The 144,179-nt window shown below is 49.6% G+C and overlaps 3 protein-coding genes across 8 annotated transcripts; all 3 read right to left on the bottom strand.

Moving 5' to 3' along the window:
• Positions 1-82,877: 82,877 nt before the first annotated feature.
• On the bottom strand, positions 82,878-90,682 carry PLPP2 (phospholipid phosphatase 2). The gene is given in 8 exon segments (XM_060094823.1): positions 82,878-83,230; positions 83,233-83,311; positions 83,562-83,738; positions 83,973-84,030; positions 87,029-87,303; positions 87,482-87,633; positions 88,177-88,244; positions 90,612-90,682. Coding segments are annotated over 8 exon segments (924 nt in total). The 5' UTR covers positions 90,623-90,682; the 3' UTR covers positions 82,878-83,126.
• Positions 90,683-98,584: 7,902 nt separating this feature from the next.
• Positions 98,585-119,728, bottom strand: MIER2 (MIER family member 2). 6 transcript variants are annotated; one of them, XM_060094818.1, is made up of 14 exons: positions 119,661-119,695; positions 112,145-112,235; positions 111,321-111,463; positions 107,897-108,022; positions 107,359-107,482; positions 106,747-106,838; positions 106,409-106,478; positions 102,833-102,984; positions 102,637-102,718; positions 102,452-102,546; positions 100,702-100,826; positions 100,485-100,618; positions 99,243-99,681; positions 98,585-98,750 (listed from the first exon to the last, which is right to left on the bottom strand). In XM_060094818.1, the coding sequence occupies exons 1-14, from the start codon at positions 119,667-119,669 to the stop codon at positions 98,729-98,731; spliced, it is 1,704 nt and encodes a 567-aa protein (XP_059950801.1). In that variant the 5' UTR covers positions 119,670-119,695; the 3' UTR covers positions 98,585-98,728. The 6 variants fall into 6 exon arrangements, with proteins under 6 accessions (XP_059950801.1, XP_059950802.1, XP_059950803.1 ...); XM_060094819.1 differs by having other exon boundaries at positions 106,418-106,478; XM_060094820.1 differs by having other exon boundaries at positions 106,747-106,817.
• A 7,596-nt stretch (positions 119,729-127,324) lies between these two features.
• SPMAP2 (sperm microtubule associated protein 2) lies at positions 127,325-143,364 on the bottom strand. Its single transcript, XM_060094516.1, has 9 exons — positions 143,057-143,364; positions 142,077-142,193; positions 141,871-141,948; positions 141,343-141,404; positions 140,666-140,735; positions 139,138-139,255; positions 136,745-136,904; positions 127,454-127,600; positions 127,325-127,419 (listed from the first exon to the last, which is right to left on the bottom strand). Exons 1-9 carry the CDS (start codon positions 143,362-143,364, stop codon positions 127,325-127,327), a joined length of 1,155 nt encoding a protein of 384 aa, XP_059950499.1.
• Between the last annotated feature and the right edge of the window lie 815 nt (positions 143,365-144,179).

Genomic DNA, 144,179 nt, shown 5'->3' with positions numbered 1-144,179 from the left:
ATAAACTTTCGGGGTTTTTCTCCTGGCACATTCCATTCTAATTTACAACCTGGGAACTGGACTTCTAAAAAGGCTCTGCTGCCCTAGTAACCAGATTTAGGAATGGAGAAATGCTGCCGCCTTGTGGCCATTTCCCACAACAGCAGCTTTAAACCCAGTGCTAATGGAAACTAAATATTCACACTCATTGCAGGCCTGTAAATGATACCTGCACTCCAAAAACATCCTGGGGTCGAAAATCGACCAAAAATTTCAAAAGAGGGCAGCCTTCCAAGAAGACAATTTCAAGAGGTTTATTGTATTCACTGTTTATTTCTGTTTTTTGATTAAGAGAAATTTTTAAAAAGGTGCGGCAAAATGCTGAACATTAGGAATTATTAAAGACATGAAAATCCAAATTACAAAAACCTATCAGCTCTCACCAGTCAGAATGTCCATCAGCAAAAATTGTGCAAACAATAAATGCTGAAAGGGTTGTGGAGAAATGCGTACCCTTGGTTCAAAGTGTACAGTACTTGTGCATATGAAATGACCCTTAGCCCAGGTAAGAGCCAGTAATGAGAACACAAAGGATATTCCTTGAAAAGGTAAATATTCATCTACCATTCAATCAAGGCTACCCACTGCCGGGCCTATCGCCTGAGAGGATGAGAATCAAAAAGACACAGGCTGGCAGTCCTGCACTCCAGCAATATTTACCATAGCCACCACTTGGACGCAACGAAAATGTCCATCAACAGAGGAATGCACGAAGAAGAAGTGGTCCATGTACACAACGGAATATGACTCCAATAAAAAATATAAATTCAATTTCAAAAACAAACATAAGTAAGGAGACTTCAGCATTTGGTGGTTTATCCGGGCACATTCCTGTCTAATTTATAACCGAGGAAAACCACTGGCAGGAAGGCCTGTTTCCCTAGTTACCAGAGTGGGAAAAGCAGAAATGCTGCCGCCCTCTGCCCGTTACCTGCAACAACAGCTTTAAAACCTGGGCTAAGGGTCATTTCATATGCACAAGTACTGTTGGGCTGTAAATGAAACCTGCCCTCAAAATGTTTTGAGGGAGGCAATGGCCAAAATATTTCAAAATGTGGCACATAGTTCAAGAAAACAATATGAAGAGGTAAGCTGTACTCACAGTTTTAAGAAAAAAAGGGACATGCCTGAAAGCTCAATTTCAAGGGATTATGAGACGCATGCAAATATAACCACAAACAGGTACCAACTCACACCAGTCAGAATAAACTTCAGCAAAAAAACTTCAAGCAATAAATGCTGAAGGGTTTGTGGAGATGTGCATACCCTCAACTTTAAGTGGGACATAACCTGGTAACAGCCACTAATGAGAACAGAATGAAGGTGCCTTTACATGGTAAACATGTTGCTACCATATGATCCAGTAGGCCCACTCCTGGGACTATAACCTAAGAAGACACAATTGGAAACACACAGCCAGGCAAATCTGCATAGCAGCCGTATTACAATAGCCAAGACATGGAAGCAACCAAAAAGTCCATGAACAGATGAGTGGAGAAAGAAGAACTGGTACATGTACAGATGGAATATTAGCCAAGGGATAAAAATGACACAATGCCATTTGTAGCACAGTAGACGAGTCTAGAGGTGATCACACAACTTGTAGTAAGTCAGAAAGCGAAAGACACATATCCTATGATATCACTTATAGGTGTTACCTAAAAATTGATACCAGTGAAGATATTTCCACAGAGAATGGCAATCACAGATTAATTAAACAAACTTACGTTTCACCAATTGAAAGGTGTGAGGTTTGGATACATTAGGTTACTGGGGTTAACAGAGATATACAAACACAGGTGAAGTATATAATCACCAAAGACCTATGGAATACCAAGAGAAGACTACTCAACATTCTGTCATAACCTACATGGGAAAAGGTTCTGAAGAAGAATCGATATATGTATATGTGTAAATGAACGGCATCTTGCACACCTAGAACGAGCAAAACATTGTAATCAAACTTGCTGTGATAAAAAATAAAAATTAAATTAAAAAAACGAACAAGAAGTAGTGAGACATAAACTTAAGGGGCTCTTTCCTGGCACATTCCATTCTAATTTACAACCGAGAACACGACTTCCATTGAGGCTCTGTTTCCCTAGTAAGCAGATTTGGTAAAGGAGAACTGCTGCCGCCTTGTGGCCGTTTCACACAACAGCAGCTCTAAACACAGCGCTAATGGTTACTTGATATTCAAAATAATTGCAGGCCTGTAAATGACACGTGCCCTCAAAACCAATCCTTGGGTCGTAAATCGAGCAAAAAGCTCAAAAAACGTGCACATTTCAAAACGACAATTTCAAGAGGCATATTTTATGCACATGTTGTCTTCTCTTTCTTTTTGTTTGTTCTTTTTGTTTAAAAAAAAAAGGGAGGGCCTCCCTGGTGGTGCAAGTGGTTGAGAGTCCGCCTGCCGATGCAGGGGATACGGGTTCGTGCCCCGGTCTGGGAGGATCCCATATGCCGCGGAGCGGCTGGGCCCGTGAGCCATGGCCGCTGAGCCTGCGCGTCCGGAGCCTGCGCGTCCGGAGCCTGTGCTCTGCAGCGGGGGAGGCCACAACAGTGAGAGGCCCGCATACTGCAAAAAAAAAAAAAAAAGGGAATGGAAAAAGGCTCAACATCAGGAATTAATAAACCATGAAACTCCAGTCTACAAAAAGGTTCACCTCACATCCGTCAGAATGATCATCACCAAAAATGTCTACAAAGAATAAATGCTGAAGGGGTTTTAGAGAACTGTGTAGCCGCTAGCTGCTGATGGGATGTAACCTGGTAACAGCCAGTAGTGAGAACAGAATGAAGGTGCGTTTAAAAGTAAAAATTGAGCTACCATGTTATCTGGTAGGCCCCTTCATACACCTATCACCTGAGTAGACCAGAATCAAAAAGACACAGGCTGGCAATCCTGCACTGCAGCATCATTTAACATAGCCAAGACGTGGAAGAAACCAAAATGTTCATCAACAGAAAAATGCACAACGAATAAGTGGTCCATGTACAGAAGGAATATTAGCCATGGAAAAGAATGAAACAGTGCCGTTTGCACCACCATAGAAGGACCTACAGATAAACCCCCAATTTGAAGTAAGGAAGAAACCGAAAAACAGATAATCTATATCAATTATAGGTGTTACCTAAAAATTGATACCCATGAAATTATTTCCAAGAGGAGGACACGTATGGATTAAGAAAACAAAATTATGTTTAACCAAATGGAAAAGTGTAAGGAATGGATGAATTAGGATATGGGGGTTAACAGACATGTACTAACACATATGAAATATATGTCACAAAATAACGATGGAATACCAAGAGAGGTGTACTCAACACTCTCTAATAACCTCCATGGGAAAGGATCCAAAGATGAATAGTTAGATACATAGATATAATGAATCAGATTTTGTACACCTAAAACAGACAACATTTTAATCAAATTTGCTCTGATAATTAATCAAAATTAAATTTAAATAACAAACAAGAAGTAAGGAGATATAAGCTCTTGGGTGTTTGCCCTGGCACATTCCACTCTAACTTGCAGCCTACTAACAGGATTTCCAGGAAGGCTCTGTTGCCCAGAAACCTCGAGTGGGAAATCTAGAAGTGCTGCCGCCTTGTGGCCGTTTTCCGCAAGAGCGGCCTTAAGCCCACAGCCTACAGTCACTTAACATTCACAAGGACACAGGGCTGTAAAGGACACCTGCCTTCAAAAATTGTGCTGAGGTAGGGAATGGACAAAAAAATCCAAAACTGGCAAAATTTTCAAGGAGATAGTATGAAGAGGTAAGTTTTACTCACTCTTTTTCAAAAAAAAGGAAAATGAATAAAAGCTCAACATCAGGAATTATGAGACTCATGCAAATCGAACCTACAAAAAGGTTTCAACTAACGCAAGTCAACTACCATCAGCAAAAGGTCTACAAACAATAAATGCTGAAGGGGTTTTTGAGAACTGTGTACTCTCTAGCTGCTGGTGAGGTGTAAAGTGGTAACAGCCAATAATGAGAACAGAAAGGAGCTGCGTTTAAAAGTAAAAATTGAGCCACCATTCCATCCAGCAGACCCACCGCTGAGCCTCTCACCTGAGAAGGCCAGAGTCGAGAAGGCACAGGCTGCAACAGCTGCACTGCAGGAATTTTCCCAATAGCCAAGACACGGAAGCAAGCAAAATGTCCATCAACAGATGAATAGATAAAGAAGAAGTGGTCCATGTACATGATGGAACATTAGCCATGGAAAACAATGAAACACTGCTCTTTGAGGCACCATAGATGAGCCTAGAGATAATCACAGAACATGAGGTAAGTCAGAAAGCAAAAGACACATACTATGATATCACTTATAGGCGTTATCTAACAACTGACACAAATGAACATACTTCCACAGAGAAAGACACTCACAGATGTAGAAAATATACTATGCTTATCTAAAAGGAAAGGTGAGGGGAATGGGTAAATTAAGATTAGGGGTGGGCCTCCCTGGTGGCGCAAGTGGTTAAGAGTCCGCCTGCCGATGCAGGGGATACGGGTTCGTGCCCCGGTCTGGGAGGATCCCATATGCCGCGGAGCGGCTGGGCCCGTGAGCCATGGCCGCTGGGCCTGCACATCCGGAGCCTGTGCTCCGCAACGGGAGAGGCCACAACAGTGAGAGGCCCACATACCGCAAAAAGAAAAAAAAAAAAAAAAGATTAGGGGTGACATTCATGTACTAATACCTATTAAATACATATATCATAAAGACTGAACATATAGCAAGGGAGGTCTATGGAACACTCTGCAATAATTTACATGGGAAGAGGATCTGTACATTAATATATATATATATTAAAATTAATATATATATGTACAAATTACTCAGATTGTGTATACCTAGGACAACCAATATTCTAATCATTACCCCGATTAAAAAACTTAAAACAACGAACAAGAAATAATGTGACATAAACTTTCGGGGTTTTTTTCCTGGCACATTCCATTCTAATTTACAACCTGGGAACAGGACTTCTAAAAAGGCTCTGCTGCCCTAGTAACCAGATTTAGGAATGGAGAAATGCTGCCGCCTTGTGGCCGTTTCCCACAACAGCAGCTTTAAACCCAGTGCTAATGGAAACTAAATATTCACACTCATTGCAGGCCTGTAAATGATACCTGCACTCCAAAAACATCCTGGGGTCGAAAATCGACCAAAAAATTCAAAAGAGGGCAGCCTTCCAAGAAGACAATTTCAAGAGGTTTATTGTATTCACTGTTTATTTCTGTTTTTTGTTTAAGAGAAATAAAAAAAAGTTGCGCCGAAATGCTGAACGTTAGGAATTATTAAAGACATGCAAATCCAAATTACAAAAACCTATCAGCTCATACCAGTCAGAATGTCCATCAGCAAAAATTCTGCAAACAATAAATGCTGAAAGGGTTGTGGAGAAATGCGTACCCTCGGTTCAAAGTGGGACATGGTAAGAGCCAGTAATGAGAACACAAAGGATATTCCTTGAAGAGGTAAATAATGAGCTACCATTCAATCAAGCCTACCCACTGCCGGGCCTATCGCCTGAGAGGACGAGAGTCAAAAAGACACAGGCTGGCAATCCTGCACTCCAGCAATATTGACCATAGCCAACACTTGGAAGCAACGAAAATATCCATCAAAAGAGGAATGCACAAAGAAGAAGTGGTCCATGTACACAACAGAATATGACTCCAATAAAAAATATAAATTCAATTTCAAAAACAAACATAAGTAAGGAGACTTCAGCATTTGGGGGTTTATCCGGGCACATTCCTCTCTAATTTATAACCGAGGAAAACCACTGGCAGGAAGGCCTGTTTCCCTAGTTACCAGAGTGGGAAAAGCAGAAATGCTGCCACCCTCTGCCCGTTACCTGCAACAGCAGCTTTAAAACCTGGGCTAAGGGTCATTTCATATGCACAAGTACTGTTGGGCTGTAAATGAAACCTGCCCTCAAAATGTTTTGAGGGAGGCAATGGCCAAAATATTTCAAAATGTGGCACATAGTTCAAGAAAACAATATGAAGAGGTAAGCTGTACTCACAGTTTTAAGAAAAAAAAGGACATGCCTGAAAGCTCAATTTCAAGGGATTATGAGACATGCAAATCCAACCACAAACAGGTACCAGCTCACACCAGTCAGAATAAACTTCAGCAAAAAAACTTCAAGCAATAAATGCTGAAGGGTTTGTGGAAAAGCGCATACCCTCAACTTTAAGTCGGACGTAACCTGGTAAGAGCCACTAATGAGAACAGAATGGAGGTACCTTTACATGGTAAAGCTTTTGCTACCATATGATCCAGCAGGCCCACTCCTGGGCCTATAACCTAAGAAGACAGAATTGGAAAGACACAGGCAGGCAAATCTGCATTGCAGCCGTATTACAATAGCCAAGACATGGAAGCAACCAAAAAGACCATCAACAGATGAGTGGACAAAGAAGAACTGGTACATGTACAAATGGAATATTAGCCAAGGAAAAAAATGACACAATGCCATTTGTAGCACCGTAGATGAGTCTAGAGTTGATCATGCAACTTGTAGTAAGTCAGAAAGCGAAAGACACATACCCTATGATATCACTTATAGGTATTACCTAAAAATTGATACCAGTGAAGATATTTCCACAGAGAATGGCAATCATAGATTCACTGAACAAACTTATGTTTCACCAATGGAAAGATGTGAGGATTGGATACATTAGGTTACTGGGGTTAACAGAGATATACAAACACAGGTGAAGTATATAATCACCAAAGACCTACGGAATACCCAGAGAAGACTACTCAACATTCTGTCATAACCTACATGGGGAAACTATAAAGTGTACCCTAACCCTAACCTGTACCCTAACCCATACCCTAACCAATACCCTAACCTCTACCCTAATCCTAACTTGTATGCTAACCCTAACCAGTACCCTAACCCATACCCTAACCCATACCCTAAACCCTAATCCTTACCAATAACTTAATTTTGTTTGTGTGTATTTGAAAAAATAATTTTCTGGGGTTAAAACATATTAGCAGAACAAGAAAATAAAACAGAATGTAACCTGAGTGTCCCTCAAAAAGCTAAGTCTCAAAAACTTGGTACTTCTGTTCTATGGACTCTTATGTAGCCTATAAAAATTGTGAGAGCTAAATCTATTTTTCTACAGTGAGAAACATGATGTTCCAGATATAAGGAACACCTGGATAAAATGAGAAAGCTACACATTATGCTGGTCATTTCAGGGAGTAGGAAAGGTTGGCAAGTGGTAAAATATTTTCTTTTCCTTTAATCTTTTTAAATTTCACTTGTTACAAAGAACATGAATTACAATTGCAATTTAAAAAAGTAACAATGGAAATTTCAAAGAAGAAATATATATTGTGTGTTTAGTTACATTTCATAGAATTATTATCCCTGAATCATAATTCTGTTAGTATACCAGTATAGAGTTTATTTCTTAATATTTAGGTGAGAACCATTTCCTTTTGATTTTGAGAATAATTCTGTAAAGTCACTTCCAGTAATGGCACTCTTCCCCAAATCAAAGGTTAAACAAGGAGATGCAGGCAGAATAATCATGAAAACACAAAGCAATACAACAGCAACAAAAAATTTCTAACTTCCAATAACAGCTCAATTTAGAAGAGGGTTTATAATCTTCAGAACAAAAGCATTCCTCCTTCACTTTCTAACCAGTCAAAATCTGTGTATTCTACAGGAAATCTGTGATGTTATTCCCATAAAACTACCCTTTGCTGCTTCTGCCTCCATTAGATTTCCTAAGCACTAGTGTTTTAAAGTACAGGTTAAAAACAAAATCCTAATGTGATTTATTGATAATGGGTGTGTTCTTTGTCTTATCCTAGTGTCTGAAGTCTTCTCCATAGCTGGACCCCAAGTAATTTTCCTTTATGTGCTTATTGACATCTGGAGAGTGGGAGAGGTTTAATAAATACCCTAACCCTAAAGCGTACCCTAACCTTAACCCTAACCCATACCCTAATCCTAACCCGTACCATAACCCTAACCCACACACTAACCCTAACCCAAACCCATACCCTAACCCATAGCCATACCCTAACGTGTACCCTAAACCGTACCCTAACCCTAAACTGTACCCTAACCCATACCCTTATCCTTACCCATACCCTGACACTAATCCATACCCTACCCTGTACCCTATCCCTAACCCGTAGCCATACCCTAAACTGTACCCTAACCCTAAACCATACCCTAAACCATACCCTAATCCTAACCCATACCCTAACACTAACCCATACCCTAACATGTACCATAATGGTAATCCATTAATGTGCCCTAACCTTACCCTAATCCATACCCATTCCCTAACCTTAACCCTAACCCTTACCCTAAGCTGAACCCTAACCCTAACCCATACACTAACACTAACCCGTACCCTAAAACGTACTCTAACCCTAACCCATAGCCATACCCTAAACTGTACCAACCCTATCCCATGCCCTAACCCTAACCCTAACCCAAACCCTAACTCATACCCTAAACCATACCCTAATCCTAACCTGTACCCTAACACTAAACCATACCCTAACACATACCCTAACCCTAACACATTACCATACCATAACCTGTACCCTAAACTGTACCAGTACCCTAAACCTAACACTGCCCCTCTTATCCTAACCCGTACCCAAATCCTAACCCATGCCCTAACTCGTACCCTAAACCATAGCCATACCCTAAAATATACCCTATCCCTATCGCATAAGCTAACCATAACAGTAACTGTACCCTATACCATACCCTAAAATGAACCCTAAACCTTAACCTGACCCTAACCCATACCCTAACCCTAACCTGTACACTAACCCATACCCTTTCCCTAACCCATAGCCATACGCTAACCCTAACCCATACCCTAACCCTAACCCATATCCTAACCCTAATCCGTAGCCACACCCTAACCTGTACCCTAACCCTAACACTACCCTATCTCTTACCCTAACCCTAACCCTAAAACCCTAACTTTGACCCTGACCCTAACCCTAAACCCCTAAATCCCTAAACCTAACCCTAAACCCTAAACCTTAAACCCTAACCCTAAACCTAACCTAACCCTATCCCCAACCCCAACCCTAACCTTAACCCTAACTAACCCTACCTCTAACTAACCCTAACACTAACCCCTAACGCTAAACATCTAACACTAACCCTCTATCTGTAACCCTCACCCTAACCCTAACCTAACAAAAGCACCAAAACTACTCCTATCTCAGGCCCTGACACTGTCCGTATCTAAAGCCTTGCTGCTGTCAATATCTAAAGTCCTGACACAATCCTGAGCTTATATCCTGACCCATCTCTTACTAAGTTCTGAAACTGCCCCTATGTGAATCTTGACGCTGTCCCTAAGTGAGGCCCTGAGGCGGTCCATAACAGAGACCCCAATAATGTCTTTAACAAACACCCTGATGCTGGTCCTAGAATGGCACTTGTGCTGCTTTCCCGGACACTGTCCCTAGATAAGGCCATGATGCTGGTCCTAAATAAGGCCTTCATGCTCTGAATAACTAAGGACTTCGAACTATCCCTAGCTCATTTCCTGACATTATCTCTAGCCCATAACCTGACTCAGTCCGTAGCTAATGTCCTGTCTCTTATCCTACCTGAAGCCCTAATGCTGTCCCTAACTAAAGCCCAAACTAGTCCTAACTAAGGCCCTGACACTGTCCTTAAGCAAGGCCTTGACAGTACTCCTAACTCAGGCCCTGACACGATACCTAACAAAGGCTCTGATGCTAGTCCTAACTAAGGCTCTGACACTGGCCCTAACTAAAGCCATCACACTACTCCTAACTCAGGCCCTGACACTGGCCCTAACCGAGGCCCTGAAACTACTCCTCACTACTCCTCAGGCCCTGATCATGTCTTTAACTAAAACCCTAAAGCTGATCCTACAAAGGACCTGATGCTGCTCCTACATCATGCCCTGACAGTGTCCCTAGCTAAGGGCCTGATGCTAGGCCTCACTCAGGCCCTATCGCTCTCCCTAAGTCAGCCTCTGATGCTGTCCCTACCTGAAGCCCTGACACTGGTTCTAAATAAGACCCTGGTACTCTCAGTAACTAAGGTCTTGACACTATCCCTAGGTCATTTCCTGACACTATCCCTAGATGTTAACCTGACCCTGTCCCTAGCTAATGTCCTGCCTCTGATGCTAACTAAAGCACTAATGCTGTGCCTAACTCAGGCCCTGAATTTAGTCCCAAGGCCGTGACACTGTCCCTAACTAAGGCCTAGATGTTCTTCCTCATTCAGGGCCTGATACTATTCCTAACTAAGGCACTAACACTATTCCTAACTCAGGCACTTACACTGTACCTAACAGAAGGCCCTGACACTACTCCTAATTCATGCCCTGACACAATACCTAACCAAGGCTCTGATGCTAATCCTAAGGCCCTGACACTGACCCTAACTAAGGCCTTGACACTACTCTTAAATAAGGCCCTCATACTACACCTAATTCAGGCCCTGACACTGTCCGTAACTAAGGCCCTGACACTGTCCTTAACTAAGACCTTGACACTACTACTAACTCAGCCCCTGATACTGTCCCTAACTAAGGTCCTGACACTACACCTACCTCAGGCTCTGACAGTGTCCCTAACTAAGGCCCTGACACTATTCCGACCTCTGGCCCTGACATTATACCTAACAAAGGCTCTAACGCTAGTCCTAACCAAGGCCCTGACACTGTCCCTAATGAAGGCCCTGACACTACACCTAAAACAGGCCCTGACACTGTCCCTAACAGAGGCACTGATGCTAGTCCTAACTCAGGCCCTGGCACTGTCCCTACCGAAGGCCGTGACACTGGTCCTAAACAATGCCCAGTTTCTCTTAGTAACTAAGGCTTTCAAACTGTCCCTCGCTCCTTTTCTGACCTTATCCCTAGTCCGTAACCTGACTCGGTCCGTAGTTAATGTTCTGCCTCTTATCCTACCTGAAGCCCTAATGCTGACCATAATTAAGGCCCTGACTAGTCCTCACTAAGGCCCTGACACTGTTTAGAACTAAGGCCCGGAAGCTGTCCCTAATGTAGGCCCTGCTGATGGCAATAACTAAAGGCCTGACACTCTCCTGAGCTAATATACTGACCCATCTCTAACCAAGGTCCTGACACTACCCCTAAGTCAGCCCTGATACTGTCCCTAAATAAAGCCCTGAGGCTGTCCCTAACATAGGCCCTGAAGCTATCCCAAACTGAGGCCCTGACACGATACCTAACAAAGGCTCTGATGCTAGTCCTAACTAAGGCCCTGACACTGTCCCTAACTAAGGCTCTGCTGCCATCAATACTTAGAATCCTGACACTATCCTGAGCATATATCCTAATCCATGACTTACTAACATCCTGAAACTGTCCCTAAGTAAGCCTTGATGCTGTCCCTAAGTGAGGCCCTGAGGCTGTTCACAACAGAGTTCCTGATAATGTCTTTAACAAAGACCCTGATGCTGATCCTACAGAAGCACTGGTGCTACTCCTAAGCCTTGCCCAGACACTGTCCCTAGATAAGGCCCTGCCGCTGGTCCTAAATAAGGCCCTAATGATCTGAATAACTAAGGCCTTCAAACTATCCCTTGCTCATTTCCTGACATTATCCCTAACCCATAACCTGACTGGGTCCGTAGCTAATGTCCTGCCTCTTATCCTACCTGAAGCCCTAATGCTCTCCCTAACTAAGGCCCGGACTACTGCTAAATCAGGCCCTGACACTGGCCCTAACTAAAGCCTTCACACTACTCCTATCTCAGGCCCTGACACTACTCATAACTCAGGCCCTGACATGATACCTAACAAAGGCTGTGATGCTAGTCCTAACTAAGGCCCTGACACTATCCCTAACTAAGGCCCTGACACTACTCCTAACTCAGACCATGACACTGTCCCAAACTCAGGCCCTGACACGATACCTAAGAAAGGCTCGGATGCTTGTCCTAACTAAGGCCCTGACACTGTCCCTAAGTAAGGCCATGTTGCCATCAATATCTAAAGTCCTGACACTATCCTCAGCATATATCCTAACCCATATCTTACTAATGTCCTGAAACTGTCCCTAAGTAAGCCTTGACGCTGTCCCTAAATTAGGCTCTGAGGTTGTCCCTAACAGATGCCCTGACAATGTCTTTAACAGAGACCCTGATGCTTATCCGACAGAGGCACTTGGGCTGCTCCTAAGCCTTGCCTGGACACTTTCCCTAGGTAAGGCCCTGACACTGGTCCTTAAGAAGGCACTGATGCTCTGAGTAACTGAGGCCTTCAAACGTTCCCTCGCTCATTTCCTGACATTATCCCTAGCCCATAACCTGACTCGTTCCACAGCTCATGTCCTGCCTCTTATCCTACCTGAAGTCCTAACTCTGTCCCTAACTAAGGCCCTGACTAGTCCTCACTAAGGCCCTGACACTGTCTCTAAGGCCTGGAAGCTGTCCCTAATATAGGCCCTGCTGACGGCAATAACTAAAGTCCTGACTCTATCCTGAGCTAATAACCTGACCTATCTCTTACCAATGTACTGACACTGTCCCTAAATAAGCCCTGACATTGTCCCTAAGTGAGGCCCTGAGGCTGTCCCTAACTAAGGTCCTGATGCCCAGCCTAACTCAGGCCCTCATGCTTGGCCTAACCCTGGCCCTGACATTGTCCCTAACAAAGGCCCTGACCCTAATCTTACCTTAGGTCCTGATGTTTGGTCTAACACAGGTTCTGATGCTGTCCCTAACTAAGGCCCTGAAGCTGTCCCTAACATCAGCCTTGCTGCCGTCAGTAACTAATGTGCTGACACTATCCTGAGCTAATATCTTGATTCATCTCTTACCATGGTCCTAACACTGTCCCTACTAAAGTCCTGATGCCATCCCAAAGTGTGTCCCTGAGGCTGTCCCTTTGAAGCCCTGTTGCTGTACCTAACTCAGGACCTGATAATGTCTTTAACTAAGGCCCTGATGCTGATCCTAGCTAAGACCCTGACGCTAGGACTCACTCAGTCCCTGATGTTGTCCCTAACTCAGCTCCTGACTCTGTCTCTAACTAAGGCTCTAAAGCTGTCCCTAACTCAGGCCCTGACACTTTGCCTAACTCAGGTCCTGGCAATAACTTTAACTAAGACTGTGATGCTGATCCTAACTACAGTCCTGATGCTGGTCCTATATTATGCCCTGATACTCTCTCCAACTCAGGATCTGATGCTGTCCATAATATCTTGTTCTCTCCCTCCCTAATTCCCTGAGGCTTTCCACAACTATAGACCTGACACTGTTTCTAACTAACTGCCTGACTCTGTACCTAACTGATACTGAATGATCAGCCTCTCTGCACCGGTTCTGAATGAAATCTTGAGAACAGTGTTTTGGAGAAATAGAAAAGATTAGTTTTATCACTCTGCCAGCCAATGGAGGACACAGCAGGCTTGTGCCCTCAACAGCTGTGTGTTCAAATGCAGGAGGATTTAGCGTTTTATAGCGATGGTTCAAGGGTGTGGTTGCTCATAAGGATCAGTGTGTATGCAGGGCCTGCCCTCCTTTAATCTCGTCTCAGATAGTTTCTTGATGAGCTCCTCTGGAATGAAGAATGCTAACATCTTCCATTTGTTGGGGGTATTAGTTCTTTAAGGAGCTCAAAGATATTGTTATGTGTATCCCTTGAGGAAGAGCCAGGACACTGCCACAAGGCTGCACTATTGTTTCTTGACTGTTCCTCCCTGTCTCTGCATCCTCTCACTTCCCTGATTAGCAACTGTTCGAATTTGCCCTTTGGAACTCAGGGAACATCCTGGAGTCTCTAGTCTATTCCCTACAAACAAGTTAGGAGGCACACAGAAAGGCTTCTGTGCCCAGGAGACCACAGAGTCCCTCTCAGTTTCACTCCTCCTCTTCCGGATACTCCTCAATCTTGAGGAGAACAGATTTTTGACAAGAAAAGGAATAATCATTTCAGATTGAGACATTAATCATAAACTTGGCACAAGAACTCGGTTTTAAGGGGACTCGGTTTTAATCCCCACTTCACTTTTATCTTTCCCCACATCTTTCAGGGAACACAGTGATGACTGCTCTGGCTACTTCCTGCTGAAATGGGGCACAGTCTTGCCTAAATCTAGGGGAATGGATACCAAGTTAGAAATATTTGAGTTCCAAGTCGTGTACCTGAGACTCATATGATTAAGGTCTCAGTCCCTCAGTCCCCCACTTTGGTGCAACCAATCCAGTTAAAATAGGAGGGGTAACAACTGAAAATTTAACAGTAAAAATAGATCTCATTCCCTTAGGAATTCAGGAGAATAAGTCTGAAACCGGGTCTGGAACTGGCACTTCAGAGAGACTTCATAGCCAGATGTCTAATTCTACCTAAGTAGGTTGTAACTTCTGATGTAGTATTGATGTATCCATAACAGGAGCTATTGACCACTACATATATGTCGCATCTTTCTATAAGTATCTGATCTAACGTCATTGTTTGAAATTTAATAGTTAAGAGAGGAGTCCTTGAAAACGTATGGTTGCAGCTACCAGCAGACATTTGTTTGAGAAAGGTCAGTGGCATCCTGAGTCTGATATAGCTCAGAAATTCAATTTCAACAATACAGGAATGTGGGGACTTACCTGGTGGTTCAATGGTTAAGACTTCGCCTTCCAACGCAGGGGGTGCCGGTTTGATCCCTGGGTGAGGAGCTAAGATCCCACATGCCTCACGGCCTAAAACCCAAAACATGAAACAGAAACAATATTGTAACAAATTCAATAGACCAAAATGGTCCACATCAAAAATAAAAACTTAAAAAGAAAACAAGAGCTTCCCTGGTGGAGCAGTTGTTGAGAGTCCGCCTGCCGATGCAGGGGACATGTGTTCGTGCCCCGGTCTGGGAGGATCCCACATGCAGTGGAGCGGCTGGGCCCATGAGCCATGGCCGCTCAGCCTGTGCGTCTGGAGCCTGTAAAAAAGAAAGAAAGAAAGAAAGAAAATACAGGAATGCATCTAAATCACGTCTACATTGGTCACTTAGGTTTATCTTGGGTGTCTGAACCATAGTTACTCCTTTTTGACTGTCAAATGCAATCCCCTCCTCAATGCCAAAGCAGATGTACAATTCATATCCAAAAGGCCACAAAACAGGCCACTTGGTCAGTAAAATTTAAGTTAAAGTATGTATAAGCCAGAGTGACTTCCTCACACCTCAATACATGAAGAGTTTTTTTCCCTTTTGATTACAAGTCTTTCAATAGAAATCATTGATGATCAAAATGTCAATCCTTCAGTGCCAGAATGATTCAGCTGTTTGGCCCAGGTGTAGATCATGTCCCTCAGTGCTAGGCCTCCTTTATATTTGCCTAGTTAATCCACATTGGGGGAATACTGACCAGGTATCATGAACATGCTCAGAGGTATGTTAATGAGAAAACGCTTTATATAGGCCATACATTTTATTATTCATACCCCATTGTCAAACAAGCATTGTACATGTGCTTTTAACAGTAGACCTAAAGCAAACAGTGATACATCATGAGTAATTACATTCTGATAACTTCACTAGGTAGTTTTCCCTTCCTCTTAAACATCAGGGCAAACTGAAGCCAACACAGTAACTTTCATAAATACACACTTCAATACAGAGGTGTCATTTATCCAATTGCTCCAAGTCCTAAGTAGCCTGAGGGGAAGGACTTCCCTGTGCCTGGAAAACACAGACCAAAGCCAGTAACAAAAACACAAAAATGTTATAACCATATTCACCAGTTCACTCAGTAACCAATCCTTTTGTTAACTTTTTATGAAGCCATCAGATTCTCCATTAAGATTTTTCATTTTTTACCCAGTTTAGCATTATGACATGAAATTTATCAGAGACCTGTGTTTGCCAAAAAGTCCTTCACACAGATCTTCTTGAAGATGGAGCACTTTTGCAAAGTGTTAGAGCCAAACAGTAACTATCTATAAATCACATGAAGACTTTAAATATCATGGTTAAACATTTGATCACAATGTAAATGGCAAAAGAAACCATTATTGCTGTTACATAAAACATTTAAAAATAACTAGAATTATGACTGATAAAATTTTATCAGGACATACTAGATTTTTAGGAATTCCATGTAATTTAACACACTAATCAAACATTTCTCTCTGAGATGGCTCAAGGGCCTTCTAAAGCATCTCAAAGTTAGCTGGAGATCAAAAGAACTGTTAGAATTAGCCAAACAACACTTATTCACTGAACCAAAGTAAAGAGATTTCAAACAAAATACAGATCACAGACACAGGCAAAGGAGCTCACAAGCTGTTATCCAAAGCAGCATTCCAGGGCTTCCCTGGTGGCGCAGTGGTTGAGAGTCTGCCTGCCGATGCAGGGGACACGCGTTGGTGCCCCAGTCCAGGAAGATCCCACATGCCGCGGAGCGGCTGGGCCCGTGAGCCATGGCTGCTGGGCCTGCGTGTCCAGAGCCTGTGCTCCGCAACGGGAGAGGCCACAACAGTGAGAGGTCCGCATATCGCAAAAAAAAAAAAAAAAAGCAGCATTCCAAGAAAACTTTGGAGGGAGAAACCAAATCCAGGCTTGCCCTAACCCACTTCCAACAAAATCTGTCTTAGAAAATCCTGGTCATGCACAACTCTTTCCACAGTGTTCCCTTTTCACAAACGTTCATCACCTTCTGTATCCATCTTATGTTGCCCCTTATTTTTTTCCACATTCAGACACAACCAGCTCTAGTACAAAGTGACTTTCTTTTCTCTTTGTACCATCAGCCTGTTACCTAGCTGCTCACTTTCTTTACTATGTAGCTTCATAAATCCTTGAACATATGGAACTTCTTTTGTCTTTCTCTTCCTGTGACAAAATAACTCTAGCTGAAGGATAGTATAGTCATTTAGGCTACCATTCAAAGACCACTTTACCTCATTTTTCAAGAATGTATGCATACATTAGCCAGACACAATTACAATAGAATTGCATTCTTTTCTTGGACTTAGGTTTACCACTCTAGGTTGACCAGTCTGCCAGGATTTTGCCCATTGGCTATCAGATGGAACTGAAGAAGCACTTCTTACGTTTGAACCATAGAACACTCACACGCGGGCTAAGAACAAAACAAAATCCTAACCACCAATGGAAGCCTCAAACCAAAGGGACCAAAAACCAAACAGCACAAGACTCAGATCAACTTCCAAGTCTCAACTTAGCCTGTGACCTCTGTCCAAGTGGTACACCTTCCAAATGAGATTTCCTGAAATGAAAAGTCACCCAAATGGGAACCAGGGTTCCCCCAAATATACAGGGCTAAGATGACCTCAGGCTGCAATGCCAAGGGAGTTACCACATGCTGGCTGAGGTGCTGCAACATCCCAAATGCTGTTTTTCTGGTTCACCAAAATAATTCCTTGGAGTAGGACATTCGGGGCAGTCCAGGCAGGAGGAAGAGAGGAATGGCCTCAAGGTAAAGACAGCCTCGCCAGCTGCTAGGGTGGTCCCTCTTCCACCATCTACTCCTGCACCAGAATTCTAACTGCTGGGATGACTGGGGCTCGGCCTTTCCAGGCAAGGGTCTCAGGTGGTCTGGCCTCTAAAGGAATTCTCCAACCCTACACTCTATCGAAAGAGGCTGGCGTGGAGAAAATCTCAGTGTCCGATCAAGTCAGGGGACCCACAGGGGCCACCCCCAAGTCAGCCCCACATTGGGCTCTAAATTTGATGTCGAAAACTCGACCTCTGTGCACCAGTGCCAAATCGAATCTCAGAGAGAGAGGTTTGGAGGAAGTAGAAAAGAATAGCTTTACTGCTTTGGCAGCCAAAGGGGGACACAGAAAACTCGTGCCCTCAAAAACCTGCGTCCCAATGCAGGAGGATCTGGTGAGGAGTTTTACAGCAATGGTTTAAGGACACAGTTGCTCCTAAGGATTAGCGTATGTACAGGGCCTTAAATCACTTTAATCTGGCCTCAGATGGTCTCTTGATGAGCTTCTCTGGAATGAAGAACACTAAAATCTTCTGTTTTGGGGGGAGGAGGGGTTCAGGTTGGTAAACAGCCCAAAGATACTCTTACGTTTATCCCTTGAAGCAGAACCAATATCCTGCCCCAAGGCTGCACTATTGTTTCTTGACATTTCCGCCCTTGTCTCTGCATCCCCTCCCTTCCCTGATTAGCAACTGTTCGAATCTCCCCTTTGGAACTCAGGGAAGTTCCTGGAGTCTCTAGCCTAACTAAGGCCCTGACACTACATCTACCTCAGACCCTGGCACTCCCCCTAACTAAGGCCCTGACACTACTCCTAAATCAGTCCCTGACACTGTACCTATCAAAGGCTCTGATGCTAATCCTAACTCAGACCCTGACACTGTCTCTAACTAAGACCCTGCTGCCATCAATATCTAAAGTCTTGACATTATCCTGAGCTAATATCCTCACCCATGTCTTACCAAGGTCCTGAAACTGTCCCAAAGTAAGTCCTGACGCTGTCCCTAAGTGAGGCCCTGAGAATGTCTTTAATGAAGACCCTAAGGCTGATCCTACAGAAGCCCTTATGCTGCTTCTAGGTCATGCCCTGACACGATCCCTCACTCAGGCCCTAGAGATAGGCCTCACTTAGGCCCTGTTGCTGTACCTTAGTTAGGCTCTGATGCTGTCCCTACATCAAGCCCTGACACTGGTCCTGATGCTCTCAATAACTAAGGTCTTCACTCTATCCCTAGCTCATTTCCTGACACTACCCCTGACCTGGAACCTGACTATGTCCCGAGCTAATGTCTTGCCTCTTATCCTCACTGAAGCCCTAATGCTAATGCCCTAATGCTCTCCCTAACTAAGGCCCTGACTAGTCCTAACTAAGACCTTGACACTTTCTCTAACTAAGGCCCGGAATCTGTCCCTAATATAGGCCCTGCTGCCGGCAATAACTAAAATCCAGACACTATCCTGAGCTAATATCCTGACCCATTTCTAACCAAGGTCCTGACACTGTCCCTAAGAAAGCCCTGTCGCTGTCCCTAAGTGAAGACATGAGGCTGTCCCTAACTCAGGCCCTGAAACTATCCCTAACTGAGGCCTTGACGCTGTGACTAACTCAGGCCCTGATCATGTCTTTAACTAAGACCCTAATGCTGATCCAACAAAGGCCCTGATGCTGCTCCTACGTCATGCCCTGACAGTGTCCCCAGCTGAGGGCCTGAGGCTAAGCCTCACTCAGGCCCTGTCACTCTCCCTAAGTCCAGCTGTGATGCTGTCCCTACCTGAAGCCCTGACACTGGTTCTAAATAAGGCCCTGATACTCTCAGTAACTAAGGTTTGACACTATCCCTAGGTCATTTCCTGACATGATCCCTAGACTTTACCCTAACCCTGTCCCTAGCAAATGTCCTGCCTCTTATGCTAACTGAAGCCCTGATGCTGTGCCTAACTCAGGCCCTGAATTTAGTCCCAAGGCCGTGACACTGTCCCTAACTAACGCCTAGATGCTCATCCTAAATCCGGCCCAGAACTGTCCCTAACTAGGGCCCTAACACGATTCCTAACTCAGGCCCTCACACGGTACCTAACAGAGGCTCTGACGTTAGTCCTAAGCAAGGCCCTGACACTGTCTCTAACTAAGGCCCTGCTGCCATCAATATCTAAAGTCCTGACACTATCCTGAGCTAATTTCCTGACCCATCTCTTACCAAGGTCCTGAAACTGTCCCAAAGTAAGCCTTGATGCTGTCCCTAAGTGAGGCCCTGAGGCTTTCTCTAACAGAGGCCCTGATAATGTCTTTAACAAACCCCTTAGGCTGTTCCTACCGAGGCCCTTATGGTGCTTCTAAGTCATGCCCTGACACTGTCCCTAGCTAAGGCTCTGACTCTAGGCCTCACTCAGGCCCTGTCGCTCTCCCTAAGTTAGGCTAAGATGCTCTCTCTACCTGAAGCCCTGACACTGGTCCTAAATTAGGCACTGATGCTCTAAGTAGCTACGGTCTTGACACTATCCCTAGGTCATGTCCTGACACTATCCCTAGACCTTAACCTAACCTTGTCTTTAGCTAATGTCGAGCCTCTTATGCTAACTCAATCCCTGATGCTGTCCCTAACTAAGGCCATTTAATTAGTCCCGAGGCCGTGAACCTGTCCCTAACTGAGGCCTGGAGGCTGTCCTTAACAAAGACCCTCAACTTATCTTTAACTGAGTCCCTGACACTCTCCCTCACTAAGGACAGAGGCTGTCTCTAACTAGGGCCCCGAGTCTGTCTTTAACTAATGGCCTCACTCTTTCCCTAACAAAGGCCCTGACACGGTCCCTAATAACATTAGCTGCCCCTCATTAATGCCCTGATGCGGCCCATAAATGATGTACTGAAGCAGCACTGAGGTCCAGATGATGTCACTAATGACCCAAAATGTCTCTAACTAAGGCCCTCAAATTACCTCTGAGGCCCTAAAGATGTCCATAACTAAGTCCCTGACACTATCTCTAACTAAGACCCTCAAGTTATCTTTAACTGGGGCCATGACAGTGTCCCTAATGAAGAACTTGACACTGTCTCTAACTAAGGCCCTGAGTCTGTCTTTACCTAATGGCCTCACTCTTTCCCCAACTACTCCCTGACGCTGCCCCTAATCAAGGCCCTGACGGTGTGCCTCATTGCCTGAGCTGTCTTTCACTGATACCCTGACCCTGTCCATAACTAACACCCTGATGATGTCCCTAACGAACAGCCTGAAGTGTCTGTTGCTAAGGTCCTCAAGTTTTCCTCTGAGGCCCTGACACTCTCCCTAATTAAGGCCTTGACACTGTCTTTAACTAATGGCCTGCTGCAGTTGCTACCTGAGATGCTGATGCTCTCACTAAGACCTTGAAGTCTCTACCTGAGAAGCTGACACTGTCTGTAACTAATTTCCTGACTTTTTCCTTAACTAACATCCTAATTTTGTCCCTAAATAACACCCTGACACGGTCCTAACTACAGCCCTGATGCTGCCCCTATCTAAGGCCCTGACGATGTCCCTAATAGACTTAGGTGTCCCTCACTGTGGTCCTGATCCTGTCCATTACTAAGGCCCTGAATATGTGCCTAAGTACGTCTCTGACCCTGTCCTAAGGCCCTGACCCTCTTCCTAACTAAGGGCCTTGATGCTGACTCTACAGAAGGCCCTGACACTGCCCCTAAATAACTGCCTGACACTGGTCCCAAGTATGGACCTGATCCTGTCCATAACTAAGGCCCTGAGGATGTCCCTCATGAAGTCTCTGACACTGCCCTTAATAAGCCCCTGACGCTGTCCCTAGCTAATGGCCTAGGCTATAACTTACAAAGTCCCTAACACTATCCCCAAGACGCTGGCACCCTCCCTAACTCAGGCTCTGATGCTGCACCTTAGTGCCTAAGCGATGACAAAATAACACCCTGATTCTATGACTAAGGCCCTGAATATATCCCTAGGAAAGTCTCTGAAGTGGCCCTAACTAACGGCCTAAACTGTCTCTTACGAAGGCCCTCAAGTGATCTCTGAGGGCCTGACAATGCTGGCCCTAACGCACGTCCTGCTGCTGAACCTAACCGAGGCCCTGATGCTCTTCCTAACTAAGGCCTTGAGGCCCATTCTACCCGAGGCCCTAAAACTGTCTGTAACTAATGACCCGACTCTTTCCCTAATTAGCACCCTAATTTTGTCCCTCATTACTGCCCTGACACTGGTCTACACTACAGCCCTGATGCTGGCCCAATCTAAGGCCTTGACGATGTCCCTAGTAGCCTTAGATGTCCCTCACTGTTGGCCTGACCCTGTCCCTCACCAAGGCCCGGGCCCTCTTCCTAACTAAGGCTGTGATGATGTCTCTACCTGAGGCACTGACACTGTCTATAATAACGGCCGACTCTTTCCCTAACACCCTGATGCTGTCCCTAATAGCCTCATATCTCTCTCAATAATGCCCTGATCCTGTCCATAACTAAGGCCCTGAGTATGTCCCTAGGTAAGTCTCTGACGCTGTCCCTAACTAAGGCCCTGATGTTGTCTCTACCTTAGAATCTGACATTCTAACGTCCTGACTCTCCCTAATTAACATCCTGACGCTGCCCCTAAGTGAGGACCTGTCACTCTTCTTAACTAACAACTTGCCGCTGTCCCTACCTAAAACCCTGACACTGTCTGTAACTAATGACCTGACTCTTTCCCTAACTAACGCCCGGACACTGGTCCTAATTATGGCCACGATGCTGGCTCTAAGGCCCTGAAGAGATCCCTAAGTAACAGCCTGAACTGTGTCTAACTAAGGCTCTCACGTTCTCTCTAACTGAAGCACTGACACTGTCCCTAACTTAGGCCCTGATGCTGTCCCTTGTAGTCTAAGCTATCACTAAATAATGCCCTGATCCTGTCCATAACCAAGGCCCTGAATATGTCCCTAAGTGCATCTCTGACGATGTCCTTAACAGCCTGATCTCTCTTCAAGTTATCTCTGAGGCTCTGACACTGGCCCTTCCTAAGGCCTCACCCCGGGGTTGTCCCAGGCTGCTGGGCAGTTTTCCCTTGTCCTCATCTCTAGCCAGCTCTCTTCCATTGACCACTCTAAGATTCAGCGATGCAGTGGTCCCACGTGGGATGTGCCTGTGGAGGCTCACCTGCGGGAGGAGAGTCATGGCCACTCCACCCTCCAGCAGACAGCGGCTCAGGGTAGGAATCTCTCAGCCAGTGTCTGGACACAGGGTTCTGCGTCCTTGTTTGTTGTAAATCCCTTGGAGTTACCTCTAACATTTTTTTAAATGGATATCCCCTTCAGCATATTTATAATTTAAATTATTTACCACATTAAAATTCAGGAATGACATTATTAGAATGAGCAGGAAGACACCAGATGTCCCCGCCCCCAGTGATCTATTACTTGGAGGATTTAAAATTCTAATGAGAAAACACTCACTCTCCTCACCCTCTTGGACGTCAGCACAAGACGGGAATCAGCTGCATTCTTTATTTATCCCTCTGATTTTCCAGAACCTTTCCTTCAAGGAGAAATCTCTGGGCTCTGCGGGAACTGTGAGTGGTGACCATCAGGTAAATCTGAGACTGAAAAGCAAGAGGAAAAGAGACAGAGGAGGAGATGAGAATCGGTGATGGGGAGAAGCAGGGGCATCCCCTTTCAATCGCAGGCCGCAAGTCTGGGTTCATCTCCAACAAAGCTAAGGACCACCAGGATCTGGCCCCACTGGCCTTGTCACCTGGTGTGGGGACTGGGGACAGCCAAACCCCCATGGCCACTCTCAGAGAAATAAAGAAGGTGGGAGGGCACCCCGAGAGCCAGACTGAAAATGGCCATGCTGTGAAATAATAAGATGCCCTTTCAGAAAAGTGAAGACTGTTCTCTTGGTTCTCAAAGACTTGCAAATACTCTGTGCCCTTCTGAAGGCATGCCGAAGGCTTCAGCCTTTGAGGGCAGTAATGGGAGTGCATCTGGGCTCTAAAAAATCCAGCACTCACTCCTTCAGGGTGCTGAGGATGACCAGTGTCCACCCCTTGGGTGCTGTGGGGCCTGAAATCCCCTGATCACCGAGGACGGGAGGGGCCACACAGACACTCCACTGGACTACCGGGGTCTTGGCTGGTGTGCCACAGTCCTTTGTCAGATACATGGTTTGCAAACATCTTGTGCCATTTTGGATGGTGGATTATCTTTTCCTTGCTCCTTTTTATACACAACTGTTTTTCATTTTGAGGAAGTCCAATTCATCTATTTTGAGCTTCACCTTCTCTGAGCTACTATTGTATTTGTCTTTTTTTTTTTTTTTTTGCGGTACGCGGGCCTCTCACTGTTGCGGCCTCTCCCGTTGTGGAGCACAGGCTCCGGATGTGCAGGCTCAGCGGCCATGGCTCACGGGCCCAGCCGCTCCGTGGCATGTGGGATCTTCCCGGACCGGGGCACAAATCTGCGTCCCCTGCATCGGCAGGCGGATTCTCAACTACTGCGCCACCAGGGAAGCCCTATTTTGTCTTTTGTTGCTTGTGCTTTTGGTAGATCTAAGAAATCATGACCAAATCCAAGGTCATGAAGATTTACTCTCATGTTTTCTTCTACGAGTTTTAAATTTTTGGTTCTTGCATCTAAGCCTTTGGTCCATTTTGCGTTGATTTTGTATATGGGGTGGGGGGAGGTAAGGGTCCAACTTTATTCTTCTGCATGTGGGTATCCAGTTGTTCCAGAACCTGTGCTAACTGTTTGGGAGAAAATACCTGCAAATGATGCAACCAACAAGGGCTTAATTCTAAAATATACAAATAGCTCATACAACTCAAAAAAAGGGAAAAAAATCAAAAAATAGGCAGAAGGTCTAGATAGACATTTCTCCAAAGACATACAGATAGCCAACAGGCACATGAAAAGATGCTCCACATCGCTAATTATTAGAGAATGCAAATCAAAACTACAGTGAGAGGGCTTCCCTGGTGGCGCAGTGGTTGAGAGTCCACTTGCCGATGCAGGGGACGCGGGTTCGTGCCCCGGTCCAAGAAGATCCCACATGTCACGGAGCGGCTGGGCCCATGAGCCATGGCCGCTGAGCCTGCGCGTCCGGACCTTGTGCTCCGCAACAGGAGAGGTCACAACAGTGAGAGGCCCGCATACTGCAAAAAAAAAAAAAAAAAACTACAGTGAGTTATCACCTCATAGTGGTCAGAATGGCCATCATTAAAATGTCTAGAAATAAATGCTGGAAGGGGTGTGGAGGAAAGGGAAACCACCTACACTACTGGTGGGAATGCAAATTGATGCAGCCACTATGGAAAACAGTATGGAGGTTCCTCAAAAACTAAAAATAGAATTACCATATGAACCAGCAATCCCACTCTGGGCACATATCCAGACAAAACTATAATTCGAAAAGATACATGCACCCCAGCATTCACAGCAGCACTATTCACAACAGCCAAGACATGGAAGCAACCTGAATGTCCCTCAACAGATGAATGGATATAGAAGATGTGGTACATATATACAATGGAATATTACTCAGCCATAAAACAGAATGAAATAATGCCATTTGCAGCTACATGGATGGACCTAGAGATGATCATACAAACTGAAGTGAGACAGAGAACGACAAATACCATATGATATCACTTATACGTGGATTTTAAAATGAGACCCAAAGGAACCTATCTACGGAACACAAACAGAGTCACAAATACAGAAAACAGATTTGTGGTTGTCAAGGGGCAGACAGGGGAGAGGGATGAATTGGGAGTTTGGGATTAGTAGATGCAAATTACTATATATAGGATGGATAAACAAGGTCTTACTGTACAGCACAGGGAACTGTATTCAATACCCTGTAATAAACCATAATGGAAAAGAATATGAAAAATATGTATATATGTATGTATGTATATATGAATCACTTTGCTGTACAGTAGAAATTAACAAAACATTGTGGGTCAACTATACTTCAGTATCAATTAGTTTGAAAGCACTTTTATAAATTAGATCTTATTTCTCTTGTCCTTTCATCCTGGGACAAATGTATAACAGAAACTCATATGAGTAATCCAGGTTAGTTTCTGTTCTACTAACCGGGATGAACTCATATCACACAGAACTTTAATTGTTGAACAAACCATGAATACCAGTTACACCATGGGATGTCCTGATCCAATATGAAGTTTGTAAGTCTCGTATCAAGCCTGCAGAATCCACTAAATTTGGAAATTCAAACTGAAATGAAGCCACCTCTCCCATGACTTCTCCACAACTAGTTATACAACATCAATTGGAAACAATATATAATCAAATGAATGTAGACAGAAACAACTATAGCCTTCCTGTTTTTTCCCTTTTAGATGAAGACGGTATTTAAGGTGATGTCTTGGGCCGTTTCAGGGTGTTACTCAATTTCCTGGGTATCTGCCATACACACAGGAGGTACACATGTTAGATAACTTGTTTGTGCAACAATATGAAGGTAGTTAATACCACAAAACTGTATACGTAAAGTGAATTAAATGCTAAAGTCATGTTTTGTATTTTTAATGACAATGAAAAAAAAGTGTAAGCACTGATATTTGTTACAAAAATGAACATTAAAAACATTCTTAGTGAAAAAAGCCATACAGAAAAAGCCACCTGGATCCCATACTCATCTTGTCTGCTTCAAATCCATCAAGGTTGTCCAAATGAGGGGGAAACTCAGTAATGGTTCCAGAAAAAGAAAACTGGCTCAGGATGGAAAAAGACATTTTCATACAGCTGGGACAGCAGGTGAAAGTTGAAGTGGGGCTGAGTATTAAATTATAATGTGGACATCATGATTTCTTCATTTAGGGGTTATGTGCTGGTTCCTTGGGCAAAACACACTGAGCATTTTGTGTGAAGTGGCAAATGTGCGTACTTTTTGCCATTATTGCAACTTTTCTGTACATTTTAAATTACTGAAAAGTAAATTACTTTTCTAGACAACCATGTCAGTTTCATGCCAGAAAATCAGATAAGACAGACATCAAATTTTGTTATAGAGGCCAAGACTTACCCAGACTAAGTTCAACCAAAGTTGTGATGCTTATTTCCCTTGTAGGAGTCCACATGGTATTAAGAGGCATCGTGGGAAGAGTATATTAGTAGCTACCATGTCGTGGGTCCTGTGGATTACCTGGGGGTGCAGTAGAAACTGTGAGATTTTAGTATTGCAATTTTCACATTACTTCAAAAAATATGTTAAAAAATAAATTCAGTAAAGTTGCAAAATATGGAATCAATATACACAAATCAGTTTTGTTTCTATACATTAATAATGAATCACCAGCAAGAAAAATTAAGAAAACAATCCCATTTACAATTCCACCAAAAAGAATGAACTATTTAGCAAAAATTTAACTAAGGACATGAAAGACCTATACTCAGAAAACTATAAAGCATTGATAAAGAAACTGAAGACACAACAGAAGACAATATTCCATGCTCATGCATCAGAAAAATGACTATTATTAAAATGTTTATTCTACTCAAAGCCATCAACAAACAGTGCCAGGAAAACTAGACACCAGACTCCAAAGAACGACACTGGTCACCATCTACACTGCACATAAAATTAACTAAAAGTGCACAGTATTCCACATTAAACCCTTTCTCTCCTGAGTCCCCTGAAGATGCACCGCACCCACCCAGCAGTCAGCTGCACAGGAAGATTCTCCACACTTGCTCATTTTTTCCTCTTGTGGAATCTCCTCACCAGTGGTTCCTGAGAAAACCCATCTCCTGTCAGTGTGGACAATGCCTCATGGTCCAGAAACCTAAGCCCTGGCAGGAGACAAAGCTCCTGTCTGCTTGTCACGGAGCAAAGTCTGTGGGCAGAGTGCACCTGTGCCCCCAGGGTCAGACAGGTGGGTTTGGCGCCCCCTGTGGGACGTGAGAAAAGTGCCGGGAGTGCCGCCCTCACAAACCCAGAGGCCTCATCCGGAATGCTGTTCTGCTGTATATACTAAGTTGGGAAATCCAAACTGAAATGGAGCCAAGTATCTCACTGTATCTTCTCAAAAAGATAGTTAAAGAGCAATTAATTACAAACCATATGTAATGAAATGAATGTAGACACAAACTTTACAACTTAAACCAAAATTCACTCAAAATTGCCCAGAGACAAATTTAAATTACCAAACTATAAAAATCCTAGATAATCTACATGACTTTGGGTCTGGTGACCTTATTCAGAAAACAGGAAGACAAACCACAAACTGCAAGAAACTATTTCCAAAACACATATCTGATAAAGGATTTGTACTCAAATTATGCCAACAACGCCATTAAAATTTGGTAAAGATTGAAACACACACCTGGCCCAAGAAGATAAACAGGCAGTAAATAAGCATACAAGAATATACTCAAGATGCTGGTGGAATGCATGTACAACCAACTTTGGAAGACAGTTTGGCAGTTTTTTTCCAAATCTAAAAAGTCTCACCTTAGGATCCAAGGAGTGTACCTCTTGTATTTAGACAACTGCTTTGAAAACTGTGTTCAAACCAAAACTAGCATCAAGTAATGCACAGCGGCTCTATTCATAATGGCTAAAACCTTAAAGATATCAGGATGTCCTTCTGTAGATGAATTCATAAGCAAATTAGGGCACATACATGTCAAGGGGAGCAGAATACACCACCCCAAAATATGCCCATTTGACAAAAGGTTTATTTTGGACTGATTAATTTAAGAAACAGCAGACCCAGGAGAATCTCTCAAAATCAAGTAGAAAATGCCCTTTTAGGAGGTAAATTTACATTTATTAAGGATATCTCCATTTGTAAGGGTATGTCCCTCTCTGGACCAGGAATTGAATGATGACTAAATATCAAGAAAAGCTTGTTGGGACTTCCCTGCTGGTCCAGTGGTTAAGACTCCATGCTCCCAATGCAGGGGACCAGGGTTCAATCCCTGCTCAGGGAACTAGATCCCTCATGCTGCAATTAAGAGCCCGCATGCCGCAACTAAAGATTCCACAGGCCGCAACTAAGACCTGGCACAGCCAAATAAATAAATGTTTTTTAAAAAAAAGCTTGTCAATGAAATAGGCCTGGATGTAAATCTGTGTAACAACCACACCCTTGTTTACTGGGCTTTGCCTAATAACTTTGCCTAATAACATCCCTTAAATGGTTTCCTCCATTCCCTAACATCTTTCTTTTGTTCTCAGCAGAAGATAGCATTTAAGGTAATGGCTTGGGCCATTTCAGGGAGTGACTCAGTTTTCCTGGGTATCTTTCAAGTATACAGGACGTACGCATGGTATATATTAAACTTCTGATTGTTTTCTCCAGTTCGTCTCTTTTTCTTTACAAGGGAGATCTCAATAAAGAACATAGAAGTGTAGAGGGAAAATTATTTTTCCTGTCATATACATGCAGTGCAATAGTATTCAGAGATATAAAGGAAAGAACCATCAACCCGTGCAAAAAAAAAATAGATGCATCTAACACTTACATTGCTAAGTGAAAGAATCCAGTCTGAAGTGCTACACACTGTATGACCTCATTTATATGATATTCTAGAAAAGGCAAAACTGACATGGTAAGCAGTTTACGGAATATGTGGTTGAAATAGTCCATATGATACTTTAGTGGTGAATACCTGTCACTATGCATTTGGCTACACCTACAGATTTTTTTTTTTTTTTTTTACAACCCAACACGTAATTTACAATCTAGTCAAACTTAGCTACTTAGGATATGGGAGTGTCAAAGACTGGAATACAGAATGTAACAAAGAATCTAACTGATTCAGAAATGTATGAAAAAACTCACTGTTGGTAGTGGGACAAATGGGCTGACCTAAGTTAACTTGGGAAATGTACAGGATCTGTAGGCCAAAGACAAAATGTGCCATACATACACAGTGGACTCTAAGTTCTTTCCCATTAGGGGTAGTAGCTAACAATACTGAAACTACTATATCAGCAATCGAATAGAACAAGCACTGAATTTAATAAATGACAAATGGTGGAAGCCAGGTTTCTTATCACTGGAGTGGGAAGTCACAGACAAACAAAGGGAGAAGGTTACAATACCCATGTAATAACAGATCCTGCAGGAGATATTAGTATAAACTATCTTTAGCCTACACATAGTTCCACATGGAACTCTTTATAATTATGTGTATATGCATAGGCTGGGATACATGCATGTATTTCTATGTACTGTCAGCTGAGCATATTGAGCTCCCACATGTAAGTTTTTAATACCATTCTCTAATAAAAGGAACAAGGGCTCTTTGAAGAAAGGGCTGATGCTAGGACTGAGACAGTAAATATATGGAGCAGGATAATCTTAAAATATCGGAAAGTAAAGAAGTACCAAAAATTTTTTAAACCCACAAAAGAAAAATTATGTAAAATGAAAACAGGAGCAAATGGGAAAAGCTCTCAACAGCCAAAGCAAGAATGAACTAAGCAGTCTAATAATGTAGTGCTGGATTATAAACCAAAGTTTACAATAATCATTCACGTGTCCAAACTGGTAAAAATAAATTACATAGTTTTTGATGAATGGTGTTAAATAGAAATCTCCTATGCACAAAGCTTCTAAACAATGTATATAGCCACTCAGCTGTCCATCAAGGATGTGAAGCTAAACCCTCTCTCAAGTGTGGGTTCTGCATTATGACTTCCTCCTAAATAAGACACACAGGATGGACATGGGAAAAAAATTAACCTGTGGGAAAACTTGACAAACACTACTTCAGCTAGGTGACCAAAGTTAAGAATATAAGTGAGAAGTTTCCTTAAGAGCCTGTCCTCTTGATATATGGTGAAGAGGAAGCACTTCACCTCTGTGATCTGCTTTTTCAAAGCCAAGTCTAACCACGACAAAACCACTAAGCAAATCCCAGTGCCTGGCAGTCTATAAAATACCTGACCAGTCCTCCTCCACACTGTCCAGGTCATGGAAACAAGAAGAGTCTGAGCAACTGTCAAAGCCCGGAAGAGACCAAACAGACATGATGACCCCATGTCCTTTGATATCCTGGAACAAGGAAAGGTAAAACAAAGGGAACATGAATAGGGACTTCAGTTAATAGTAAAGTGTCAATACTTGTTCATTATTTGTCATAGTTCTGTAGAAAATTAGACAAGAAAAATTAAACGTCAAATAAGAGAAACCTACTGTAACAAACTGGAAATCTAGAGGAAAAGGGGGATTTCTTTGTAAAAACACATTACCAAAATGGACCCTAAATTAAGGAAAACACAAAAAGACCAATTAATCACTGAGGAACCTCTTCCCCTACTGGTTATCCTATCACTGTTCCAGGGTTTCCCTCTCCCGGGACAGGGATGGAGCAGGGACAGAGATGTTTGGCAGCTCCCCTAGTATATGACCCCACCCAGTGTCTTCACCTCCCCCAGCCACGCCTACCCAGTGAGGACACCTGAGGATGGATCAGGGATTACTGATTCAGATGTATCAACCAGGACTTTTTCTTTTCCCAGTGACTGGACACACTTACGGAAGTAAAATAAATTAGTATTTATTGTAAGGGTAGAAATACTTTAATACTTGCAAGTGGCAAGTTGAAGAATGGGTTTGGACCTGGCAGGTCCAGTGGCTCACACTGTCTCAGTGTGACCTTGCTTTTCACCAAAACTTTGTCCTGCTCAGTACCTTTGGGGGACCCCATTCACAGGCACAGGCTCTCTCACTGCCCTTGGGCCAACAGCTATTCTAGGCTGACAACCACTCACCATCCATTTTCCAAGAAAGAGTTTCTCCTTTTCTTGGATTCCAAGAAAGTCATGGTTTTAAATGCCTTTGATCTGGTTTGGATTGCATTCTCACCCTTGACCCATCACCAGAAGATGGAAAATGGGACTGGCTAGACATGGGTTGTAAACCCATCTTCAAGCTGGGTGGAACATGGGGTCATCCTTCTGCAAGTGTTTGGACTGGAAGCAGGTGAGATGTAATTCCCAAAGGAAAACTGAGGCACTTGGGCCTGAGAACAGATGCTGGCTTGGAGAAAGCAACAGATTCTAAGTCAATGAAAGCTCAATGCACAGCACAGAATCTGACACAAAAGGAAGAAAGGGGTCACTTAGGGTCAGGGGCTGCAGCTACACATCCAGTGCTCTTACTGTCCTCCCAAGACTGCAAGAAGTTCTTTCCCTTGCTGAAAAGTCAGGATCATTGGTGGTGGTAAACTCAAGTCTCTTTCCTTGGGCATCAGGTCCTCACATCTCAGAGGCTGGCCCAGAACAGCCCATGTGCCCTCAGAAGACACACAGACCTCATTCCTGCCCCTGAGAGGTGGGAGCCCATGAGTTATGCCATCTCCCTGGCCATATTAATTGCCCATGCCTCAAAAACTATACTGCTCCTTTTCCAGTTTCTTCTCTCTCCTTTACTAAGAGGAAGAAACCAAATGCTAGGGTGGTAGGGAAACTCTTGTGCAATGAAGTAATGGGAGGCTCAAGAATTACTCCATGCCATGGAACCCATAATTGGCAGGCTTTCCAGAGGCCACATGGATGCATATGGCTCTCCAAGACAATGCAGTGTCAGTGTAAACCTCCCATTGGGAGGTCCAGTTGCTTCCATATCTTTGATTCTTAATGAATATGCATGTCAAAAGTTTCTAACGACTGAAAAGGACAAAGGATTGCAGGGCCATGGTCTGCTGTATGGTTGTTGTGTCAGGGACACACTCCAATGTTTAGAGGATTATTACTTCTCTTGGCAGCCTATGAGGCTGTGAGCTGGAGGCCTTTTTCTCAACCACATGCATGTTGGTAGTTGAAACTTCTCAAAGGAATATCTACACTGCCCAGGTAGCTCTTGAATTGCCCGGCATCATGCTCAGCTCCATAACTGTACATGAGGGCCTGACAATGCCCAGGGTGGATGGAGCTAGAGGACCACAGATGCCTGCCTGGATAGTCAGAGGTCAAGGGCTGTCCTGCCTGAGACTTGATCATCTATTCATGCCCACTCAGATGGGACAAAGGATGCCTCCAGTGCCTGGAGGGCCCCACCAGCCCTTAAGAAGACAACATCTGGGGGCTGGCAGGTCACTGCACCCACTCCTGTATAAATCCACACATGTCCACTGAGTGCCCTCCTGTCTGGGCTGTGCTGGAACCTGGGGCTGCCCAGGCAGAGTAGGGCCAGCATCACCCTTCCCAGGTAGGAGGACAGAAGTTAACCATGCATGACTTCTGACACCCTCCCCAATCCCTGACAGAGGTTGAGTTGGATAAGAAACAGTCCAAGACAAGAACACACATTTCATTCTTCTCTCAAAGCCCAGGACTGGGGGAAGGGAGACCAGAAAAACAGTTATTGACCTCAGCTCCCTGACTCCTGTTTGACCCTGGGCAAGTCCTATCCATTCTGGAGGCTTCAGAGAGAAGGAGAGGGGAGGGCAATGAGGGCCAATTGTGCTTAAACCTAACTCTAACCTTCACCCTAGGAGCCCTAAACTCTAACCATAACCCCCTAACAACCCTAGCCCCAGGCCCCTAGACCCTCGCCACTGACCCCTAAACTCCAATCCCCGACCCTGACCTTTAACCACAACCCTCTACCATGACTCTCCAACAATGACCCATAACCCTAAACCGTGACCCCTGAACCCTCACAACTGACTCAACCCCAGGCCTAAAGCCTGGCCTAGTGGGTACCGAGGGATGACTGTATGAACTCTCAAATAAACCAAAGAATTAAATCTTCCTGACCATGAATTTAGCAATGGTTTCTTAGATTTGACAGTAAAGCATAAGAAATGAAAGAAAAAATAGATAAATTGGATTTCCTCAAAATTACAAACCTTTGTGCATCAAAAGAGGCTATCCAGAAAGGAAGAAGACAGCCCACAGAATGGAAGACAATATTGGCACATTATATATCTGATAAGACTCTTTACCTAGGATATACCCAGGACTTCTACAACTCATCAACAAAAAGACAAACAATAAAATTTTTGAAACAGACAAATGGCTTGCATGGACTGTTCTCCAGGCAAGACATACAAATGGTCAACAAGGACATGGAAATACGTCAAACATCAGTAGTCATGATGAAAACACAAATTAAAGCCACAGTGAGATGCCCCTTCACACACACTAGAATAAAAATAAATTTTAAAATAAATTTTAAAATATGTAAATAAAAATAACAAATGTTGGCAACAATGTAGATAAATTGGAACCCTTAAAAGTTACTTGTGGAGATGTACAATGGTGCAGTGTATGTGTACAAAACTTCAGCATTTACTCAAAAATATAAAATATAATTACCATGTGGTTCAACAACTCCACTCCTAGATATATACCCAAAAAATGGAAAACAGGCGTTCAAACAAAAACTTGTACACCAATTATTCATAGCAGCACTGTTCACAATAGCCCAAGGTAGAAAAGATTTAAATGTCCATCAGCAGGTAAACGGATAAACAAAATAATGTAGATCCATAAGCTGCATTATTCTGTCATATAAAGGAATAAAGTAGAAGTATACAGCCACTGTGGAAAACTGTATGTTGGCTCCTCAAAAACATGGAAAATGTATGATCCCTTGATTCCACTCCAGGGTGTACACCCAAAATATTAGAAAGCAAGGACTGGAACAGACATTTGTACCCCATGTTCATAGCAACGTTATTCACAACAGCCAAAAGGTGGAAGCAACACAACACATCCTTCAACAGATGAATGGATAAGTACAGTGTAGTATATACACAATGGAATATGATTCAACCTTTAAAACTAAGGTAATTCTCACACATGCTACAATGTGGATGAACCTTGAAGTCATTATGCTAAGTGAAACCAGCCAGACACAAAAAAGGACAAACGTTCTATGATTCCACTAGTATGAGGTATCCAGATAAGTCAAATTCAAAGACAAAGTAGAATAAGGTTGCCAGGGGTTGAGGTAAGTTAGTGTTTAATAGCTACGGTTTCACAAGGGGAAAATAAAGTTCTGGAGATGGATGGTGAGGATATTTTTACAACAATGTGAATGTAGTTAATGCTATAGAACTGTGTACTTAAAAATGGTTTAAATGGGGCTTCCCTCGTGGCACAGGGGTTAAGAATCCGCCTGCCAACGCAGGGGACACGGGTTCAAGTGCTGGTCCTGGAAGATCCCGCATGCCGCAGAGCAACTAAGCCCCAGTGATGGTTCCAAGAAAAGAAAACTGGGTTCGAATGGAAAGGTACATTTCCACAAAGCTGGGACAGCTGGTGAAAGTTGAAGCAGGTCTGTGGATAGGATTATAATGTGGAAACCATAATTATTCCTCATTATGGGGTTATGTGCTGGTTCCCTGGGAGAGTGGCCCTCCCACTCTCACAGGGTAAAACAAACTGGAGTATTTTATGAATGTGGAAAACTTTATGCTGCTATTTAAAGTTTTTTATACACCTGAAATTTACTAGAAAATAAAGTAATTATCAAAACCACCATGTCATACCACTCCAGAAATACAGACATCAAACTCTGTTATAGAGGCCAAGCCCTACCCAGATCCAGTTCACCCACAGTGGTGATACTAATCACCCTTGTAGGAGTTCACATACTACAAGAGGCACCATGGGAAGATTATATTGGGAGCCACTATGTCTTGGGTGCTGTGGATGACCTGGATGTAGTTGAAACAGTGGGATTTCTGAATTCTAGTTTTCCACATTCAACCACCAAAAAACTGTTACAACTAAGAAATGAATTCAGTAAAGCTGCAGGATTCAAAAAAAAAAAGAAAAATCAATGCACAAAAATCATTTGTGATTTTATACACTGATAAAGAACCATCAGAAAAAAGAATTTTTAAAAAAATCCCACTTACAGTTGCATCCAGAAAGATAACCAGGAGTAAATTTCGCCAAGGACATGAAGGACCTGCACACTGAAAACTGGGAGACACTGATAAAGGAAACTGAACAGACAAAAATAAATGGGAAGATACCCCGTGCTCATGAGTGAAAAGAATACTGTGAAAATATGCATTCTAAGGTGGGGCTTCCCTGGCCATCCAGGGGTTGGGACTCCACTCTCCCACTGCAGGGGGCACGGGTTCAATCCCTGGTTGGGGAACTAAGATCCCACATCCTGCATGCCACATGGTGTGGCCCAAAATTTTGTTTTAATTTTTAAAAAAATATTCATCCTAGCCAAATTAATGTACACATTCAATGCAACCCCTACCAGAAGTCCAATGACATTTTCCATAGAAACAAAACAAACAATCCTAAGTTGTGTGTGGAACCACAAAGGACCCAGAAGAGCCAAAGAGACCTTGAGGCACGAGAATGGGCTGGAGGCATCTCGCTCTCTGACTTCACACTTCATTATGAAACTACAGTCCCAAAAAAGTGTGGAATTGGCACAAAAAACAGGCACATAGACCAGAGGAACAGAGCAGAGAACCCAGGAAGCAGCCTACAGGTATGTGATCAGTTAATTCACAAGAAAGGAGCCAAGAACATACACCAGGGAAAGGACGTCTCCTCAATAAATGGTGCTGGGAAAACTAGACACCACACGCCAAAGAACAACACTGAACTCTGTCTACACCACACACAAAAGAGGCCAAAAACCCAGTTTTCCACATCAAGCCCTTCCTCTCCTGGGTCCTCTGAAGACAGACACCCTCAGCGGTCAGCCACGCACAGGAACCTTCTCCCCACTTTTTCTCACCTTTTCCCTCAGCGGCATCACCTCCCGACAGGTCCTGAGGAGACCAGGCTCCTGTCAGCATGAACTAGACCCCTCAGTGTCCCAAAGCTGAAGCCCCAGCGGGTCCTGAGGAGACCCGGCTTCTGTTAGCGTGGACTTGACCCCGGGTTGTCCCGAAGCCCGGCCATCAGCGTGGACTCAGCCCCACGTGCTCCAGAAGCCAAAGCCCCAGCGGGTCCTGAGGAGGCGGGGCTCCTCTCAGCATGAACATGATAGCATGATCTGAACAGACATCCCGCCAAAAAAGATACACAGATAGTTAAAGTCATACAGAAACAAGTTCAACATCATATACCATTAGGGAATTACAAATTAAAATCATGAGATATCACAGCACACCTATTAGGACTGCTAAGCTCCAAAAATAGGACAATACCAATTGCTAGAGGGTGAGGAACAAAAGGAACTCTCCCTCATCGCTGGGGGTCTGCATGTGCAGCCACTTTGTAAGATAATTTGGCAGTTTTTTCCAAAGCTAAACAAGTCTCATGTTGGGATCTAACAATCATGCTTCCAGTATTTAGGCAACTGCTTTGAAAATCTATGTCCAAATGCAAACAAGGATGCAATTATGCACAGCCGCACTTTCATAATGGCTAAAAACTTGAAGAAATCAGGATATCCTTCAAAAGATGAATGCATAAGCAAATTGGGGTACATCCATGTCAAGGCGAGTAGAATATGCCACCCCAAAATATATCTCTCTGGCATAAGGATTATTTGTCTGCTTTAAAAAAAAAAAAAAAGACTTCCCTGGTGGCTCAGTGGTTAAGAGTCCGCCTGCCAATGCAGGGAACATGGGTTCGAACCCTGGTCCAGGAAGATCCCACATGCCACAGAGCAACTAAGCCGGTGCGCCACAACTACTGAGCCTGCACTCTAGAGCCCGCAAGCGACAACTACTGAAGCCTGCACGCCTAAAGCCTGTGCTCCGCGACAAGAAAAGCCACCACAATGAGAAGCCCACGCACTGCAATGGAGAGTAGCCCCTGCTCGCCACAACCAGAGAAAAGCCTGCACACAGCAACGAAGACCAAATACAGCCAAAAATAAAATAATAAATTTATTTTTAAATAATCTCAGAAAACTGAGATTAACGTTTTATGAAGGACATTTACAATAGAGAAATCTCCATTTATAAGGGTATGTCCCTCTTTGCACCAAAAATAGAAGGATAATTAAATCTTAAGTAACTCTTTTCAATGGAGAAGTCCTGACTTTAATGTGCAAACAATCATACTCTTTTTTACTGTGCTTTGCATGATAACCTGCCATAACTGGCCTTTCCCCCGCTTCCCCAGCATCTTTCTTCTATTTTTAGCTCAAGACGGTATTTAAGGGGATGGTTTTGGTCATTTCAGGGAGTGACTCAGTTTTCCGTGGTATCCCCCCTGTACTCAGAAGGTATACATGTTATTAAACTTCTGCTTTTCTCCTGGTAATCTGTCTTTTATTACAGGGGCAGGGGGGCTCAACCAAGAACCTAGAAAAGTAGAGGGAAAATTGTTTTTCCTCCCATACACATGCAGTGGAATACTACTCAGCAGAAAGGAATGCACCATCAACCTATGGAAAGACATGGTTAAATCTTCAGTATGTACTGCTAAGTGAAAGAATCCAGTCTGAGGAGGCTGCACACAGTATGACCCCATTGATGACATTCTGGGAAAGACAAACCTACATAGATGATAGCAGGTCATGGGGTGGGGGGTTTGAAATAGTCCACGTGATACTCTAGGATGGATATCTGTCACTATGCATTTGTCAAAGCCCACAGATGTGTGTAGCCCAAGGGGCCAATCATAATCTATTCAAATTTAGTTATTTAGAATGTAGAAGTGTTGCAGGATGGAATACATAATGTCACAGAGTCTAACTGTATTAGAAATATATGGAAACAACTCACTGTAGGGGATGGGATAAAAGGTGCTGACCTAAGTTACCTTTGGAAATGAATGGAATCTGTAGACTAAAGGCAAAATGGACCGTATATAAACAGTGGGCTTTATTCTACGAAGTTTTTTCCAGGGTGTAGTAGCTAACAATTCTGAAATCTCTGCATATGTAACCTGGAAAGGAGCAATGCACACATAAATGGCAGATGGTGGGAGCCAGGCTCCTTGCTGTGGGCGTGGGAAGTTACAGATAAGCAAGGGGAGAGCCTCTGCCCTCGTAATCCTGGATCTGAGCTTCCTGGGAGGATGCTGACTGGCTGGGGGAAACACACACATCTTCACGCTGGGAAGACCCTGCAGACATAGGATCCTCACACCTCATCTTTCCACCATAACTGCTGGAAACTGTTAGCCCTCCAAAATCAGTCAATTGAAGCGTTTAAGACATTCTCACCCCCAGGCAGATAAAGGAGCATGAGGGTCTTGCTTACCCCTAAGCTGTCCCAGAATCCAGGCCCTGGGGGTGGAGCCAGGTTGGGGGTTCCTGGGCCTCTGACCAGCAGGTGAGAGGAGGGAGGAAGACTGATCCTGAGGACAGAGGTTCCCTGAAGTCTGTGAGCCCAGGAGCCCCGATGGGGTCCATTCCCAGTGAGGACATGGGCGGGGCCTGCAGTGGTTCTGTGTTCCCCCTGGGCCCCTTTGATGAAGCCGCGGCAGCACTGGGCCCAGACGTTTCCTGGCGGTGTCTCAAACTCTGACACAGCGGTTTTACAAAGGAACAAGAGAATGGAGCTGAGCCCCTGACGGCCACTCCTTTCTGGCTCTGAGTTGCTTCCAACAGGACCGCAGTCACCTGCACATAGTCTGCTGTGACCCATCTGCCCCCACTTTGCCTTTCCTCTTCCTTCCTGCAATGATTCCAGTGACATTTCCAGCCTGGACCCCTCTCCCAGGCCAGACGCCTCTGTCCAGCCACTGCACTCCCATCTCCCTTGGGGGCTAACAGGCCCCTCAGAGGACTGGAATCCCGCAGCTCCCCACACCCAGGAGCAGCCCCACCTTCCCAGGTTGCTGAGCCCAGGCACCAGGTGTAACCGAGCAGGACCCTACGGGGCCTTCCCAGGAGAGACCCGTCCCCCATATCCTCTGCTGTAGGTCCTCTCTGCAGTACCTAGATAACAGTATCTGATGCACGCTTCCTGAGTTGTTTTACAGATGCTAAGACCACCACCAAGTGGAAGAAATTAACTACTTGATGATCATGAACAGGTAGCCCCGGAGCTTCTGCTGCCTAAGAATTTATAATGTTAACCGCCTGTTACCTCACCATTAGCCAGAGAATTGTGCACCAGCTGATCACATACCCTGTGACCCCCCGCCTCCTTCACTTGGCCTTTGAAATTGCTTTGCTGAAATCCTTCAGGGAGTTCGGGGTTTTAGAGCACAAGCGACCTGGCCTCCTTGTATTGGCACTAGTACAATTAAAGTTGCACTTTCCTTCACCACACCCGGTGTCACTAGACTGGCTTTACTGCATTCGGGCAAGTGGACCCACGTTTTGTTCGGTAACACTGGGGTCTCCCAGGCTCCCACCCTCCTTGCACCCCAGTGACTGTCATCTGCTCCTCCAGAGTCTTGTTGCAGCAAAAATAGAAATGAAGATTTCCTTCCCCTGAGAGCAAGGAAAACAAACAGTGAACAGGCTAGAGAAGAAACATAACCTGGCCTGAAAGAGTTCATCACTCCTTGTTTTACTTTGTTACACATTTGTAGTAACTAGATTTGTACTTTACAAAGCTAACCTCACTCCCTGACACTATGTAATTTACATTCAGCACCCATCACCCCTGACTCTGTGTGAGTTACAGCCCCTGCCTCTCACTCCCTAACCTTATTATGTCCAGCACTTACATTCTATACGTCCCTCATAACAAATCACCCCCTAAGTTTTCATTTCAGAAACAAGTTCATCGGCCGATAAACCAGAGACAAACATACGCAATTACCAGACTGCTGGACCCCAATTACCGGGCAGCCTGACGCCAACTATGACTGTTTTGAAATAATGCAAAGGAAAGGAGGAATGCAAGACCTTCACTACTTTTATCCTTATCCTATACCCCAGACTGCGAGAGCCCCACATATGAAATCTTCCCTGATTCTCAAGGAGGGGTGCCCAGTTCTTGAGGCGCTAGCCAGCTGTGCCTTCCCTTCTGCCTGGCAGAAAAATAAAGCCATCTCTCTCTTCCTCCAAAATCCCTGTCTCTGTATTTCTGCTCAGCCTCGGTGCACAGGGAAGCCGATATTTCGACAACAGTCTGTGGCCAGTTCCCACACTAATTCCCCTCTACACCCACAGCCCTGGCCCAAGCCCGATCTTGTGCCTGGTTCCTCCATCAGGCCTGACAAAGCTTCCTGCCCGCACGGTGCATCTCACATCCCACCCCAACGTAGTCTTTCTGAAGCATAAACGAGACTGTGACTCTCTCCCACCTGTAACCACCCAAATGTTTCCCCACTTTCGCTAGGGTACCTGCTGAGAGAGACATCTGCCAAGGCTCTGAGAGTCCCCAGCATCCCCACTAGGCTGCTGGCTCCTGGGTTCCCTGACAATGAGCACCTCAGCAGGCTAGGCGACACGGCAGGAAACCCCAGAACGGCTCACCTCAGGAGGGGACTGGCACTGCCACGGCCTGATCAAAGAGAGCAGAGAAGAGTTCCCCAGCTGGGACACAAACTCTGCACAAGTGGCCTCTCCTTGAGCCATTACATCACCTTGTATGACTTCAGGGAAGGAAGGACCAAGGCACACTTGGTTCCTAAGGAGGATGGTATAGGCTCAGTCACGTCCCCCCAAATTCACATGCTGAATCCCTAACCCCATGACCCCAGGATGTGGCTGTATTTGAAGATGGGATTTTTAAAGAGGTGATCAAGGTAAAAATGAGATCAGTAGGGTGGATCCTAATCCAATAGGATTGATGTCCTGCAAGAAGAGATTAAGACACAGATAGGCACAGGGGGAGACCATGTGAGGACCTGGGGAGAAGATGGCTGTCTACAAGCCAAGGAGAGAGGCCTCAGAAGCCAGCCTGCACACACCTTGATCTCCGACAGCATCCAGGACTGGGAGATAGGCCTGTTATTCAAGCTGCCCAGTCTGCGGTGTCTGTTACGGCGGTCCTGAGAAGACTCATATGCAGGGTAACTCAGGATTCACACTGGACAGAGCCCACTCTCAATCCCCCTGTACGTGAGTTACAGGAGCCCCAGGAACTGAGGAGGGGCTCCCTGATGGGAGACAAAGGATAGAAGATGCTAGGCATTAACATGACTGCATTCATGTTAAACGTGCCTGAAGTCCATTCACACGAGATGGTTTTGTCCTGTATGTATGCCCACATCGGCACCTTCAGTCTGAACTGCAGATCTTTGGCTTCACCACCTCCACTGAGGGCATTAGCTTCACCTGCTGTGGACCATCTCCTATAGTATTTGCAGAACCACAAAGCATCGAAGCTTCACAGGACCCAGAATCTGTGCACTACCTTCCAGGTGACCCTCACAGCACAGCCGTGCAGCTGCCCGTCAGAAACCATTTCCCTTTTTCCTGTTCACAGCTACCCTGCACCTCCCAGCCTTCCCACCCCTTACAGCTGGGGCACAGTATCTCATGTTACCAAGCGGAAGGGGTGGAGGTGGTGAGGGCCTTGACCAGCCTGCATCCTAGGACAGAGGGCATGATGCTCACCTAGTCACCCCACCCTGCTGGTTGGAGCCCTCACCTGGAAGCAGGAAGGAGAAACAAGGGGGGCAGAGCCTGGGACCTGACCCCCACCTGCCCTGGACTCTCACAAGAAGGGGACAGAGACGTCTTGAGCTTCAGCCCAGTTTGGGGAGACACTATGTTCCAGCAACAAACTTTGCCTTAAAAGCCAAGGTGCTTTACAAACCCCTCCCCAGCTGTCACAGAAAGTCAGGCTTAATCTCATCACACTTTTCTCAAACCCCAGCTCACACTGAGACCACCTCTCGGGTGACGGTGCTTCAGAGCAGCCCCTTTAAAAGATCCCTGGAGTTCAGCTCTCCCAGCCCTGCCTTCAGTTTAAGGGAGAAGTTTCCTCGACAACCTTGACAAACCTGCTCAGTTTCCTTGACAACCAAGCTTCGCAATCTCCCAAACTCTCCTCCTTCAAACATTCCTAGTCTAGGCTTGATGAGCCTAAAGTGACAGTGCTGTCATCATGTGCCAGAGAGTGACTCCTCCAAGCCCGTAATTACTGGTTACATGATGCTATTGATGATGAAATCCCAGAAGAGCAAGCTTTGCAATATAACCATTTCTGGACTCGGCACTGGGTCCCTTTCCACAGACAGAGTGGAGTGGCTGTTTCCACGGGCCCCGTGGTGGAAGAGCTCACCTAGTGCAGCCAGGACTTCATCCTTTCCAGGTGATTCCAGGGTCCTCACTCTGCCCAGACCCCCACCCACATGGCTGCTGGCTGCTGTCTGTGCCAGTCTATACGGGACCTTGGTAACCTCCTAAAATGAGGGTTATTTTATACACAGGTAATGGGTTGAATGCTGGCCCCAAAAGATGTGCCCCGCCCAGAACATGTGAACAGGACCATATCTGGGAAAAGGGTCTTTGTATACGTAGCTAAGGATCTCGAGGTGAAGTCATCTTGGGTTAGGGTGGCCCTCAATCCAATTGAGAGAGTCCTTATGAGAGACAAAAGAGGAGAAACACCGACACAGAGGAGAAGCCACGTGAAGACAGAGGCAGAGAGGGGAAGGACGCAGCCATAAGCCTGGGGACGCCTGGACCCCCCAGAAGCTGGAAAAGGCAGGAAGAACCCTATCCTGGAGCCTTTGGAGAGACTTCCATCCTGCAACACCTTTATCTCAGATGCCTGGTCTCCAGGACTGGGGGAGGATGAACTCCTGTTGTTTTAAACCACCCAGCTTGTGGTCATTTGTTACAGAAGCCACAGAATGGTCACACAGACCCTGCTCTGTAGGATCCTGGAAGTGCAGGTCTCATTAAAGGCCAACAGAGGCTGGGTTGCAGAACCCTTAGAGTCAGCACTGAGCCCCAGAAATCCTAAAGCAGTGGCTGGACACCAGAATGTTGAGGGGTCAGTCGGAAGCCCATCCCTAAGGGTGCTGGCTGCACACGGCCTCCCCAGGTTTTTACATCTGTACATGTTGGGGATAAGTATTTCCATCCTGATTCAGGACCTCTAATGTCACCCTTCACGTTGCTAATTAAGAACCCACTAGTTACACAGATGAAAACCCTATCAGGACACTTGCTCCAGTGGTAAACAATTCTGCAGTTGGTCAGAGGTGGGGAATCGTCTCCCATGCAGCCAGCAGCACCCCCGCAAGGAGTGTCCTCATTGCAAAACTGGGGGACCATACCGAGGCATCTCTGAGTAAACGTGAGCTGAGCCCCAGGCCAGCCGCTGCTGAACTGTTCCCACCCTTCCCAGGTAAAACACCTGAATGTGTGCAAGGACTTGAAAGCCTAGAGGAAGGGCCGTGGAGCCACACCAGCGACAGCACGCAGGCCGACTTGGTGCCTGCAGGCCAGGTAGGATGGTCCTGGCCCTGGGCGCTCTTCGGGAAGCTTTCCACTTCCCTGCCTGAGGTACCTCTCCTGTCCCGGCCCCCACTGCTTATTTCCTTACTCACCTCTGCCCGGGGAGAAATTCCAGTGGCAGATACAGGTGACACATCCTCTTCTTTAGCAGGTGGCAGCCTTGCAACTCCTGTGGAAAGTCCAGCGAGCCCCACTCACACCGGGCCACCCACAAAGCCACGGCCCCTCACTCCCTCCCACCAGCCCAGCCCCGACACTGCTGACGGGGCAGAGAATATGGCGTCAGGCACAGCTGCAGGGGCTCTTGCTGCCTGGAGGGGTGTTTATATTGACCTCAAACCAGGCACACCTGGGGAGGGCTGGCAGGAAGGGTCAGGCTGCCCAGGTCAGCCAATCCTTGCCCATCAGGGGCTCAGAGTTGCAGAAAATGGGCCTTGCTGCACTGGCCAGGTCCAAGGAACAGGTGTGGGGTCCTGAGGGTCAGGATAGACATGGGGCTGCAATTCTGCTTGTTTTCTAATCATTTTATCTGGCCCATGAGTGGGAGACAACTTCAAGAAGACCCTCTCCTAATGAGAGGAACCCAGGAGTCAGGGAGAGGAGGCGTGGTGGGTAAAAACAGGGGCCTGGTGCCCCGGCTGCAGTGGAAGCCTCTGGAAGACCTGATGGAAGGAGGTCGCACAGAGTGAAGACCAAGGTCCCAGACCTGTCCAGGAGCTGCTGTTTGTTAGTTCGGGTCCTGCTCTGAGGTGCTCGGGGTCAGCTCTGACCGACAGGTGGGCTGGGGGTGCTCTGCAGTTAGGGCCACGTGCACGGTTCCTGGGTGCCCAGGCTTGCTGGGGGCCTGCCCAGGTGAGCTCCATATCCTGGGAGGGGCCTGACCACGAGAGCTCCGGGGGCTGCTGGGTACCTGCTCAGGTGAGCTCCATATCCTGGGAGGGGCCTGACCACGAGGGCCCTGGGGGCTGCTGGGTACCTGCTCAGGTGAGCTCCATATCCTGGGAGGGGCCCTGACCACGAGGGCCCCAGGGGCTGCTGGGTGCCGGCCCATGTGAGCTCCATATCCTGGGAGGGGACTGACCATGAGAGCCCCGTGGGCTGCTGGGTACCTGTCCAGGTGAGCTCCATATCCTGGGAGGGGGCCTGACCATGAGAACCCCAGGGGCTGCTGGGTACCTACTCAAGTGAGCTCCATATCCTGGGAGGGGCCTGACCACGAGGGCCCCGGGGGCTGCTGGGTACCTGCTCAGGTGAGCTCCATAGCCTGGGAGGGGGCCTGACCACGAGGGCCCCGTGGGCTGCAGGGTGCCGGCCAATGTGAGCTCCATATCCTGGGAGGGGCCTGATCACGAGAGCCCCAGGGGCTGCTGGGTACCTGTCCAGGTGAACTCCATATCCTGGGAGGATGCCTGGCCATGAGAGCCCCATGTGCTGGGAGGCGGGCGTGTATGAGCGTCCTCTCTGTGCAGCCGGCATAGAGTTGCTTAGCAACTTCCCTGTGGGCAGTGCTGGGATGAAATGAGAACCAGGAGATGCCACGGGCCCCCTGAACCCCTATCCATCTCGAATGATGAGGTCAGTAGGCGGGTGCTGGCCACTGTGCTGCATGAGGGAGGCCCCATGGGTACCTCTTGTGTCGTCCAACTGACACCACGGAGGCCTCCCCAGGACAGAGCAGATAGCCTGCCTGGGGCAGGTGGGAGCTCCTGGTGACCCTGCAGGGGACATGAGAGGGATGGACCAGGCAGGAGGGGGTGGGAGCCCAGGCAGAGCCATGGGGCTCAGGGCCGAGGGGGCCTTTCTGGGTCTGAGCTGAGAGTGGACGTGCAGGTGGTGAGTGTGATCCAGGAAATCTGCTCTGGTGACGTGAGGCTGAACCTGCTTCAGAGTGACAAGCCTTCCAGATGATCACAAAACAGGATAGTGAGACGGATCCTGTTAGAAGAAGGTAAGTGAATTCCCCCAAGAGGAGGCTCTGTGAGCTGGTCCTGGGAGAGGGTTGAAGGGAACAGGCGTAGAACCTGTGGGGAGTGGGCAGTCCCCCTGGGCATGCGGCGGGTGCAGACCCCACTCCGTGTCCCACATCTGTGCTTCCGGCTGGATTACTTGGCTTCTTGGAGCCTCAGCTTCCTGGTCTGCTCGTGGGGTGATGGTAGCATGGATTGACTAGCAATTTGCTCAGAACAGGGTAGGAAGGGGTCTAGTGGAAATTCCACAGAACACCGTCAGTATAGGAATCGCAGGTCCTGTTTCCTACAGCTCTGCCTTCAGGATCGGGAGAGCAAATCTGAGCAGACTTGCAGCAGAGCCTGGGGACAGTCTCCGTTTGGTGGGTCCCCCCTGTTTCCTGAGTCTCGGAAGGAGCAGCTCCAGCGGGCAGTGGCAGGTTCCTCCCACACCTGGAAGCATCCAGACCTCAAGGCCCAGCAACCCCGAGCCCTGTGTCTGGGTCCCCGGGAGGCAGACGGGACAGGCTGGCCTCCTCCTCGGCCCTCTTCCTGCCCAGAACATTCGGGGTCCAGGCCGTCATTAGGGAGAAGCACGGATGGGGGTGTCCCATGTGGGAAGAGGACACGGAGCAGCTTGTGCACGTGGACGTCCACACCGAGAATGTGGGTCGGTGGGACGCGGGCACCGGGAGAGGCAGAGGGTGGGCCTGAGGAAGCAGGGCTGGGCCTGGGATCCTGGGGTGTGTGTGTGCGAGCTTTGCCTGTGCCGGGTCTGAGACTCCACGGGGCTTCTCTCCCCTGGTCACTGGGGAGGCGGGGCTGAGCAGCGTTGGTGGAGGGACCCCTCGCCTCCCCAGGCCCTGGCAGCATCAGCCCTTCAGGCTCTGGGTCGGGGAGCCTCAGGAGTGCAGGTCCAGCTGTGCCCACAGGGAGAGAAGCACTGCTGTGGTCTCGCCTGTGTGAAAGCCTCCAAGCCGGTGTCCAGTGGGAGCTCTCTCCTCGCACGTGGGTTTCAGGTCCACCACAGCTCAGATCACCTTCTAGCCGCTTGGCTTGTTTTCTAGACACAAAGTCCTAGTATCTCCTATGTCCCCTGCCCATGAAAAGGCACGTCTCACCCGGCACCAGGTGCTGCCTCTGGTCCCTCCTGACTGGACGCCCAGCAGCCAGTGTCACCGCGTCACGACTGTCAGGGGGTGTCAGGTGTGGGGGGACAAGAGCACACGGTCCAGGCCCACGAGGGGCCGTGCCGTCCACAGAGCCGGTGCTGTGGCTGTAGGTGTTCCCAGCCCCCACCCCACCGGCAGAGACCACCGTCCCCTTACAGACTGTTACCAAGTGAAGTCCTGTGGACCCTGCTCGGGCCCCAGCCCGGCGAGGCACTCTACCTCAGCAGGGAAGTTTTCCTTTTTCCACGTGGGTTCAAGTAGGCAAATAACAAAACCAAAGCTGAGACCACCACAGCACAGGCTCTATTCAGGAGCCAAAGAATGGAGAAGCGGGAACTAAGTTCATGGATCAACTTCTCGCCCTCCTGGAGAGAGTGGTTTAATTTTAAAGAGTAAAGACAAAGGGAGGAGGAGTGAGGCTAGTGATGGGGATGAAGAGGCCTTCCGGGGAAGGGGCGGGGCTTTTTCCAAGGGGGTGGGGTACCACCTCCTTTTACCCGTTTTTGGTCGTTCATGTCCAGTCATGGCCACCGGTGGGTGTGACACTTAATATGCTGATATAGTAAATTCAACATGTGATGAGACTCAGGGTCTGTTGGAGGTCACATTCGTTGCCATCTTGTTCCCAGCTGGTTCCATCTGTTTGTTTGTTTGTAGCTTCCTTTCTTATCTCTGGACTCCTTGACTTAAATACTTAGGTGAACTCCTGCTGAAGGTGGGGTTGGAGGACAGCCCTGTGAAAGGTGGGTCCACGGGTTTTGAGCAGGGCCTGGAGCAGCTCTGACAACAAGAGGAGGAGGCTGAGACGGGCGGTCAGTCTGACGCCCGCACTGGGGCCCGTGGTCGGCATGCGGAGGTGGTCAGCCAGGGGCACGTGTCAGGGAAGGTTCTCGGTGTTTACACAGAAGATGTGAACGTGGGCCCAGAAGCAGAGCTGCCTGCAGATGCTGCTACAGAAACCCCTGATTCTTTCCTGAGAAAACTGGTGGGGGGCATTCAGGCAACAGAGCAAACTGCTTGCTCTGGATATTCTTGTGGGGAAGTGGGGACATAGCAACAGGGGCTCAGCCTGCATAACCCCAGAAGCCCTCCTAGGACAGCCCCAGAACCGCTTCTGGAATGGCAAGCAGAAATGGGTCTTCCCCTACTAGACGTGGAGGAGAGGGCTGGGGTCTGCAGGGCCGCCCTCACCTTCAGGGACTGGCTGGGAGGCTCACAGGACCCAGCACATGCTCGTGGCTTGTATCCACACAGCTGAGATGGGTCACAGCATGCAGTAGGGATGCCCAGGAGGGAGGGTCGCTGCTCCGGTCACCTCATGATCCTTCATGCCCCCTCCTACCCTCGAGGGTCTCTAGGGTGTCTCTTCCCCCAGTGACGAAGGGCAGAACCATGACAGGTACCCGCACCCCCGTGCCCCCAGGGAAGCTCATTAGAGGCTTGGCACCCGGCTGTGGGCTGGTCACGTGGTGTTCTCTGCCCTCACCCTCCAAAATGCCAGTGCCCAGAAGGGGAGCCGGGGTTCAGCATGAGCCACATGGTTTGTGCAAACAGCACAGGCACAGGGAGCTGCCCCTAATGGGAGGAGGGAGGGTTTAGATCAGGCCAGGGAGCTGCTCACCAGCTGCATTAGCTTCCCAGGGCAGCTGTGACGAACGACCACAAACGGAGGCTCAGAGCAACAGAAACCTGTCCTCTCTCAGTCCTGGAGACCAGACGGCTGAGGTCAAGGTGTCCCAGGGCTGCGATCCCTCCGGAGGCTCCAGGGGAGGGTCCTTCCTGCCTCTTTCAGCTTCTGGGGGCTCCAGGCGTCCCTGGGTTTGTGACCGCATCCCTCCCGTCTCTACCTCCATCTTCACGTGGTGTCTCCTGTGTGTCTGTGTCTCTCCTCTTGTCTCTTAGAAGGACACTGTCGCTGATTCAGGGCCACCCGGATCCAGGATGACCTCATCTCCAGATCCGTAACTAATTATTTCTGCAAAGACCCTACTTCCAAAAAAGGTTCCATTCTCAGATTCTGGCGGGACCCCCCCATTCAACCCACTATAGCAGCCAGTTCCCAGATGCCAGCCGACCTTCCTCAGGACAGCATCAGGCTGGGGATGTTCTGTGTTTCCTCACGGAGTTGTCTCGTTTCCTGTGGTAACAGTGAGGTTGGGTGGGGGCTGCTTCTGGCTGACCTCCCGGTCATTCCAGGGACCATGCTGACGTGTCCTTCCCGGGAGGGTACGAGCACAGCCAGGGCTCCCTGGGAATACTCCACACTGACAGCTCAGTGGTCAGACACCTGCATGGGCTGGACCAGTCCCCGGACGTCTGCACCTTCTACCACATCCACAGCCTGGTGGACTCTGTGTGGGCCGATGACCGTGAGGTGTGGACTGGCAGGGTCTGTGGGAGCCCTCCTGCCTGCCACGAGGCCTCCAGCCCACCACAGGCCCTTCAGTCCTGCCATGGACACCCCCATCGCATTAACCCCCAAGAGGGCTTCTGGGAGGGGTGAGAATTTGACCATGAACAAGACAAGGCAGGCCCTAACTGCAGCAGGTGAAGGCAGGTACTGGAGTGCTTGGCTATTTGTCCCCCAAAGACCCCGAATGTGGGCTCTGACTTGATGGGTCCACCTCCACCTGAGCTCACCTGGGGGGGGGCGCTGCAGGGAGAGCACATCCGTGGGTGACTTTCCAAGTCTCCCCACCCCCAGCTTCACCCTCTGGGCCCCCCTGACCCCATTAATAGTCTTTAAATAGTGTCTCTCACCCATCAGGCCTGCGTGGGAGATTTTAATATCGTGTGGGAGTCCAGTGACCCGTGCCCATGTGTCCTGTGTGTCTTGGGAGGGGAGGGAGCCTTGCTCTCACGTTCCTGCCCCAGTGCACCTGGGGTCGGGGGCAGCAGACCCAGGCTCTGTTCTGGCAGAAGCTCCCTTTCTGTGAACAAGTCTTCCCCCACTCCCGTTATCCTCACTGGAGGCTCAGGACGCCACAGGATCAGGGCACCTCCAGCACCGGGACTCCACCCTAGGGAATCTCTCAAGAGCAGGGACCAGGCCTGGGGGCTGAGGGGAGGAGGGAGCCAGCCTCTTCAGGATCCCCGGGGCTAGGATGCCTCCTACACAGGAGGGCCTTGGACTCAGCTTAACTACCACCCGGGGTCTCCTACCCCTCCCCTGGTGGAGGGGCCCTTCGGATTCCAGGGCCCCAAGATCCTCCCCCACCGACTTCTGACCCCAGCTGCAGAGTTGGGGACCCAGAGACCCCCTCCACGGCTTCTGACCCCAACTGCAGAGTTGGGGACCCAGAGACCCCCTCCACGGCTTCTTTTTTCTTGGAGGCTCCCAGAATTCCCTGAAGATGTTATACTCAGGGTATATTATGGTGAAGGATGAAAGTTAAAATCAGTGAGGACAGGAGGGATGAGCAGGGTCCAGCTTCCTCAGCTGTGACAGCCCAGGGAAGCCCACCTGAGTCCTGAAGTGAAAGGTTTATTGGGGTCTGTCACGTCAATGTGGGGACCACCATGTGCCTGGCCTTGGCCTCCAGCCCCCGGGGGGACTCAGGAAGCCCCACCGTGTATCATGCCATCAGCACAGACCAGCCTGGAGCGAGGCCCACAGAGCATGAACACTCCCGAAAGACTCAAGGTGACATCTGGAGCCAGGAGCAGAGGCCTGGCCTCTCTGTGGGCAGGTGAACCCACACCACACGGGCCCCGGTGCAGTGCCCATTCCACGTGGTCAGCATGGGTGCACACGGGTCAGCCAGTTTGTGTGTGTCTCAGCCTGTGACCACTGACCACACTGTCCTGCTCTGCTCACAGGAGTGAGGCCAATGAAGGGAAAACGGGCATGGGAACAAAGCCAGGTCGTAGTGAGGCTGGGTGAGAAAGGGTCCAAGGAGCGAGAACCCGGCTGCCCTTGCCTGGTGAGCCGAGAGCGGACATCCACCCTGTGGTCAGCCCCTCTCCCACATCCCGAGGTAAGGCTGCCTTTCCTGCACCCTGGGGTATGGTCATGCCTGTGTATACAGCAGGATGCACGGCAGTGCACGCAGCAGGCCTGATGCCCGCCCTTGGCATGTACTTGGGGGCTTGGTGCGGGTGGAACATCCCAACAGGACATGGTCCGACCCTGGGGAGGATGTAGGGGTGAAGCGTTTGGGAGCCTCGGGAGGGGATCCTCACCTGTCTGCACACGTGGACTGAGGACACAGACCAAGGGTGGGCAGGTGGGGGAGCCCAGTCCTGGGTCATCCCTGAGGCTGGAGGAGGGGTGTGGAGCTGGGCGTGATGGCGGTGGGGACGAGGGGCTGATCACAGGACCGTGTGGAGACAGAGCATCCGAGGCAGCGGTGAAGGTGGACGACTGTGCCCCACGGGAGGACGGAGAGACCAGCAGGCGGCGCTGTAGGCGCAGGTAGCAGGGCTGCTCCCTGCAGGGCGGCACCAGAGACCCGCACCACTGGAAACCACGGGGCGTCCAGACAGAACCCCAGAGGATGGGGGGCCGTATGGGCGGGAAGAGTTTGGAAAAGTCACCTGATCTCCACATGTCCTGGGGGAGGGGTCCCCGCTCCCGCCTCTTTCCTTGGAGTCTCCCCACCTGGGGAAGTCAGCACACTCAACAGCCGGTCGTGCACGGCTTGGAATTTCTCGGGAGGATGAAAGGGAAGGGGGGGAAAGAATGAGAAACAAGCTCGACGTGTTTGGACAGCACATGCCACTCTAATTTCCAATCAGGAAGAGGAATTTCCCAAAGGCTTAGACCACCCCTGTAAACAGAATGGGGCTTGGAGCAATCCTGTCACTTTGTGGCCGGTTTCAGAAACAAGTTGAAGACAGTTGCTCAGGGGCACTGCAATCCACAAGGCCTGCAAGGTTGTAAATGACAACTATCGTAGAAAAATGTCTTGGGGTAAGTAACTGAAAAGAACTTGAAAACAAGGCAGAATTGCAGGAACTGGATTGCAAGAGGTAGATTGGACTCGCCATTAAAGCACGTGAAAGCTGCTCAATACTGCCTATGATTCAGTTGGCCAAAATGGTGTACAGGTTGAAACCCATACGACATTTGTGGCCAACCAAATATGCGGGAAATACAAGTCAACACTACAAAGATGTAGCAATTTTCCCCAGTCAGAATGGCCAACCTTACAAAGTGTAAAAACAAGAAATTGAGGAGAGGACGTGGGGAAAAGGGAACCTGCTACGCTGATGGTGGGAATGTCAATTGCTAACAGCCACGCTGCAGAAGGGTATGATGTTTCCTAAAAATTCTAAAAAATAGAGCTACAGGGACTTCCTAGGGGTGCAGATGTTAAGAATCCAACTGTCAAGGCAGAGGACATGGGGTCAAGCCCTAGTCCGGAAAGGTAACACGTGCCGCGGAGCAACTAAGCCCATGCGCCACAACTACTGAGCCTGTGCTCTAGAGCCCATGAGCCACAACTACGGAGCCTGTGTGTCACAACTACTGAAGCCTGACGCCTAAAGCCAGTGCTCCACAAGAAGAGAAGCCACTGCAATGAGAAGCCCGTGCACTTCAACGAAGAGTAGCCCCAACTTGCTGCAACTAAAGAAACCCCACACGAAATAACAAAGATCCAACATAGGCAAAATTAACTACTTACTTAATTAAAAAACAATAGAGTTACAGAGCATACGGTACTACCACTCCTGGGTGTATATCTCGGGATAACCATGAATCTATAGGACACAGGAACTTCAACTATTAGTGCAGCACTTTTGCAGGATCCTTGACTTGGAAACAATATAAATGTCCTTGGAAGGAAAAAATGGATAAAGAAGATATGGTACTTATGTACAATGGAATAGTACTCAGCTATGAAATCAATGAAATAAGGCCAGTTGCAGCAACTCGGGTGGACTTAGATACGATCATTCTAAGTGACAAAAGTCAGACACAAAAAGACACTTAGCATAAGATATCATTTATAGGTGGAATCTAAAAATGGTTGCACATGAACTAAATTACAAAACAGAAACAGGGTCACACATTTAGAAAACACATTATGGCTGCTAAAGGAGAAAGGTGGGGTGGGGTGAGACATAAACCAGAGGGTTGAAATTAACACAGATACCCTTCCAAAGACCAAACAGGTAATCGACAAGACCTCCTCTACAGCTCAAGAACTGGACTCAGCACACTCTAGTCACCAGAAAAGAATATATACGACTGGTAAGAATCTTAAAAGAATATACGGATGTCTCTCTGTAAGTGAAACAAGTGGATGTGCAGCAGCCAGAAAGACAGCATGAAAAATCACCTTTACCCCATTATAAAAATAAATTAAAAAAAAAAAACAAAAAAAAAAGACACAGAAAGAAAATATTACAAAATTCATTCAGGGGCTGTGATGCAACCTGGATTGACCACATCTAGACCCACAGCTGGATGAGACATAAGGCTGGACATTCTTGGGGCTGAGAGGATTGGTGAGGTTGGGTGAGCAAATGCAGCCCCTTTAGAGTAATACTTCCTGGTCCCCATTCCATGGATCCAACATCTCCAAGTGCAGGGCACCCTTCGTACAGCTAAAACATGCATGGGACACCCTGACGATGGTACACCGTATGATCGGGAAAGGTTTCTAAAACGCACCTCGTTTTTCATCTCCTGGTGCTCGGGTTCCCCCCTCCAGCCTCTTTACTAACAATGTCCCCACTAGGGGAAGTCAGCACCATCACATCCTGTTTCGCACACTTCGGAATTTGTCCACAGGATGAACTGGAAGGTGGGGAAGAATGAGAGACAACGCCTAGGTGTTTGGAGAGGCACATGCCACTCTAACTTCCAATGAGAAGGAGGAAGTGACCAAAGGCTCAGCCTGCCGCCCGGAACCAAAATAGGGCCTGAAGCGATCCTGCGGTTTTGCGGCCAGCTCACAAAATAGCGAGTTGAAAAATGGAGCTCAGGGGCACTGCAATTCACAAACCTGCAGGGTTATAAATAATAACTATCGTCCAAAAATATATTGAGGTAAGGCAACGAAGAGGATTTGAAAGCAAGGCAGAATTGCAGGAAACAGATTTCAAGAGGTAGATTGGACTCGCCTTTAAAGCACATGAAAAGCAGCAGAACATCGACAATGATGCAGTTGACCAAAAAGGGTGTATGTGTTTTTTCCTGAATATATTCAGGAAAAAACACATACACCCTTTTTGGCCAACCAAACAAGCGTGCAATGCAAATCAGCACTACAAAGAAGTCTCATTATGCGTCGGTCTAAAGGGCCATCCTGAAAAGTGTAAAAACCAGAAAGGCAGGACAGGCCAGTGAGAACAGGGAGCCTTGTTGTGCTGATGGGTGGGATGTAAATTGACAACGGCCACTCTGGAGAAGTTCATGGTGTTTCCTAAAACATCTAAAAAACAGAGCTACAGAGCATAGGGCACTTCCACTCATGGGTGTATATCTTGGGAACACCAAAAATCGACAGGACACAGGCACCCCATAATTTCGGGCTGATCTGTTTACAAAAACCTCGACTTCGGTGCACCTTAAATATCCCAGGAAAGAGAAAAATGGATGAAGAAGTTGTGGTACTTATGTACAATGGAATATCACTCAGCCATGAAATCAATGTCATAAGGCCAGTAGCAGCATAATGAGTGGATTTAGGTACAATGATTTTAAGTGAAATAAGTCACACAGAAAAAGAAACTTATCATAAGATATCACTTATAGGGGGTTTTGAAAAATCGCTACACATGAACTGAATTACAAAATAGAACGTAGTCACACATTTAGAAGACACACTTATGGCTGCTTAAGGGGAAAGGTGAGGTGGGCTGATGCATAAAACAAGAGTTTCAAATTAGCACAGATACCGCTCCATCAAACAAATATGTAATACACGCAAATCCAAATTGCAAAACTCTATCAGCTCACACCAGACAGAATGGCCATCGTCAAAAATTGTGCAAACAGGGGCCTCCCTGGTGGCGCAGTGGTTGAGAGTCCGCCTGCCGATGCAGGGGACACGGGTTCGTGCCCCGATCCCGGAGGATCCCACATGCCGCGGAGCGGCTGGGCCCGCGAGCCATGGCCGCGGAGCCTGTGTGTCCGGAGCCTGTGCTCCGCAACGGGAGAGGCCACAGCAGTGAGAGGCCCGCGTACAGCAAAAAAAAAAAAAAAAAAAAAAAAAAATTGTGCAAACAATGAATGCTGAAAGGGTTGTGGAGAAATGCGTACCCTTGGTGCTAAGTGGGATGTGGTAAGAGCCACTAATGAAAACACAATGGAGGTGCCTTAAAAAGGTAAACATTGAGCTACCATATGATCCAGCAGGTCCATTCCTGGACCTATAAGCTACAAAGACAGAAACAAAGACACAGGCAGGCAAATCTGCATTGCAGCAGTATTACAATAGCCAAGATATGGAAGCAACCAAAAAGTCCATCAACAGATGGGTGGACAAACAAGAACACGTACATGTACAGATGGAATATTTGCTAGGGAAAGAAAATGAAACAATGCCATTTGAAGCACCATAGATGAGTCTAGAAGTAATCACGCAACTTGTAGTAACTCAGAAAGTGAAAGACACATTTCCTATGATACCACTTATAAGTATTACCTAAATATTGATACGAGTGAAGATATTTCCACAGAGAAAGGCAATCACAGGTTCATTAAACAAACTTATGGTTCACCAAATGGAAAGGTGTGAGGATTGGATACATTACGACATTGGGCTTAACAGAGATATACAAACACATGTGAAATACGTAATCACCATAAACCTATGGCATAACAAGAGAAGACTACTCAACATTGTGTCATAACCTACATGGGAAAAGGATCCGAAGAAGAATACATCTATGTATATGTGTAAAAGAACCACATCTTGCACTCCTAGAACAAACAGAACAGTGTAATCAAATTTGCTCTGTTAAAAAATAAAAGTTAAACTAAAAAAACGAACAAGAAGTAATGAGACATAAACTTAAGGGGCTTTTTCCTGGCACATTCCATTCTAATTTACTACCTAGGAACAAGACTTCCAGAAACGCTCTGCTGCCCTAGCAACCAGATTTGGGAATGGAGAAATGCTGCCCACTTGTGGCCGTTTCCCGCAAGAGCGGCTTTAAACCCACAGCTAATGGTCACTTAACATTCACAAGCATTCATGGCTGTAAAGGACACCTGCCCTCAAAAAATATCCTGAGCTAGGGAATGGCAAAAAAAAAAAAAATTCAAAACAGGCACATTTTTCAAGAAGATAGTATGAAGAGTTAAGTTTTACTCACTCTTTTTTTTTAAAAAAAGGAAAATGGATAAAAGCTCAACATCAGGAATTATGAGACTCATGCAAATCTAATCTACAAAATGGTTTCAACTCACACCAGTCGACTGACCATCAGCAAAAAGTCTACAAACAATAAATGCTGAAGGGGTTTTTGAGAACTGTGTACCCTCCAGCTGCTGGTGAGATGTAAAGTGATAACAGCCAATAACAAGAACAGAAAGGAGCTGCGCTGAAAAGTAAAAATTGAGCCACCATTCCATTCAGCAGGCCCACCGCTGAGCCTCTCACCTGAGAAGACCAGAGTCGAGAAGACACAGGCTGTAACACTTGCACTGCAGCCGTATTCACAATAGAGAAGACATGGAAGCAACCAAACTGTCCATCAACAGGTGAATGGATAAAGAAGAAGTGGTCCATGTACACAATGGAATATTAGCCATGGAAAACAATGAAACACTGCTCTTTCAGGCACCATAGATGAGCCTAGAGATAATCACGGAACATGAGGTAAGTCGGAAAGCAAAAGACATATATCCTAGGATATCACTTATAGGTGTTATCTAACAACTGACACAAATGAACATATTTCCACACAGAAAGACACTCACAGACTTAGAAAACAAACTATGCTTATCCAAAAGGAAAGGTGATGGGAATGGAAAAATTAAGATTAGGGTTACCATACGTATACAAATACATATTAAATACATATAACAAAAAAACTGACCATATAGCAAGGGAGGTGTCCAGAACACTCTGTAATAATTTACATGGGAAGAGGAACTGTACATAAATAGATATATATAAAATGTGCAAATGAACCACAGTGTGTACACCTTGGACAAACAACATTCTAATCATTACCCCGATTTAAAAAATTAAAACAACGAACAAGAAGTAATGAGGGCTTCCCTGGTGGGGCAGTGGTTGAGAGTCCATCTGTCGATGCTGGGGACGTGGGTTCGTGCCCCGGTCCGGGAAGATCCCACATGCCGTGGAGCGGCTGTGCCCGTGAGCCATGGCCGCTGAGCCAGAGCATCCGGAGCCTGTGCTCCGCAACGGGAGAGGCCACAACAGTGAGAGGCCCGCGTACCGTCAAAACAAAAGAAAAAGAAGTAATGAGACATAAAATTGTGGGGACGTTTCCCGGCACATTCCATTCAAATTTACAACCTAGGAAAACGACTTCCAGAATGGCTCTGCTGCCCTAGTAACCAGATTTGGGAACGGAGAAATGCTGCCGCCTTGTGGCCATTTCCAACGACAACAGCTTAAACACAGTGCTAATGGTCATTAAATATTCACAATCATGGCAGGCCTGTAAATGACACCTGCCCTCAAAAAAAATCCTGGGGAAGAAAATCCACCAGAAATTTCTAAAAGAGGGCAACCTTTCAACAAGAGACTTTCAAAAGGTATACTGTACTCACACTTTTTTTTTAACAAAAAAGAAAAAGTCATGGAAAAATGACAAATTTTAGGGATTTTTTAAGACAGGCAAACCCAAATTACAAAAACCTGTCAGCTCACAGCAGTCAGAATGGCCATCAGCAAAAAAGCTGCAAACAATAAAGGCAGAAGGGATTGTGGAGAAATGCATACCCTCAGTTCTAAGGGGGACATGGTAAGAGCCACAAATGAAAACACAATGGAGGTGTTTTGAAAAGGTAAACATTGAACTACCAGTGAATCAATCATATCCACTGCTGGGCCTATCACCTGTGAAAATGAGAATCAAAAAGTCACAGGCTTGGGCTTCCCTGGTGGCACAGTGGTTGAGAGTCCGCCTGCCGATGCAGGGGACACGGGTTCGTGCCCCGGTTCGGGAGGATCCCACATGCCGCGGAGCAGCTGGGCCCGTGAGCCATGGCCGCTGAGCCTGCGCATCCAGAGCCTGTGCTCCGCAGCGGGAGAGGCCACAGCAGTGAGAGGCCCGCGTACCGCCAAAAAAAAAAAAAAAAAAGGTCACAGGCTGGCAATCCTGCACTCCAGCAATATTTACCATAGCAAACACTTGGAAGCAACGAAAATGTCCATTCAACATAGGATTGCACAAAGAAGAAGTGGTGCATGTACACAAAGGAATATGACTCCAATAAAAAATATAAATTAAATTTAAAACACAAACATAAGTAAGGAGACATCAGCTTTTGGGGGTTTATCAGGGCACATTCCACTCTATTTTATAACTGAGGAACACCACTGGCAGGAAGGTCTGTTTCCCTAGGTACCAGAGTGGGGAACGTAGAAATGCTCTCTGGCCGTTACCTGCAACAGCAGCTTTAAAATCTGTGCTAATGGTCACTTCATATGAACAAGTACTGAAGGGCTGTAAATGAAACCTGTCCTCAAAATGTCTTGAGGGAGGTAATGGCCAAAATATTTCAAAATGTGGCACATACTTTAAGAAAACAATTTGAAGAAGTAAGCTGTAATCACAGTTTGAAAAAAACAAAGGACATGCCTTAAAGCTCAATTTCAACAGATTATTAGATGCAAGCAAAGCCAACCACAAAGAGGTATCAGCTCACACCAGTCAGAATAACCATCAGCAAGAAAACTACAAACACTAAATGCTGAAGGTGTTGTGGAGAAATGCATACCCTCAACTTTAAGTGGGATGTAACCTGAAAGGAACCCCTAATGAGAAGAGAATGGAGGTGCCTTTAAAAGGTAAACATTGAGCTACCATATGATCCAGCAGGCCCACGCCTGGACCTATAACCTAAGAAGACAGAATTGGAAAGACACAGGCAGGCAAATCTGCATTGCAGCAGTATTACAATAGCCAAGATATGGAAGCAACCAAAAAGTCCATCAACAGATGGGTGGACAAACAAGAACACGTACATGTACAGATGGAATATTTGCTAGGGAATAAAAATGAAACAATGCCATTTGCAGCACCATAGATGAGTCTAGACGTAATCATGCAACTTGTAGTAAGTCAGAAAGTGAAAGACACCTTTCCTATGATATCACTTATAGGTGTTACCTAAAAATTGATACCAATGAAGATATTTCCACAGAGAAAGGCAATCACAGATTCATTAAACAAACTTATGGTTCACCAAATGGAAAGGTGTGAGGATTGGATACATTACGACATTGGGCTTAACAGAGATATACAAACACATGTGAAATACGTAATCACCATAAACCTATGGCATACCAAGAGAAGACTACTCAACATTGTATCATAACCTACATGGGAAAAGGATCCGAGGAAGAATACATATATGTATATGTGTAAAAGAACCACATCTTACACTCCTAGAACAAACAGAACAGTGTAATCAAATTTGCTCTGTTAAAAAATAAAAATTAAATTAAAAAAACGAACAAGAAGTAATGAGACATAAACTTAAGGGGCTTTTTCCTGGCACATTCCGTTCTAATTTACAACCTAGGAACAAGACTTCCAGAAACGCTCTGCTGCCCTAGCAACCAGATTTGGGAATGGAGAAATGCTGCCCACTTGTGGCTGTTTCCCACAACAGCAGCTTTAAACCCAGTGCAAATGGTCACGTAATATTCAAAATAATTGCAGGCCTGTAAATGACACCCGTCGTCAAAAAAATCCTGGCGTCATAAATTGACCAGAAAATTCAAAAGACGTCAACATTTCAAGAAGACAATTTCAACAGGCATATTTCACGCACACTTTGTCTTTCTTTTTTGTTTTGTTTTGTTTTTTAAAAAAAAGAGGCATGGGAAAATGCTCAACATCAGGAATTAATAAAGCCATGCAAATGCTATCTACAGAAACGTTCACCTCACAGCCGTCAGAATGATCATCAGCAAAAAGTCTTCAAAGAATAAATGCTGAAGGGGATTCAGAGAACTGTGTACCCTGTAGCTGCTGGGGGGATGTAAACTGGTAAGAGCCAGTAGTGAGAACAGAATGGATGTGCGTTTAAACATAAAAACTGAGGTACTTTGTGATCTTGTAGGCCCTTTAATGGGCCCATCACCCGAGCAGAGAAGAATCAAAAAGACACAGGCTGGCAATCCTGCACTGCAGGGACATTAACCATAGGCAAGACTTGGAAGAAACCAAAATGTCCATCAACAGAACAACGCACAAAGAAGAAGAGGTCCATCTACACAATGGAATATTGGCCATGGAAGACAATGAAACAGTGCTGTTTGCACCACCATAGAAGGACCTAAAGATCCTCACCCAACTTGATGTAAGAAAGAAACCAAAAGACAGATATCCTATGACATCACTTCTAGGTGTTATCTAAAAATTGATACCCAAGAACTTATTTCCAAGAGAAGGACACGAATGGATTAACAAAACAAAATTATGTTTAACCAAATGGAAAGGTGTAAGGAATGGATGAATTAGGATATGGGGGTTAACAGACATGTACTAATACATATGAAATATGTAATCACAAAATACCTATGGAATACCAAGAGAGGTCTACTCAACACTCTGTAATAATCTACATGAGAAAGGATCCAAAGATGAATAGATAGATACACAGACATAATAAACTGGATTCTGTACACCTAGAACAAGCACAACATTTTTATCTAATTTGCTGATAATAAATAAAAATTAAATTTAAAAAACAAACAAGAAGGGCTTCCCTGGTGGCACAGTGGTGGCGAGTCCACCTGCCGATGCAGGGGATACGGGTTCGTGCCCTGGTCTGGGAAGATCACACATGCCGCGGAGAGGCTGGGCCTGTGAGCCATGGCCGCTGAGCCTGTGCATCCGGAGCCTGTGCTCCGCAAAGGGAGAGGCCACAACAGTGAGAGGCCCGTGTACTGCAAAAAAAAAAAAAGCAAGAAGTAAGGAGATATAAGCTCTTGGGGATTTGCCCTGGCACATTCTACTCTAATTTGCAGCCTACTAATACGATTTCCAAGAAGCCTCTGTTGCCCAAAAACCCAGAGTTCGAAATGTAGAAATGCTGCCCACTTGTGGCCATTTCCCGCAAGAACGGCTTTAAGCCCACAGCTAATGGTCACTTAACACTCACAGGACTCAGGGCTGTAAAGGACACCTGCCCTCAAAAAATATCCTGAGCTAGGGAATGGCAAAAAAAATTCAAAACAGGCAACTTTTTCTACAAGATAGAATGAAGGGTTAAGTTTTACTCACTCTTTTTTTAAAAAAAGGAAAATGGATAAAAGCTCAACAACAGGAATTATTAGACTCATGCAAATCTAATCTACAAAATGGTTTCAACTCACACCAGTCGACTGACCATCGGCAAAAAGTCTACAAACAATAAATGCTGAAGGAGTTTTTGAGAACTGTGTACCCTCTAGCTGCTGGTGAGATGTAAAGTGGTAACAGCCAGTAATGAGAACAGAAAGGAGCTGCATGTAAAAGTAAAAATTGAGTTACCTGTCGATCCAGCAGGCCCACCACTAGGCCTCTCACCTGAGAAGACCAGAATCGAGAAGACAGAGGCTGAAACAGCTGCACTGCAGCCATATTCACAATAGAGAAGACGTGGAAGCAACCAAACTGTCCATCAACAGGTGAATGGATAAAGAAGAAGTGGTCCATGTACACAATGGAATATTAGCCATGGAAAACAATGAAACACCGCTCTTTCAGGCACCATAGATGAGCCTAGAGATAATCACAGAACATGAGGTAAGTCGGAAAGCAAAAGACATATATCCTAGGATATCACTTATAGGTGTTATCTAACAACTGACACAAATGAACATATTTCCACACAGAAAGACACTCACAGACTTAGAAAACAAACTATGCTTATCTAAAAGGAAAGGTGATGGGAATGGAAAAATTAAGATTAGGGTTATCATACGTATACAAATACATATTAAATACATATAAAAAAGACTGACCATATAGCAAGGGAGGTCTCCAGAACACTCTGTAATATTTTACATGGGAAGTGGATCTGTACATGAATAGACATAAAATGTACAAAGGCACCAGATTGTGTACACCTAGGACAAACAATATTCTAATCATTACCCCGATTACAAAAATTAAAACCACGAAGAAGTAATGAGACATAAACTTATGGGGGTTTCTCCTGGCACATTCCATTCTAATTTACCACCTAGGAACATGACTTCCAGAAAGGCTCTGCTGCCCTAGTACCCAGATGGGGGGAATAGAGAAATGCTGCCTCCTTGTGGCCGTTTCGCACAACAGCAGCTTTAAACCCAGTGCTAATGGTCACTAAATATTCACCAAGCTTGCAGTTCTGTAATGACACCTCCCCTCCAAAGAAATCCTGGGGTCGAAAATTGAACAAAAAATTCAAAAGAGGGCAACCTTCCAAGAAGACAATTTCAAGAGGTATATTGTACTCACACTTTTTTCTTTCTTTTTTTTAACAGAAAAGAAAAAGGTATGGAAAAATGATGAATTTTAGGAATTTTTAAAGACATGCAAACCCAAATTACAAAAACCTGTCAGCTCACAGCAGTCAGAATGGCCATCAGCAAAAATGCTGCAAACAATAAATGCTGAAGGGATTGTGGAGAAATGCGTACCCTCTGTTCTAAGGGGGACGTGGTAAGAGTCACTAATGAAAACACAATTGAGGTGCTTTCAAAAGGGAAACATTGAGCTACTAGTCAATGAATCATACCCACTGCTGGGCCTATCACCTGAGAAAATGAGAATCAAAAACTCATAGGCTGGCAATCCTGAACTCCAGCAATATTTACCATAGCAAACACTTGGAAGCAACGAAAATGTCCATCAACAGAGGAATGCACCAAGAAGAAGTGGTCCATGTACACAATGGAATATTACTCCAATAAAAAATATAAATTAAATTTTAAAAACAAACAAAAGTAAGGAGACATCAGCATTTGTGGGTTTATCCGGGCACATTCCACTCTAATTTATAACCGAGGAACACCACTGGCAGGAAGGTCTGTTTCCCTAGTACTAGCGTGGGGAACGTAGAAAGGCTGCCGCCCTCTGGCTGTTACCTGCAAAAGCAGCTTTTTTTTTGTTTTATTCCACTTATTCAGCTTTTTTTTTTTTTTGAGCTTTTTTTTTTTTACATCTTTATTGAAGTATAATTGCTTTACAACGGTGTGTTAGTTTCTGCTTTATAACAAAGTGAATCAGTTATACATATACATATGTTCCCATATCTCTTCCCTCTTGCGTCTCCCTCCTTCCCACCCTCCCTATCCCACCCCTCTAGGTGGTCACAAAGCACAGAGCTGATCTCCCTGTGCTATGCGGCTGCTTCCCACTATCTATTTTACATTTGGTAGTGTGTATATGTCCATGTCACTCTCTCACTTTGTCACAGCTACCCTTCCCCCTCCCCATATCCTCAAGTCCATTCTCTAGTAGGTCTGTGTCTTTATTCCTGTCCTACCCCTAGGTTCTTCATAACCATTTTTTTTTTTTTAGATTTCATGTATATGCGTTAGTATACGGTATTTGTTTTTCTCTTTCTTACTTCACTCTGTATGACAGACTCTAGGTCCATCCATCTCATTACAAATAACTCAATTTTGTTTCTTTTTATGGTTGAGTAATATTCCGTTGTATATATGTGCCACATCTTCTTTATCCATTCATCTGTTGCTTCCATGTCCTGGCTATTGTAAATAGAGCTGCAATGAACATTGTGGTACATGACTCTTTTTGAATTATGGTTTTCTCAGGGTATATGCCCAGCAGTGGGATTGGTGGGTCGCATGGTAGTGCTATTTTTGAGCCAACTATTTTAAATAAACAGATAATTTTTTATTACTCAGTTTTACTGACTCACGGCTAAAATTTTGGAAAGAAAGATATATCTATTCATATTTGACTGCATAATTGTGTATGTCTTTTATTACTGGGGGGGTCTCAATCAAGAACCTAGGAGGGTAAAGGGAAAATTATTTTTCTACCATACATACGCAATAAAATAATATTCAGAGATAAAAAGGAAGAAACCATCAACCCATGCAAAAAAACATGGATGAATCTTACATGTATATTGCTAAGTGATAGAATTCAGTCTGAGAAAGCTACACAGTGAATGACTCCATTTATATGACATTCTGGAACAGGTAAATCGGAGATGGTAAACATGTTAGAGGGTGGGGAGGTGTCAAAATATTGCATATGACACTTTAGTGATGGATACCTGCCACTATGCATTAGTCTAAACCCATGGATTCTTACAACCCAACAAATAAATCGTAATATATTCAAATATGACATGGGAGTGTCATAGGGTGGAATAGAGAATGTGACAAAGAATCTGATTTATAAATGTATGGAAAAAATTCACTGTTGGTGGTGGGGCAAAAGGTACTTGACCTAGTTAACTATAGAAAAGAACAGAATCTGTATTACAAAGGCAAATTGTGCCATACATAAATACTAGACTCTATAAGTTCTTTCCCATGGTGGTAGGAGCTAACAATACTGAGGGTACTATGTCTGTAATCTGGAATGGAGCAGGCAATGAATTCAATGAGTGACAAATGGTGGAACCCTTGGAGTGGGAAGTTACAGATGAACAAAGGTGGAAGGTTACATTTCCCATGTAATAACTGATAGATTCTATTTCCTCAGTTTTAAAAACTTCTGTGCAGCAAACGGTACTATCCAGAAAGTGAAAACACAGACCACAGAGTGGTCTGTGTTTGCACATGAGACATATCTGAGAAGAGTCTGTTCTTCAGAATGTATCAAGAACTTTTACAAATCATCAACAAAAAAACAAATAAGCCAATTTTTTAAATGGACAAAGGATTTGTGTGGACCGTTCTGCAGAAAAGACATACAAATGTCCAACAAGCAGATGGAAAGATTTCAAACATCAGTAGTCATCATGGAAATGCAAATTAATGCCATAATTCAATACCGCTTCACATATACTAGAATGGTTATAAACAAGAAAACTAAAAATAATATGTTGGCAACGATGTAGAGAAATTGGAACCCTTAAATATAGCTTGTGGAAATGAAAAATGCTGCAGCTTTATGTGTACAATACTTTGGCATTTCCTTGAAAAGATAAAAATACAATTACCATATAGTTCAAAACTCCACTTCTAGATATAGACCCCAAAGAATTGAAAACAAAAACTTGTACACGGTTATTCATAGCAGCATTGTTCACAACAACCAAAAGTTAGAGAGAATGAAAATGTCCACCAGAGCGTGAATGGATAAATAAAATGGAGAAGATCCATAAACTACCATATAAAGGAATAAAGTAAAAGGGTGCAGCCACTGTGGAAAACAATATGGCAGGGCTTCCCTGATGGCTCAGTGGTTGAGAGTCTGCCTGCCAATGCAGGGGACACGGGTTCGAGCCCTGGTCTGGGAAGATTCCACATGCCGCGGAGCAACTGGGCCCGTGAACCATAACTACTGAGCCTGCGCATCTGGAGCCTGTGCTCTGCAACAAGAGGGGCCGCGATAGTGAGAGGCCCGCACACCGCGATGAAGAGTGGCCCCCGCTTGCCGCAACCAGAGAAAGCCCTCGCACAGAAACAAAGACCCAACACAGCCGAAAATAAAAATAAACAAATAAATAAATAAAAAGAAAAGAAATATAGTAAACCCATTACATGTTAACATAGATAACATATAAAAAAAAACAATATGGCAGTTCCTCAAAAACTTAAACATAGAGTAACGTATGACCCACCAATTCCACTTCAGAGCATATACTCAAAATATTTGAAAGCAGGAACAGATATCTGTACACCCATATTCATAACAACATTATTCACAATAGCCAAAAGGTGGAAGCAACCCAAGTGTCCATCAATGGATGAATGGATAAACAAAATGTGGTATATGCGCAAGGAAATATTATTCAGCCTTAAAAAGTAAGGAAATTCTGACATGTGCTACAATGTGGATGAAACCTAAAGTCACTATGCTAAGTGAAATAAGCCAGTCATGATGGACAAGTATATGATTCCACTTCTATAAGATACCTTGATGAGAGAGAGTGAGAAAGGGAGTGAACGTGGTTGCCAGGGGCTGCAGGAAGTCAGTGTTTCATGGATACACAGTTTCACTTGGGGAAAATGAAACACTCTTGGAGGTGGATGGTGAGGATATTTGTACAACAATGTGTATGGAGTTAATGTCACAGAATTGTATACTTAAAATGGTTTAAATGGTTAGGGTTAAGGTTGGGGTTAGTTATATCTTTGTAATAACAACTAAAAACCAAATGAAGTATTCACACATATTACAACATGGAAGAACACTGAAAACACCCTAAGTGAAAGAAGCCATACTGGAAAGGCCACCCAGACTGGACTCATCGTGTGCACTTTAAATCCATCAAGGTTTTGAAAATGAGGGAAAGTCTTAGGAACAGTTCAAAAAAAACAAACTGGATCAGAATGGAAAAAGACGTTTTCATACAGTTGGGGCAGCTGGTGAAAGTTGAAGCGGGCCTGTGGAATGGATTATAGTGTGGAAACCATGTGATTTCCTCATCTGGGGGTTATGTGCTGGTACACGGGGCGAGTGTTCCTGATTTGGGTCAAACACACTGCAGTATTTTGTGTGAAGTGGTAAGTGTGAGTGTTTTTACTGTTATTGAAAGTTTTCTATACGTTTGAGATTACTGAAAAGTAAATTACTTTTCAAAGCAATCATGTTAATACGATGCCAGAAAAGCTGAGAAACATCAAACTTTTTTATAGAGGCCAAGACTTACCCAGACCAAGTTCACCCAAGATGATGATGCCAATCGCCCTTGTAGGAGTCCATATGTTATTAAGAGGCACTATGGGAAGATTATATTAGTGGCCACATGTCTTGGGTGTTGTGGGTGACCTGGGATACAGTGGAAACTGTGGGATTTTAGAATTACAATTTTCCACATCACTCCACCAAAAAATTGTCAGAATATAGCTGCAGAATACAAAATCAATGTACAAAACTCAGCTGCATTTCTGTACACTAATAACACACCGTCAGAAAGAGACATTAAGAAAACAATCCCATTTATAATTGCATCAAAAAGAACAAATTACCCAGGAATACATTTAACCAAGGACATGAAAGACCTGTACTAGGAAAACTATAAGACATTGATTAAGAAATTGAAGAAGACACAAATAAATAGAAAAATATTCTGTGCTCATGGAATGGGAGAATTAATATCGTCAAAATGTCCATCATACTCATAGCAATCTACAGATACAATGCAATCCCTATCAAAATATGAAAGGTATTTTTCACAGAAATAGAACAAACAATCCTAACATTTGTGTGGAACCATAAAGGACCCCGATCAGCCAAAGCAACCCTGAGAAAGGAGAGCAGGCTGGAAGAATCACGCTCCCTGACTTCAAACTATATCAGGGAGCTACAGCAACTAAAACAGCATGGAATTGGCAGAAGAGCAGACACGTGGACTAGAGGCATAGAGCCCAGATATAAACCCACACACATGTGGTCGGTTAATTCATGACAAAGGAGTCAAGACACACAGCAGGGAAAGGACGGGCCCCTCAATAGAAGGCGCTGGGAAAACTGGACGCCATCTGCGCCACACACAAAACCAATGAAAAACCCACAATGCTCCAATCAAGCCCTTCTTCTGCTGGGTCCTCAGCATTGGCCCCCAGCAGTCAGCCATGCACAGGAAGCTTCTCCCCACTTCTCCTGCCATGGCGCCTCCTCCCCAGCGGGTCCTGAGGACACACAGCTCCCGTTCTCTGTGCAGGGAACCAAGGCCACAGATAGAACGCGCACGCACTGCGGGGTCACAGAGGCGGGCTCCGCACCCCCGGGGAGCTGCTGGGGACATGCAGGCCACACCATCCCACAGTTCAGTGGGATGTGCTCCCTGCTGGCAGTCCTGGTGAATCCACTAAGATTTGGAGATAAAAATATGAAACATAGCCAAATAGCCCATGACTTCTCCACAATTAGTTATGGAACAATTAATTGGAAACTGCATGGAATGAAATGAATATAGACACAAACTTTACAACTCACACCAAAATTTACTCAACATTGTCCATAGACAAATTTATAATGCAAAACTATAAAAATTCTAGAAGAAAATCTACATAACCTTGGTTTTGAAACTACACATCTCTGATTGGGACTTGAACCCATGTGCCGGGGCTCGGACCCAGCCAAAACACAGATTGGGGACTGGAACCCACAGTCTTTTAATTAGAATCACTCACCTGGTGTCTGGACTTACTGAGGCTCAGGTTCTTTGTGTCTCCAATTCAGCGAGAGGCAAAATGATAGACAAGAAGTAGATTTATAGGACACTTGTGAGTGATGCAAGCGGGCAAGAGAGGGGGCTCTGCCCCAAGGATTAAGTGGGCTACATTTTCATAACCAAAGGGAAGCGGGGAGGGGGAAAAGACTGCTTTCTTCGTCATTCTTCGTGTTGAGGTCAGGCTTACATCACTGCACCTCTTTAGTATCAGGCAGGATACCTGTCCTTGGTGCTAAGGGTCATCACCTCGCTGAACCAGCAGAATGCAGGCCTCATTTGTTCCTTTCACTTAATGACCTAGGGTATATCTGGTGGTTTTATTTACTTACAGTTAAACAAGCCTGCTTCTTCCCCGACATTCAGATAGCTTTCTTGAGTGGTCATTAACTCGGTGTTCTCCCAAAGTTCCCTACGTTTCCCTCTCTATCTATAATGCCCTACTGGGACTTCTACAACTGTCTGTGTAACTATCGTACTCTATCCCTATCAGCTTTGGTAATGAATTTTAACACAAAAATCCCAAAAGTCTACCCACAAAAGAAAAAAAATTATAATGTGGACTTTAGAAAGTTAAAAATCGTTACTCTGTGAAAGACCTTATTCAGAAAACCAAAAGACAAGCCACAGAGAGAAAAAAATATTCTCAAAACACATATCTGATAAAAGTACTCAAATTATACCAAGAACTCTAAAACAATATCATTTAAAATGGGTAAAGATCTGAACAGACACCTGGTCAAATAACATACAGACAATAAATAAGCATACAAACATATGCTTAGTATCATATACCATTGGAGAATTACAAATTAAAGCAAGATAGCACTGCACACTTATTAGAACTGGTAAACTCCAAAAAAGTGACAGAACTGATTGCTGGAGGGTGAGGAAAAATAGGAACTCTCCCTCTTTGCTGATGAAACGCATGTACAGCTGCTTCAAAAGACAGTTTGGCAGTTTTTTCCCAAAACTAAACAAGTCTCACCTCAGGATCCAACAATTGCTCTTCCATCATTTAGACAACTGTTTGGATAAACTATGTCCGCAGCACCTCCACTCATAATGGCTAAAAACATAAAGAAATCAGTATGTCCTTCAGTGGATGAAAGCATAAGCAAATTGGGGTACATCCATGTCACGGGAACTGAACATGCCACCCCAAAATATGTCTCTTTGGCATAAGGATTATTTGGGGCTGATGGTGTTGTTTTTGGTTTTTTGGTTTTTTTTAAAAGGGACACATAGGGACTTCCCTGGTGGTCCAGCAGTTAAGACTCCCCCTTCCAATGCAGGAGGTGCAGGTTCGATCCCTGGTCAGGGAGCTAAGATCCCACATGCCTTGCGGCCAAAAAACCAAAACATAAAACAGAAGCAATATTGTAACAAAAGACTTTTAAAATGGTCCATATCAAAAAAAATCTTTTAAAAAAAAGAAAAAAAAAGGGGGGGGACACATAAGAATCTCTGAAACCCAAGTCAAGATGGCCCTTTTGTGAAGGAAATTTACATTTATAAGGAACTCTTCATTTGAAAGGTTATCTCCCTCCCCATACTAAGAATAGAAGGGTGACAAAACCTCAAGAAATTCTTCTCAGTGGAAAAGGTCTGGATTAAATCTGCACAGCAACCACACCCCTGTTTTCTTTCCATTTAGAAGAAGATGGTATTTAAAGTGATTTGGGCCATTTCAGGGAGTTAATCAGTTTTCCTGGGTATCTCTCATGCATACAAGAGGTACACATGTTATTAAACTTCTGTTTTTTTCCGGGTAATCTTTTATTAAGTGGGGGGGTGTGTCTCAACAAAGAACCTACAATGATAGAGGGAAAAATTCTTTTTCCTCTCATACGCATGCAATGGAATAATACTATTCAGAAATATAAAGGAATGAACCATCAGCCCATGCAAAAAAAAAAAAAGGATGAATCTTACATGAATTATACTAAGTGAAATAATCCAGCCAGAAGAGGCTACACATTGTATGACCCCCATTCATATGAAAATGTGGAAAAGGCAAAACAGAGACGGTAAACAGATTCTGGGGTGAGGTGGGGTGAAGGGTTCCATTTGATACTTAAGTGATGGATAACTGACACTATGCATTTGTCTAAACCCATGGATTTGTACAGTCCAATAAGTAAATCATAATCTATTAAAATTTAGTTGTTTAGGATACAGGAGTGTCACACGATGGAACGCAGAATGTAACAAAGAGTCTAACCAATTTATAAATGTATGAAAAAAACTCACTGTTGGTGGTGGGGCAAAAGGTGCTGACCTCAGTAACTTTGGAAATGAACAGACTCTGTAGACTAAAGGCAAAATGAACCACACATAAACAGTGGACTCTATTTTATAAAAGTCTTTCCCGTGGGGTAGTAGCTACCAAAACTGAAACCAGTCTATCTGTAACCTGGAAGAGAGCAAGCCATGAATTAAATAAATGACAGACAGTAGGAGGCAGTTTTCTCAACGTCTGAGTGGAAAGTTACAGATACTTAAGGGGGGAAGGTTACAACATCCATGTGATAAAAGATCATGTTGGAGACATCAGTATAAACTCATCTTTAGTTTAATATGGATAAAGGCAGTTCCACACAGAAATCTTTATAATTAGGTGAATATACTGTCAGCGAGGGGGAATTTATTGGCTGAACCGATAATAAAATTGACACAAGACAGATTAACAGGAGGAAAAAACAAATCTTTATCCCTGCACACAGAGGTCTCACAGAAATGGGACCTAAGTAGTAGTCAGAGAAGGCAGCTTTTATACTTTTTAGGCAAAGAAACAATAAATTTGTGAGGAATTGACAGGACAAAGAAACTGAGGTTTGACATGTTCAATTAGTGAAGAATCTAAACAGAGTCTGGGCTTCGGGAGTAAATTAAAGCAGTAGGGGCTTCCCTGGTTGGTGCAGTGGTTAAGAATACACCTGCCAATGCAGGGGACACGGGTTCGAGCCCTGGTCTGGGAAGATCCCACATGCCACAGAGCAACTGAGCCCGTGCACCACAACTACTGAGCCTGCACTCTAGAACCCGCGAGCCACAACTACTGAGCCTACGGGCTGCAACTACTAAAGCCCATGCGCTCTAGGGCCTGTGTGCCGCAACTACTGAGCCCACATGCATAGACCCCATGCAACAAGAGAAGCCACCGCAATGAGAAGCCCACGCACCGCAACAAGGACCCAACGCAGCCAAAAAATAATAATAATAAAATAAAACCCACTTGGTGATGGTGTATGATCGTTTAAAAAAAAAAAAAAAAAAAAAAGAAGTAACGAGGTTTGTTCATCTAGGCTCCTGGCCCCGAATTCCTTGTCTCTAGCAATAGCGGTGTCCTTTTACCTCCAGATGCGCCTTTCACACAGGAGATTTATTTCCTGCTTTCAGGGAGACAGAAAGAAGGGTCAAAGTGTTCCTCTTGCTTCAGCCTGTTTCTTTTTTTTTTTTTTTTTTTTTTTTTTTTTTTTTTTTTTTTACAAATTTAATCAGTTATACATATACATATGTTCCCATATCCCCTCCCTTTTGCGTCTCCCTCCCACCCTCCCTATCCCACCCCTCCAGGCGGTCACAAAGAACCGAGCTGATCTCCCTGTGCTATGCGGCTGCTTCCCACTAGCTATCTACCTTACGTTTGGTAGTGTATATATGTCCATGCCGCTCTTTCACTTTGTCACAGTTTACCCTTCCCCCTCCCCATATCCTCAAGTCCATGCTCTAGTAGGTCTGTGTCTTTATTCCTGTCTTACCCCTACGTTCTTGATGACATTTTTTTCTTAAATTCCATATATATGTGTCAGCATACAGTATTTGTCTTTCTCTTTCTGACTTACTTCACTCTGTATGACAGACTCTACGTCCATCCACCTCATTACAAATAGCTCAATTTCATTTCTTTTTATGGCTGAGTAATATTCCATTGTATATATGTGCCACATCTTCTTTATCCATTCATCCGATGATGGACACTTAGGTTGTTTCCATCTCCGGGCTATTGTAAATAGGGCTGCTATGAACATTTTGGTACATGTCTCTTTTTGAATTATGGTTTTCTCAGGGTATATGCCCAGTAGTGGGATTGCTGGGTCATATGGTAGTTCTATTTGTAGTTTTTTAAGGAACCTCCATACCGTTCTCCATAGTGGCTGTACCAATTCACATTCCCACCAGCAGTGCAAGAGTGTTCCCTTTTTTCCACACCCTCTCCAGCATTTATTGTTTCTAGATTTTTTGATGATGGCCATTCTGACTGGTGTGAGATGATATCTCATTGTAGTTTTGATTTGCATTTCTCTAATAAGTAAAGATGTTGAGCATCCTTTCATGTGTTTGTTGGCTGTCTGTATATCTTTTGTGGAGAAATGTCTATTTAGGTCTTCTGCCCATTTTTGGATTGGGTTGTTTGTTTTTTTGCTATTGAGCTGCATGAGCTGCTTATAAACTTTGGAGATTAATCCTTTGTCAGTTGCTTCATTTGCAAATATTTTCTCCCATTCTGAGGGTTGTCTTTTGGTCTTGTTTATGGTTTCCTTTGCTGTGCAAAAGCTTTGAAGTTTCATTAGGTCCCATGTGTTTATTTTTGTCTTTATTTCCATTTCTCTAGGAGGTGGGTCAAAAAGGATCTTGCTGTGATTTATGTCATAGAGTGTTCTGCCTATGTTTTCCTCTAGGAGTTTGATAGTGTCTGGCCTTACATTTAGGTCTTTAATCCATTTTGAGCTAATTTTTGTGTATGGTGTTAGGGAGTGATCTAATCTCATACTTTTACATGTCCCTGTCCAGTTTTCCCAGCACCACTTATTGAAGAGACTGTCCTTTCTCCACTGTACATTCCTGCCTCCTTTATCAAAGATAAGGTGACCATATGTCCGTGGGTTTATCTCTGGGCTTTCTATCCTGTTCCATTGATCTATCTTTCTGTTTTTGTGCCAGTACCATACTGTCTTGATTACTGTAGCTTTGTAGTATAGTCTGAAGTCAGGGAGCCTGATTCCTCCAGCTCCGTTTTTCGTTCTCAAGATTGCTTTGGCTATTCGGGGTCTTTTGTGTTTCCATACAAATTGTGAAATTTTTTGTTCTAGTTCTGTGAAAAATGCCATTGGTAGTTTGATAGGTATTGCATTGAATCTGTAGATTCTCAGCCTGTTTCTTAAGTAACTTTAATTTAAAATGATCACTATGTCGTTGTGACATATTTTGGAGCTGCCTGCCCTGAGCGCCAACGACTCACACAGGTTGGAAGGCCATGCATAAATTTCCCTGCATTGTCAGCTGAGCACATTCAGCTCGCACATGTTTTAATATCATTCTCTGGTAAAAGGAACCAGGGCTCTTTGAAGAAATGGCTGATACTAGGACTGAGACAATAAATATATCAGCCAGGATAACCCTGAAGTATAAATAAGAAAGTACTAAGAAAAAAACCCACCGATGGAATTACGTCAAGGGAAACAGGACCAATGGAAAGAGCTCTCAGTAGCCAAAGCAGGAATGAATGAAGCAACCAAACACTGTAGTACTGGATTACAACCAAAAAGCCTAAAATATCTATCCAGGTGTCCACACTGGTAAAAAATAAATGATCGCATAGATTTTTTTTTTTAATAAATGAGGTTGAATAGAAATCTCCTATGCAGGGGGATTCCACACAACTGATAAGACACTCAACCATGCATCAAGGAAGTCAAGCTAACTCCCCTTTCCTGAAGGGTGGGGTCCGCACAGTGACCTACCTCCGTCAAGGTCATTGACACAAGGCGTCTAGAAACTGTCAAAGCCAAGAGGAGCCCAAAGAGACATAACAAATAAATGTCATGTGATACCCTGGATGGGATCCTAGCACAGAAAAGGTAGAAGGGAACCCAAATAAAATATGGACCCTTTAGTTTAAAATAATGTATGAATATCGGTTCACTAATTGTAACAGTTCTGTAGAAAACTACAGAAAAAAGAGAAATTGAAAGTCAAATATGAGAAACCTATTGCATCAAACTGGAAAACTAGTGGAAATGGGTGATTTCCTAGTAAAAATATACATTAACAAAATTGACCCTAAAATAAAGAAAATACAAACAGACCAGTTAACCACCCAGGGACCTCTTCCCTCTGCTGGTTCTTTGCTCATTGTTCAGGGGTTTTCCTCCCCTGGGAAAAGGAAGGAACAGGGACAGAGATGTTCGGCAGCTCCCCTAAGACCAGACCCCAACCAGTGTCTTCAACTCTTCCAGCCATGCCACACCCAGTGAGGACATCTGAAGGAATCTCAGGGATTATGGATTCTCAAGGGTCAAGACTTTTTTGATTGCAAGTGACTGGACACACTTACTGAAGTAAAATAAATTAATATCTTTAAATGATAGAAGTAAACTAATAATTGCAAGAGGCAAGTTGAAGAATGGCTTTGGACCTGGCAGACCCAGGGGCTCACCCTTTCGCAGTGTGACCTGGTCCCTCTCCAGCCCTACCCTACTAAGTGCCCTGGGGTGGCCCATTTACAGGCACAGTCTCTCTCACTGCTTCCACGGCCTCCAGGATGAAGCCACTCAATGACCATTCTACTGCGAAGGGTTTCTCCGTCCCTAGGGCTCTATGAAAAGTCACAGTTTTAGGGCTTCCCTGGTGGTGCAGTGGTTAAGAATCTGCCTGCCAATGCAGGGGACACGGGTTCGAGCCCTGGTCCAGGAAGATCCCACATGCCGCGGAACAACTAAGCCCGTGTGCCACAACTACTGAGCCTGTGCTCTAGAGCCTGCGAGCTATGACTACTGAGCCTGCGTGCCACAACTACTGAAGCCCACGCGCCTAGAGCCCATGCTCCACAAGAAAAGCCACCGCAGTGAAAAGCCTGTGCACCGCAATGAAGAGTAGCCCCCGCTCACCGCAACTTGAGAAAGCCCGCGTGCAGCAACAAAGACCCAACGCAGCCAAAAATAAATAAATACAATAAATAAATTTTTTTAAAAGTCACAGCTTTAAATGCCTTTGACCTGGCTTGGGTCACATTCTCATCCTTGAGCCCATCAGAGCACGCACAGGATGGAACATGGGATTGGCTCGACTTGGATCATACACCTGTCTTCACAGTGGGTGAAATGTAGGGTCAGCCCTCTGGAACTGTTTAGACTGGAAGCAGGTGAGAGGTAGTTCCCAAAGGAAAGCTGAGGTGCTGGACTTGGACATGAGGACAGATGCTGGCTCAGTGAAAGCAGCAGATTCCACATCACTGACAGCCCACTGTACAGCTGTGGGATCGGAATCCCAGTGAAAGAAGGGGTTGACTTAGGGTCAGGGGCTGCAGCCCCCAACCCAGTGCTCTTGCTGTTCTCCCAGGATGGCAAGCTCTTCCACTTGTTGAAAAAGCAACGTAGGTACTGGTGGTAAACTCAGGACTCCTGCCTTGGGCACTGGATCCCTGCATCTCAGAGACTGGCCCAGAACAGCCCATGTGCCTTCGACCGAATGCTAGGATGGCAAGGAAACTCTTGCTCAGTGAAGCAGAGGGAGGCTCAAGGAATATTCCATACCATGGAATCCACAGTTGGCTGGCTTTCTTGAGACCACGGGGGCTGGACCATGGACGCACATGGCTCTCCAAGGACACAAGGCCTTAGTGGGAAACTGCCCACTGGGAGGCCCAGTTGCTCCCATATCTTTGATTCTCAATGAACATGAATGTCAAACTTTCTTACAACCAGAAGGCCAAAGGACTGCAGGGCCACCGTCTGGTTGTTGTGGCCAGGGCCACACTCAACGTTTAGAGGGCCATTACCTAACTGGCTGTGAGGAAGGAGGCCCTTTTCCCAACCATAGGGATATTGGAATTAGAAAATCCCAAGGGGCTCTCTAGGCTGCCCAGGTAGCTGGTCAATCGCCCAGCAGCAGGGTCAGCTCAGTAATTGGCCACGGGAGCTTGACGGGGCCCAGACTGACCTGAGCTGGAGAACCAGAGATGCCTGCCTGGATGGTCGGAAACCAAGGGCTGTTCTGAGACCTGTTTCTGCTGCCCACTCAGATGGGACAAAGGATTCATCAAGTCCCAGGAGGGCCACATCAGCCATCAAGAAGGCAGCACCTGGGGGCTGGCAGGTCGCTGCACCCAGTCCTGCATAAATCTGTACACATCTACTAAGTACCCTCATGTGTCAGGGCTGTGCTGGACCTGGGGACTGCCCAGATAGAATGGGGCCAGCATCACCTTCCCCGCCTGACTTCTGAGGCCCTTCACAATCCTTGACTGAGGTTAGGTTGGATTGAAACAGTCAGTGACCAGTGTGGACATTTCACTCTTCCACTGTCAGAGCCCAGGACTAGGCAGGGCAGACAACCAATTGTCCAGCTCAACTCCTGACTCATGTGTAAGACTTGAGGGTCTCTTTGAGGCCCCTGGTACCGTGCAGACCCTTGTCAGGCTAGGGCCTCGTGACCAGGTGAGTCCTATCCATCCTGGAGGCCTCAGAAAGATGGGAAAGAAGAGGGGGAAGTGGGCCAGTGAGGCTTAAACCTAACCCCAACCTTTAACTTCAAGCCCTAAACCCTAACAACCCCAACCTTGGAACCCTAGACCTTAGACTCTAAACTTTGACCTCTAACTCTGACCCTGACCCTTAACCCCTGACTCCAATCCCAACCCTAAACCCTAACATTTATATCCTAACTCTAGCTCTAACATACAAAAAACTTTTACAACTGAACCAAACACAAACAACCCAATTTTTAAATGAACAAAGCACCTGAATAGACAATTGTCCAAATGTTTACAGATGACAAGTCACCTGAAAAGAGTCAACATTAATCAGTATTAATTAGTGTATAGAAACAACAACTGATTTTTGAGTTGTAGTCTGCAACTTTGCTGAATGCATTTATTTCTAGCAGGTTTTTTGTTTTTGGTCTTTAGGGTTTTCTATAGATAAGATCATGTCATCTGCAAACAGGGACAGTTTTCTATTTCTTTGCATCTCACAAGTTTTGGTATGCTGTGTTTCCATTTTTGTTTGTCTCAAGATATTTTTAAATTTCACCTTTTATTTCTTCTTTGACCCACTGATTGTTCAAAATGTGTTATTTAATTTTCACCTATTTGTGAATTTGCCAGTTTTCCTTCTACTATTGATTTCTAGTTTTAGTCCATTGTGGTTAGAAAAGATACTTGGTATATATCAATTTTCTTAAAAGAGTTGTTGACCTAACATGTGATCTATACTTGAGAATGCACCATATGTGCTTGACAAGAATGTACATCCTGCTGTTGTTGGGCTGAAAGTTCCACATATGTCTGTTAGGTCCATTTGGTCTGTGGTGTTATTCAAGTCCACTGATTTTTATTTTTATTTATTTATTTATTTATTTATGCTTGTTGTTGGTTCTGTTAGATCTACCCACTACCAAACGTGGATAGCAAAGTCTCCACTCTTAATTGTATGGCTGTCTATTTTTCCCCTCAGTTTAGTTTATGCAGAAAATTCCAATTAATTGATATAGTCACTCAGCCACCAAGGATATGGAGCTACCTCCCCACTCCTTAATTATGACCTTGACCTTAATCTCATCCTGAGCCTAACCTCTGACCCTGACCTTAACTCTAACTTGGAACCTTAACCCTAACTGAATTTTCTTAGTTTTAATTCTCTAAACAAGAATATCTCAAAAGAATTCCTCCACTGACAGAAATATCCTTTTTCTTCTCCTCAGCCTACTGTGACTGGTAAACTGGATTTTTATTTTGTTAATTTAAATTACTTTGAATTTAAAAAGCCACGTGTCATTCGTGGCTTCCATATTTGGACAAAGCACCACATGGTGCCCTGTGATTAGCCTAACAGACTATCACTGCATGTGTGGATGACTTTGGATCCCTAATGCTCTTCCTTTAATGCAGGTGGATATTCAGAAACAATATTTACATTCTGGCCTTGGGACTTGACCCTGAGGAGATCAACAGGAACACCAACCACCCACCTAACACACCCTTAGGATATCACGTATACATTTCCTACAAAAGAGACCAAAGAACCTTGGAGAGCTCCCTGGCATGGCTGTCAGGAGCGGGCCAGACCAACCTGTATTTCACCTGTGAGAAACAGAACAAAGCCACCGCTGTCACTGCAGGAACCACATCAGCTTTTTCCTGCTCAGGGAGACACTGCTGGACCTCTACAAATTCCCACAAGTGGAGATGAAGGCGCAGTGGGGCAGAGCTGAATATACGTCCTGTCCAGCAACAAAGTATGGCAGTAAAACAACTTAGGAGAGAATGTCCTTGTGCATCGTTCAAGGTGGAAAACCGGAATGCACAGGACTGGAGTGGCATGTTCTTTACTTGCAACGACAAGGGAGAGAATGAAGACTTTACAGGCTAAAGTCAACTGCAGGAGGTCCTAGAAATAGGTTCTGAGCAATTTTTCCAGGCAGCCCTTCCAGTGACGTTGAAAATAAAATACGGGGAATTCCCTGGTGGTCCAGTGGTTAGGACTTGGCGCTTTCACTGCCAGGACCGGGTTCAGTCGCTGGTCAGGGAACTAAAATCCTGCAAGCCGTGCGGTGTGGCCACAGAAATAAAGAAAGAAAAGAAAAGGAAACATGGTACGAAGAAACCCTTGCAGCTGCACTTATTGAAAGTAACGTTGTTTAATATCCAGATCACTTTCCATGGCAGGTGAAAAGGAATATTATTCAAATGAGTACCACAGAAGTATTCTCTCTTGATTGTTTCCTTGAAGAAGAAAATGACCATGCTTTTCTCCTTCCCATTCAGGTCACTGAAGATCCCTGTGGCCTTCTGCTGAGTGTCAAGGGTCAGTCACCAGGTCTGAGTCAGGTGGCCTCCAGGTGCTCCTCTGGCCTCAGGCGTGGTGTTGCTGCTGCTGCCCTATGGCTGGACCTGGGCGGGGCTGTTGGTCTGTGATGATGTGACAGGTGAGCATTCTCTCTGGAGGCCAAGGAAAGACATGCACAGGGGAGATCTGGGCACCCTTGCAGGGTGGATGCCTGTTGTCAAGTGATTCCAGCCTTTTTCCAATTGGAAATTGTTACTTAGTGCCCTAGATTCACCCGGAAATGTAGCTATCAATTGTATAAACTGGGCTACTTGGATCCCAAAAAATCACACTGATAAAAATGAGGCCAACAGAAAAATTCTGGAGCATGTTTACATCAGATACGGGAAGTCAGCAGGCCGACAGGAGACCTAGGAGCTGTCCAGCTGCTGAAAATATGCTAAAAGAGGCTTAAGAAAAAGCACAGGTTTTAAAAATTGCAGTAGAACAGCACCCACCCCCCCACCCCCCCGCCGTACTGGAGGGGCTAGACTAGCAGGCTTGAGGCTGCTAAGCCTCCAGGAAGAATCCCCAAACCACACAGCCTCAGGGGGTGACCCTCCACCAAGTCCCTACCAATGGTCTGTTCGTGGTCGGTCAGACAGACATGAACGTCATGACCTCCACTGCTGCTGGGAACCCATGAGCACACACCACTACAGTAACCAACATTACAAAGTTTTTCAATTAGGATTTTATGTTGTTACAACTTAAACAGAGATTCATTTGGTGAATGAGGAATGAATACATTATTTTTCAACTTAGGAAGATTTACTTAGGCAGAGCTTCCCTGTTTTGAATTACTGTAAACGTTTTCAAAATACAGTAAAGAGAGTGACATAATGGATTCCTATACACAAACAGGCAGACTTCATAATTACTAAATTTTGCCACATTTTCATCCCATTTTTGTACTGTGAAATATTGTCAGTCACGGCCCTTACAAAATTTCACCTGTGAAAAAGCAAGGATGACTTCCTACAAAACCACAGCACCGTGCTGCACAGAAATTCCTGCATGTGGTTCAATACTCAGGAGGGGTTCTCAAAAGCCGGTCAACACCAGAAGGTAGACAGAATGTTGGGCTTCGAGAACAGGCCATGAGAAATGATATTTACCTGGCTAAGAACCTAGGAGTTTCCCATGAGAATCAACTAAAGAAACACCACCCCCACCCCCCTCCATGTAAAGAGGAAAAGAGAAAAGACTATTTTTGTTTTTGCTTTTGCGGTACGCGGCCCTCTCACTGTTGTGGCCTCTCCCGTTGCGGAGCACAGGCTCCGGACGCGCAGGCTCAGTGGCCATGGCTCATGGGCCCAGCCGCTCCACGGCATGTGGGATCCTCCCGGACCGGGACACGAACTCGTGTCCCCTGCATCGGCAGGTGGACTCTCAACCACTGCGCCACCAGGGAAGCCTGAAAAGACTATTTTTGCCATAGAACCATAAGGACCATAAACCTCAAATTACGCATGAGAGTTTCCTTGCAGCGTTGCCTGGGTGTATCAATATGCCCTAACTTCCACACACTGATGCTTGGATTTTTAAGAATTACTGAACCTGAAACACTGCATCTCTGCTCTTCTTGTCAGATGCAAACCAGTGTGTGGTTTGCAGCATCCTATACTCAAACAGTAAGAGAGAACGCTGCCCCCTCCCCCAACGGCTGTGACCTGCCCTGCTTCCTGAGGACCCTTTGGGGGAGGCTCTCTCCTCCACTGCTCTCACAGCTGTGGTCCTTGGGGTCTTCGTTAAGCCTGAGACTCACCCACAGTCAAGGCCAAGAGCGAGACTCTCAGCTGCATCCTCATCTCCCTGTGCCCAGGCTTCCTGTCCTGCTCACCCTTCATCGGCCGTCCCAGCACAGCCACCTGCGCCCTCCAGCAACCACATCTGGCACGGTGTTTACTGGGCTGTTTCCACTGTTTGGGCCAAAACCATCTGTGTGGTCTTGACCTTCAGGATCACTGCTCCTGGGAGGAAAGTTGGTTGGTGTCAGGGGCACCTGACTTCATCTTTCTCATCCACTCCCCAATCCACCCGACTCTCTATGGAATCTGCCTGGGAACCTCTCCTCTCTTCACTGACACAGACACGCACTCCAAGCCTAGAAGTGTCGTCCTTGCCTGCAACCAGGGCTTGGTCCCTGTCTTCTACTGTGCCCTGGGATACCTGGGCTCCTTGCCCCAGGGAGCTTCACCAGGGCTTTCCTGGCCCGGAACCTGCCCAGTACCTTCAAGGAAGCCAAGTTCCTGACCTTCAGCATCCTGCTGACCTGCAGTGTGTGGGCCACCTCCCTCCCCATCTACCACAGGCTGAGGGCAAGGCCATGGTGGCCGTGAAGATCTTCATCTTCTCCATCTTGGCCTCCAGTGCAGGCTGCTAGGCTGCATCTTTGCCCCCAAGCACTGCTAAGACCAGACGGGAACACCCTGAAACGGATACAGAATAAGACAGGTTCTGGGTGCAGCTAAAACAAAAACAGACTCTTAAAACTCAATCACCCATTTTGCCCAGATATTTGACGAAAGATTAAACTTCCTACTTACAGTCTGGTTGAGCAGGTAAGCTCTGTGCGTTCTGCAAGTTTCAGGGACCCCGGCCCATCAGTGATCAGGTCCAGAAGCTTCAGTGACCTTGGACACCTTCCTGGCACATGGAGTCTTTCCCCCATCGTCTGTTCCACCTCTTGACCCCCTGCCCCAGCTTCCCTCTACTTCCCGTTCTCTATTTTTCCCAGTTACAAAAGTCTTCCCCACACTAAGGTTTTGAACCTATTTTCCCTCTTTAAGGTTTGTTTATGGCCTGATCTATGCCGCTTGCCTGACATTCACTTTTGTGGATGGTGAGTAAGGGGTTCCCATTCCAGGGCAGAAGTCATGGGGGCCCGTTTCTGAAGCCCCATGTGCACAGGGGTCCATGTGACCAGAGGGAAGGGGTCAGGACTTGGGGAGTTTCAGCTTCAGTGAGTCCTCCAGGGACACAGGGAGTGGACAGATACAGGTGGGCACTACTGAGACGGGACGATCCGAGGGCAGAGGTCCCGGTCATTTGAAGGGGAGGGACTCTGAGGCCTGGGCCGGGGCCGGGGTGGTATATCCCCCAGCAGGAAGGGGACAAGGAGCCCGCTCCAGGCCCAAACCCCATGTGTGATCTTTCAAACTCAACAACAGCCACTGCAAGGCTCCAACTGGCAGAGCCCACGGGAGCTGCCCTCTCAGCGGACCTGAGCACAGCCCTGCACACAGCCAGTCTCTGGGGGTGCTGCTGAGGACCCAGGTTCCTGTGGCCATGGTCTTACCCGCATCTGAACTTCTGCCCAAGCCCTTACATTTGGGGGCCTTCACAGGGGCCCCCAGCAGAGGCCTCCTTACTGGGAGGAGGGAAGAGCTGTAAATACACCTCTCCATGCAACCTGGACTCAGGTCTCTGCTAGCCTCCCCGGCCCCAGGGGCCAAACAACGGCAGGTGTCTTTTGTTCAGGGCTCTCTCTGCAGGGTGACACCCCGACTGCTTGTGCAGGTCCACCTGACCCCCAACCTTAGCACCACAGGAGAGTGGAACGGGCAGTCGGCCTTTCTCCTGCACCCCTCCTGCCCACGTGACCAGAGCAGCAACGCAGGCATGGCTGGTTTGCTCAGCTGAGCCCCCAACCAGAGAGGGTCTCCCCCTCTGCTATAGGAACAGAGTCCTCAGAACGGCCATAAGGAAGAGGTGCTGATAACATCTGTCAAGCAAACGCCCTATTTTACTAAAAATCCGCATAGACGTCACATTTTACAAAAACGGCATCCACTGGGATCTCTCAGTCCCTTCCCTAACCCAACAAAAGACAGGGGTTCTGAGGAAGAGTCCCCCTCCACATGCTAAGGCTGCCCCAGGTACCCCCTGGCCCAGTGCATGGAGGTGGGGTTAGTGGAACCCACGCCAGGATCCAGCCATCCTGGCTTAGGGACCTGCCCCAGGACCATGGACACGCTCACTGCCCACAGCCCAAGCCCCAGCTGGACGCGGCTGCGGCTCCAGGAGGAGGGGACCCGCAGTGGCTGCAGGCAGCCTCGCCCAGGGCCAGTGTCAGTGATGGCTGGGCTTCCGCTCCACCTCCTCATCCTCCAGGCAGTGCCGCGGGGGCCGGGCTTTGAAGAAGTCGGAGACGTAGCGGACCTAGCAGAGGAGAGGAAGGCAGGAGCTGACTGGGCGGGGACAGGGCAGGACGGGGCAGCACAGGGCAGGGAAGGGCATAGAGCCCAGGAGCTGAGGGGCACTGTGGCGGGGGCAGTGAGGACAGCAGAGGGGGGATCTTAGGGGAAAGATGGGAGGAGAGGGCTAGGGTCCTGGAGAGGCAGAGAGAGGGCAGGAGGGACCCAGAGGGGGGTCTCTGGTCAGGGCAGGGGGTCGGGGCCCGGGAGCTCACAGTGAGGCCGGCCACCAGGGCCCCCTGCAGGAGGCCAACGAGAACATCACTCCAGTGGTGTTTGTGGTCAGACACACGGGTGTAGCCCACGTAAAGGGCAAAGGCCACCAGGAAAAACTGCACGGTGGGCCGCAGCAGCCGTGCCCACTTCCAGCACAGCCGGGCCTGCACGTAGAGCTGGGGGCCAAGAGCAGCCGTCAGCATGGGAGCCTGCCAGCCCACCCCCGCCGGACGCACAGACGGTGACACTGAGGCCGGGAGCCTGGAACCTGTAGGCCCAGGGCCTCCAGTTTTTATCAGCAAGCCAGAGCCCATCCATCACCACCTCCACCCAGCCCGCTTTACTGAGGCCCAGGGAAGGGCCTAGGCCACCGCTCCACAACAAAGCGAGTCACAGAGAAACAAACTCACCACCAAGAACATCATGCAGTACATTCCAAAGGAGGAGTGTCCAGAGTAGAAGGATAATCTGAGAAAGGAGAGTGCGGCAGGTTTCGGGAGGGCCCACACTCAGCACCTCTGCCTTCAAACACCCCCGGCCCCGGTCCCATCCTGCCATGCCTCCCAGAGTCTGGGAAGATTTCAGGTAGAAACATGGCCACTGTTGGACACCATCAGTTCTTCCCTTTCCATTTCTCTGACAATGCGAATAGGGTCTCGCAGTCTTTAAAGCCTCACCACAAAAATGCTGCAGGCCCTGAACACAGAACCGAGGGCAGACAACTGTGTCCAGCCAGCAGCTTCACTTTCACTGTGTTTCTTTTCAAGACTATTTCCCACCTGTGGTCACTGATACAAGGCACACATTTTCTTTTCATGTAATTTCAAGTTTTAACAAAGGACATCAACGGACAAGAGAAAAGATGGCAGATTAAGAGACTCCAAAGGTCCATCCCCCCACCCCATAAAAGCAACTAAAAAACTGACAACAACGGTAAGAATCAGATTGGTGGTGGCCATGGAGGGAGAACAGAGCTCACTTACAAAGAACTGAGATTGTCCGGTCCTGTCTGATGGCTCCCTGGATCACTGGTCATAAATATTTACAGCAAATGTAATGGTCACCACTGCCTGGGGCAACGGATAGCAGTTGCAGCAAACAGACTAACCAAAAAGCCTGGGAGGAAAGGCCAGGGAATGAGAAGCTCTGGAGAATAAGGGCTGGGATTCCAGAGGCCAGGGCTGAGCCTCAGGGCTCAGGAAAGACCTGAGAAGGCCCTAAGCTCTCACCTCTCGCTGACCAAGCAAGAAGTAAAGGTTAAGGCAGAGTTGTCAACTGACATGCCCCAACATAGCACACAAAGCCCGTCTGTAAAATGGAAGTTTCTTCCCCCCGGTTCCAGATATTTAAGGACATATCTGTCCGATCGCTAGCTGATCACTCAGCTAACAGCAGAACTTCACGGCCACTCAGACTCTACAAAGTTAGTTCACAGCACTCTCTAAGCAAACAACCAACAACTACAACAAACAGCAAAAACAAGCCCTGGGGAGAGGAGAATCTGACTTCCAGAGTTGCTACATTATAACATTTAAAATGCCCAGTTTTCAACAACAACAACAAAATTATAAGGCATGCATGAAAAAATGCGGGAAATACCCGGGGGGAAAAAATCTATTACTAGAAGCTGTCCCTGAGGAAACCCAGATGTTAGACTCACTAGATAAAGACTTTTAATCTGCCATTTAAAGTATGTTCAGAGAGCTAAAGGAACTGTGAGAATGATGTCTCACCTAATAGAGAACACCAAAAAGAAACAGAAGTTATAAAAAGGAAACAAATAGAAATTGTGGAGTTCAAAACTATAGTATCTGAAATAAATCACCAGACGGGCTCAAAAGCAGATCTGAGCAGGCAGAAGCATGTGTGAATATGGAGATAGGTCAATCGAGACTTTTGGTCTAAGGAACAAAAAAAAAGAATGAAGAAAAATGAATGAACCGCAGAGTCTTGTGGGACACCATCAAATGTACCAACATACATACATATAAGAGTCTCAAAAGGAGAAGAGAGAAAACGGCAGAAAGAATATTTGAAGAATATTTTCATCAAATGAAAAACATCAATCTACACATCCAAAAAGCCCAATGAACTTCAAAGAGGATAAACTCAAAGAGAGCCACAAAGAGACACAGTATAATCAGGCTACCAAAAGACAGTCAAGGAGAAAATCTTGAAAGCAGCAAGAGAAGGGATTCGTTGTGTACGAGGAATCCTCTGTAAGATTAGTAGCTAATTTCTTATCAGAAACCATGGAGGCCAGAAGGTGACATATTCAAAGGACTGAAAGGAAAAAAAAAACTCTGTGAATCACGAATTCTACATCTGGCAAAATGATCCTGTCAAAATAAAGGAGAAATTTAGACATTCCCAGACCAACAAGAACCAAGAAAATTCATAGCTCATATACCTACAAGCTCTACAAGAAATACTAAAGGGAGTCTTTCATGGAGGAATGAAGGACACTAGACAGTAACTCAAATCCACAAAAAAACCATAAAAGTCAGCAGTAAAAGTAAATACAAAACATAAACAGCAGTGTTAATGTATTTTGATTTATAGTCCTGCTTTTCCCTACATGATTAAAAAAAGAAAAAACAACTGCACATAACTAAACTTACTGGATCATTCCACAATAAATACAAACATCTCATCATTATGTTGTACACCTGAAACTAACATAATGTTATATGGCAAATATAGCTCAATTTTTAAAAAAACACATAAAACAGTAACTATAAATCTATGTTGATGAGCATACAATGTATAAAGATATAATTTGTGATAATAACCTCGTAAGCGGGGGTGGAACTATATAGCTGCAAATTTTTTGCAGAGTAAATACCTACTGACAGAAAAGGCAGTAATGGAGAAATTGAAATACAAACAAAAAAGATACAATATACACAAAACAAATAACAAGACAAAGAACATTATATAGCGAGAAAAGGATCAATCCATCGAGAAGGTATATCAATAACAATTACAAAGATATAAGCACCTAACAACAGAGCCCAAAATACATGAGGCAAAAACTGACAGAAGCTTAAGATGGTTAAATTGGTGAATTTTATGCTTTGTGAATTTTTATCTAATTTTTAAAGAAGGAAAATAAGGACATCAATTAAATGAAAAGTTTACCAGTAGAGATGGTGAGAGGACAGAGCAGCAGCGTGAGGATGGGGTCTGAAATTTGGGGGAGGTGGGTCACTCCTCCTGAAACCTCCTGCCCTGCTCCAGGGCCCGACACGCCTGGCGCCACCTCACCTCCCTGCCTGCAGGACACAGGCCCACCACGGGCACCTGCAGGCCTTGCTCCTGCCTGTTCTCTGCCCAGTGTGGAGCTCCTGTACCTTCTATACCTGACAACTCATCCCTCAATATCCAGCTCCCGAGGGCCCTTCTCCAGCCCCCACTCTCCTTCCCGGGTGGGGTGTCTGCAGCCCGGGCCCCCCGCAGCACCCACCTGCACTCGGTGACATCAGCAGGGCTTCCCCTGCACACCTCCACCTGCACGTACACGGAGCAGTTGACGCGGCTCCAGTCAGGGTCACACACGGCCAGGAAGTTGGGCCGCAGCCGGCCGGTCATGTACTTGGCCAGGTCTGTCAGCGACTGGCTCACTGCAGCCCCGAACAGGAACGTCCCCAACACCTTGTAGAGGGCGGCCAGGTAGTTGTTGAAGTCGGAGCGGGAGTAGAGGCGGTCTGTGTACACCAGGTAGGCCTCCCCGGCCGACACCTGCGGGGAACAGCCGGGGACTTCAGGGCCGCTTAAAGGGGTCAGGGTGCGCGGCCTCCCTACGGTCACTGGGGGGCTGGGAACTCCAAGGGGGCCCTCTTCCCCGCAGACACCACCCCAGGCAGGACTCGACCTGCTAACGCCCCAGCCCCCACCCTCCACGCCCCTCCTGCCTTACAAGGATGACGGTGGTGGTGATGATGACCCCGGCCATGAGCCCATGGGTGATAGTGTCTGGACGGTAGGGGTACCGGATGGAGTCATCTCCACAGTAGAATCCTCGCTTGTACGGGGCGTTCATGAGCGTCAAGATGGCGGAAGGCAGAGAGGCTGGCGTTGGGGAGAGGAGGCCGGTAGCCACGAGGTTCTCTGAGCCCCAGGGCCACACAGACGAGCCTGCGCCGGCACCGAGCGCTTGGACGCCTGCCTCAGCCTCCCTCCGGGTCTCCTCACCTCCAAGCCCACCCGAGAGCTAGGAGGAGCTTTTCTCACAGCAAATGGGAGGTCACTGCCCCATTAAACCCCCTTGTGGTTCCCCGTCATCATCAGATAAACACCAACGTCCTGCCCAGGCCCAGTGTCCACCCCCGCAACATCGCCCACCCTCTCCCTGCCTCGCTTCCCTCCAGCCTCCTCTCTGCCCTTTGCACGAAGCCAGCAGGCAGCCACCAGGGCCTCTGCTCACGTCCTTCTCGCGGCCCAGAACATCTCGAACTCCCTTCCGTGCTCCTGGGAGCCCTCTCACGGCAGAAAACTTCCATTCTTCATGGTTCTTGCCTGTGTGCAACTGTGCAATCACCGTGTGATACTCGAATGATTCCCCCAGCTACACACAGCGCTCTGTGAGCACCTGGGGCGGGGGCGGGGGCGCACCTGTCGTGTTCAAGGCTGAATCCCTGGAGCCTGCTGGGGCCTGGCCGAGGCCAGTGTTTAACAGGCATCTGTTAAAAGGAGGACACTCTGCTCGTTGTTCTAGGGCTGGCCAGAGAGATCAGGAACACACCTCATCCACGCGTTGTCCCTGAACCGGCCACACGGTGACCCGACAGGCCCGGCCCAGGCCCCGGGAGCTCAATCCAAAGGTGCTTTCAGGAGCCACAAGTCATGACCGGGCCCTGCCTGGCACGGCCGCAGCCCCGGAGTCCAGAGGCCCCGCCAGCCAAGGGTGACCAAGGGTGGCTGGGGCACAGGGCTCCCTGCTCCCCAGGGTGGGTGCACAAAGACATACCCGGCCAGGGTGCCCTTTGGCCTTGGCAGGGCAGGTGACACGTGGAAAAGGGTGTGGCTCTGCTGGGGCCTGACGACCAGAGCAGGGGGAGGGCAGGGCCAACTCCTCCTTCCAAAGGCCAAATTCAAGGGCCTCTGGGACCACCGGATGACGCTGATATAGGGAAAGACTCGGTGAAGAACACAGAGATCTGCCTCATGGAGCTGAGAGCAGCTGGGAATAAAAATAATAGGCACACGATGACCGGAATCGGGGAGGGCTGCGGCCTTCAGTAGGGTGTCGGGGAGGCCACACAGGGAAGGTGCCTTAAAGGAAGAAGTACAGGGGAGACCTGGGGAAGAACATCCCCCAGAGGGGTGGCCAGTGCCAAGGCCGGAGATGGGCCTGAGCCTGGAGAGCAGAGTGCTGGGGAGAGGGGCTCTGTGGCGGGGGCGGGGGTCTCAGGAGGGTTGCAGCAGAGGGAGGGAGCATGTTTCCAAAAGACCTCTCTGGCCAGGGTGGAGGCCTAGGACGAGAGGCCAAGAAACCCCACGGCCTGAGCAGGGCAGGGGCTCCCATGGGGGCCCGGGCATCGAGTCAGCCCCCCAACTCCTGTCCCCAAGCCCCAGCCCTCCCCCCTGGAGATACGGGCACCCTCCGATCAGAACTGGAGCTGGGCTCTCCCGGGATTCAGGTGCACAGAGCTCAGAGCACAGGAATGGAGCCTCCCTCTGCCTGGGCTGCACCAGCTCAAATGTCCCCACAGCAGACACCACCAGAGCCTCCCTGCCCTGGTGTCAACCCCTGGTGTTTTCCCCAGGGCCCTTGTCACCATCTAAGACTGAACTGTTCGTGTCCTGAAGCTTGTAGACTGGGAGCTGGCTCTGCCCGGGCGCCCCAGCACCTGGCATATGGCAGCTGCACCCAACCCCCTTCCCCCGCTGCTGTGTGACCTCCAGCGGGCACCTGAACATCTCTGGGTGGAAACTGGGGAGCATAACAGCACTCCCTCATAGGCTGACTGGAGAAAAAGGTTTAATTATTTGCATGCTGCTTAGTGCCTGGCATACAGTCAGCGCCACACAAATGTTTAAATAAAATAAGTGCTAAGGAAATGATGCCCAGGGTTGGCAGACGCCCCCGGGGGACCTCCAGTTGCCACCTGGCGCATCCCAAAAAGGTCTCTTCTAGGACATGGGAGGAGAGCCTGGCCTCTGCCTGCAGTCAGGGCAGACCCCTCGGTCCCCATCGGAGGAGCAGCAGCCTGACTGGGGGTAGGGCAGTTTAGGCCGGAGGGGCCCCTCCCTGCGCCGGGGGTAGAATTCCGGGGCCATTGTCCGCACAACCCCGGAGCAAACACACAGCCTTTGTTTCCGGGACCCTGGAGGAGGGGCGGGGAGGGGGCCTCTGCCCCCAGCTTGGCCCGCAAACCCGCCCGACAGGTTTGGCCCGCGCCACCCCGAGGCCCCCAGTTCCACAACAGCCTGCGGCCCAGTCCTTCTCCCGGCTCTCCTGGGCCCGAGCGAGGAGGGCGACGGGGCGCGGGTTCGGATCCCACCACTGCCCGTGCGCCCCCAGCCAGGGCTCCGCCCTCCCAGAGCCCACTGGACCAGCCGACCCAAGGTGCGGGGTGGAGGGCCTCCCGGGGCGACCCGCGGCCGCGCCCCCCGTCCGGCTTGCCCGAGCGCGGCCGACGCCCGCGTGAATCACCGCCCGGGCCGGGCCGGGCCGGGCAGGGCGGGAGGGGGAGGCATGAGCGGCCCCCGGCAGCGACTTCCTGCTGCCGCGGGCGGGGGACACCGACCCTCTCCGACCGGAGATGCGCGGGGGAAACTGAGGCCTGGGAGGGCGCGCGCGGGCGCCGGGGCACGCGGGGCGGGGGCGCGTTGCTCGATCCGCGGCCCGAGGGTCCTCCCCCGGCTCCCCCCACCTCCAGGGGGCCTCCGAGAGGTAGGGCCGCTGCAGCCCACAGCCCGTCCTACAAAACTTTGCGGGGACCGGGGATGGGCCCGCCTGGGAAAGGGTCCTCACACACACACCCGGGTCCCCGCGGCTCTTACCGACCAGCACGCACAGCACGTCGAGCAGCACGAAGACCCACCTCCGCTCCATGCCGCCGGCGACCCCCGGGGCCCGTCCCAGCGCGTCCCGTCGCGTCCCAGCCGGGCCGCGGGGTCACGTGGCCGGGGAGCTTGGCCCAACCCGGGAGGGGCGGGCAGGGCAGGGGAGCGGAGGGCGGGGCGGAGCCTCCGAGGGGAGGGGGCGGACTCTGCCTCCTCCCCGCCCGATGCGCGCGGGGAGGAGGGGCGTGGGGAGCGCGCGGGGATGGCAGGGGAACAGTGTCGGTAAGAGACCCGCGGCAGGAGGGGCCGCTGGTCTCCGAGCTTGGGGAGGGGGAGGGGGGTCGTCGGCGCCCAGCACTTCCCCCGCCCCCCGCCGGGAGGCTGAGGCTCGGGGACGGCCAGTCCGGCGTCACCCCCCAGAGCGTCCGCGTCCGTCCGCACGCCCCGGTCACCCACGGATTGGGTCGGCTGAGTCGGGGGTCGGGAGAAGGAACGAACAAACGAAGGAATGAGTAAGGGGTGAACGGACAGGCCAGCAGGAAAGGGTGTGGAGGAGGACGGAGCTCGGGCTCCCGCAGGCTGCGCCTCGGTTTCCTCTTTGGGGCACTGAGCTCCTGTGTGCCTGTCTGAATACGTCTGAATCAGGAAGTGCCTACAAATAGATGGGGGGGTGTCACGGCTTAACTGCAGGGTTTCTTTTCTTTCCTCCGGATGCTTAAAAGCCCTTCCACCCCTGGCATTGGAAAGAAAGTTCCTCAACGCCCACCCTGTTTGTGCCAGGCCCTGCTCCTGGGTGGCACACTTCCTACCCCCTTTTACAGGGAGCCAATCGTGCCGGCGGTAGGAACTTGCTCACACGCTAGGAAGGGTAGGGTTAGGGTCTGTGCCCTGCACGCCCACCCGGTCCCGAGGCAGCCCTGCGCTGGGAGGCGCAGGAGGTCCACACACGCACACGGGATCCTTGGGGCTGTAACCAAATGAGAGGCCCTGGGGAGTGTCACCACCTCCTGGAGAGCCCTGCCTGGACCTGGCGAGAGACACAAGGGAGGTTCTGCCACTCTCTCAAGGAAACACAGCGGCAAGAGGCTGGGCTGGGGTTTGAACCCAAGCAGCCTGGCCCCAGCCCCACCCCCAAACCACGTTCACCGGCCCACCCCCTCAAACTATCTTAAAACAGAAAGATGTTTCCCGGCTTTGATTTAGAGATGAAGGAAGCCGCTTCCAGAGAGGGGCATCCCCTGGCCCAAGGTCAAGCAGCTGAGACATGAACTCAGAGTCCCCGACCCTGCTTCCTGGGAGGATGAACAGACGCCTGCACCGTGGGGGGAGTGAGGGTTTGGAGAGAGCCAAGGTGTTGGGGGGGGCGACAATGCACAGCTGATCTGTGGCTCCTCCACCATTGGCCAGACGGTGGGGTTGAGGGGGGTGTCTCTGGGCCGAGGCCCCTGAACCCCGGAACAACTTTCCCTAAGCAGGCCATCAGACACCGCCCCCCCACACACACACACACTCAAAATAACTCAGCCCACCCCCAGGACATAACAAGGTTCTGCATGGAAGCTGCTGGGCCTGGATTTTCCACCTGCGGTGTGGCGGAGACAGTGCGGGAAGCACATCCCAGCAACCCCCCCTTTCCAGCCGTACACCCTGAGGAGTTGGGAAGGCACATCCTAAAAATGCAGCTTCCTCCCTCACCCCCAGACTTCCTCCAAGGAGTCCAGAAGAATCAGATTACTTGCCCGGAGGATTTTTCTCTGTCTGAGCAGGGGTGGGGCTGTCGCCGGGGACCAGTTTCAGACTCAGGGGGATCCAGCAGCCCTGGACTCCTGCCAGCGTGGCCCCGTCCCCGGGAAGGCTCCAGCTCTGTCCACTGGCTCCTCCTGCTGTAATCACAGGGAGGGGTGGGCCCTGTCATTCATTCATCCCTTCATTCATTCATGCAACGGAATTATACGTGTGAAGGTACCTGGCATACATGTTACATGAATGTTAGCCGGCGCCATTATCATGGCACTTTCTTCACTTTAGCCTTGTGGCAATCGGGTGACTCCTCTCTGGGTAGTCTTGACACTTCCAGTTTAGGTAGGGAAGGTGCAACATGATACTGGCATTAATGAAATGCGGGGTTCTTTATTAAGCACCTACTGCGCACCGGGCGGGGCTGACCAAAGAGGAGTGTGGTGGGGCCCGGCCTGGGTAGAAACTGTGGGGTTGAACCTGGGAGGCTCCAGGGGAGGCTCCCGCGGGCAGAGACTGGGAGATGTGGCCACCCTCCCCTCCCTGCTGACCTGTCTCACCCTGCCCTTAAAATACCTGGGCGGGATCAAGATCAAAATGGGGGGAGGGCAGCAAGGATTAGGATCAGGGGTTAAAACTAGGGCTAGCTGGGGAATCCCCCTGGGACCAGCAAGGCCCGCCCCAGGGGAAGCCGGGCTCGGCAGCATGATGTAACCGAGCCCCTAGTTGTGGCCGAGCCTCACCTGTGTCTCCTGGAGGCTGGGCCCCCCTTGTGCCTGGCGGTCACCGCTGCCCTGCCGCCTCACCCCACCTGAGGGGCCCAGGCTTGTCTCAAGGAAGAGGTGCTGGGCTTGGGCAGAAAGGCGCTGGCACACAGTAGGCGCCACCTGAGTGCAGCCTGCAGCCCCGCCTCTCTCTGCACTTCTCGTGGGGCTCAGGCCACCCTGGAGTCAGCTCCTTGACACGGGCCTCACTCACTGCCGAGGGTCCTGGAGCCCAGGCTGTACCCCAGGTGGCTGTGCCGGGCGCATCCAGGCAAGGAAGGCTAAGTGGGCAGTCGGCACCTCAGTCTCTCCATCTGCCCGATGGGCACAGGCCAGCACCTGCCCTGGTGTCATAGTGAAGTGCTTGACCAGTGGCCTGCCCCGCTAGGAAGCACTAGACAAAATGGTGGAGGCGGGCACCTAAGGTGGGCTTCCGTCAGAACCCAGCGTCAATTCACCCAGAATCCCAGAACCACGTTGCTCCCAGGACTCCACCACCCCTCAAGGACGCACCACCTTCCACTCGGGGACAGGGTGACCTTCCCGGTTTAGCACTGAGTCCGCATTCGGGAGCCCGTCCCAGTGACGTCGCCCCTCGTGCAGGCCACCCCGACCTCACAGTGCCCTCCCCACCCCTCCTGTGCTCTCAGACTGTATCTGCCAACCCCCAGGCTTGAGCCCCAGGAGGCAGGAGAGCAGAGACCCGGCGCTCAGTCACTGCTTCTGAATGAGGGTGAGCCCATGAGCAATGAACAGCCCACGGGCCAGAGCCCGAACTCTCGCAGGATCACAGCCATGCGAGACGGTCACAGAGCCATCTTCACGAGACCTGATCTCCACCTGCTTCTCAAGAAACGAGGGAAGACAGGGCAGGTCACACCATCGAACATGCTGTCAAGCTCCCACCGCACCCCTCCATCCCTGCCCACAAAGCCACGGGCCCGGGTCCTTCAGGCAGGTTATGACTGATGAGGAAAAGTGACATGGGCGGCACAGCAGGGCCAGGGAATCCTCCAAACCTCAGAGACCAAGAACCCCCTTTCCGTGACCCCACCACTGTCCTGTGTGTCGCCCAGTAGGGACAGCCCACCAGAGCAGGGGCTGAGTTCACTTCCCAAGTGCTCACCATGGAGCTTGATCCCAAGTCTCCTCTGAGCAAGGGCTGCGGCTCCAACTCCGGGGGGGCGGGGGCTGTGTGAGCAGGCATCGGACCCCCGCAGACGCCTCCACACTCCAGCTCTGGAGCCACCACTGCCCACCCTCCAATTCTGCTTCGGCGGGGAGGGTTACTCCAGGTGCTGACTTGGCCAAGCCCCACCCACTGGACCCCTGAGATAGGGAGGCACTACAGGCTCCAGTCAGCCCCCAGACTGGTGGGACGGGAGCGGCCTCTGCTGGATAAAGCCACAGCCCAGTCCCGACCTCTGGACATTCACCAGGCGTCCGATGTGCCAGGCGCCCAGGCTCCATATCCTTACAGCAGCCCAGCAATAGGGCTGCCAGATTCAACGAGGACATTCAACGAGCACAGGATTCCATTAAATTTGAATCCCAGATAAGCGACAAATCACTTGTTACCATAAGTTGTCCCAAATGTTATATGGGATATACTTACACTGAAATATCTCTGATTCAAATCTAACTGGGTGCCCAGTATTTCATCTGGCAGCCCCATCCCAGAACCACAAACCAGGAAAACAAGAACTGTGGGGACAGAAGCGTTGGCTAAACAGTGGGGTCAGGTCTGGACAGCCCAGTCCCACTCCAGAGCCCAGGGTCCTGGGCCAGGGAGGCTGAGGCCCCAGCCCAGGACTGTCGGCTTGGGGCCACCTCCTCCATCCCCCTCCCAACCCCGGGAGCTGCCTGTGGGTCCAGCCTCCAGTGTGGCCCTGGCTAATGCCAGCCTCCTTCAGCAGAGGGGCTGGAATCAGGGTCACCTGATTCCATGCCATGGAATCCTGGCATGTCCCCTGGGAAGGCCCCTCAAACCAAGCACCCGGTAGGGTTAGAATGTAGGTCACAAAAGAGCTCCACTGCCCCCCGTGTAGAGTGGAGAAAACCCTGGACAACCTGGAAAACAGTAAAAGTACGACACTTCTCTTTGTAAGAAGCCCAACCCAGAGGCTGTGCAGGTGTCCCCTACCACCGGGGATGGAACGGGGGACCTGGGTGTGGTGCGGTGCAGCTGGCGACTCTGCCCTCGGGTCTGGGATGGAAAAGAGTGGACCTGTAGGCAGGCAGGGCCTGGCTCACCATCAAGACCCCTGAACCAGAGGTGGATGGCACGTCGCCTCCCGCTCCACTTTCAGGGCCTCTTTGTACACGACGTCCAGAGATGACCAACGGTACGGAAGGTTCCTGGTCAGCAGATGATGCCCCTGAGGGGAGCGACGGTCACTCTGCACCAGCTCAGGAGCCTCGGAGGCCCCTGCTACCGTGCAAGCAGATTTCCAGTCCCCGGGCCTAGAGGGACGGCCTCTTTCGCCTGGCCCTACACTGCCCCCTGGCCCCACTGCTGACGCCACTCCTGTGGGCCCAGCTGCCACCCTTCCTGCCCACGTGCTCTGTGCTCCTGTCACTCCCCACACCAGAACGCCGGCCTCTCCCTGTGAGGCCTGTCCAACCACATGAGGGGAGGAGGTGGCCCCCGTCCAGCCAATCTGAAGACCCCTCCTGCCCAGCCAGAGTTACTAGTGCGGTTATGGGTACAAGACCCAGAAACAAGGCTCACCCAACCTTCTGCAGGGACCACAGACTGAGGGTGGCCGCCTCGGTCACCACAAGGGGCCATGTGCCCGGGCACAACAGTAAGAGGAAGCAGAAAGAAGAGAAGCAGTAAACACCGCAGTCCTGAACACACTCCCGTCCACAGGCATCCCTGGACGGCGCCACGAGCAGGACTCCCGTAGCCTCGCACCAGGCACTAACATTCTGAAAACCAAAGCAGACAGACACCAACGCGGTTATGGCCAGGAAGGCCCGCAAAGCAGCAGCCACGGCCACAGGGAGGCCGGGCAGGGCACTGGCAAGATCTGAGCCGACAATAAGCAAGAGACTCCTTTAAAACAACCGCAAGAATGGGAGACGCTGTGACCCATAACCATGGGAAAACGGTTAAGAGATGTATCCAGGAATAGCCCAGATGGTGAACTATCCAAAAGTTTAAAGTAACTATTATAAAAAGGATAAAGAACGTACAAGAAAAAAAATGGATAATTTCAGCAAAAATATAGGAAAAAAACAACTGCAAATACTAGATTCAAAATATACAGTGTAGGCGTCACAGCCGCAGTGGGACGGGCCAGGTGGCAGCCTGGAGCAGTGGAAGGAGGGATAGGGAGCAAGGACGGGTCCAGACGCACAGGAAGGACAGGACGACACAGGCAGAGTCTGCGGACGACGACAGGGGTCTGCTGAGTAACCAGGGACCCAGGAGCAGAGCCCAGAAGGGACAGCCAGGAAGCCCCCCAGCAATGAAAGGCATCAACCCTCAGGTCCAAGGAGCTCCATGTAGGAAACACCAGGCGCAACACAACCAAACATACAGAGAAAATCACGGTAGGAAAAAAAAGACATCGTATTTAGGGAACACAAGTGAAAATGCCAAATTTCTCGTCAGAAATAAGAGAACCCAGGAATAAATGGAACATCTTAAAAATGCTGAAAGAAAAAAAGGAAACCTAGAATCTTATACCAAGTTAAAAAGAAAAATAGTGCTTGAAAAACCAAGGAGGGGTACGGACATTTTCAGCCAACGAGCGCGAAGAGCACATTGCACAGACTCACTTCCCGCCTCAGGAGGGTGAGCCTGCCTTTGGGGGCCGTGGGAAGCACCTGTTGGGACGGTCCCGACAGCTCCAAGCGCTGCAGGGCCGGGCAGCCTCAGGCAGGGGCGCACGGAGGGGCAGCCACCCTGGAAGTTCTCACAAAAGCACAGGGGAACCACCACGCGGTCCAGCTCCTGGGTGTTCACCAAACACACACCCGCACACGGGGGCTTACGGGCGCTGCGTCCACCGCCGCCACACTGGGGACACCGAGGTGCCCTCAGGCAGGCAGGCGGAGCAACGCCACAGTCCGTTCCAGAAAACACACACTCAGCACAAAGAAGTGAACAACAAAGCCACGAACAGCCACAGAGGAACCTTAAACGCACAGAGCGAGGCAAGAAGCCAGCCTGGAGAGGCCACTTACTGAGACAGGAGGAAATCAGAGAGCAGCAAACACCACCTATGAAGCACTGAAAGCGTGAACAGACCAAAAACTCTGTCACAACCATTCCAATCCTTCCCATCCCACCCAAACGCCCCGGGCTCCCACACTGGCACAGCCAGCTCTGCCGGGACTGACCCCCGACTCCATACACCCAGCACGACTGGCCCCCGAGCCACCTCCTCCACTCGGCCTCCCTCCCCGTCCAGGCGGCCCTCACCCCACCCGTCCAGTCTCCACAGGGGCCCCTGCCCCGCACGTGTGAGGCCCCAGCCTCGCCCTCACGCGCGCTCACAGGCAGGCCTGTCCCCGTCAGGGTCCAGCTTGAAAGTCACCTCCACTTGCCTGGCCACCTCCCTCGCACCGTCACTGAGACACAGCATGCTCCCCCACGACCCCCGTGCCCCCAGGTCCCTGGATGGGGCCCAGCACGAGGTCCACTGAGGGACCAGCACCTCCTTGTGTCCCACCCACCTGACCCACCACGAGGCACCCATGGGGCTTCAAATCAAGTTTAATAAATAAAACAGCAAGGGGATCAAGGCAGTTGTCACTTCACAGTGTGGTCCTTGGGCCGAGGGAAGGTCGAGTCCGGCCCTGCAGACAGGCTCGAGCCAAAGCCCCCCTTGGTGACACCGGGGCCGGGAGCGCTGCCCTGCCCCTGGAGGACCCCACTCCGATTTGTAAACAGAAACATAAATAAAACGAGGAGGCTGGAGAGGAGAAGGCCCAGGACCCCAAGCCATCTTGCTGGGAAGCCTCAACAGAAACACGACCTAGGGGGTCAGGGAAACGGGCTGGAGCTGGGCCCCTCAGTGTGGCAGGCAACAAGCCTCGGTACCAAGGGGCTGTGAGTTCTGCGTCCTCAGACCCATGCCCGAGGCTGCCGGGGGCCCCAGGGTGGGGGTGGGGCATAAAGTGCGGCTTTTCCTGAAGTGGAGAGAGCGGGTGGACGTCAGGGCGGGGCGGGCCGACATCGAGGTATATGGCTCTGTGCCCCACAGGGTTTGGCACCGAGTAGCAGCTGCCCCCTAAGCCCTGGGTGGGGGCAGCCCGAAGTCCGGCCAGGCGCAGGGAGACGGTCGAGCAGAGTGCCGAGGGTGCCGGCGGAGGCTGCTGGTAGGGGCGGCGTCCGGCCCCACCTCCCCACGTCCCTGGCGGGGCCGGGACGCCTTCCTCGCCTCTGCTGGCTGGATGGGCCAGCCCTCCGCGCCCAGCCGCCCGACGGGTCCCGTGGTGGGCGCAGAGGCTGGAGCCAGGCAGCAGTGCTGGTGCGTGTGTGGCGTGGGGAGGGGCCACCGCTCAGCCCAGTCCTTGACGTGCTCTAAGCAGAGGGGCTACCGGAGGCCCGCGAGGAGGGGAGGGTCAGGAAGACTGACAGGCAGGCCTCACAGGGGCCCCAAGTCCAATCTGGGCCACACACGCCCGCCTGTGGCCAGGGATCAACAGGTCATCACGTTACAGCTGCAGGGGGAGAGAGGGAGAGACAGGAGATCAGTGCAAGCCCAGAGCAAGAGGCCCGGCACGGGGGCGTGGGCGGGATGCGGGCTGGACCGTGGCCCGCCCCCGCCTCGCCGGCAGACGCCGCCCCCACAGCCCGCACAGCCGCCTGGCCTGGCCTCCCCCTCTCGAGGCAGCATTGTCCTCGGCAGCCGCACTGTCCTCGGCGGCCGCCTGGGGAGGGCTGGGAGGGCTGGCAGCTCGGCAGGGCCGGGAGGAACCTGGCACTGGCCCCGTTTGTACCTTCTTGGATTTTGAGCCACATGAATGTATTACCTAGCCAGGAAGATAAAATGAGCCAAATAAAAAACAGAATAAAGCTAAAGAAATCACTAGCCTGCTCCGTGGGGCCACGCCATCCTCGGGCCGGGGGGGGCAACCCCTCCCGCTGGCCTCAGCTTGGCCTGAGGCTGGGGTACAGCAGCTGGGGGTGGGGCGGGGAGGGGCCGCACTCACTGTGACAGGGGCTCCGAGTGCAGCCCAGGGGCCGGGCACACAGGGTGGGCGGCCAGGAAGGGATTCACATCCCCGATGCCGATGAGTCCAAACTCGGCAACCGACAGAGCCACCTGTGCGGGGGCGACGGCCTCCTCGGGCTCTCCGTCCATATCCACGTGGCTGGAGATGAGGGGCAGCTCCTCGGGGAGGGCCCCGGGCAGGGCCAAGTCCACAGCCAGCCTTGGGCTGGCACCGGGCTCTGCAGCGGCCATGGTGGGGGAGTAGAAGGCCGGCTCAGCCAGGGCTGGGGGCCGCCGAGGCAGGGGCACGGCCGGGGGCGCGTCTACGTCCGGTGGCTGGAACGAACAGGGCCCTGGCTCCGAGGACGGGGGGCTGTCGGGGGACTCCCCGGGCTCGCCAAGACTCGCAGACGTGCTGCTGCCCACGCTCAGGGGCTCTGTTGGGGGAGAACACGGCTGTGGCCAGGCCCCTACAACGCCCACGCCCAGCTCCACCGGGTCAAGAGCAACCCGGTACGGCCTGCTCACCCAAAAGCCACTGTCACCTCAGGCTGTGCCCGGTGCGGGGCTCCAACCTGCCGGGTCCAGCAGAGCCAAGGACCCCTCCTCACAAAACGCTCTCACACAAACTCGTAAGACACATAGGGATGCAGAAAAGCCCTGTCACACCGGAAGGGCACACTGAGGCTAAGGGCCCCGACTGGGAAGGTCGTGACCCCCATCTTGTAGGGCGGGACAGGACCCAACAGTTCACAGAGGGAGAGGGGCATGGCCTCGGGGAGCTCCCGCACACGGCCGTGGGGCCAGGCATGCGGACAACCCTCCAGGTGGACCACAGACCCAACTGGACCCTGGAACCAGAACAGGGGAAGCCCCAGCGTCCAGCAGACCCACAAAGCAGCATCCTTGTCCCCTGAGGTCCCCTTCAGAAACTGCAGTCGCCACCTGGGCTCTGTCCTGCTCTCGCACGGCCCTGGGCCCGGACACCAAAGGGGGCATGACACCCCCTGGGCTCCCACCTGGGACTGCAGAGCAGCCCCACTTGGGCCCCAGGACGCACAGGGTACCCCCATGTGGAGAGCCAAGTCCCGAGGATGACTTGTGTGTGACACCCTGTGAGACCACGTGGGGGTGAAGGGACATTGGCCCCCAGATGCCACTCGCTCCTCCGTGTCCACCAACCCAGGCTGGGCTGCCAGGGAGAAGCGCCCCCTGAGAAAAGGGGCCACCCCCCACTCACCGGTGCGCATCCGGGTCAGGGGGTCCCGCTCAGGGCCCGGGCCATCGGCAGCGGCAGGCAGAGACAGGGGCGGCGAGGAGCGGGGGCGACCAGGGCCATCGGGGTCACCGCCATCCAGGTCCTGGTCCGCGTCCCTGCAGGGAGAGGAAAGGTGAGGGCAGGGGCTGCCTCAGGCCAGGGCGCCTCTCCCACCGCCCCGCAGGCACCCGGCACGTACGTGGTTCCCGACGGGCCGTACTTCCGGCGGCCCAGCCGAGTCTGCTGGGAGAAGTAGTCGTAGCGCTCAGACTTCTTCCACAGGTAGTAATACTCCACGCAATCGCCCACGGACCGTGTGCGCACCTGTGGGCGGTGCCGGTCAGCTTGGCCCCCAGCCCCTTCCCAGCCTGCTCCCCACCGCCCCGTGCCCTTAGCTCAGCAGCCCATCTCGTGGCCCCCGCTCCATGCCCAGCCTCGGCTCCAGGCCCACCGTCCACCTCCCTCGCCCCAGACGCCCCGAGGACGGCCGCACCCACGTGTGCTCTGTTCCTCACAGGCCCGGCGGAGGGGGGCGGACAACCCCAGCCCAGAGAACATGCAGAGCGAGCCCACTTCTCGCTGAGCGTGGGCATCACTGGTGCTCCAGGGAGAGCCGTCTGCACAAGGGCACGCCGGGTGTGTGAGCCGACTTGAGGGCATGTTTACAACGTAGCACGAAAAGCCAGGCCTGCATCCTGGAAGGCCAAGGTGGCCCCATGGGCTCGTGTCCAGGGTGAGCGATCGGGGCGCCTTCCCATCTCGGAGGATCACCCGCAGCAAGGCCAGGGCTGTGCCCGCAGCTGACAACCCCACCACCGCGGGACCCAACGCCCATGCCCAGGGAGGGCTGAGACAAGCAGGCACAGGGGCACCCAGGGACTGCCTGATCTTCTCACCGAAACCCTCTCATGCAACAAGCCTCCCAGGGGCCAGCTTCACCGCAGACCTGAGACTCCGGTGGGAGAGAGGCCACCAGCCCTAAGCTGGGTGGGGGGCGTGCGGCAGACAGCAGGTCAGGACACAAAGGCAGCAGCCCAGCGGGTTCTGGGGCAGAAGCGGCCTCCGCTATGGGACAGGCAAGGCAGGAGCCGCGGGCGCCGGTCCCAGAGGACCAAGTGCTGCCTGGCCACGCCGGGTTCGGTCAGAGGGGCACCATCCCTGTCCTACAGAGCCCTGCGAGGGCCCCTCACCCACTGCACCCTCCCAGGGAAGATGCCCAGACGGCAAGCGTGAGCCCAGTGCCGGCCAGGCCCTGCTCCTCCACCTGTGGGGAGTGGGAGTGGCCAGGGCTGCCGGCCCCAGGGGAGCAAGACAAGACAGGGACGAGGGGCCAGAGTGGGAGCCACTGCGACAGCGCAGAGGGACAGCCAGGTTCCCAGACGAGCCACGGGCGCCTGGCCAGGCAGACGTCCAGGGCTCGGGGGAGAGGGCCGGGGCAGCGACAGAGGTCAGCGTGGGAGTCGTTACAAGGGAGCCACAGGCAGGGAGCACCCAAGCGGGGTGTGGGGAGACCAGTGACCCAGGCCTGGTGTTAGGGACACGGGCCTGGGGAGGACAGGGGGTGAGACATGGATGTGGAGACGGGCATGGGGACCTGGCATTAGCAGCCACTTCGGTCATGCCTATTTGGTGCAATGGTGGGAGAGCTGTGTCCCTGAATAGAGTGAACATGGAGACCCTCAGTCCCCACGGCAAGGGGGTGATGGGGGAGATCCAGGCGAGGGTCAGCGCTGGAGGACTGGCAGTGGGCACGAGACCCTTCCCCAGATTGGAACCTTTCCGGGGGATAGGGGAACTAGAGAAAGATGAGCCGGGGAGCCCACCACGAGCCTGGGGTTCGTTCTGACCTCCCGCTGCGGGTGGACAGCAACTGTGCCAGCTCCCAAGCCCTCCAGCCCCAGAGCAGCCCCCAGCAGGCCGGGAGGCGCGGCGGGCGGGCAGGGCCTCACCTTGTTGGCCTGGATCAGGTGGAAGTTCTTGCCGTGCACACGGAAGCCGTGCTCGAAGTTGCGGCGCTCCTCCTCGCTCCAGGCGCACAGCCCGTCTGCAAAGGTTGGAGCGGTGGGGTAGGGGGGGTTGGTCAGCGCGGTCCATGGTGGGGGGGGGGCGGGGGCGGGGCTGGGGCTGCGCTCACCTCGGATCACCTTCACGTTGAACCGCAGCCTCCGCAGGGCCTCCTCGGCATTGAAGTTGCATTTCACCAGCTCATACAGTGCCTGGGGGAGAGGAGCCACCATTGCCCAGGACAAGTGGTTTCCCTTGAATTCCTCACAATCACACAACCACACTGGCCCAGGCCCCACGGCTCCTCCGCCCCCAGGGCCGCCCACCTGCTCGCTGTCTTTCACCGCCTCTCCCTCCGGGAGCTGAGACTCAGCCACCTCGTGCCACCGCCGCTTCGCCGCCCGGTACAGGAACTCCTCCACCTCCCCCTCAGGAAGGATGCTGGGGTCCCAGAGCAGCTGGTCTTCATTCTCATAGACTGTGCAGGAGAGGGCAAGTTCACATGCCGGCACGCAGTCTGCACCTCCTCTGACCGCCTCCCCAAAAGCATCACCAGCAGGCCAACTCGGCCCCTCTGGAGGACAAGGGCCCATCAGGGGCCTGGGCCTCCACCTCCGCATCTCACAGGGCCAGCTCCGGGCACCTGGGTGCTCGAGGTAGCGGGAAGGCAGGAAAGGGTGGGAGGTCAGTGGGCCCTGAGCAGCCAGTTATCAAGGCCAGCGTCCCAGAGGGGGCAGCAACTAGCCCAGGCTGGAAAGGGGACTTCTGAGCGTGTCCCATGAGGAGGGGCTGCAGGACGAGCTCAGGGAGGTGAAAGGCAGAGGCCCGAGGGAGCAGCGAGAAGAGCCCAGACTCGATCAAGCACAGTGGGGAGACATGGGTGCCAGCGGCCGCGCTCAGGCAAGAGCTCCCACGGCTGCCTCAGTCCCTATAACCGCAGCATCAAGAGCAGACCTCCCGGGGAGAGGAGGGAGGGGAGGAGAGGGCAGTAGAGGTCCTGCCCTGGCGGGGGAGGGGGGCAGGTGCATTAAGGAAGGATAAGAAAGGGACTCTGGCTGCAGTCTGCTTTGGGGCGGGGGAGGGGGGGACAGCCTCCAGCGGTGGCGGGGGAAGGATGGGCAGCAAGAGGCAGAAGGGAGAGTTCAGGGCCAGGCCTGGGGAGACCCCAGTGTCAGCATCTCTTGATTACTCAGGGAAGAACCACAGGGGCCAAAAACTAAACAACACACAAAAGCCAAACACCCAGTGCAGTGGCTGAAGAGGGGAACCGGCTCCATGCTGGACTCGCTCTTGTGAGGGAACCAGCGACTCTGGGGCTGGCGCCCCTGTAGACCTGCGACCACCTCTCTCCATCTGCAAAGTCAACCCAGAGTCCCAGCCCCTCTCTAGAGAAAAAGCGACACCTGCCACCATCGCCGTGTGTCTACCTATGGCGTGAAGGTGAGAGGAAAACCGCATGACAACACGTAACTCCACAAACAGCTGGACATCAGGGTTAGCAGACAGGACTTCAGTATAACTATGATTAATGATTTAGGGAAAAGGACAAAATCAATGGAAAGCTGGAGAATTTCAGCAGAGAACTGAAATCAATTCAAAAGAATCACACGGACATTCTAGGGCTGGAAAATGCGAGTGAATTATGGACCCACTGGGCAGCTTCAACAGCAGCAGAAGACATGATTAGTAAAATTGGAAAGAATTTCATTCAAAAATATCAAACTGAAGCTTAAAGAGTGTGGGACATGTGTAAGATGGTCAAGCAACCTAAGACATGTATAACTGAGTCATGGAGGAAGAGGACAAAGCACAGGACCAATTTTGAAGAGATAATGGCCAAACAGTGGTTAAGCATCTGCCAATGCAGGGGACACTGGTTCGAGCCCTGGTCCAGGAAGATCCCACATGCCACAGAGCAACTAAGCCCATGCGCCACAACTACTGAGCCTGCGCTCTAAAGCCCATGGGCCACAACTACTGAGCCCGCATGCCACAACTACTGAAGCCCACGCACCTAGAGCCCATGCTCCACAAGAGAAGCCACCACAATGAGAAGCCCGCGCACCGCAATGAAGAGTAGCCCCCGCTCACCGTGACTAGAGAAAACCCACATGCAGCAATGAAGACCCAACACAGCCAAAAATAAATAACTAAATAAATTTATTTTTAAAACACACACACACACACACACACACACACACACACAAAGGAGTCAGTGCAGTAATGCAAGAAAAAGAAATAAAACATAAAAAGATCACAAAGAAAAAAAAAGATCACAAAGAAAGAAGTAAAGTTATCATACACAAATGATATGATTGTATATGTCTAAAAGTGCAAAAGAATCTACAAGGTAATAAAATTAGTAAGTGAATTTAGCCAAGTCACTGTGTACAAGATTACTTAAAATAATAAACTGCATTTCTGCATTTCACAAGACTGCTATACTGAAAACTCTAAAACTGCTGAAAATAAAGAAGACCTAAGCAGAGATGTAAGCTATGTTTGTGAACTGGAAGTGTCAATATCGTTAATGTATCAATCTCCCCCAAATTAATAAAGAGCCAATGCAACCATAATCAAAATCCTAGCAGGCATTTTTGAGACAAATGACAAGCTAATTTGAAAACTTATATACAAATAAAAGTTACAAAGCTGGAGGGTTTGCACCATCTCATACTAACTTCAAAGCTGCAATAATTAAGAGAGTGGTAAGGACCCAGGGTTAGACAAGAGAACAACAGAAGAGAAGCCCCAAAAGGCAGATATACATTACGGACACGATTCCTGATAAAGGCACCACTGCAATTCAGTGGGGGAAAGAATGGACTCTTCCATATGCAGGGCTGGGGGGGGGGGTGGTCAACCCTGACCCATACCTCCAACCATACATTAAAATTAAATTAGATCATAGATGCCAACATAAAAGGGGAAATAAAAGAGCATATCTTCAAGACCTGCAGACTCCCTAGACAGCATACAAACACATTGTGGCTAAAATAAAGATAAGCTGGATTTCACTGAAATCAGACACCACAGACTGGGAGAAAACATCTGCCGTGCACACAGCCAACCAAGGATGTGCATCCATACAGAAAGGACTCCCCCAGGTCACAAGAGAAAAGCAACCCAATTTAAAAGGGGAAAGGCCTGAGCAGGCACCTCCCAAGAAGACACCAAGTGGCCAGTAATTGCAAATTAAAGCCACAATGGGGCACAACTCCACACCCGTCAACAAGGCAGACCACACCAAGCGCTGACAAGGACATAGAGCAACTGGAACTCCCACACTGCTGGTGGGGGCCCCACTCGGTGCCTACTGATGAAGCCCCAGGAACAAGTGTGTGTGTCCACGAAGACAACCACATGGCAAACCACCGTGAACACTGACCAGCAGAAGGATGAGCCAACGTGGCGTGGCGCGTGCACACGAGGGAACCCAACACCATAGTGTACGTGACGCACACTCATGCCAGTGTCGAGAGACAGACAGACAACAAGTCCAGAATGGTGAGCGCCCTGAATAACAGGGCCAGGCAGAACGCAGAAAGACACACGTCTCGAAGGCATGTGGGACGAGCCCTGGATGAGGTGAGGGACTGACACGTGGGTGACGTGGGAAGAGCCCACACACCCAGGGGAACAAGCGCAGCAGCCCTGGGGGTGGGGATGGGGGGGGTGGCCCACAGGGCCCAGGACCAGCCAGCGGGGAGGGACGGCCACTTCTCAGAGTGTCCTGCAGGCTCAGCTGCCCTGGGGAGGTGGCCGCCAGACCTGGGCCAGGACCCTCAGGCTCGCTCCGAGGACCTGGGAACTGGCTCTGGCTGGACCCGGGAGTCTCTCCTGGAGGAGTGGAGTTGGCATTTCTCCTGCTCCCTGTCCCCTCACCTCCCAGGCCCACTTACTCTTCTCACCCTGACGGTTCGAGTGTAGCTTGCTGAGGTCGGCTTGGAACTGAGGCCCAACCATGATCTCCTGCAAAGGCAAAGGCCCAGGACAGTCAGGGCAGACGGAGGCCCAGGCGCACAGTGCTGATGGGGGCTGCAGGCTGCCGCCCAGAGCCAGGCCACCTGGCCCGAGGCATGAGGGGGGAGGCAGAGGCCAGCTGTGCATGTGACTGTGTCCAGTGCAGCCAGTCCTGGGGCAGGGGTGCGGGGGCCTCGGGGCTACGGCACTCACTCGCAGTCAAGCCCCACCCAGCAGAGGCCCGCGCTGAGGGTGCCGCAGGGTCAGGGCCGCGCACCTTCTTACACTTGTTGGCGGGAAGCGGGTCCTCCTCGGTGTCCGACGAGCTGGAGGAGCCAGGCTCCTTGTCTGCATCAGACAGGAAGCGGGCTTTGGGGAAAGAGGAGCAGCTGAGGCACCTCCTCGGCCCCGTGCGGCCCCCCAGCCAGCAGACCCCGGGGCCTCCACCCCACTCTCTGTCCACCTGACCCCCACGTGTGCCCCTCCTGAGAAGCGGCTGGGTCCCGGCCAGGTGACGGGCTGTGACGGGCACGGAAGCAGGGACGCAGCAGGCCACCCTCTGCTGCAGTCATAAACCAGGGGCCCAGGCCCCCAGCACCTCACGCTGCTGCTGCTCAGGCCACAAGGACGCACAGGGAGTGAGGGGTGCGTGGCCCGAGGACGCTGCCCTGGATCTAACGGACTTTCAGTCACAGGAACCAACACGTTCCCTCCTCACATAAACCAAGGTCACCAGCCTCAGCTCACTGGCAGGGCAGGGGAGACAGGTCCCTACAGGGGCTTGAACAAGAGCAGGGCACCCCCAGGGGTGCCGATGTCTGTGCCCCCAGTGGCCCAGGGCCCCTCCTTGCCCCGCCAGCCCAGGGGTAGGAGCGGGTGGGACACCTACGTCCACTCTGATTAGGGAAAAGGTCAGAGGCCTCATGGGAGGTCACAGATGGGGTGAGGTCATCAGCTGAGGACTGTGTTTCTTCCTCTTCTTCCCCTGAAAGCAAATCCTTCGCTATTTGTTCCTTTTAACAAGAAAGTAGAGAATGTTTTTGCAGTTTGCTTTAACAATCTCAAACAACCCTAACCCGAACAGCAGTGATGGTGCCAAGGCGGACGAGCCTCCCTCTAGGCGCGCAGGACTCCCACGGGGCTGCTTCCCTGCTCCGCACGAGGGTGGGCCAGCCAGGGGCACCGAGTCGGGGAGGGATACGGCCTCCGCCCGAGGCTGAGAACAGTCAGAGCCCCTCCCTCCTGGCCAGGCCACGACCTGCTCGGGACCGGAGCATCTCTCCCTCCCAGAGCCGTCCCTGCGACCACCCTGACCCTGGGTGTGTGGCCACAGCCAGCAGCACTAGCTGTACCCACACTGCCAGGCTATAAGCCGTGCTTCTGCCTGTCTAGGGCCTTCCTGCCCACCCCCAAAACCGCCCCCTCACCTTGTCCAGGGTCATGTCCGGGAGGGTGGCTGCGGCGTCGCTGCCCTCACTCTGGCGCTCCGAGATGGGGTCCGAGGCCTCGTAGCCGTAGAGGGCCAGCAGCTCGTCAAGGGGCATGTCGCTGCTCTGGGGGGCAGGGCTCTGTCAGCAGGGCTGCTCTGGGGCTCTGCTCCCCCACCCCTGAGCCCGTCAGCCCCACGACCAGTCACAGGGACTCACCCCGGCCAAACTGCAGGCCCAGCCCCTCGTCTAAGGGCCCCTCACAGCCCCAGGAGGGCACCGATGAGACGCCTGAGCCCAGAGGCGTCCGCTGTCTGCCCAACGCCCCTGGCCGCGAAGGGCAGAGCCGGGCAGCCTCCCGTCCACCTCCACCTCCCGGCCCAGGCCTGTGCAAGCTCCACGCAAGCACTGAGAGGGCACCCAGTGTCTGGAAATCAACTGTCACCACACGGGACACCAATAAACAAGAAGGGGAAAAACGTGGCCCTTTAATGAATGTAAAAAAGGCATCTGGTCAAACCAACATCACTCCTGATTTTTTAAAACCCTCAGTATGCTAAGTAAAGAGATGGACGCCTCATCAATGTAACAGAGAGGTGGCTGACCCTCGCCGCACCGACAACGAACAAGAGGACGTTCGAGGGCCCCACGGCTGCCTAACACTGCTGACACTTGGAGCCACCGTGATATGACAAGAGACAGAAATAAGACCCTTAATTACCGGGAAGGAAGAGGCAAAAACTACCGCTACCTTCCACTCCAGTACTGCTTTCCAATCCTGTTTCTACAAACCTCGCCTGCTCGAGGCCAGTGCCGCTGGCCATGCTGCGTCCTGACCCCTGAGGGTCACAGTCGGCTTCCAGCCTCCTGCACACGCCCTCTCGTTCTCTCACTGTCAACTCCTGCCTGGGGGGCTTCGGATCCCTGCGGAAGACCTCCCCGCCGACCCCCAGCCCTTCCTCTCGGGTTTCCCTGTCCAGGCTCTTTTATTCTCACAGCACCCCCAGTGGGGATCACTCACTGTGCCTCTCCCAGTTTCTAACTGTGCACCTGTGGGTGGGGTGGGAGCTGACACGGTGGCTCCCTGGGAAGCAACCTGAGGAGCAGCACGGGGGCGGCTGGGGCAGCCTTTGAGGTCAGGGCAGGGGCACCAAAGTGCGCAAGCGTCAATGCATGCTCACTAAGGGCTTCAAGAGATGCCCGTCTCACTCAAGAACACCCTGCAATTCCTGTGTGACGCTACAGATTTTATGAGAGCTCACCCTGAGGGGGTGTCCTTTTGATCTTCTGTGGGAGGAAAGGGGAGGTAATGGAGACGGCACCCTGGAGCTCAGGGCTGGCGGACGACTCCTGCCTCCTGCCAGGCATTAGCCAGATGAGGGAGACCACTGACTGCGCTTCTTGACGGAGTAAAACTCAGTGTAAAAGCTTTCAAGCACAAAATTCCAATTTTGGAAAACTTGGATCTGACGGCATGAACTTCATAAACCACAATGCCTGCTGCTAAGGGAATATAAAAGGCAGGTGTTTCTGACTTTGCTTTGGACATTAAGTTCTTTCTTTTACTTAATCAGTTTACAAAAATTATGTCTGAAGACTTTTTTTTTTTTTTTTGGGGGGGGGCCGTGCCGCATGCCTTGGGGGATCTCAGTTCCCTGATCAGGGATTGAACCGGGGTCACATCAGTGAAAGCGCAGAGCCCTAACCACTGGACCTCCAGGGAACTCCCCTGAAGAAAGCTTAGCTGAGGTAATTTAGCTAATGAATAGCTGATTTTTTTTTTTTTTTGGTTACTTTTGAGAAGTTCTGAATTCAAGCTGAACTCCTTAAAACTGATTTTTCTTTTTTGAACAGAAGACATGTTTTGGTTATAAGACCAAATGGGCACCAAGTGATACACAGCACCAAGCTAAATAAATGCCCTATGATTACTCCTTAAAAAAAACACTCAAGTCCCAGGACTTAAAAGACATCTGGTGAGATCAGTGTTGACATTTAATGGACTGAATGTTTGTGTGTCCCCCGCCCCAAATTGATATGATGAAGCCCCAATGTGACTGTGTTTGGAGATGGGGCCTTTACAGAAATAAATGAAGTTAAATGAGGCCACAAGGATGGAGTCCTGATGCAACAGGATCAGTGTCCTCGTAAGAAGAGACACCAGAGAGCTAGCTCTCCCCGAGAGGACATGGCAAGAAGCAGCGTCTGCAGCCGTGAAGCAGGTCCCCACCAGACACAGCCCTGCCAGGCCCTGGTCTGGGACTTCTGGCCTCCAAAACTGCACGAAAATAAATCTCTAATGTTTAAGCAGCACAGTCTGTGGTATTAACAAACGTGTGCTTTCTAGATTTCATACGGCGAACTCTGTGGACATGTGGAAGATTCATACGTCACAGAACCAATATTCACCAAACATCTCACCCACGCAGAAGGTGACAAGATCACACATGGGTCAAGATCACTCCAAGGTCAAGACCAATGGATCTTAACACCAAGGACAGAAACTTTACTGGATCTGGTTATAGAATTCACTTCACAAAACTACCACTTGCTGCATTTTGGAGCAGCATCAAAGAATATCCACAATTATCTGAAAAGATTGTTAAATACTCCTCCCTTGGGGCTTCCCTGGTGGCGCAGTGGTTGAGAATCTGCCTGCCGATGCAGGGGACACGGGTTCGAACCCTGGTCTGGGAAGATCCCACATGCCATGGAGCGACTGGGCCCATGAGCCACAACTACTGAGCCTGCGTGTCTGGAGCCTGTGCTCCGCAACAAGAGGGGCTGCAACAGTGAGTGGCCCCCGCTGGCCACAACTAGAGAAAGCCCTCGCACAGAAACAAAGACCCAACACAGCCAAAAATAAATAAATAAATAAATAAATAAATTTATTTTTTTAAAAAACCCTCCCTTTTCCAAGAACAGATCTATATGAGGCTAGATTTACTCTTTAACCAAAAGAACAAATCACAACCGACTAACATCTACCTTAAAAGACAGCGTTCACAGACATTTACAAAAATGTCAAACTAGTCCACTCTTCTCCCTAATTTTTTTGTCTGGAAAATAGTTATTTTTCATTTTCCTAAAAATGTGTTCTTTCTACTAACAATGGATTTGCCATATCACCAACATAAACAAAGCTCCTTGAGACCCTCAATAATTTTTAAGAGCACAAAAAGGGGTTCTGGGGGCAAAAAGTTTGAGAACAGTAAGTTCAATGTCCAGCCACCCGCTTGTCTGGAGCCCAGCGCCCCATGAAGGCGGGACTGGCCTGGTCCATCCCTTGACCTCAGTGCCCAGCATGGTCTGGCCTGTGCAGACAGAGGGTCGGCGGCACAGGTCGCCACGAAGTCCGAGGAGCTCAGAGACTAAGCAGACGGAGCAGCTGAGAGGCCCCCTGGACACCCCGCCCACCGGGTACCTGGGAGCCGAAGTCCTTCTCTAGCTCCTCCTCCGGCTTCTCTGGGCCCCGCGCGGCCCCCTCATGCTCCTCCTGGACACCGTAGTTGCGAGACAGGATCTCCGCCAGGTGGAACTGATGGTCCGCGGACCCCATGGACACCACTGTGGGGAGACAGCGGCCCGTGTGAGCTCCTCGCCACCATCCCAACCACTGAGCTTCTGCAGACGACCACAGGGCAGAGGAAGCCTCGGGGGCCCAGCTGCCACCACAGGGGTGTATGCACGCGCGTGTGTCCACGCGGCCGGGGTCGGCACGCAGCAGCCCAACCGATGTTCAGCCCTCCTCTGGCCTCGGCCCAGCAGGTGGGGGACGTGACCAGATCTGGGGTTTCCCCAAAAGAACCAGGATGTGTTCACTGCTCTGTCTCCATGACTGGTCTTCAATGAGTTGATTTTTAGAAGAAACAAACAAAAATGGAAATAGCTAGGTCTCACTCAACCCCAGCCAGGGAGCAGTGAGGGCTCAGGCTGGACCTGCACGTGGGTCCCGAGTGCAGCAGGGGGTGGGCAGAGCCACAGGGAGCGGACGGGAGAGGCAGGCGGCCAGCTCAGGGGAGGCGCAGGGTCCCGGGGAGGGAGAGTGCCTGCCCAGCACCGCCCCCTCCTGCAGCCCCTGCCCCCAGCCTGGGCCCGGGCCGGCCAGGAAGGTCTGGAGAACGGAGGCACTCGGTCTGGACAACAGGAGACAGCCCTGGCCACCCCGCACGCCCCATCCCGGGGCTCCAGGGGCCAGTGTGCCGTCTCTCGCACCTGCCAAGGCCCGGGCCCCGGGGAGGAAGGTACCTGCTGTGGTCTGCAAGCCGGGCTCCCCGGGGCACAGGCTGTGAGAGAGGCAAGAGGCCAGGCCAGGGCTCCGCCTCTCTAGCGAGGAGGCCTGCGGAGGAGACGAGCAGGGTTAGGGCCGGAGGCCAGACAGGGCGGGCGAGGGTCAGAGCCAGCCCCAGGGGCATGGGGCACCAGGTAACAGGAGGCCTCCACGGGCTGGGGGCGGGGCAAGGCGGGCCAGGTGTGCAGCTGCGCTGGAGTCCAAGCATCCCTGCGGAGACAGGCAGGGAGGGCCTAGGGCCTAGGGCCGGCGGCGGGAACGGCACCCAGGGACACCGTGAAGCCCAGGACGGCCGGCCACCAGCAGTGCTGATCACAGCCCAGGACACGGGGCCCAGGTGACCCAGGCCCACACACAGCCCTGGTGGCACACCCCGCAGCCAGGTGCTGACACCACAGCCACTGCACGAGGGACCAGCCTCCGAAACTTTGTCTTAAAAAGGCAAACAACCACTATGGAGAAATCTGGCAATTCCTCCAAAAGTAAACAGTTACCAAATGACCCAGCAATTAATTCTACTCCTAGGTACACACCCAAAAGAACCAAAAACATATGTCCATAAAAGGTGTACACACGTGTTCACAGAAGCATGACTTACCACAGCCAAAAGGTGTAAACACCCAAATGCCCATCACCAGGTGAATGAATAAACAAGACGTGGTCCATCCTTATAAAATATTACTTGGCCATGAAAATGAGAGAAGCCCTGACACTCGCTACCACGTGGACAGACCTTGAGAACACGATGCTCAGTGAGAGAAGCCAGACACAGGAGGACACAGTGTGTGATTCCACTGATGGGAAACGTCCAGAACAGGCCAGTCTACAGACAGAGTGGGTTCCTGGTTGTCAGGGGCTGGGGAGGGGGTGGGGTGACTGCTGATGGGGTCAGGTGTTTTTCTGGGGTGATGGAATGTTCCAGATAAAAGTGAAGGTCTCAAAACTTTGTGAACATACTAAAAATCACTGAATTAAACACTTTAGATGGGTATATTTTGAAGCACATAAGTTATACCTCAAATTTTTTAAAAGTGCAAATGAAAGCATCGTAACAGCTACCACTGGGACTTCCCTGGTGGTCCAGTAGCTGAGAGTCCACGCTCCCAACACGGGGTCCTGGGTTCAATCCCTGGTCAGGGAACTAGATCCCACGTGCCGCAACTAAGAGTTCACATGCCGCAACTAAAGATCCCGCATGCCGTAACAAAGACCCAGGGCAGCCAAATAAATAAGTAAATAAACTTTTTTTAATTGTCTTTAAAAAGAAGCTACCATTATCACGATGTTCAAAATTTAGTAAGAACAAGAAAACTAGACCAATATCTCTTACAAACAGAAACACAAAACTCAACAAAACCCAAGCAAACTGAGTTCAACGACATACAGAGAACACCGCACACCAATGAGAGGCTCAGTGCAGGGATGCAGCACAGGTGTGACACCCAACACAACCAACACAGCAACAGATTAAACACAAAATCCACACGAAAATCATCCCAGCAGATGCACATAACAGAGTCCAACACTCTTTCATGATGAAAACACTCGACATATGAAGGCTGAAAGGGAACTTCCTGAAAAGGGCGTCCATCCAAACCCCAGCTACTGCCACCCCTGAGGCGAATGGCTAGCGCCTCCCCCAAAACCAGGGCACCATCTCTTCACAACGTCGTCCTGGAGGAGGCACCAGTCAGGGCAGGAAAGTAAAATAAAAGGAATCCAAATTGGAAAGGCAAGTCATGACCTGGGACACAGAGGATACTAAAGAATCCACTAAAGAAACCAGAACTAATAAATGAGTTCAGCAAGGCTGCAAGACACAAGATAACCTACAAAAATCAACTTTATTCCTATATACTAGCAATGAACAATCCAAAGAGAAAATAAGGAAAACAATTCCATTTCCAATAGCACCAAAAAGAATAAAATACTTAGGAATAAATATAGCAAAATAAATTCAAAACTAATACTCTGAAAAGTGCAAAACACATTGAAAGAAACTAAAGATCTACATAAATGGAAAGACATACTATATTCATAGCTCAAAAGACTATTGCTAAGATGTCAATACTCCCCAATTCATCTACAGATTCAACAAAACGCCTATCAGAATCCCACGGGGCTTCTATGTAGAAACTGACAGACTCCAAAAATCATATGAAAACTCAGGGGACCCCAAACAGCTAGAACAATCTTGAAAAGGAAGAACACTTCCCAATCTCAAAAGTGCTCCAAAGCTACAGTAATCAAAACAGTGTGGTGCTGACATAAAGCTAGATATTTAGATCAAATTAATAGAACTGAGAATTCAAAAACAAACCCATATATTTACAGTCAAGAGAATTTTTAAAGGGGTGACAGAAAAATTCAATGCAGAATGAACAGTCTTTTCAACAAACAGTGCTAGGACAATTGGATATCCAAACACAAAATAATAACATTCAACTCCTATCCTACACCACACACAAAAGCTCACTCAAACTGGATCAAAGACCTCAAATATAAGAGCTAACACTATAAAACTCTTAGAAGAAATCATAGCGATAAATCTTTCTTACCAGGCAATGGTTTCTTAGGTAAGACACAAAAAGCATAATCAACAAAAGAAAAATAGATAAACTGGACTTCATTAAAATTAAAAATTTTTGTGCCTCAAAGGACACCATCATAAAAGTGCAAAGACAACTCACAGACTGGTAAAAGATATCTGCAAATCATACAGTCCCTTTCTAAAGGGACTAACAGGCAAAGTCTCTGAATAGACATTTCTTCAAAGAGATACACAAATGGCCAATCGGCAGGTGGAAGCAAAGCTCATCATTAGGGACAGCAAATCAGCACATGTCACACACCACTTCTGTGACCAGGAGGACACATAATATCAAGTGTGGGGGGAATGCAGGCACTTGGGGGGAGGGGACATGCAATGGGACAGCGCAGGAAACACACCTGCGTGTCACCGGATGCCCCCCAACACGCCACCCTGGCACAGGGTGACCATCAGTGAAGGCAGGTGAGAAAGCAGACCCGGCCCCGAGGCAGAGCACACAGTCTACTGACCAGCCCCACTCCCCTCCGCCCGTAAGGCACGGCCCCCAGAAGTCAAGGCCTTCCCTCTGCACTGACCGCCCTGCTGTTCACACGTTCCTGAGCCCTGACCACCCCTTTGGGGACTCCTCGCCGGGTTCTTCTGCATGACGCACACCACCTGGTTAACAAGCTGCTTGTTTCTCTCTTACAAAGCTGCCCTTGTCAGCCTGAACCATGGGGCCCCAGCCAGGGACCCAGGGGGGCAGAGGGAAAAGTTAAGCCTCTCCTCCCTGAAACACCCAAGACAGACAAAAACATTCATCCACACTGAGACCTGTTCACGAGTGTTCTCAGCAGCATGACTCACAACAGCCAAAGGAGGAAAGGACCCAAATGGCCATCAGATGGACTATTACTCAGCCAGGAAAAGAGGAGAAGCACTGACACTCGCTACAACGTGGACAACCTTGAGAACACGATGCTCAGTGAGAGAAGCCAGACACAGAAGGACACACAGGGTGTGATTCCATTGACGGGAAATGTCCAGAACAGCCAAATCCACAGACACAGAGAGTAGGTTCCTCGTTGTCAGGGGCTGGGGAGACGGATGGGGGAGAGATGACTAATGAGTGCACGGCTTCTTCTGGGCTGGTGAAAATGTTCCAGAATTGACTGGTGATGGCTGCACAACTCTATGAATATACTAAGAACCACTGAATCGCACACGTTAAAATGAGTGACTTGTATAGTAAATGAATTATACCTCAGTAAGGCTGTTAAAAAAAAAAGAAAAAAAAAATAGAATAGTTAATAAACTAAATTATCAAATTTTAGAAAAACAAGTTTAGTAGGAATTTCCACACTGATTTCCTCATTGGGTCCTCAAGAGGTTGTGTAATCATTTTCTTCATAAGAGAAACAGGCGACTTGAAGCTCAGAGAGGTCAAGTCAGTCACCGGCCGTTCACAGCACCCTGGATGGTCCCGCCCAAGCCTAAGGCCCCTGTTTTGCCAAAGTGGGAGAAGGAAACGGATGAGGAGCTGACTAAGCAAGTTCTGGGTTAAAAAGAAAAAGAAGGAAAAAAAAGTGGGTGGGGGGAGGAAAGAAGGAAGGAAGACAGCATTCTACGGACTTGGTCCCAAAGGCGAGTGGGGTGGAGGAGGGAGCAAGCCCAGGGAGGGAAGGCTGGGCCCAGTGCTCAGATGGAGGCGCTGCTGGAAGAAGCAGAGCAGCGTCTGGTTCCTGCTCAGCCCTCCGAGCCTAACCCGCAGCGACGTGTGGGAGGCCATCCTCCAAGGTGGCTGCACTCGGGCACGCCACCCACAGGCGTTCCTCCAGGCACGGGACACCGACGGGCCTCCCTACCCTGTGCGAGGGCTGGGCCTGGGACTCTGGTGAGAGGGCTTCCACGTGACCCCCAAGACTAAGCTGTGAAATGCAGTGCAGTTCCCACAGCCGCCCATGCTGTGAGGAAGCACAAGCCACAAGGAGAGGCCACGCCAGCAGGTGGCATCACAGCCACACGTGGGCGAGGAAGCTTCCCTCCACTGGGGCTGGCTCAGCCCCGCCACCAACCAACCGCAACCACATGAGGGACCAGTCAGCCCTCAGAGCCGTGACAGGTAATTAAAAACCGATGGCTGGGGCTTCCCTGGTGGTGCAGTGGTTGAGAGTCCGCCTGCCAATGCAGGGGACACGGGTTCGAGCCATGGCCGCTGAGCCTGCGGGTCCAGAGCCTGTGCTCCGCAACGGGAGAAGCCACGTCAGTGAGAGGCCCGCATATCGCAAAAAAAAAAAAAAAAAAAAAAAAAAAAACGATGGCTGCTTTGAGGAACTGAGTGTTGAGGTGACTCATCAGGCAGCAGCGTTAACTAGACCCCCCCCACCCCCCGCCCACACCCAGCAAAGGTGCCTTGTCCCGCTGGGCCACCCAGCACTTCATCCCTGTCTGACCACCTGCAGAGCACCCGCTCTGGGGCGGGAGGCAAGAGGCACTGGGTGCACAGCAGTCAATCGACAAACAGGTTCTGCCTGTCCAGTCTTGACGAGTCACCCGTCTCGTTGGGGATACAGATAACAAACAAGCAGATGTGCACAGTACTGAGGGGGAGAAAATGGGGTAGGGGGCCTGCACAACTAGGGAGGGCCTGTGTGGCCGTCTCCAGGCAGAGGCCTCCAGGGCAGCGGGACGGCACCACACAGCAAGTCCCCCCAAGGCTGCAGACAGCACAGGGAAACAGAAGGAGCCCAGGGGGTGGAGAAGGGCGCAGGGGGAGATCCTCAGAGATCATGCCGCCGGGCCAAGGGTCACGGGGAGGAGATGCACTTTCCCCTGAGGACAACAAAAAGCCGTGTCTTTTAAGCACAAGACAGAGATGGTGGACTCAGGTTTTTCAAAGAGTAAGCTGGGATCCGCGAGGAAAACAGTATGAAGCACCCCACCTTCTCTCACGGTGCTGATGGCTACTTTGGCGACAACAAAAATCAGGCAGCTAATCCTGATCAAGCACTTACTGCTCGGTTACAAATCGCCATTTTTATCAGTTCAAGACAGTGACTGCACAAGGTTCAGCTTCTCTGTGCAAGCATGGAGCCACGATCTCATGAGACCTCCCCATCTCAGAGAGAGTGACCAACCCAAGGTCACACAAAGTAAGAGGCTCCAGAAATACAACGGGTCTCCTGGGCAGAGGCTGACCATGCCCACCACGACTGGAATTTGCACACCTGTTGTCCTTCACTGCCAGGCCCTAAGGGCCTCCCATGGAGCCAGGCATATGGACTTTCTTTTAGGAAACCAACCCCAATTCACTCAACAGGCACCACCCCGAACTGGACACAGGACAACAGGAGCACCCTGGACACCCGGCTGCCGTGACACTGGGCAGGGCAGAGTCAACAGCCAAACCCCGCAGCGCTCAGGGCGGGCTGGCTGGGAGCCTGCCCCATCCACCTGTAACACGCAGCTACCTGCCAGGCCAAGACAGCTGGCCCCTGGGGCAGACGCACACACAGAGCGCCGTGCCCCTGCTGGGCCATTGGGAGACTGGCTTCTGCCTCCGTCCCACAAGTCCAGCCACCACCCAGGAGGCCTGTTTCCCCAAACACCCTCTAAGGTAGGAAAGGTAGGAGAACTACTCTGGAAGGGCCCTTTGGGTCCAGCCACCCAGCATAAGGCAGGAACTAGCAGGGGAGGTCTGGCCTTGGACTGAGATGCCCACACCCTATTTGGCGCAAACACAGGGCCTGTCGCTGCCTCTGAGAAGGTCACTGGTGGGAGAGTATGACCAGTCCTGCCCTCCACAACATCCACCCACAGTGTGCCAAGATACAAACACCCAGTGTGGCCCCATAACCAGGCCGAGCATCCCAGGACCCGGCTGCACCTCACCGCGTGGGTGCCTGCTCCTCTCTGGGCCTGGGCGGCCCCACCCATTGGGTGAGGATCACTTGCTGAGTCCAGGGACCTTCTTGGCATCCCCAAACAGAACGTCTGCGTTAAGAGTCACGTTTGCTGAGTCCCTAATAGGTGCATTATTCACTTCATCCTCACTAGGGCCCTATAAAGTGAGAGCAGGTTCGCACTGTTTTATCCGACATTCAAAAAAGCCCTCAAAGTGAAAGTTTTTCATCCCTGGTTTGACCCGCCACGAAGCTATTCAGTGTCTTGATCCCGACGATCCCAGGTGAGTCTGCTCAAACATCACACCCCAAACCCTCATAATCCGAAACACTGAACTCCAACATCCATCTGGCCCCAAGAATTTGGGGTAAGGGGTCTTGGGCCCGCTTTCCGGACGGACAAAGAGGCTCGGAGAAGTAACTTCAAGCCGCCGGTAAAGGCAGCCCTACGCCCCCCGCGGGCCGGATCCGCGCCGTGAGGGCCCCAGGTCAGAGCTCCAGTCCCGCCCGGAGTCCGGCGGGAGCGCGACTCCTTGGGGTGAGCGCCGCGGGGGTGGGGGGGTCAGCGGGCTGGGGTCCGGAGGGAGCGCGACTCTGCAGGGCGAGCCCCGCTGGCGGGGGAAGAGGGGGTGGCCAGCGGGCGGGGGCCCAGCGGGCGATGGTCTGGTGAGTCGGGGTCCGGAGAGAGCGCGTGCTCCGCTAAGTTGGCAGACGCGGGGCGGGCGCCGGGGGCGGCGGGCAGGGGAGCGGGAAACCTCGGGCGCACACCCTTCCCCGCCCCCGCAGCCCCCTCCCCACCCCCCGCCCCCGCCCCCCGCGCCACACATGCGCTCTGCCGCCCGCGATGTGGCAGCCGGGAGGGGGGGCCGGGGGCGGCCGCCGACGGAGCCCAGCGCCCCTCGGGCCCCGACGGAAGCAGCGCCGCGGCCCGGCCCTGAGCCCCGGGCAGCGGTCTCCGGGCTCGGAGCCCCCACGCGGCCGGGCCGGGCGGCGGGGGCGCAAGCCTGGGCGGGGGCCGGCTTCCCTAGCCCGCTCACTCACCTCCGCCATGGCCGTGTGTGCGCGGGAGGCGGTGGCCGCGCCGGGATCCCCGGATGCGGGGCCGCGCGCTCATTGGCTGCAGCCCCTGGGCGGGCGGGGGCGCCGGGGCGGGGCCGGGGGCGGGGCGCGGGCGGGCGGGCGCGTAGTAGGTGCGCGGACGGGGACGCGCGGGCGGGCGCGGGATACGCGGGTTGCGGGGTCTCGCGGACCTTGGCCTCGTCTGGGAGGTGGCGGTTCCGTGGTGGAAGTGCCAATTCCTGATAAGCACACCTTAAGCACTGGTCCCAGTTCCTCCTTCCAATCTGTAGTGCCCCCGTGTTACAGGTAAAGACACGGAGCCCAGGAGTGACAGGCCACCCGGGCACGAGCGAGCGGAAGAGCCCGGACTGAAGCCTGGGCAGCGAGGTTCTAGAACTTTCCGCACGTTTGCACCAGTGATGACGGATCTCATTGGAGGCTTGGAACCCGAGTGCCCAGGGTGGGCAGGGGAGGTGGAGGCCTGCCCGGCCGCTGGCTCTGGAACTGTGGTTGTCATGGGTTGTAACTAATGGATGAAACGTGATGAGCCCGCGCTGGGCACTGAGGGGGAGAGTGAACAAAGTGGTTCTGACAAGGATTCCCCCACGTCTCGCATCTTAGAGACGAGCTGGGGGCATCCAGGCGGAAGGTGTAGACAGAGGGGGCATGGGGGCCAGTGAGGAGGCCTGAGCAGAGACTAGGGTGTGGCTGGAGCAGAAGCAGAGAGCAGGCCCCCCAGGTTTCTGGCTTGCACAAACCGGGAAGAGTGCAATGGGGGAGGGGGGGACTCAGGAGCCCCAGTCCTTTCCAAGCTGTTGTTGATATCGGTGTCATCGGCGTGCTGGGGAGGTGAGACGCACCGTATTCGATGCTTGATGTAAAAGCATTATGCCAGCGCTCCGAGAACCTACCAGCCAGGAGAGAGAACCTCTGTTAGAAGGCCTGCCCTGCTCTCTGCACGAGTCACACGTTACATGAGTCGTGGGCCCCCACTCACCTTGGCATACATCACCCAGACTGAGAGTTCAGGCCCTTGTGACAGAGGGTCCTTGCTCAATGAATCAGTCAGTCAATCAGTGGGCCCTGCCACCCTCGACTGGGCGCTGGACAGCCAGAGTTCCAGTGAGGCAGGGAGATGCACCAACAGATGCGGTGACAGTAGGGCTCTGTGTCATCATCACACGTGGCAGGAACCAAGGGAAAGGGCTTGAGTCAGCCTGGGGCAACCAGAGGAGACTCTTTGACAAGAATCATCAAATAGCCATGAAATGCAGGGGAGCAGGGCGATTCGGATGAAGAGAGGGATGCGTTCATCCCTCTCTGAAAGTCTCTTCCCCATACAACAAAGCTGCAGTCATCAAAACAGCATGGTGGTGGCACAAAAACAGACATGAATCAATGGAACAGAATACAGAGCCTAGAGATACACCCATACACCTACTGTCAATTAATCTTCGACAAAAGAGGCAAGAATATACAGTGGAAAAAAGTCTCTTCAGCAAGTGGTGTTGGGAAAGTTGGACAGCCTCATGTAAATCAATGAAGTTAGAACACTCCCTCACACCATACACAAAAATTAACTCAACATGGCTCAAAGACTTAAATATAAGACATGAAACCATAAAACTCCTAAAAGAGAACAGAAGCAATACATTCTCTGACATAAATCTTACCGATGTTTTCTTAGGTCAGTCTCCCAAGGCAACAGAAATAAAAGCAAAAATAAACAAATGGGACCTAAGCAAACTTACAAGCTTTTGTACAGCAAAGGAAACCATAAACAAAATGAAAAGGCAACCTACAGACTGGGAGAAAATATTTGCAAATGATGCAGCCGATGAGGGCTTAATATCCAAAATATACAAATAGCTCATACAAGTCAACAACAAAAAAAACAGACAACCCAATCAAAAAATGGGCAGAAGACCTAAATAGACATTTCTCCAAAGAAGACATACAGACGGTGAACAGGCACATGAAAAGATGCTCGACATCGCTAATTATTAGAGAAATGCAAATCAAAACTACAATGAGGTATCACCTCACACCAGTAAGAATGGCCATCATCAAAACGTCTACAAATTACAAATGCTGGAGAGGGTGTGGAGAAAAGGGAACCCTCCTACACTGTCAGTGGGAATGAAAATTGGTACAGCCACTATGGAAAACAGTATGGAGGTTCCTTAAAAACTAAAAATAGGGTTGCCGTTTGGTCCAGCAATCCCACTCCTAGGTGTGTATCTGAACAAAACTGTAATTCAAAAAGATACATGCACCCAAATGTTCGTAGCAGCACTATTCACAACAGCTAAGACATGGGAACAACCTAAATGTCCATTGACAGATGAATGGATAAAGAAGATGTGGTATATATATATATAATGGAATATTACTCAGCCATAAAAAGGAATGAAATAATGCCATTTGCAGCAACAGGATGGACCTAGATATTTTCACACTAAGCGAAGTAAGCCAGACAGAGGAAGACAAATACTGTATGATATCACTTATATGTGGAATCTAAAATATGACACAAATGAATACAAAATGTTCTACAAAACAGAAACAGACTCACAGATGTAGAGAACAGACCTGTGGTTGCCAAGAGGGAGGAGGGTGGGGAGGGGTGGTTTGGGAGTTTGGGATTAGCAGATGCAAACTATTATACATAGAACGGAAAACAACAAGGTCCTACTGTATAGCACAGGAAACTATATTCAATATCCTGTGATAAACCATAATGAAACAGAATATGAAAAGAGTGTATATATATGTATAACTAAATCACTTTGCAGTACAGCAGAAATTAAACACAACATTGTAAATCAACTATACTTCAATAAAATAAATTTAAAAAATAAAAAAGTGAAAGTCTCTTCCCACAGACTATCATTAGAGTGGATAAATGAGGCAACATTTCAGCCAGGTGAGAAAAATGAACACCACAAGTGAGGGGCAGATGGGTGCCCAGAGAAAGGATCACTTATGCCCAGGAATGCATAACCTGTGTCTATACCTGAGGAGCTTCACACAAACCCGAAATAAGGAACATTCTATTAACAGGGGGAGAAAAGGACAGTATTCTTCAGAAATATTAGTGCCATAAAAGGCTGATTTGTGGAAATCTGCCAGATGTGACAACTAAACACAATGCCTGATGCTAGGCTGGCTCCAGTAGGGCGGAGGGAAATTTTTTTTTAATATTTATTTAGCCTGTGCCGGGTCTTAGTTGTGGCATGCGGACTCTTAGTTGCAGCATGCATGCAGGATCTTAGTTCCCCGACCAGGGATCAAACCTGGGCCCCCTGCATTGGGAGCATGGAGACTTAACCACTGAACCAGCAGGGAAGCCCCAGGGCAGAGGGAAATTATTAGGTCAATTGACAAAACTGAAATTCAGATGCAGATGGAATAAATGCATTGCATCAACATTAAGTTTACTGGAATCAGTAGCTGTTCTCTGGTTATGTAAAAGAATCTTCTTCTTTGAAAATTCACGCTGAAGTATTTAGGGGCTACTATAGACTAAATATCTGTGTACCCTAAAAATTTGTATATGGAAACATAATCCCCAATGTGATGGTATTAGGAGGTGGGGCCCTTGGGAGGTGATTAGATCATGAGGGCGGAGCCCCCATGAATAGGATTAGTGCCCTGGTTGAAGAGACCCCAGAGACCTCCGTCACCCCTTCTGCTCTGTGAAGACACAGCGAGAACAAGGAAGCAATCCTCACCAGACCCCAAATCTGCTGGCACCTCGATCTCAGACTCCACTCTCCAGAACTGTGAGAAATACATTTCTGTTACTTATAAGCCCCCAGTCCGTGGCCTTTTTGTTAGAGCCGCCCCAGTGGACGATGACAGGGGTAAAGTGCCACTATGTATGCAGCTCACTCTCAAGAACTTCAGAAAAGTATATTTTCTGTCTATAAAATATGGACAGGGAGAGACAGCAAACAAGCAAGCAAGGGGGGCAAACTGTTAATAGCTGAATCTGGGGAAAGGTATGCAGTTTGGGGTTTTTTTTTAACTATACTTATTCTTGCAATTATTCTGTAAACCTGAATGATTTTCAAATAAAGAGTACAAGAAATGAAACTAAGAAAATAAAAAGCAGTGTGTTCAGCGGAGAGGTCAGAGAGGAAGAGGGGAGGCTGCAGAGGGCGTTCCTGGCAGCAGGAACAGCCAAGGTGAAGGCACGGAGGACACGCCATCCAGGAGATAGGCTGGGCAGAGCGTCCCCGCGTCCCTTGCTCCTGGCACTTCTCTGTCATTTCGACGGCGCGTGGGGTGAGGTCTGGGCCACCCCAGCAGCTAAGCGTCTTAGCCTAGCGGAGGGAGAGCTTGGGGAGGTGAGGGGTGGTGGGAGGGTGCAGCTCGGGGCAGCGGTGGGCCTGTGGTTCACCCACTCATCTTTCTATTCCAAGATTTCCCCCTAGAAAAAGAGATCCTGGAGGGACCATGTCCAGAGCACATCACCCCAAGCTGAGCAGTTCAGGGGTGGCTAGTGGGTGCTGTGGGCACCATGCGCCCCCCAAACACACACACAAGCAGTTTCCCAGCTGCTGGGAACATCGGTGGCTGAAGAGAGATGTCACCTATTCGTCGCAGAGGCTGCCGCGTCCAGGCCCAGCACCTGTGGCCAACAGGGGACAGGGGTGAAGCTCCAGAGCTCCCCATGGGATGTACGGAGACTTTGCATCCTTCACTGCCTGGACGGTGGTGACCACAAGGGCCGTCCCCACTCATTTTCCTGTCTCAGCCTCTGTCTCGCAGTCTGTTTCCTGGGGACCTAGCCTCTGACACAAAGCATGAGTCGTATTTTGAAAGATTTAAGAAACAAACAAAAGAAGTAACAGCAGTTGAAAGTGTAACATAAATAGGAAGAACTAAGCCCCGATACTGGTCCTATCAGGAGATGTAAACGGGACAAACTCAGTGTGATCCCGGAGTGGGTCACAGGGCAAATCCTGACCCTGAGCTGTGAACCAGCATCAAACCCCAGAGTGAGAAGGTCACACGGAGTCTCCTCCGCCCGCACACCTGCCCCGTTTACCTGCGCCCTAGAAACTCCAGCCTGTAGGGACAGAGAACAAGTGAGCGGTTGCCAGGGCCCAGGTGGGAGAACAGCCTGAATACAGAGCAGCCCCAGGGTTTTGGGCGGAGATGAAACTTGTGTATGTTGATTGCAGCGGTGGCTAGTTTACCTGCCTCGGTGCTGGTAAAACCCGGAAAAGGATAGATTTTCCTGTCTGTTCCGTCTCAACAAAGCGGACCATGGATCGCATTGGTGACAGGCAGTATACACGCTTCTTTTTTTTTTTTTTTTTTTTGCGGTATGTGGGCCTCTCACTGTTGTGGCCTCTCCCGTTGCGGAGCACAGGCTCCGGACGCGCAGGCTCAGCGGCCATGGCTCACGGGCCCAGCCGCTCCGCGGCATATGGGATCCTCCCGGACCGGGGCACGAACCCGTATCCCCTGCATCGGCAGGCGGACTCTCAACCACTGCGCCACCAGGGAGGCCCCTACACGCTTCTTTATCAACTCATTAAATCGTGAGACAATGATTTAAGTGTAGGTAAAGTTACATTTCATTTCTTCAGGAGAGGCGGTATGAAGTTGGTTTTTTTTCTCAGCTTGAAGAGGAACGCTAAAATGCGAAGAGGTCTTTGACAAGAGAACGAGCACGTCGTTTTGGACATTCAGCTGGTTTAAAGTTTTGTTTTGTTTTGTCTTGCAAGGTCCCTAATGTTGACCATCCCCCACTGGTGGACGTGCACTGTTGGCCAGCACTGCAGTCACCAAGCGTCTAAAGACAGAACCTCTAAGATTTCTAATCTGCACTGGTTTCCTCCTTCTGCTGAGGCAAATCACCACAAATCCAGTAGCTAAAACAACACACCTTCATTATCTGGGCGACAGAAATCTCGGGGTCAGCAGGGCCTCGCTCTCTCCCAAGGCCCCAAGAGGAGACCGTGGGTCCTTTCAGGGTTGCATTCATCCCTCTTCAAGCTGGAGCACAGCAGGTGGCTTTGGTGTCACACAGTTTCCTCGGCCTCCCTCTTAGAAGGATGTGTGGCGATATTGGACCCACCAGGGAATCCAAGATAACCTCCGTATCTCAAAATCCTGGACCTCGTCTGCAGAGCCCCTGTGCCATCCGAAGTGCCACGTCCACAGGTTTCAGGGGTTGGGACCCGGACATCTTTGGGGCTGGTATTCAGCTGCCCCCTCAGTCCACCCTGCTGGATGCAGGACACCCTGCTTCCAGGACGGACTCCCGAATCATCGGGGCTGTGAGTCTGCGTTGATCTGATCCTGGTGTCCATCACAGCAGCCTCCAGCTGCCGGGGACAGAGCTGAGGATTCTGTCATCACTGGACAAGCGTGCACTGTCATCGCCCTCCCGCGACAAGCCCTCACTCGGCAGCGCCCACAGGCTCGAGCAAGCGAGGTCATCCATCCACCCGTCCGCGTGTGTCACTGCATCATTAACCTTTTTCTTCTGAACCTCTGTCCAGGTCTGTACCTACAAATACTCAATAAATGTCCTTTAAGTTACTGAGTGAAGTAATGTCCTCACAGAGTCTGGGAATAACTGGGTCTCAGATTGTGGCTCTGGACCTGATGCTTGCTGGGCTCTGAGAGATGTGAGGGGCTGTCAGCACATCACACGCTCAGGACCCAGCAATCAGACCCCAAGTGGTCCAGCCGGAGCCAGAGATAAACCAGACTTTCTCTAGGGTTGCAGAGACAGAAAAGCTCTCTCCCACTGTGCTCAGCAGAATAAGAGCCCCCAAAGACACCCACATCCTTCCTGGGCCCTGCGGATGTGTCACCTCACAGGGCAGAGGGGACTTTGTGGGTGGGATTAAGTTAAGGCCCCTGAGATGGGGAGGACCCTGGATTCCCCGAGGGGTCCAGCGTCATCCCAGGGTCCTTATAAGAGGGAGGCAGGAGGGTCAGAGGCAGAGAGAGACGGGAGATGCTGCGCTGCTGGCTGTGAGGATGCAGGAGGGGCCGCAAGCCAGGGATGCGGCGCCTCTAGAAGCTGGAAAAGGCGAGAACTGATGCTCCCCTGGAGCTTCCGGAAGGACCAGCCCTGCCCACACCTGGATTTAGCCCCGTGAGACCCGAGCCGGACTCCTGACCTCACGACTGTCAGAGAACCAGTCTGTGTGGTTTTCAGCCCCCGGTTCATGGTGAGTTGTCCCAGCCACTGTGGGAAACTCCTGTGGGTCTTTCACAAACTCTGTGACCCTCAGCCTCCACCTCAGCACAGGGGAGACACTGATAGTCCCCCCGTCGGGTCACTGCAAAGATCATAATCACGCAACAGGCATCGGCTGGTTTCTTATGGAGGTCACTGAGTTTGAGGTGCTGTGGACGCCCAGGATGCAGCTGGATAAGCAAGTTGGGACAGAAGTGGTTCAGAGGGAAAATTCTGATGTGGGAGAGCGTGGAGTCTGCCACCCGAGGGGCTGAAGATGCCAGGGAAACGTGACTGGGGAAAAGGGACTGCAGGATTGCAGGTTGGATGCAAACATGAACATTATTATTACTGTCTCCTCCAGGCCCCCACTGTCCTCCTGGCTCCAGGCCAAAGCGCTCAGAGCCACACACAGGGTCAGGCTGCACTTGGGTGTTTACTGGGAACGGGCTGAGGGGCCAGGCCTGGGCTGCTCATGCTTTTTTGGTGACACTCTTGGGGGTGGCAAGCTCGTGCAGGCGAGGGGATGCACGAGCCACCAGGGAGGCTGGAGAGACGCGGTAGGGGTTGTAGCCCTCGCTCAGGTCCCTCCGCACTTTGGGTTTGGCCAGGGAGACGATGCAGGGACTGGCCACCGCCTTCTTGGTGACCTCCAGCACCTCCCAGCGCGGGTCTCGGTCAGGAACACACTTGTCCGACTGGGCCTTGGGCACTGGACAGGGCGGGAGAGGGGGGTGGTGTCAGAAGCCGGAGCCTGGGGCATGCGGCCACCCACCCACCCCGGCCCTGCCCCGCAGAGATCAGCCTTCTGGGTCAGAGCTCCCAAGTTTAATGGCCTGTCTGTCAACAGATGATGGATAAACAAACATGTCCCTCCACACATGGGAGCATCACGCAACCACGTAAAGGGGGGAAGCCTCGACGCTCACTACCACATGGATGGACCCTGAGAACACGATGCTCAGTGAGAGAAGCCAGACACAGAAGGACACACAGTGTGTGATTCCATTGATGGGAAACGTCCAGAACAGGCAGATCTGCAGACACAGAGAGTGGGTTCCTGGTTGTCAGGGGCTGGGGGAGGGGATGGGGGTGACTGCTGATGGGGACGGGGCTTCACTTTTTGGGGGATGCAGTGTTCTAAAATTGACTGTGTTGGACACAGAGAACAGACTTGTAGTTGCCAAGGGGGAGGTGGAGAGGGGGAGGGTTGGATTGGGAGTTTGGGATTAGCAGATGCAAACTAGTATATACAGGATGGATAAACAACAAGGTCCTACTGTATAGCACAGGGAACTATATTCAATATCCTGTGATAAACCATAATGGAAAAGAATACGAAAAAGAATATATATATGTGTATAACTGAGTCATTTGGTGTACAGCAGAAATTAACAACATTGAAAATCAGCTATACTTCAATAAAAAATAAATTTAAAAAATAAAATAATATACAATTTTTTAAATGACATAAATATAAAATAAAATTGATTGTGTTGGTGGGTGCACAGCTCTGTGAACATACTGGAAAGTATTGAATTTTGCACTGTGAAAGGTTGAACTGTAAAGAAAAAACATTTCAAATGGCCATGGGTCCCAGATGGGGGACTCGGAGCAGAAAAAGGTGCCCTGGCGGCCGGGGGTTGAGGAGGGGGCTCAGGCAGCCCCTGCTGCCACTGTACCTGCAGCCCCAGCTGGGCCCTCTCCACAGGGTCCCACCAGCCACATGGGACCAGTACCCGATATGGGCTGGGCTTTTATCGTTTTTAATTTTAATAAAATCTGTTAATTGATTTAAATCAATGGATGGATTGGCTTTCATTCCATTTTAGTCGTGGACAGACAGCTCTCAGAGCAGACCTGTGGCTCAGCCAGCCCCCTCCATTCACCTGTCGGGACCCCCGGCCCTTCTCCTGCTCAGCCCCCTTTGCCACCTCTCTGCCACCCCTTCCTCCACAGTGGGAGCCATGGGGCATGGTCTGCGCGGGGACCAGGAGAGGGGTGACCGCTGGTGGCCACCGGTGACCACTGCCTTAACTTTGGGCCCCTCGGTTTTGAGGGCTGCCTTTCCAAACCCCTCTTTGCTCCAACACCCTGCAATCGCAAAAGGGCCCTCCCCCTAGTCAGCAGACAACCCACAGTTCGGGGGAGAGGCCCTCGGTGAAAAGAAGGGGGGGCCCTTCCACCAGCCTCAGGCTGGACTACAACTCCTGGGCAGGTGACATGTGCTGGGGCTCCCAAAAGGGAGGGGCTGGGGGACCTCGGGAGGACCTGCCCAGAGTCCACCTTTCTGGGAGTCCTCAGGGAGACTCAGGGGCATTCCCTTTGTTGTAACATCTGGGCTCCAAAAATCTGGTCACAGCTTGAGAGTGTGACTGGTCCACGGCCACACGGAACCCACAAATGCAAAACGGCATGGACCAGTGCCCACCCCACGTGGCCCCTGCACTGCATGCGTCCTCACTTCACTTCTTTTTTTTTGCGGTACGCGGGCCTCTCACTGTTGTGGCCTCTCCCGTTGCAGAGCACAGGCTCCGGACCCTCAGACTCAGCAGCCATGGCTCACGGGCCTAGCCGCTCTGTGGCATGTGGGATCCTCCCGGACCAGGGCACGAACCCGTGTACCCTGCATCGGCAGGCGGACTCTCAACCACTGCACCACCAGGGAAGCCCCTCACTTCACTTCTTAAATACTGGTCACAACCATGAGTGGGTGGAAGTCTGCGGTTTGAAAAACACAACCCTACACCAGTTTTATCCATACACACACGGATGTGCATTGATATGTGCTCCTGAAGCCTGGATGAATATACACGCGTGTGCATGTACAAATGTACATGTGCTTATATTCCAGACGTGTGTGTTCATGCATATGTGTGTGAGACAGGATGGTTTGAGAGAGAAGTGCGTGTGTATTTGTGTTTCTGTTCATTTAACCAGTCGTAACAAATTCAACAAATATTTTAACAAATATTAAGGTAACAGATGAATGAATGAATAAACAAACAAACAAAAGATCCCACAAGCAAGCTCGAAAGAAAAAAGACTGGGAAGAAGTTATTTTGCAATGTGCTCGACATAGAGTTAGTGATCATCTTATATAAAGAGCTGCTGCAAATCAGTACCCACCTCCCCCGCAGAAAAAAAAAAAAGGAAATAGGAAACGGAGAAAATAGGACACAGCAGATTATACCAAAACAGCCAATCAAGCTCTCTGGTGACCATGTGCTAGGAGCCAGGGATACACAGTGAATTTTCCTAAGCCTCTGACTACCTTTGGGTGGCGAGATTCCTTTCTTCATGCTCTTCTGCATTTTTCAAACTCTCTACAATTAGTGCATTTTACTTTTGTTGTGGGGGAACCAGGTATGTCCTTTGTTTTAAAGAACAGGAAGAGGCCCAGAATGGAGCCCGCGTTTCCACAGAGCTGGAACTCCTGGCTCGGGGTCTCTTCCCTCCACCGTCACTGAACTGCCCGGAGCCCAAGGGGAGGGTGGCCTCACTAAGGCTGCCGGCTCTGGAGGGGCCCCAGCAGTTGAAGCCACGACAGTCCTGGGGACTGCGGGCCGGACCAGAGGGCAGACAGCAGAAGCAAGAAGAACTACAATCCTGCAGCTTGTGGAACAAAAACCACATTCACAGAAAGATAGACAAGATGAAAAGGCAGAGGGCTATGTACCAGATGAAGGAACAAGATAAAAACCCAGAAAAACAACTAAATGGAGTGGAGATAGACAACCTTCCAGAAAAAGAATTCAGAATAATGATAGTGAAGATGATCCAGGACCTCGGAAAAAGAATGGAGGCAAAGATTGAGAAGACACAAGAAATGTTTAACAAAAACGTGAAAGAATTAAAGAACAAACAAACAGAGATGAACAATACAATAACTGAAATGAAAACTACACTAGAAGGAATCAATAGCAGAATAACTGAGACAGAAGAACGGATAAGTGACCTGGAAGACAAAATGGTGGAATTCACTGCTGCAGAACAGAATAAAGAAAAAAGAATGAAAAGAAATGAAGACAGCCTAAGAGACCTCTGGGACAACATTAAACGCAACAACATTTGCATTATAGGGGTCGCAGAAGGAGAAGAGAGAGAGAAAGGACCAGAGAAAATATTTGAAGAGATTATAGTCGAAAACTTCCCTAATATGGGAAAGGAAATAGCCACCCAAGTCCAGGAAGCACAGCGAGTCCCATACAGGATAAATCCAAGGAGAAATATGCCGAGACACATAGTAATCAAATTGGCAAAAATTAAAGACAAAGAAAAATTATTGAAAGCAGCAAGGGAAAAATGACAAAAAACATACAAGGGAATCCCCATAAGGTTAACAGCTGATTTCTCAGCAGAAACTCTACAAGCCAGAAGGGAGTGGCATGGTATACTTAAAGTGATAAAAGGGAAGAACCTACAACCAAGATTACTCTACCCAGCAAGGATCTCATTCAGATTCGATGGAGAAATCAAAAGCTTTACAGACAAGCAAAAGCTAAGAGAATTCAGCACCACCAAACCAGCTCTACAACGAATGCTAAAGGAACTTCTCTAAGTGGGAAACACAAGAGAAGAAAAGGACCTACAAAAACAGACCCAAAACAATTAAGAAAATGGTCATAGGAACATACATATTGATAATTACCTTAAACGTGAATGGATTTAATGCTCCAACCAAAAGACACAGGCTTGCTGAATAGATACAAAAACATAACCCATACATATGCTGTCTACAAGAGACCCACTTCAGACCTAGGGACACATACAGACTGAAAGAGAGTGGATGGAAAAAGATATTCCGTGCAAATGGAAATCAAAAGAAAGCTGGAGTAGCAATACTCATATCAGATAAAATAGATTTTAAAATTAAGAATGTTACAAGAGACAAGGAAGGACACTACATAATGATCAAGGGATCAATCCAAGAAGAAGATATAACAATTATAAATATATATGCACCCAACATAGGAGCACCTCAATACATAAGGCAACTGCTAACAGCTCTAAAAGAGGAAATCGACAATAACACACTAATAGTGGGGGACTTTAACACCTCACTTATTCCAATGGACAGATCATCCAAAATGAAAATAAATAAGGAAACAGAAGCTTTCAATGATACAATAGACCAGATAGATTTAATTGATATTTATAGGACATTCCATCCAAAAACAGCAGATTACAGTTTCTTCTCAAGTGCGCATGGAACATTCTCCAGGATAGATCACATCTTGGGTCACAAATCAAGCCTCAGTAAATTTAAGAAAATTGAAATCATATCAAGCATCTTTTCTGACCACAACGCTATGAGATTAGAAATCAATTACAGGGGAAAAAAACGTAGAACACACAAACACATGGAAGCTAAACAATATGTTACTAAATAACCAAGAGATCACTGAAGAAATCAAAGAGGAAATAAAAAAATACCTAGAGACAAATGACAATGAAAACACGACGATCCAAAACCTATGGAATGCAGCAAAAGCAGTTCTAAGAGGGAAGTTTATAGCTATAAAAGCCTACCTCAAGAAACAAGAAAAATCTCAAATAAACAATCTAACCTTACACCTAAAGGAACTAGAGAAAGAAGAACAAACAAAACCCAAAGTTAGCAGAAGGAAAGAAATCATAAAGATCAGAGCAGAAATAAATGAAATAGAAACAAAGAAAACAATAGCAAAGATCAATAAAACTAAAAGCTTGTTCTTTGAGAAGATAAAAAAATTGATAAAGCATTAGCCAGACTCATCAAGAAAAAGAGGGAGAGGACTCAAATCAATGAAATTAGAAGTGAAAAAGGAGAAATTACAACAGACACCACAGAAATACAAAGCATCCTAAGAGACTACTACAAGCAACTCTAGGCCGATAAAATGGACAACCTAGAACAAATGGACAAATTCTTAGAAAGGTATAACCTTCCAAGACTGAGCCAGGAAGAAATAGAAAATATGAACAGACCAATCACAAGGAATGAAATTGAAACCGTGATTAAAAATCTGCCAACAAACAAAAGTCCAGGACCAGATGGCTTCACAGGTGAATTCTATCAAACATTTAGAGAAGAGCTAACACCCATCCTTCTCAAACTCTTCCGAAAAATTGCAGAGGAAGGAACACTCCCAAATTCATTCTATGAGGCCACCATCACCCTGATACCAAAACCAGACAAAGATACTACAAAAAAAGAATATTACAGACCAATATCACTGATGAACATAGATGCAAAAATCCTCAAGAAAATACTAGCGAACAGAATCCAACAACACTTTAAAAGGATCATACACCATGATCAAGTGGGATTTATCCCAGGGATGCAAGGATTCTTCAATATATGCAAATCAACCAATGTGATACACCATATTAACAAATTGAAGAATAAAAACCATATGATCATCTCAATAGATGCAGAAAAAGCTGTTGACAAAATTCAACACCCATTTATGATAAAAACTCTCCAGAAAGTGGGCAGAGGGAACCTACCTCAACATAATAAAGGCCGTATATGACAAACCCACAGCCAACATCATTCTCAATGGTGAAAAACTGAAAGCATTTCCTCTAAGATCAGGAACAAAACAAGGATGTCCACTCTCACCACTATTATTCAACATAGTTTTGGAAGTCCTAGCCACGGCAATCAGAGAAGAAAAAGAAATAAAAGGAATACAAATTGGAAAAGAAGAAGTAAAACTGTCACTGTTTGCAGACGACATGATACCATACATAGAGAATCCTAAAGATGCCACCAGAAAACTACTAGAGCTAATCAATGAATGTGGTAAAGTTGCAGGATACAAAATTAATGCACAGAAATCTCTTGCATTCCTATACACTAATGATGAAAACTCTGAAAGAGAAATTAAGGAAACACTCCCATTTACCATTGCAACAAAAAGAATAAAATACCTAGGAATAAACCTACCTAGGGAGACAAAAGACCTGTATGCAGAAAACTATAAGACACTGATGAAAGAAATTAAAGATGATACCAACAGGGCACTTCCCTGGTGGCACAGTGGTTGAGAATCTGTCTGCCAATGCAGGGGACACGGGTTTGACCCCTGGTCTGGGAAGATCCCACATGCTGTGGAGCAACTAGGCCCGTGAGCCACAACTACTGAGCCTGCGTGTCTGGAGCCTGTGCTCCGCAACAAGAGAGGCCACGACAGTGGGAGGCCCGTGCACCGCGATGAAGAGTGGCCCCCACTCGCCACAACTAGAGAAAGCCCTCTCACAGAAATGAAAACCCAACACAGCCAAAAATAAATAAATTAATTTTTTTTACAAAAGGCAGATGCTTGCTTTAAAAAAAAAAAAGATGATACCAACAGATGGAGAGATATACCATGTTCTTGGATTGGAAGAATCAATATTGTGAAAATTATACTACCCAAAGCAATCTACAGATTCAATGCAATCCCTATCAAATTACCAATGGCATTTTTTATGGAACTAGAACAAAAATTCTTAAAATTTGTATGGAGACACAAAAGACCCCAAATAGCCAAAGCAGTCTTGAGGGGAAAAAGCAGAGCTGGAGGAATTAGACTCCCTGACTTCAGACTATACTACAAAGCTACAGTAATCAAGAAAATATGGTACTGGCACAATAGCAGAAACATAGATCAATGGAACAAGATAGAAAGCCCAGAGATAAAACCACGCACCTGGGCCTCCCTGGTGGCGCAGTGGTTGAGAGTCCGCCTGCCGATGCAGGGGATACGGGTTCGTGCCCCGGTCTGGGAGGATCCCATATGCCGCGGAGCGGCTGGGCCCGTGAGCCATGGCCGCTGGGCCTGCGCATCCGGAGCCTGTGCTCCGCAACGGGAGAGGCCACAACAGTGAGAGGCCCGCATACCGCAAAAAAAGAAAAAAAAAGAAAAAAAAACAAAAAAACAAAAAAAAAACACGCACCTATGGTCAACTAATCTATGACAAAGGAGGCAAGGATATACAATGGAGAAAAGACAGTCTCTTCAATAAGTGGTGGTGGGAAAACTGGACAGCTACATGTAAAAGAATGAAATTAGAACACTCCCTAACACCATACACAAAAATAAACTCAAAATGGATTAGAGGCCTAAATGTAAGACAGGACACTATAAAACTCTTAGAGGAAAACATAGGAAGAACACTCTTTGACATAAATCACAGCAATATCTTTTTTGATCCACCTCCTAGAGTAATGGAAATAAAAACAAAAATAAACAAATGGGACCTAAGCAAACTTACAAGCTTTTGCACAGCAAAGGAAACCATAAACAAGACGAAAAGACAACCCTCAGAATGGGAGAAAATATTTGCAAATGAATCAACGGACAAAGGATTAATCTCCAAAATATATATACAGCGCATGCAGCTCAATATTAAAGAAACAAACAACCCAATCCAAAAATGGGCAGAAGACCTAAATAGACATTTCTCCAAAGAAGACATACAGATGGCCAAGAGGCACATGAAAAGCTGCTCAACATCACTAATTACTGGAGAAATGCAAATCAAAACTACAATGAGGTATCACCTCACACCAGTTAGAATGGGCATCATCAGAAAATCTACAAACAACAAATGCTGGAGAGGGTGTGGAGAAAAGGGAACCCTCTTGCACTGTTGGTGGGAATGTAAATTGATACAGCCACTATAGAGAACAGTATGGAGGTTCCTTAAAAAACTAAAAATAGAACTACCATATGACCCAGCAATCCCACTCCTGGGCATAAACCCAGAGAAAACCATAATTCAAAAAGACGCATGCGGGGCTTCCCTGGTGGCACAGTGGTTGAGAGTCTGCCTGCTGATGCAGGGGACACGGGTTTGTGCCCCGGTCCAGGGGCACAAACCCGTGTTTTTTTTGTTTTGTTTTGTTTTTTTAATAAATAAATAAATAAAGATCCCACATGCCGCGGAGCAGCTGGGCCCGTGAGCCATGGCGGCTGAGCCTGTGCGTCCGGAGCCTGTGCTCCGCAACGGGAGAAGCCACAACAGTGAGAGGCCCACATACCACAAAAAAAAAAAAAAAAAAACCAACAATGAACGCACCCCAATGTTCACTGCAGCACTATTTACAATAGCCAGGTCATGGAAGCAACCTAAATGCCCATCGAGAGACGAATGGATAAAGAAGTTGTGGTACATATATACAATGGAATATTACTCAGCCATAAAAAAGAATGAAATTGGGTCATTTCTTGAGACGTGGATGGATCTACAGACTGTCATACAGAGTGAAGTAGGTCAGAAAGAGAAAAACAAATATCGTATATTAACACATGTATGTGGAACCTAGGAAAATGGTACAGATGAACCGTTTTGCAGGGCAGGAGTTGAGACACAGATGTAGAGAACAAACATACAGACACCAAGGGGGAAAGCCGCAGGGGGGTGGGGCGAGTGGTGTGCTGAATTGGACGATTGGGATTGACAGGTATACACTGATGTGTATAAAATGGATAACTAATAAGAACCTGCTGTATAAAAAAATAAATAAAGTAAAGGACAGGAAGAGAGTCAGGCCAACACCATGTAAAGAGCCCTTGTGCCCCAGCTTGGCTCTTTTAGCCCTGGCCCTGCACCCCAAGTTTCCCTTCTGCACCCACTTGCTGTACTGGGAGACCCACAAACCGCCCCCTCCCAGAGGGAGCGATTCCCTCTGCCAGTCCCCAGGGAGCCCATGCAGGCCACAGATGAACTGCCCGCAGGGATCTGGACAGCTGGTCTGCAGTGCAGGTAGAGCTAGGGAAGCACATATCTGGCAGAAGCAGGTCCAAGTTGACTGGCTGCCCCCACCCGCGTCCAGTGGGGAAGGACACCTCATAAGATGCCAAGTCCCCGGGGACCTGCTTACTGGCCAGGTGAAGGAGGCGGTTATAGTCTGACACGTGTGGCTTGGGTTTTGGCATGGGGTCCCACTCTTCCAGCAGGGCGGCTGGAGCCCTGGGCTTTGCCAGCTGGATGATCCTCAGACTGGGGGTGGCCATCCGGGCTGCCTTGGACACTTGGGACACCTAGAAACAGAATTAGAGGGGAAAGAGTAAAGCAGCCCATGATTCCTCATGGCCCCCGGATCAGAAAGACCCTGAAGGCAACACTGACAAAAGACTGACTGGGAAGAAGTTAGTTTGCAGTGTCTTCAGCAAAGGATTTGTAGTAGCCATCATAAATAAAGAGCTTCTCTAAATCAATAACATGAAAAATCAATAGGAAACTGAGCTAATCGTGCAGGAAAGTAAACCCAAAGGATCAATAATCTTCTCTGTGCACCAGGGAAATGTAAATTAAAACAGCAAACTATCACTCCATGCCAACAAATTTGGCAAAAGTGAAAAAGTCTGGCATTATCAAGCCCTGGCAGGAAGGTGGGAGGAGAGAGATCCCAAAACGTGGCTGGTAGGAGGGTGAACTGTACAAGCACTTGGTGTGTGTGTAACATTTAATGTTTTACAAAAGCTCTCTGCTGGGTGCACTTTGGGTAGGAGACTGCCCAGAGGCAGAGGACTGGCTGTAATGTTCTCTAGGGAGACTGAAAGATGAGTCCCTTTCCTCCTGAAAATGTCCTGCTGAGAAATCACAGACATTACTCTTGTCAAAGACATCCTGGCGCTTACAATTTCACACCCCTCTCAACCACCCCTTCCGTCCCCTCTCCTTTCTTCCCCTCCTTCTCTGCCCACCCGGACGGCCCCCACAGCTCAGGTCACCAGATGAGGCAGTTGAGTCAGCCTGCGGTCCTGCCCTCAAGGGGCCCCCCGTCTGCAGGGGTGACAGGCAGGGAAACAGTCACTTATCCATGCATTTGAAGAATATTGACGACCGCTTCATGCCTTGCACGGGGCAAGGCCAGCTCTGTAGTAAGGCCACAGCAGACACAGACACATGTCCTCGGGGAGCTCACGTTTAAGGGAAGGATGACAGCCCATCCAGAGCACACGTGAAAGGGGCTGGTAAGGAGCAAGAAGGGGTGTCGGATGGGGGCCCCACCAGGGTGGGCAGGAACATGCCCAGATGCACATGCCAAGGCCCAGGGGCTTGTTGAGGGACCTGCATTTAGTCCAACAGGGGGCACATGGGGTAGTAGGGATGGAGAAGGCCCCATCCTGCTGGCTTTCCTGGGGCACTGGGGAGACACAGAGGGTGTTGGAGCACAGAAGGACTCGAAGGCTAAACTGGCAAAGGCAAGGCAGGTTTCAGGAAAACAGCAGGTACATCTCCAGGTAAGAGGTGGGGCCAGACCCTCCTCCGGATGCCAATCCAACCAAACTGACTGCTGAAGCCTTTTTTTGAGACAACTGGGGAAACGGAACATGGACTGGGTATTTGGACACTAAGGTATTATTGTTACATTCTTTCAGTGGGATCTTTGCTGTTAGGGGTTTTAAACTACGCTCACCTGTTAGAAATCCACATGAAGAGTTTCTGGGAGAAGCAGTGTGTTGTCTGCATTTAGTTGTAAAAGTGTTCAAGTTGGGGTTCTGTCAAACAACCACATGAAAAGACACGGATCCAACGCACATTAAACCACAAGGCCATCCCACCGCACACCTGTCAGGGCGGCCGGCCGTAAAGGAATAACCGGACAAACCAGCAAACAGACACACGGTGCCCGACGGGGCGGCCACTGTGGGAGCAGGTGGTCAGTCTCTGATAAAGTCGGACAGGCCTCCTGGCCAGGACCCCGCTTCTGGGTGTTGACCCTGGAGATACGGCAACGTATCCCACAGAGACCCAGATGCTCACGGCAGCCGTGTGTACGAGAACCAAAACCCAGAAATGAGCATGTGTCCTTCGGTGGGTGCGAGACGCCCCCGCGGCGGCCCCTCCCAGGGGAGCACGACTCCGTGCTGCTGGCCAGGCCGGGGCAGCGCGCAGGTGCCGGAGGGTAGCTGCGGGCCACCGGGGCGGAGTCGGGCCTGAGCCGGGGCGGCGGAGCCTCAACTGGAGGAGCGCAAAGGACCAGACTGAGAAGGGACTGAACTCCGCTGTCACCTCTGAACCGAGGTTGTCCCGCCGCCGCCGTGGAAGCAGACGGCTCCGGCTCCCCTCCGAGCTGACAGGCAGCGGAGGGTGGTCCCTGCGCTGCCTTCAAGGCCTGGGGGAGGAAAGTAACGCCTTTTCTTGAACAAAGCCCAGTGACTCCCGATGGTTCAGGGAAGCAGTCACACGTCTGTTGCCTCTTGCCCTTCCGGAGCCGCTGAGCCCCCGGGGGGAGCTGGGAAGCTCCAGGGGGAGAAGGGCACCCACCTCAGACATGTGTATGCTCCAGATGTTATTCCGGACCTTCGGGGTGGCCAGTTCCCGCAGGCGGCTGGATGCTCGGTACTCCAAGGTGGACCGGGGAATGGGCCAGGTGGGGCTGGTCCTAAGGGAGAGGCAGGCCTGAGACCCTAACCCGCCACCCGGGGCCATGTCTGTGTGCTTGCGTGTGTACCACTCCTCTCTGACTCTGGGGCTCAGGGAGAGCCTGGTGCAGTGCAGGGTTTTCAAAATACCTCCAAGAGGGGTTCCTACAAGAATCCCTAACAGAGCCCCCTATTCTCAAGGATGGAGCGACCCTCTCCCTGGTAGTCCCCTCCCAGCCGTCTCCCCTACTCCCACCATCAGGCTGGGGTCAGGAGGTGGATCGAAGGGATGAAAGTCGGCCCTGCCACCACCCCACCTCCTAAAACCGGGTCTCATCTCTGCCTCTGCCCCAGAAACAGCCGTATTTCATTGATCCGAGGCAGACTCTTATTTTCACATCTCTGAGGCTGGAATGCAGTGGATAAACACTGTCAGCCCGACCAGAAGGCCCGGGGCCATCCATGACTGGCTGTGCTCCACGGAGCTGTTTACACAGAGGTCACCCCAGATTACAGGTCACACAGAGGTCACCCCAGATTACAGATCACACAGAGGTCATTCCAGATTACAGATCACACAGAGGTCACCCCCCAGATTACAGATTACACAGAGGTCATTCCAGATTACAGATCACACAGAGGTCATTCCAGATTACAGATCACAGAGGTCACCCCCCCAGATTACAGATCACACAGAGGTCACCCCAGATTACAGATCACAGAGGTCACCCCAGATTACAGGTCACACAGAGGTGCCTCCAGATTACGCTCCAACCAGCATTAAGGTGAGAAGTTGTGGTCACAATGACGGCCTCAGAAATGGTAGCTGGAGCCTGTCAACATGGGTGAGTGGGGCTCTCGGGCATGTTTTCCTTTCCACACGTGCGTCAGATAGGAAACTAGTCTGTGTCTGATAACTCCAGACCCCACGTCAGCAAGCGTGGAAGGCGCAAGAACTGAGACAGAATCGTGCCAGAAGGCAGGCGCCTAAAACCATCAGTCTCACAACCGCCAGCTGCCCAGAGCGACACCAGCACCTGCCCTGCGGCCCTGAGAGCCTCCTGCGTCCTGTCTGGGTAGCTGAGCTTCAAAGGCTCACTGTCTGGCCGGCGTGAATGGGTCTCCTGGTCCCAGGACCTGGACCCTCCCCTGCAAGCCCAAAGAAAAAAGGGGTCCCTGGGCTTCCCTGGTGGCGCAGTGGTTGAGAGTCCGCCTGCCGATGCAGGGGACACGGGTTCGTGCCCCGATCCCGGAGGATCCCACATGCCGCGGAGCGGCTGGGCCCACGAGCCGTGGCCGCGGAGCCTGTGTGTCCGGAGCCTGTGCTCCGCAACGGGAGAGGCCGCAGCAGTGAGAGGCCCGCGTACAGCAAAAAAAAAAAAAAAAAAGAAAAGAAAAGAAAAAGGGGTCCCTGCCCGGCCGCCCCCTACCTGTTGTTGTTGTAATACTCTGAGTAGAACTTCTTAGGTCGGGCCAGCTCCTCCAGCCGGCAGGACACCTCTGCACAGAAGGGGAAACAGCTCCCTGGAAACCTGCCCCTCCCCGAGGGCTTCCTTCCTCCTGAATCCAGCTTCACACAAGGGACAGCTCACAGCAGACACCCTCACCTGGGGACCGCGGGGCACACAGGGGTGGGGGGGAACAGGGGCTCAGGCTCCTCTGCAGGAAGGACCTGGGCTCCAGGGGCCTCCGTGCTCACTGCAGGGGATTCTAAACCCAAGAGAGAACTTGCCCTGAGCCGCTCTCCAGAAATGAGTTTTCTAGTACTGACCCCACTTTGACTGAGATGCAAACTGTGATTTCCCCTGGAGAGCTTGCCCCCCACCCCTCCCCCGCCAGGACCAGCCTCCAGCTTGGGGACAGACTCCAGAGAGGAGGCCCCTGGAAGACTGGGGGTGGGGGCACTCCTGGGAGATGGAGGAGGGCAGTCCTGCAGGGACCCCTGGGAGGGTTGGGGCTGGAAGGCCCCTCGGTCTCCCCAAACAGAGCCAGGTGCAGGTCACGGTGAGATGGGGGTGACCCGGCCGCAGGCATCTAGCCAGCGCCCCCTCCCCCTGATGCCCACCCCACTGCGGAGAAGGAGTTAGGGTTAGGCGGGTCAACCTACCGGGCACCGTGATGGTGAGGGTGGTATCCTCAAGAAACCTCTCTGTCCAGTACACAGATGGCCTGGAACACACCCAGTGGGGCTCAGCGTGAGGGAAGCCAGGGTCCCGGCGGTCTGTGCCCCATTCAGCAGCAGAACTCAGGGCACCCCATAAACACAGACAGCGGGGAGAGGGGCAGCTGGAGGGGGAGAGAGGGAGAGCCTCCAGGTGGGAAGAAAGGAGAGAGTAAGTAGATGGGCAGCAGAGGCAGGTCAGAGACGGACGCAGGAGAAAAGTCTTAGAGGCATGGGGAGTGTAGGTTATTCTGAGCAAGGCTGGTGCTCAGAGAAGGAGGGAGCTGGAAAAAAAGAGGCGCAACTGAGAAGCGGCCCGGCATCTAGGAGCACACCCATCTCAAGCTGGGGGCTTGGGTCCAGAGCTCCAGGTAGAGCTGAGAATCCTGGGGCGGGGCCCCCAATGCAGAGTCCTTCCCCCAGCCCTGTCCCAGGAGAGGAAGGGTGGTTCCGGTGAAGGCCCCCCTTCCCGACGATGTGGGCAGCGGACAGAACTGCAGGTTCCTCATGCAGGGGGTGATCCAGGCGTAGCCCCTGCAGCAGCACCCCATCCTGCGAGAGACAGGGCCCCACCCGCCTCTGCGCTGGGCTCCACTTGTTCGGCCGGTACCCAGAGGTTGCCGAGGGCACCGTGTCCCCTCTCAGACCACCCCCCCGATCCAGGCCGCCCAACACCTCACCTGTCTTTCAAGACTTGCCAGTTGGTCTTGGGTTTCGCCAACTCAAACAGCCGCCTCTTCTTCCTCCTCTCCCAGCCCACGGAGGTGCCAGGGGTCCTCTGGGAGGTGGACAGCCGACTGATGGAAGGTGGATGCTGAGGCCAGAGCCCTTGCTCCCCCGGCGGGGTAGAACCATCCCTGTGCTCCCGCCCCGCCCTCTGGAGGAAAGCCCTGGCACCACAAAGACCTGATCTGAAATCCTAGCTTTGCCACCAGCCAGTGCCCTCGGTTCCCTCCTTTGTGAAATAGAACAGAGACCTGCTCCCGCCTGCAGGGCCACAGAGGGGATGCTGAGCCATGGACAGTGCCCTCCAGGAAGCCCGCAGAACACCAAGACATCCAGTCTCCTGTCCCGGCTCACACCCCTCCCCGAGCCCCGGCCCTCTACACGGCACACGTCCCCTGCCCTGCTGGCCACATCACACGGCACCCTGTGCGCCCATCACGCGAGCTCCGTCACTGTGCCGGGAGGGCAAAGGCCCCTCTGCAGTGCCTGAGGGGACGCGTGCTTACCCAGGACCAGGAGGCGAGGGGCTCCAGCCGAGGAACCCATGCACACACTAGGGCATGGGGTCCCTCCCTAGAGGGAGCACCCGCGTTTTTCCGGGTGTCCTCCTGGGCACTGAAAGCGTTTCTGGCAATTTATGGTACATGCAATGGTTTCAGCTTTGTTGGGTTGGGAGATTTTCCCCCATTTCTTTTTCTTTCTGTCGGATGGAGGGCTCACAACCTCTCAACTCTGCCACCTCCAAAGTTGGCGTTTGCGTAGGGTTTTGCACGACGACTCACCTGCCACCTGGACAGGGGCTGTTTGCCGCCTTCCTCCTCAGAGCAGCAAGGTGCTGACAACTTCACCCCTAGAGTGAGCACCCAGGCCAGTGCAGCCACGCCCAGGGCCACCCCCGCCCACCCCAGCCTGGGCGCCCACTTCTCCTGCCCACCTCATCTCAGGCACGCCCTCCTCCGCGTCTTTCTCCAGAGCCCTCTCCAGCTCCGTGAGGGCCTCCTCCGGGTTCTGGGCGTCCACGAATTCTTCCCCAGTCACCTCCTCAGGGGAAGTTTCTTCCTCTTGGTCTTCCAGTCCCAGGTCCCCATCGTTCAGACCCTGGTATTTGGGGTCCCTGGACCCTCGGTTCTCATACGTGGGGCCCCGGAGGCCCAGGGTGCTGTCATCCTGCCCCCTTTCTGGCTGGTCCTCGGCCTCTGACATGCGGCGGCTGTAGAGCGAGCTTTGCTGGTGGTGCCCCATGTGCTGGGCCCTTCCCAGCCCTGCAGCTTTGCTCTTGTTGTCTGTGGTCACCGGGCAACAGGAGCACGGCCCGCCCACATTCTCAGCCTACATTCCATGCCCACGCATCCGAGGTGGTGGGCCCCCCTCCAACCTCAGCCCGCCCGCTCCCCTCCTGCCACTCTGCTTTCCTGCTCCTTAAACATGCACCTACCTCAGGGCCTTTGCACTTGTCAGTGCCTCTGCCCGCACACATCCTGGGGGCTCCTCCTCAGGAAGGCAGCCCCATTCCTGGGTCTCCCTGCATCTGGGCACTGGTTTGACTTCTCCATGGTGTTTGGCACAGCCTTGTAGCAAGTCGCCTTCCCAGGCCAGGGGCCACGAGTGCCCCATTCACTGGTGTCCCGGGGCCTGGGAGGGCTCTCAGGGAAGGGCTGCTGAGTGAGCAGTTACCCTGGGAAAGGGCTCGGTGCTGGGGCACACACCCAGCTCCACCCTACGTTTCTTCTTAAAGTAAAGGACCTGTTTGAGTTCACACTGGGGGAGTCAGTGCTGGGGGTGACAGTTCACCAGGGGTCCCACTTCCTCCCCAGGACTGGCTCAGGAATGGGACCTGAGAGGAGGTCTGCAGGGGCTTTGAGGGATGGTGTCCTCTCTCGAGACAGGAGGAAGAGACCCTGTGTCTTCTTCTTGGTTATTTCTGGGACTGTGTGTGATGTCTAGAGCACAGGCAGTCATCCTGCTACCAGACACAAGTCCATGTGGCCGAGACACACAAGGAGGCCAAGCAAACTGTAACATCAGAGTTTGGAGCAGAGAAAGGTTTATCACAGGGC

This window comes from Mesoplodon densirostris, chromosome 3, assembly GCF_025265405.1.
Source record: "Mesoplodon densirostris isolate mMesDen1 chromosome 3, mMesDen1 primary haplotype, whole genome shotgun sequence".
Taxonomy (NCBI): Eukaryota; Metazoa; Chordata; class Mammalia; order Artiodactyla; family Ziphiidae; genus Mesoplodon; species Mesoplodon densirostris.
This window is presented reverse-complemented; position numbering and strand designations above follow the sequence as displayed.

Bases quoted from the DNA above. Each gene is read 5' to 3' on its own strand.
- MIER2 (XM_060094817.1), bottom strand. The intron at 107,483-107,896 runs GTGAGGGGGCGG...TCTTGTTAAAAG, and splicing joins CGGACATGACCCTGGACAAG to GAACAAATAGCGAAGGATTT. The intron at 106,839-107,358 runs GTAGGTGTCCCA...CTTTCCCCAAAG, and splicing joins TTTCCCTAATCAGAGTGGAC to CCCGCTTCCTGTCTGATGCA.
- SPMAP2 (XM_060094516.1), bottom strand. From the start codon at position 143,364: ATGGGGCACCACCAGCAAAGCTCGCTCTACAGCCGCCGCATGTCAGAG. The intron at 141,405-141,870 runs GTCGGGAAGGGG...GGTGTGTTCCAG, and splicing joins TTCTGTCCGCTGCCCACATC to GCCATCTGTGTACTGGACAG. The intron at 127,601-136,744 runs GTAAGCAGGTCC...CGCCCTGTCCAG, and splicing joins CCGCCTCCTTCACCTGGCCA to TGCCCAAGGCCCAGTCGGAC.